This window comes from Mustelus asterias, chromosome 13 (assembly GCF_964213995.1).
Source record: "Mustelus asterias chromosome 13, sMusAst1.hap1.1, whole genome shotgun sequence".
NCBI lineage: Eukaryota > Metazoa > Chordata > Chondrichthyes > Carcharhiniformes > Triakidae > Mustelus > Mustelus asterias.
The window spans coordinates 106,903,024-107,035,540 of record NC_135813.1 but is presented as its reverse complement, the minus strand read 5'-3'; the positions used below and the strand labels follow the sequence as shown (position 1 = coordinate 107,035,540).

The window sequence follows — 132,517 nt, the reverse complement described above, 5'->3', positions numbered from 1 at the left end:
AGGCGGGTAAGTGGTACTGATCCACGTCAGATCAGCCATGATCTTATTGAATGGCGGGGCAGGCTCGAGGGGCTAGATGGCCTACTCCTGCTCCTATTTCTTATGTTCTTATAAGCATTCGTCACTGAACCAGGGTTGGTCCCCTGGCTTGTTAAGTTTTAGTTATTAGTCGCAAATAGCCTTACATTCACACTGCACTGAAGTTACTGTGAAAATCCCCTAGTCGCCATACTCTGGCGCCTGTTTAGGTAGAGTGAGGGAGAATTTTAACATGGCCAATGCACCTAACCTGCACATTTTGGACTGTGGGAAGAAACTGGAGCACCCAGAGGAAACCCACACAGACACGGAGAATGTGCAGAGTCCACGCAGACAGTGACCCGAGCTCCTGGTGCTGTGAGGCAGCAGTGGCGGCGCTGCCCTGTTGGTGAACACAGTAAGGAGTTTAACACCAGGTTAAAGTCCAGGTTTATTTGGTAGCAAACGCCACTAGCTTTCGGAACGCTGCTCCTTTGTCAGGTGAGTGGGAGATCTGCTCATAAACAGCAAACAGGGCATATAAAGACACAAACTCAATTTACAGAATAATGATTGGAATGTGAGTCTACAGCTAATCAAGCCTTAAAGGTACAGACAATGTGAGAGGATGGAGCATTGAGCACAGCTTAAAGAGATGTGTATTGTCTCCAGACAGGACAACCAGTGAGACTTTGCAAGTCCAGGCAAGTTGTGGGGTTTACAGATAGTGTGACATGAACCCAAGATCCCGGTTGAGGCCGTCCTCATGTGTGCGGAACCTGGCTATTGGTCTCTGCTCAGCGACTCTGCGCTGTCGTGTGTCGTGAAGGCCACCTTGGAGAACGCTTACCCGAATATCAGAGGCTGAATGCCCGTGACCACTGAAGTGTTCCCCAACAGGAAGAGAACAGTCTTGCCTGGTGATTGTCGAGCGGTGTTCATTCATCCGTTGTCGCAGCGTCTGCATGGTTTCCTCAATGTACCATGCCTTGGGACATCAGTTCAAATCCCACCATTGCAGGTGGTTGAATTGAAGTTCAATTGCGAAATGTGGAATATAAAGCTAGTCTCAGTGATGATCACCATGACAAGTACCATTGCTTAATTTTTTAAAACCCACCTGGTTCACGAATGTCCTTTATGGAAGGAAATCGACATGTCTTTCTTACACAGTCTGCCTTGCATGCGACTCCAGACCTCGGGTGAATGGCAGAGGGATGAATGTGACCGGCCATACTATATGTATAAACAGAAATCGATATGATTCCCCTGAATGTTATACTGCCAGTGTTCTGAGACCGTGCAGTGTTATGCTGAAAGCCTGTACTCCAGAAATAGCTGTGTCTCAGGGCAAGCTGCAACACTCATAACAGAAAGGTAAAAACACGTTTTCAATGTAACTGGCTTTGAAATGCAAATATAAATTTGAAGATTCGCTGCTACTGCTATATTTCTGTAAAGAAGAAAGGAAATGGTATTAACTCATGCTGGAAAAAATCTCAATATAAACATTGCTGTGCTTATCTTTCCTACATGTCAACGTGGTTTATATTAAATGCTGCACAGGGCAGTTTTTAAAATTCTTTTGTGGGACGAAGGTGGCGCTGGCAGGGTCAGCATTTGTTACTGATCCCTGAATTGAATGAAATGGCCCAGCAAGCCCATCACATTGCTGTGGTCTGGGGGCGCATGCAAGGCAGACTGTGTAAGGAAGACATGTCGATTTCCTTCCATAAAGGACATTCGTGAACCAGGTGGGTTTTTTAAAAATTAAGCAATGGTACTTGTCATGGTGATCATCACTGAGACTAGCTTTATATTCCACATTTAGCAATTGAACTTCAATTCAACCACCTGCAATGGTGGGATTTGAACTGATGTCCCCAGAACGTTAGCTGCCCCTCTGGACTCTTTTGGATCTCTCCCCTCTCACCTTTAAACCTATGCACTCTAGTTTGCCTTTCTCTTTTCTCCCTCTTTCCTACCCCCTCCCCACCCCCCCCCCCCCCCCTCACAACATGGACACTATCCAGCTAAGGCGGCCAGTGGGCGATCTGCCTGAGGGCTCTATCCAGGCCTCTTGCTTAAAGTGACCAATGGGATGTACAGGAAGGAAGTCCATGGTTATTGATTTCCCATTAACTTGCTATGGAGAAATTGAAAATAAATGAAATTGACTGCAACAGCACAATTATTTTCTATGTAAAGATGACCTAAAGCATAACTATCGCATATGGATCTATCCCACACTCTCTTCCACAGCCCTTTTATTATAGATGTCCACTTGCCATCCCCCAAAAATATGACAGAATTTCCTCTCATTTGATTTCACCCAATGAAATGGCTGGTTTTGCTAACCCACAATGATGCAAATTGTTCAATGCTATTGTGTTCAGCCAATAATTACAGTGGGTTCCTGCTTGTGCCATTACCGAGATGCAAATTATATTCACGTCATTACAGTGCATGATGCCCAAACCTGTCGGTGTCAAAAACATAAAATCATGCATTTATCGTGTTAAGTGCCTTCTCTCTCCACAGAGGCTGTCAGATCCGCCAAGTATTTCCAGCATTTTGTTTTTATTTCAGATTTCCAGCATAAGCAGTATTTTGCTTTAGTTGTCATGATAAGTGACTGTACAAGTAGGTATCTATATTTTGTAGCTTGTGTTCAGCTCCATGAGTTTCCCTATGTGGAGCATTGGGCTGAATTTTCCCAGCTGGGTCTTGATCCTGACGTCAGTCTCAAATTCTGGGTCAGGAATATATATATCAGCTTAGCACTTCACACCGGATAGTCATTTGTAATGTACGGCATTTTTCTTGAGGTTTGGGGCATCTTCCCTTAGAAAATTAACTTTTTAAATGGTGCATATTTCAGCATTTTGGCATTGATATGTATGAATATGTTCTGATACGTATGCTGCTTTGAGAGAATGACCCCTCTAAATGAATAGAAACTATAATGGTGAATCGAACCATCTGTCATTAATTATTCATTCATATGCTTATTAAAAATTCTTGTTTCAAGTTATTCCTGCATAGACCTCCGATCTAATAGTGAGCAAAGAAATGTCTCTCAAATGAGTTTCGCTTCAAATAATGTAACCTCTGGGCTTTTAGCCCCAGAATTAATAATTGATACTGTTACAGTATTTTGAAAAGAGTCGCTAGCTCCTCAGAACGGCGACTGCTTTATGAATAAGCCTTATATACTACATTGGAGATGATTGCCTACATCACCTCGACTGTGTGTCATTTGCTCTTTGTGCTTTTTTGGAGTCAGCATCTGATGTCACCGGAGAAGACGCAATCCGTTCAGTCCCGAACCTCCGTACTTGCACAGTTTGAGATGGGAGTGCTGCATTGATGTCACTTCTGTCGTATCAATTAACTTCCCGTAGCGCTCTAAAATTAAAAGTAGATCAATGAGCTCACTGATCATTGCTTTATAATTTAATTCTAAATGAAAGACGAACTAAAACACTCTAATATGAAATGCACATAACCTTCAAAGCAATATGACATTCAAGCCACGGAAAAAATAATTTATAGACCAAACTATTTATAATTACCATGTAAGGAACAGAAGAGAGAAGAGGATCAATTCAATAATTATAGGCCAGTCAGTCTAATGTTGGTGGTGGAAAAATTTGAGAGACAATAATTTAGGACCCAAAACCAGGTCACTTGGATATATGGTCCTAATACTGATCCCTGGGGAACCTCGCTACCTCTATACTCTTCCCTCCAGTTTGAAAACAGCCATTAACTATCCTCTGCTTTCTGACCCTTTACCAGTTTCATTGTTCCTTTCTTTAATCATATGGGACTTGGACAACTATGGGCTAATAAATTAGCTCAGGTACTTTGATTAGGGTAATGTATATGATTCATGCATAATAATTAGGAGAAGGTAGGAGTTGGGATTAAACATAAATGAGCAATGCAATTTGTCCAACCTCAATTTATTCATTGGAGAATGAATTATCAGCCCTATGTACATTTTCGGCATCTAGTTTCTTAAATAATTCCAGGATTTTCTACTCCTTCATTGTCTAGATGTCCATTTTCAGTGTTGATTTATTTTTGTGAAGATAAACCACTTTAGTTTGAAACTATTCCACTTTCTTACTCAAATACTTGGTGTCCTCTTTGATCCTGACTGGTCTCGTATCATATGAAGTAGGAGCAGTAGTAAGCCATTTGGCCCCTCATACCTGCTTCGCCACTCAAAGATCTTGAATAGCATCCCTATAGTGCAGAAAGAGGTAATTTGGCCCATCAAGTCTGCACCTGTAACCCCATGCATTTGCCAAGGCTAACCTACATACAGAATTTTTAGTTCTAGTCTCTCCCACAGGAGGAAACATTATCCACCCCGTTAACCCTCAGGATCTTGTATGTTTCAACGAGATCACCTCTCAATCTTCTAAGCTCCAATGGATGCAGGCCCAGTCTGTCCAACCTTTCCTCATGAGATAAATTTCTCTCTCCCCCTTACAACCCCAACTAAGTGAATCTTCTCTGAATTGCTTCTAACACATTTGTGCAACTTCTTAAGTTTCACAACACTTTAGGTGTGGTCTCACCAATGCCCTGTACAATTATAGCAAAATATCCCTATTTTCATATTCCATTTCCCTTGCAATAAATGACATTCCACCTGCCTTTCTAATTAGTTGGTGTACCTGCATATTAACTTTGAGAGATTATGTAACAGGACAGCCAGATTTCTCAGTTCTCTCTCTTTAAATAAAATATTGCTTTTATCCTTTCCTATCACAAAGACCATCTAGGCCTCAGCTGATTTCAAGCCCTGTTTTTGTTATTCCTAGACTTGACTATACCAACATTCCCCTGATCAGCATCCCATTATTCACCCTCCCTCCATAAACCCAAGTTCACTCAAACTATATGTTGACTCCCAATTCACCAGTACCTCAATTTCAAAATTGTCATCCCTGTTCTAATCTCCCTAGCTGTTGCCTTGTCCAATCCTCCAACAGTAAATCTCCTTGTGCCTCTTGCTCTCCCTTCTCCCCACCATTAGCAACTGTCTAGGCCCTAAACTCTGAAATTTCATTTTAAAGCTTTTTTCCATTATTTTTAAGGAATGCTTTAAAACCTCTTTGACACAATGGGTGGAATGGTGGCACAGTGGTTAGCCCTGCTGCCTCACAGCACTAGGGACCTGGGTTCAATTCTGATCTTGAGTCACTGTCTGTGTGGAGTTTGCATGTTCTCCATGTCTGTGTGAGTTTCCTCCAGGTGCTCCAGTTTCCTCCCACAGTCCAAAGATGTGTGGGTTAGGTTAATTGGCCATGCTAAATTGCCTTTTAGTGTCTGGGGAATTAGCAGGGTAAATACATGGTGTTACGGGGATAGGGCCTGGGTGGGCTTGTTGTTGGTGCAGGCTTGATGGGCCGAATGGCCTCTTTCTGCACTGTAGTGATTCTATGGAAAACATTTAATCACTCTCTTATAATATCATCTTTCGCTCAGTGTAATTTGAAAGTACAGAGGATTGATTTTGATTGAGTAAATTTCACATGAAAATGAGGGATTTCCTCACTGATTACTAGGAAGAAGACTTGACAGATTACCTGCTGTAAATAAAGCTCTTCAATATTGTAGCAAAGCACCTGACTAGCTATCATATATACAAAATATATCATCTATATTGCTATGGTGTCTGTTTATTAAACCGGAATTGGATTTAAAATTAATGTGGATTAATTACTTGATGTAATAAAAGTAGTCAAATATTTACTTGGTGTTTTGTTTGAATAAAATTGGATCTATTTTTGCCTCGTTGAAAGTCACGCATGCAAGTAGCAAGACATGAAGTGGGTGGTTATGTAAATTGTGTTGAACAGTGCGGCAATAAGCAAATGAAAGGCTGAGTCACTCGAGCAAAGCTGTTACAGCTTTCAGCAACTGGCAAAGTGGCTTCAGCAGAGGCTTGAGCTCAAGTGTCTGGGAAATTATGCATGGCATGGCAGAACCCTTTTTTTTTTCAAAAAAGAAAAAATGTGCAATATGTAGAAGAACAACATTAGATTTTTAAAGATATATCTGAAATTCAATGCTGTAGAGATAAATGGGACTTTTCTTGCACATTGACATATTTCATCTGTATTGAGGTTATATGAATGTAAGCTAAATGTACTTTTCACTAACCTCAATTATGATGCCTTGGTGAATTGACATGAATTAATCTAGTGATATTGTGGGCCCCTCTATTTAAATTGTTATATACCTCAGTGATGTGGACTGTCATTTCATGCACTTCCATTTACAATGTTGAGTTTCAAGTTTCACTACATTTTCTTTACAACTAACTTACTTTGGTGTGCAAAGGGACCCAAATGTCCTTGTGCATATGTCACTGAAAGATATCATGCAGATTCAACAAGCAATTAGGAAGGCAAAGCGTGAGTTGGCCTTTATTCCAAGAGGGTTTAAGCCCAACTTGCTGCAATTGCTCAGAGCCTTGGTGAGATTACACCCGGATATTGTCTACAGTTTTGGTCGCCTTGCCCAGGAAGGATGTACTTGCCACACGGTGCACAGCAAAAGTTCACCTGACTGATTGCTGAGAGGGAAGGATTGTTCAATAGGAAGACTAGGTCTATCGTCACCAGAGTTTAGAAGAATGAGAGATGATCTCATTTAAGCAAAGAAAATTCTTACAGGGCTGGACAGGGTAGGTGCAAGAAAGATGTAAACCTTGCTGGTGTGGGGGGGGGGGGGGTGGGGGGTGTTGGGGTTGTTTGTAGAACCGGGGGACACACATTCACAATAGGGGGTAGGCCATTTGGGTCTGAGATTAGGAGGAATTTCTTCACTCAGAGAAGTGGTGAATCTTTGGAGTTCTCTACCCCAATGGGCTGTGAAGGCTCAGTCATTGACAAGACAAAGCTGAATAGATTTCCAGATTATTGAAGATATTCAGGGATGTGGAGTAGTGAGAAATTGGTGTTTGAGGTAGAAGATGGACCATGATCTAGCTGAATGACAACAGGTCTCTACTCCTATTTCCTATGTTCTGGTATTTACACCAGGGATTACTCTTGCCTCATTGGCATCCTTTCCATAAGTGTCCATTCCTTTGAAGTGTGGTGACCAGAAATGCACACAAAACTTGAATTGAAGCCTAGTTAATGTAATATGAAGGCAAATTATTTCAATAGAAAGGGTTTTTTTCTTTAACTATTCTCTGCATTAGCTTCACATTGAAAAGGGTGAGCTTATTGACTCTGGTCTATTTCGCAGTTGCCCTATTAAACTTTTATTTCCTTCATTAAATACTTTTGAAGACCAGAATTTGATCATTTCAAAGTGGTATAATTTCAACATTTTTAGCACATCACAACTCCAGTGCTAAGTTTTAATCAGTCTTTAGCCACATCTAAATATCAATTCTTGAAGGAGGAAGAGAAGCTAAATTATTCTAAAAGTAAGATACTGCAATTCCTGGAAATCTGAAGTAAAAATAGGGAATGCTGGAAATACACAGCAAATCTGGACTACCTGTGCTGAGAGAAATGGAGTTAATGTTTCCAGTCAATGACGTTTGATCAGAATGCGGTGACTTGGTCTTGTTCAGATAAAAAGTTCTCGACCTGAAACGGTCGGGACAAGATTTCAAAACCAAACACCAGACATTGCATTAATTTCCAGGTCCTGAACCTGTGCCTTGTTGTACTGATATTTTCATACTCTAGTTGCTAATTAGCTTGGACTCGCCTTCATCACCTAATTAGAATTGGTGGATGTGGGCAGATGGCAGGAATGGGCCCAATTTAAAGTGTGGGTGGTGCCTGTGCTGAGGTTGCGGTTGTTTGGAATGGTGAGAGCAGGTCATTAACCAAGCCTGATTGGAAAGCCAGAAGGCTGGCAAAGGAAGAGAAACAAAGGTCAGCTGTAGACAGGGTGGAACCAGCATATCTCCATAGCCACGGGATACATGGCAATAATCTCTGAGCTATCGATGCATAAGCAATCATTTCATTGTTCTTGGGAGTGTGAGCATTTTTTAGCTGTTATTTCTTATCATCATCTTCTCATGTACCCCACATGGGGGAAAGAAGCAGTAGGGCAACACCTACACTATTCAAGGAGTCAAGGGAGTAACCATCCCAGAAACTTGCCCTCAGTGGATCCTCGCACAAAAGTGTGGCACAGGGTACTTGGTCAGAGATGGAGGATATGAAGAGGTGGAATCAGCTGTAGCCAATGACCACAGAGGGTGAAGGATAGACCTGGAGCTCATCAGCTTGGGGGGGATGGGGGGGTGGGTGCAGAGCCACAAGGGAGTCACAAAATAAAGGGCTCTACTATGGTGGCACAGTGGTGAGCACTGCAAGAACCTGGGTGCGATTCCTAGCTTGGGTCACTGTCTGTGTGGAGTTTGCGCATTCTCTCCGTGTCTGTGTGGGTTTCCTCTGGGTGCCCCAGTTTCCTCCCACAATCCAAAAGACGTGCTGGTTAGGTGCATTGGCCTTGCTAAATTCTCCCTCAGTGTACCCGAAAAGTCACCAGAGTGTGGCGACTAGGGGATTTTCATAGTAACTTCATTGCAGTGTTATTGTAAGCCTTCTCGTGACACTAATAAATAAATGTATGAAACACCATGAGATTTTGGGAGTTACTTGAGGTTCTGTGAACTGGGTGAGAATAAGAGAGCCTCTTCATCTTGTGTGCCATAATTTCTTAGTGCTTGAGTACCTTGACGGGGTAGGGGGTGGGATGTGTGTGTATAGAATACAAGCAACACTCTGGCATTGACTGACGTTAAGTGAGAATGGAGGCAAACAGCACCCAGCTTTGTGATACCTGCTCAGTGGGCAAGGGCACCATGAGAAGGCTGAGGGGTTGAAGATGGTATTGAGCGTCATTCCCTCTCCCCCCCTCACCCCCAACAGGGCCACACTCCCTCATCCACCTCCATGGCACCTGTCGGGTTATGCCCTGTGGTAGAAGCTGCCCCTGTGATGATGCCAGTGCTGCAGCTTTTGGTAATGGTGGGGGCTTCGGCCCAGATAGTCAGTTGGCAGCAGTCTGCCTCTGCCTCATCCCCAACTACAGGGGGAGCACAGGCTGCTGTTGGTAATATCACTTGGTGGTGGGGTTCTTGGATTGGGTAATGAAGCATTGGGAAAGCTTTTGCACTGTTTCCATTTCAGAACCGGCAAAACACAGGAGCATGGAGCGTGAGTCACGCAGGTGTGTGCTGGTGAAGATTGTGTGTAAAGTGAAGGGGCTGGATCCTTTCTGCTCGCCATCTTCACAGCTTCAACCCCCCCCCCCCCCCCACCCCCACCCCAGGGGTGCTGCTGTTCTTGCTGCTGCTCCTTTTTGCTGTTTGAACCAAACTGTGAAAATGTTGATTCCATTTCCTCTAATGCAACCACTCTTCCCCCCCCACTGCCCCCCCCCCCCCCCCCAACCCCTGTCTCCTTGCAGAATGCCCTTGGTAAAGACTGCAGCGATATAAGAGATAATTCTTCTCACCTAAGGTTGTGGAGAAGGCTTTTTTTTTAAAAGCCTTCCTTTTCAATGTTGCCTCTTACTTTTCTTGTCGCTGTTTTAGCTCATTTTCCTCGTCACCCTCCTCCCTGTTATGACTCTTCAGAAATAAAATACAAAACTGGACATTGGAGGAGCTGTCCGGGCGTTTGTGAATGAACTTGAGGGGGTCAAGTGTACTGAACTGGAGCCCAGGGAACGAGTTGAAGGAACACCACCCCGCCCCCCCCCCCAAGATTTAATAGGCAGGAGTTTTATTCATTATTATTTCTCGTTGCCAAGACCTGCTGAGCAAACCCTGTATGTTCTGGTTTTTTTATGTTAAAAAGTATTCCAAAACTTTCAACCAAAGTCACAGTGAGCCAAGGACAACTGCAGACATCTCAGAAATAGATGCTTCTTCCTTACTCACACTTCACTGACAGCCAACACTGGCGTCCTCTGACTTTAGAGTGAATTGTAATCTGCTTAATGCGAGTATTCAGGTTGGTATTTTTGTTGTTCAGTTGCTGGGAGGGAATGCTATTCTGATGCAAATGCCCCCCCCCCCCCCGCCCCCCATCCGGAGAATCAGCATTTCCCTCCAGAGATCATATTCTCCTGAGTAAGATTATATTCGTTGAGTACAAAGAAACTGAAGGGGACGATTTAATTACTTAACGTTGCAATGTGTCTGTGTTAAACTGAGCTGGAAAAACATCATCAGGATTGCAGAAAAGCGAGTTGGTCAATTTGTAGCATCATCCTCCGAGAATAGCTTGAGAAAATGCCGCCTAAGAGTTGACATGTAGCTTGATATAAAAATGAGACCCCCGAACGTTTAAGAGTCCCAACCCAATTTCCACTGGTTTCCTCCCACTGAGTCCTGCTTCTCAGCAGAGGAGGAGATTAATGGTCCCCCCCCCCGGCCCCCCCCGAGTACATGGGAGTTAGCTCAGTGACACCATCTAGAGGCAACTGCAGTTGTCTAGATGGCAGGTGGGAGGCTGGAGAATGCATATAAGATTATGAAGGGAATAGATAAGATAGAAGCAGGGAAGTTGTTCCCACTGGCGGGTGAAACTAGAATTAGGGGGCATAGCCTCAAAATAAGGGGAAGCAGATTTAGGACCGAGTTGAGGAGGAACTTCTTCACACAAAGGGTTGTGAATTGTGGAATTCCCTGCCCAGTGAAGCAGTTGAGGCTACCTCATTGAATGTTTTTAAGGCAAGGATAAATTTTTGAATAATAAAGAAATTAAGTGTTATGGTGAGCGGGTGGGTAAGTGGAGCTGAGTCCACAAAAAGATCAGCCATGATCTTACTGAATGGCGGAGCAGGCTCGAGGGGCCAGATGGCCTACTCCTGCTCCTAGTTCTTATGTTCTTTTAATGGGCAGAGTCAATTGTATATAATGTGTGATGGAAGGGAGGGGTGCTTGATTCCCTCCTTTCCCAGCCTCGGCTTCTCCCCTTCCCCACTTGTGAGTGACTTCCTGTTCTCAGAATTTGAGACTATCTGTGCACATCGCAGAATCCACGTTTGTGCTGGTTTCTTTTAAGAAGTATCTGAGCCATCAATAAATGTCTACACAGAAATTTACTGAATCACAAAATGTATGACTGTATTGCTGAACTCCCCTAGGCAGTGCTATTAGTGGAATATAGGCCATTGCCCAATGCAATTTCTTATCTGCTAGGAGAATATTTCAATCACAGAAATGGGCAATTGAGCTGGAATTTAAAACAGTAATGTTCTATGTTGCAATGACTCATTCGACAGTGTTGAGTAATTGTGGGAATGACCTTATTCCAATTTTTAAAAGTCAAACTCAATACGTCAAGAAAATATTTTGTAGAGAATGCACAAAACTTTGAATAGTTAGGGTCTCATACAGTGAACTAAACAAAAAAATAAATTCTGCTCAACTTCCAGTTTGACCAAACTGGCCAGGTTCACATATCTGAACATAAATAAACCTTTGAGTTTCATATTTACCTTCCTCCCCAAAGTGCCAGCCTGAATGAGAATAATAAAACAAACAGACAAGAAAAAAAATTCTACAGATCTGCAAAATCTTGCATTCATAAGCGCACCTTTAATGTCAGAAAATATCCCAAAAAGCTAACAACCAGGTTAATGTCGTGGGAAACAAATCCAGATATCTTGTACACTATACCCTGTGCTTTTGGAAGTTTATAGTAAATACATTGCAGCAACCCTATTAGTCTAAGGCAGGAAAAATGTACAGTAATAATGACCATTTATTTATTTACATTTTTAAACATTAGACATAGAATACCTCCATTGTGCTAAATAACCCAGCTTGGATTTTGTAAGGAATGCTGACACTTGCAAATCAAAGATTAAACTGAGCAGTTGAGACACAGTCCAATTTATTTCAATCAGCTTGTCAGTTAATTAAGTTTAGTGCCTCGAATGTTATAGGATCAAAATTGCCTCCGAAAGCATACAAAGCTCATGCACTTAAAATCGTGCCATTTTAGATGAGTCAACTGATGAAGGGGCAGCGCTCCGAAAGCTCATGATTCCAAATAAACCTGTTGGACTTTAACCTGGTGTTGTGAGACTTCTTACTATGCCCACCCAGTCCAACGCCAGCATCTTCACATTTTAAAAAATCGGGTTTTGTCACAGCTGTTGTGTGCTTCAGAATGCTCTTACACTGGAGTACATCATCTAAAATGAGTTTATATTAATGCACAAACATGACTAAAACTATTGAACTATTAAATCATTCTAGAATCTGCACTGCTGAAATGTGACTATTGGTAAGGCATGGATGTTATAAAAGTGCTATTCTTGCAGACAGCCAAGCAAAGCAGAATTGTTCTGCTGCAAAACATAATATTTACTACCTTTTGAGTACAATTTAGTTTATATAAAACATAACATTTGAGCAATTTAAGAAAACTGATTGTTGATGGCAATGCAAACAAGCATCAGGCTTTGAAGTGCAGTCTCTGATTTCCACAACAACTTGCAGCATCAAAACAATTAATCTAAAGTGCTCAAGAAACTTAACACATTACTGATAGCGAAAGGCACATACATCAGGTATATTTGTAATACTATCCAGGTATCAGTTCTGGCAGATTGTGGGTTTGAACCACATAACTGAAGTTCAATGTTGTTTCAAGGTGAATGCAAAAGATCCCATGACACAACTTGGAGGGGAACGAGGGAGAGGTCCTGACCACATTAATCTCTCAATTATCAGAATAGATTATCTGGCAAATTGCTTGCTGTTTGTGGGACCTCTTCAAATTGCACTCATTCTCTTAGGCACACAGGAACACAGACACGTTAAACATGTTTTCAGACAAAGGAGTATTTAATTCATGAAGAAACTGACCAGTGTATACCAATTAAACGGCTCAGTGTAGTTGGTAATTTCAGTGATTTTAAAACCAGGTTACAGACTTGGTGATTAAACACAGTTTCAGTGGTATTAATAAAATCCATCAGAATCATATAATCCCTACAGTGCAAAAGGAGGCCATTCAACCCATCGACCACAATCCCACCCAGGCCCTATTCCTGTAACCCCACATATTTACCCTGCTAATCCCAGAGGTAGGGTCAATTTAGCATAGCCAATCAACTTAACCTGCACATCTTTGGACTGTGGGAGGAAACTGGAGGACCCGGAGGTAAGCCATAAAGACACAGGAAGAACGTGCAAACTCCACAGAGTGACCCAAGGCCAGAATTGAACCCAGGTCCCTGGTGCTGAGAGACATGATGTGGAGATGCCGGCGTTGGACTGGGGTAAACACAGTAAGAAGTTTAACAACACCAGGTTAAAGTCCAACAGACTGTTTGTGAACAGAATTCCCACTCACCTGAAGAAGGGGCTCAGAGCCTCGAAAGCTTGTGTGGCTTTTGCTACCAAATAAACCTGTTGGACTTTAACCTGGTGTTGTTAAACTTCTTGCTGAGAGACAGCAGTGCTAACCACTGTGCCAGCGTGCCGCCCCTCAGGTTACCATTCTTAAAAGCATCAAGGATTACTTTAATGGAGAAAAAAAAAACTACACTCCAGTGGGCTGCTCACATGCAGGTTCATTAAAGACTTATCATTTGCGATTATTCAAATGAATTTTCTCAGAAGCTTGGACTGTAACCTAACTAGTTCAATCTTGATCATCTTTGTTACAATTATCCGATTGAAAACTCTTCACTATTCTCCACCACTTTTATTTGTTTATTTTATTCCCGAGTTACTTTTCAATAAAATATTTATATTTTTCCCTTTATTTCTCAACAATAAATCGAATAGTCACCAACTAGGTCCTGGTCCTTGACATGGTTTGGGTCACGCTTGCTCGCCAACCACAGGGCAAATGAATAAGCTCAGTCCATGTAATGCATTTCATAAATAGCCTCTTCATACTTGGTGCCAACATCAAGTCATCTCAGCAACATGCAATAAACTAAATCCTGAACATTGAGTCAGAAGTGGAACTAGATTAACACTTAATCTAGTTCCAGCATAGTTAAAATCAGTTTCATATTTCAGCACTTCAGAGAGGCAGACCTTTATAAGACACTACAATAAGTTCTCATTTAACATTGTAGTTATGTTCCTGAAAGTGTAGCTTTAAAGGAAACGCTAAGCAAACCAGATTTTCCCATTACAACTAACGCAGCATGGTTCTGTAAGACCTTCCTCATCATCAGAAAACAAACTATTATACCCTTCAAGTTGAAATACTTTACATTTATTTTACAGTAGGTGCATGGGAACATCTCCGCCATCTGCAAGTTCCCCTCCAAGTCCACACATCATCCTGACTTGGAACTATATCATCATTCCTTCACTGTCACTGGGCCAAAATCATGGCACTCTCTCCCTAACAGCACTGTGGGTGCTCCTACACCACATGGTTCAAGAAGGCAGTTTGCTAACATCAAGGACAATTAGGAAGGGTCAATAATGCTGACCTCACATCCCATGAATGAAAAATAAAAGGGCTATATGTATAAATCTAAAAATATATTTCATTTATTTTAAATATCAAAAGAAAATGTCATTTTGCATTTTAAAAAATCTTTTATTTATTTGTTCATGGGATATGGGCATTCCTGGCTAGGCTGACATTTATTCCCCATCCCCAATTGTTCTAGAGAAGGTGATGGTGAGCCACCTTCTTGACCTACTAGTCAATGTGGTGTAGGTACATCCACAGTGCTCACTGATCCTTCTTCTTCCTCACAATAAGCAAGAGCTTGTGGGATGAGTTGCAAGAGGAAGAGCTGCTTAAAGTTGCAGGTTTGCAGAGGTAGTAAGCAAGAGAGTAGCAAGTGGGGAGGATGGGTGGTGCCTGAGGAAAAGGAAGGCAGGCAAGACGGAAAGTAGGCAGTGGCTGGGAATGTTAGGGAAGCAGGAGAGAACAAAGAAACTTACAGCGCAGGAACAGGCCCTTCAGCCCTCCAAGCCTGCACCGACCATGCTACCCGACTTAACTAAAACCCCCTACCCTTCTGGGGACCATATCCCTCTATTCCCATCCTATTTATGTATTTGTCAAGACGCCCCTTAAAAGATACTATCGTGTCTGCTTCCACTACCTCCCCCGGCAACGAGTTCCAAGCACCCACCGCCGTGTGTAAAAAAATCTGCTTTGTACATCTCCTTTAAACCTTTCCCCTCGCATCTTAAACCTGTGCCCCCTAGTAATTGACTCTTCCACCCTGGGAAAAAGCTTCTGACTATCCAAGAGATATTTAGAGATCACCCTAAAATGACAGGTCACATGACCCTACATCAGGCGTGGCACAAAATGATCCAAAAATAAACACGAACTGATGAACATTAAAGTGTAATGACTTAAAACAGAGACTTGTTCTAATTGTCATGAAAAAGTTGTATGGGTTTCTGGGGAAGTGACTGATTAACTTCAGTTTTGAAGGAGATAAGAATAGTGCCAGAAGATGAGGCCGGGACTAAGAAGGTAAAACTAGGCAGTCAGGAGTTCAGTTAAGATTATTAATGAACTGGCTTCACGGCTTTCAGGAAGCAATTGGAGGCGGAAATGCAGAGAACAGGAGGCAATGAGAGTTATTTGGAGGGTAAATGGAGGATCAGGAATTCAGGACATTTCGCAGAGACAGAGATCAACTATGTAGAATAGATGGACTGCATTTTAAATAAAATTCCATAAATCAACAGTTTTAGTTACTAAGCCCTCACTTATGATTTTTTTCCCGCTGCATGCAATTCACCATCAATTGTAAATGTTTGACTCAGTTATGGTATACTCTGGATTGTTCCTATACAGTATAAAATATATATATACATAACTGCTAAGCTGAGCAAGAAAATGAAATGCCAGCAAAAGCAGTTTGAAGTAATTCATTGATTTGTGGTAGGTATTGGATTGATGATTAGCATTTTTTTTTTAAAAATGGGGGAATTGAGGGAATGCAGAAAAATCGAGCAACATGACAGGGTTTGAGTTGTTGGTGGGAAAAACTTACCAGACTGCATTTGAGAATGATCAAAGTTGACAGACACTTTAAAATGTGATTACACTTCTCCCAAAACACTATTGATGCACATCCAAAGCAAGAAAGCTAGACTTCTAATTATATAATTTCACACACAAATGAAAAGTTACTTCAAACAGCATGTAATTAACTTTAATCAAAAATGAGAAGCTAACAATGACATTATTTTTTTTATTTTAAAGGAAAAAATACGTGCATTTCATACACAATGATGCTCTTAACGGCTTTGTATACATTGTATACATTTTAATTAGTACAGCAAAATTTTATTCCACTTTCACGTACTTTACAAAATACACAGTAAGAGATATCAAAACATTATGTTCTTGCAAGAACTGGCTGGTGAGTACACACAAAACACCACAGCTATCAAAAAGATTTAATACAAATAATAAGTTGTAGGATCCACAAATGTCTAGAATTTAATTTTTGCACACTTGAAAAGAGCTAGCCAATAATAAATGCTACAGAGCAGATGTTCAAGTAACTCCTGCCTTTAATAAGTTAAATGTAAAACTCGAACAGGTTATGGATCTGGGAGTTTGAAAATCTATTCTGCTGGATCTGATATTGAAAAAATAAATCGTGTCAATGGGAAAGTCCACTGAAAGAGAAAGAACAATTCAAAATAAAACTGAGGGTAGTTAACATTTTAAATCTCTGAACACAACGGTGATAAGTAATCCATCACTTGCTGTTTAAAATGTAGTTTCAGGATTCTCAATAGATGTATATCTTTAAATATTCCTTTCTTGACCACCTTTAGGTTAAATTTTAATGCTTTCATGAATTAAAATATTACTTAAACATTTCAGCATCCAGAGTTTTGTTTAGCTTGAATGGAAGTAATCCTTTCAACCAAAACATTAGGCTCATTTTGTTGCTTTCATCAATTTGAAAGATGAACATTCTCAGAACTGAAATATGCAAATTCTAAACATATTAAGCATCAAGAATAGTCCACACAAGCCCAGTCCAAAGTCACTACATCATATAACTGGCCTGAATTAACATTACAGGGAGAGGAAGAGACTTTTGTAAAGCCATAGGATCAAATTTGTACAGAGATATACAGTCAGACTAGAAACGTACCTTGTGAAATAAAAGTTGAAATTCTGGAGAATGGATTTTCTTCTGTATTGTGAATCAATGATTATAACTAGTTATAAAATCTGACCTATTTGGGTAATAGCAGAAGCATGGGATTCCAAACATGGCAGTTCATTTGAAGAGGCTCACAAGGCATTATTTGTGAGGAACTTAATGCTTTTTTCACTGCATGCCAAACCACTGTTCCTGATCCGCCCACTGTGCAGTCTCACTATCACTTCCCTCCAGGTCCCCTTCTTCTCCACTACCTTCCATGTCGTCCACATCTTCCTCTTGTGCTGCCTCAGTCTGACTTTCTTCCTTCTCCATCTTCTGCATCCCCTCCAAAGACTTCTGATCATTGGGATCCATGCTGTAAATGGAAAGTCACTAACCAATTAGTTTTAAAATGATCACTTGCTGGAGAAAAGAGTATGTTTCAATCTTACTGGCATGGCTATAGGACGCAGATCTTAGTTCAGAAGTTTGGAGGGCGAGAGAGAGAGAAAACCAAGATATGCTCGTTAAAGTTGAAAGCTTCAAAATGCAAGTGATAATCAAAAGGAACAAATTCAGTATTTCAAATAATGTGTCCCATTAGTACTTTGTAAAGGATTTAAGCACACATAAAAGGCAATGTGTATTAACTTTGAGATTCTTATGTAAGGACACCCAGGTCCCTCTGCATACCTACTTCTACAATTTGTTTTGTAGCTTTTACAATCTGCTAGTTTACTTCATATGCTGGTTTTTCTATCAAATTATTTGGCCACCCTTTGCTGAATTCTAAAATCCTCAGACTTTCTACTCTTTCTGACATTACAAGTCTCTTGCTTTAATCTAATACTATTGTTAACTTCTCAGGATAAGTGGTCCACTGTGTCTAAAAATAGAAGCCCTTAATTCCTTAAGGCAATGCATATTTGTTGTGAATTATGAATTAATTCTTTAAATGCTTGACATTGCTTATCTAATCTTATGTTCCCATTTTCCCAATACAACTGCGGGGAGGAATACGGCACGGCGGGACACAGTCCCACAAGAGCTGCTAAAAAAGCCAACACCTTCTAGAATGTCATGAACCTCTAGCTCTTAGCAAGAACTAAATCACTGAATTATCGATAGCATTAAGCTCACTAGGAAACCCTACATTGCTCCAATATGAGCACTCGCTGCTCCATGTTATAAACTGACATCTGATTGCAATCATTTCTTTATTAACACAGCAACATTACCTTGTATAATATTAAGGGATTTTGAATGAGCCTCAAAAGGATGGGAAACCAGGGGGCTCCATAATTTGTCAAGCTTCAACCTGGGCAATCCGCAGACCAGTGCTGTATTCCTCCAGTCCTCTCAGATCTGCTCCCTACTGTAATCAATTGCTGCTCAATGACTAAGAAGTGTCATATCCCTTCAACAACACAATCCAGCACAAATGTAAGTTAGAAAGGATTTAAGTTCATTTGACTGTGATTTTTATTGCAAGAGTTCTACTTGCTTCAAAACCTAAACCTGTTCATTTGTTCTTGCCTGCAATTTCTAAATACCAACAAGAAAACATTTAAAAACATAACAGTAGTTTGATCGCCGGCAAAAACAAACATATTTGCTTTGCATACCTTAATGCAATGCTGTACTGGTCCATTGCTTCCTGATAATCACTTACAGCAACGAGAAAATCTCCAAGCATCCGATGTAGAACACAAACACTCTGATTTGCCAGTGCATTTCTCAGAAGAGCTATACCTTCTTCATATTTCTGTTCTCGACCTATCATGAATTAATGAGATTTAAGAAACCACGGCAGTAGTCTTCAAACATTCACAGCACAGAATATAAAAAGTTAAGGTTGGATCTTAATACTATCCTTTCAATTTCTCTGGCACGGGGCAGGTTTTCAGACTGGCCACTAGGTGGTGTAGTGGCTCATTTGCTGTAGTTTTCCTCTCTCATCAATGAGGAAGCAGTTCCTCCCAGATAGAGGGATTGAAGTTGAGAATCAACTATTTGCTAATTCACTCTTTTACCATGAATTAGTACCTTAATATTTTCTTTTTATTTTGAAATGCAGAGTACTAAACCTCCCAGCTAACTTTTAAAATATAATAAAATGTAATCTGTAAAACAGGAATACTCAAACATAATGGTTATTACCAGAATTAAGCAATTAAATCATGCGATGCTTAGAAACATATTTATGTAGATTTCAAAAGTTCAAAAATCAGATTCTGTTCTGGTAAATATTTATGTCTTACTTATTGAATAATTGTTATCTCTTTATCTACCGTCATGCAACTTCCCACAAAATGTGGGGAATATAGGTTAATGATGTTTCATAAAATGTGATATAAACCCCATAGTTTGGAAATTTATTCTTTAGCACGTGAACCAAATTTCTAATATGCCTTTCCATTAAATGATGCAACAAAACTTTACAGGATTAAAAGTGGTCACAAAGTAGCTTAAAAACAAGAGTGGAAACAAATCCTGGCCAGTCATGTCAAAGTGGAAGCTGCACACAAGGTTGTAATTTCCCCAAAATCTCTAGAGGAAAAAAACACACCAAATTTTTAAAACACAAGGTACAGCATTATGGGTTTGACAAAACTCATTTTAATTCAATTCTTCAAACCCTTCCAATTTTGCCAGTGTTGTTAGACAAGCTGTGGATTTTGAACAGCAGGCAGAATGTCCAGTTTTTTCACAAAGTGTGCAAAAATCCATGTTACATTCTATTGTTGGCCAGCCTCTCCGGATCTGAAACATTGATTTTATATTTGAGAGATATTACAATTCTTAACGGTGCTTTGCATTGACTTTGTTTTTAAAAAGTTACAATTATTCTGCTTTCACTTTAAACCCATATGCATGCGCCAATCTTTATTACACTTTCTTTAAGATTCTAAAATGTGAATGATAAAACCTGCTGATTAATTGCTGGTTTGTTTTCAGAGGATTCTTCAATGCAAATGGTTGTTTGGACTGTTGGATGACACTTCAATTGGTGAGTGCCAAAGATCTCTGTAGCTGGGGCCAGAATGAAATTAACCTTGGAAAGGATAAATCTACACCACAGAGATTACTAGATCTTTGTGGGCAGTCTTGTTCGGGGTCAGAGAGTGCTATCGTTCATCGATGACCACAAAATCCAGGCCATTATCTTTGCATCTACTCGAACAAGCTCTTTCATAATTGAAAACAGCTACTTGAAAGAGTATATTCAATCTCTTTTCATTCTAGGAACAACCATAGCTTAGTGGGAGCATTCCTATTGTTGAGTCGGATGCTTACCATATGATTTGAGCCAGCACGTTAGCAACAGCTGCACCATTGGAAATAACATCTTTCATGAGGTGCTAATTGAGAATTTATTTACCCCACTCAGGTGGATGACAAAATCTCACAGTACTACTTCAACAATGGGCAGTTCTCCCAGTTTCTTGACCGATATTAATCCCTCAAAGACAGGTTAACACGTCTTTCATCTCATCTCTGAATATGGGTGTTTGTTGTGTGAAAACTGGCTGTACCATTTGTCTACAAAGCAAATCATTACACTTCAAAATTAATTTACTAGCTGTAAAAGTGCTTTGTGTATATAGAGGATGTACAAGTTGCGAAACAATTATAATTTATTTCTTTTAATCTTCAATCTACACCTGCTTGTGACCAATTTACCAACTGGGAGAAACAAATCTTTCAAACCCCTTTGTCTGTCCCTTAACATTGATGCAAAAGCCTCAACTTTTCAAATCTTCTTTAATAACTAGCTTATCAATGTTATTCTAAGTTCCTTTGTATTGAATTTTAAGCACTACTCTTCCCATGCTTCTAATATCTTTCCGAGTGGGCTGCCCAGAAATACGTGCTACATTCTTACTGTGACCTAACTAATGACTTGCTCATGTTCAAGATTTCCACAAGGGCTTTCATTATGTAATCGCAGGCACATTGATGGAGCACAAAGTATTGGTAAATGTATTTTCCTCTCTCCCTTAATTTCTATCACAATTAAAGCAAGACTTGAAATTGTGCTAACTCTTCAGACTGTAAAATGCCCAGGGGATTAAGTTTAATTATAAACCTTTGTTTTATCATGATTAATTCTTCTAACACAAATGATTAGGCAAATATTGCTTACTCAAAAGTTCTGCCTTTTTCACCACTGCTTTCAGGTAATCAGATTTCTGTGCCAGAGCTTTATCCAGCAGCGTCCTTGCTTTCTCTTGCGTCATTGGGTCTTCCAAGCATACAGTGGCAAAAAGGGTCAAAGTCTGGGCATTTGGACCCAGTGTTTTGAAGACATTGTTCGCCATCACCATTGCTTCCCGTATGCTGTTTGAAGCCAAATAGCATTCAACTAGGCCTGCAGCAATAAATAAGGTGATGTAACTGAGACTTTGGTGGGAAAAAAAAATCACAAATTTAAAATGATAGCTAATTGAGGAATTGTTAAACAAATACTGTGTGTTCCATCCTGCTGTTTTGAAGACACAACATGTGCTTAAACTGGGACAAAGGCTCCCTGAGGAGACATCTAAAAAATAACTAGAGCAATTGTCACTCGATCAGGGAAGGTTAAAAGAAGGGGATAATCTCACAGATGCTTGAAATTATGAAAGGATTTGAGAAAGTAAATACCAATCAGTGAAACCAGAAACAAGTCAGTTTAACTTTGGATTAGTATTAGAAGCATAAAGGGGAAAGTTATAGAATTATTTCGACCACACAGGTTACGAAGCAACGCATATATGACTATTGAAGTTGCATTTTTATTTTTATTCATTTACACGATGTGGGCGTCACTGGTATTGTCCTTGAGAAGGTAGCAGTGAGTTGCTGCCTTGAACTGCTGCAGACTGTTTTTTTGTCCTAGATGCTGGACTGAACTGAGTGGTTAGGTAATTTCAGAAGGCAGTTAAGAATGAACCACGCTGCTGTGGGACTGGAGTCACATGGGCCAAATTGGGTACAGATGGCAGGTTTCCTTCCTTAAAGAGCATCAGTGAACCAGATGGGTTTTTAGACAATGTGAAAGTTACATGGTTACCATTTATTGATGTCATCTTTTTAATTCCAGACTTCAAGTAACAGAATTCCTATGTGGTAGGTTTTGAACTCGTCTCCAGATCAGGGGGCAGCATGGTGGCACAGTGGTTAGCATTGCTGCCTCACAGTGCCATGGACCTGGGTTTAATTCTGGCCTTGGATGACTGTCCGTGTGGAGTTTGCACATTCTCCATATTTGCTTGGGTTTCCTCCCACAGTCCATTGGCCAAGCTAAAATGCCCTTTAATGTAGGTTATGGGGATTAGTGGGGTAAATATATGGGTTACGGGGATAGGGCCTGGGTAAGATGCTCTTGTCAGAGAGTTGGTGGAAGCTTGATGGGCCAAATGGCCTCCTTCTACACTGTAGGGATTCTATGATGGTTTTGAACATAAGAGACTGAGGCTATGGCTATTCCCCCCCGCCCCGTCAACAAGGTAAACTGAACATTTTGCTCTGTTGCCATCTAAAGGCCTGAGCCTGAAATTGTTTGCAGAGTCAAAGCAACTCTTAAAATATTTCAGTTATCACTGGCTCACTCATTGAAAAAAATTTCATTTAAAAAAGCCACAGACATCATAACAAATGTTGGCATTGAAGTGGATGATCAGCCATGATCTAATTGAATGTTTGATTGGCTCGGCAATTTCAAACCCCCTGTTCCTATGTTCCTAACAGGTACTTGTGGATTATTACAGAATACAAACAACTTTGCATTGAAAGGTGCACAATTTATAATATTGCAATATATAAACATAAGAACATAAGAAATAGGAGCAGGAGTGGGCCATCTAGCCCCTCGAGCCTGCCCCGCCATTCAATAAGATCATGGCTGATCTGAAGTGAATCAGTTCCACTTACCTGCCTGCTCCCCTTAACCCTTAATTCCCTTACCGATCAGAAATCCATCTATCCGTGACTTAAACATATTCAGCGAGGTAGGCTCCACCACTTCAGTGGGCAGAGAATTCCAGAGATTCACCACCCTCTGAGAGAAGAAGTTCCTCCTCAACTCTGTCCTAAACTGACCCCCCTTTATTTTGAGGCTGTGCCCTCTAGGTCTGGTTTCCTTTCTAAGTGGAAAGAATCTCTCCACTTCTACCCTATCCAGCCCCTTCATTATCTTATATGCCTCTATAAAATCACCCCTCAGCCTTCTAAACTCCAACGAGTACAAACCTAATCTGCTAAATCTCTCCTCATAATCTACACCCCTCATCTCCGGTACCAACTGGTGAACCTTCTCTGCACTCCCTCCAAGGCCAATATATCCTTCCGCAAGTAAGGGGACCAAAACTGCACACAGTATTCCAGCTGCGGCCTCACCAATGCCTTGTACAGATGCAGCAAGACTTCTCTGCTTTTATATTCTATTCCTCTCGTGATAAATGCCAACATCCCATTTGCCTTCTTGATCACCTGTTGTACCTGCAGACTGAGTTTTTGCGACTCATGCACAAGGACCCCCAGGTCCTTTTGCACAGTAGCATGTTGTAATTTTTTTCCATTTAAATAATAATCCAATTTGCTATTATTTCTTCCAAAGTGAATAACCTCGCATTTGCCAACGTTATACTCCATCTGCCAGATCCTCGCCCACTCACTCAGCCTATTCAAATCTCTCTGCAGACCTTCCGCTTCCTCCACGCAATTCGCTTTCCCACTTATCTTCGTGTCGTCAGCAAACTTTGTTACCCTACACTCAGTCCCCTCCTCCAGATCATCTATGTAAATAGTAAACAGTTGAGGCCCCAGTACCGATCCCTGCGGCAAGCCACTAGTTACCATCTGCCAACCAGAAAAGCACCCATTTATTCCAACTCTCTGCTTCCTGTTGGATAGCCAATCCCCAATTCACACCAACACCCTACCCCCAACTCCGTGTGCCCCAATCTTCTGCAGCAACCTTGTGAGGCACCTTATCGAATGCCTTTTGGAAATCCAAAAACACCACATCTACCGGTGGTTCCCCTCCGTCAACCGCACTAGTCACATCTTCATAAAAATCCAGTAAGTTCGTCAAACACGACTTTCCTCTCATGAATCCATGCTGCGTCTGCTTGATCGAACCATTCTTATCCAGATGGCCTGCTATTTCTTCTTTAATGATGGATTCCAGCATTTTCCCAACTACAGATGTTAAGCTAATCTGCCTGTAGTTACCCTCCTTTTGTCTACTTCCTTTTTTAAACAGCGGCGTAACAAAGGGATTGGCCAAGTCTTGGCATAGTTTCTTGATCAGCCTAGGGCCACTGAAGCTCTCATTGTGTAGGATACAACATCAAGTAATGCAGCAGCAAGCAATAGATCAAATACAGAATTCAAAGCTATTCTGCTTTACCACTATTTATGATGTGGAAATGCCGGCGTTGGACTGGGGTAAACACAGTAAGGAGTCTAACAACACCAGGTTAAAGTCCAACAGGTTTATTTGGTAGCAAACGCCACTAGCTTTCACTAGCAGCGCTCCGAAAGCTAGTGGGGTTTGCTACCAAATAAACCTGTTGGACTTTAACCTGGTGTTGCTAGACTCCTTACTGTGTTTACCACTATTTACACATGGAGATTATACAACTCAACCATACCCTTAAATTCTATGGTGGTTGTGTATTAAGAAATTTGTTATCACAAAGATGTTAATAAGAAACTTGCCTTCATAGCAATCCATTCTGCAGGGAGCAAGGCGCATTGCCTCTCTGAAATGAATGATAGCTTCTTGGATTCTGCCCAGGGCTCGCAAAGCAGCACCTTTTAATAGTAAGGCTTGTACACTGTTGCTATTTAATTGAATTGCTTTTGCTCCTAGGTATAGAGCACGTGAATATCGTTTGCTGTACAAACACTGATACCTGTAGACAAAGGCAAAATGAATGACAGATAACATTTCTAATAGACTAAAACATATCCAATTGAGTGGCACTATATATTTTTTAAAATATCTACTGCAGAAAATCGACTGCATACTTCCTGAGTTACAGTCTGCTTGTTTGGTTAAATCACATCAATTGCATTTGAATATACACTTGCTGCAAAGTAAATCTCTTTCACACTCTCTCCAGAGCAATTATGCCTTTCATGTAATGTTGTGATCAGAACTGTATGCAAAACTCTCGCTGTGGCCCAAGCAGTGTTTCATACAGTTCCAGCATTACATCCCTGCTTTTGTATTCTGTATCTCATACACTAAAGGAAAGATTTCCATATGCTATCTGTCCTGCCATCTTCAGGGACCTGTGGACATGGTCTCGCACTTCCTCTACCCTTCTTCACTATCCTCTTGTTTATTGAATATTCCCTTGCTTTGTTTGCCCTCCCAAAATTCATAACCTCACTTCTCTGGATTGAATTCCATTTCCCACTTTTCCACCTCATTCAACCAAACCATTGATATTATTCTGGATTCTACAGCTAGCCTCTTTATTATCAACTACACTGCTGATTTTTGTGTCACCTGCAAATTTTCCAATCATGCCTCACACATTTAAGTCCAACTCATTAATACCTATCACAAAGCAAGGGGCCCCAAAATTGAGCCTTTTGGAACCCCATTAGAAACCACTTTCCATTCGCTAAAACATCCATCAATTATTACCCTTTGTTTCCTGTCACTCAGTCAATTTTGGATCCACCCCAACACGTTCCCCTGTATCCCATGGGCTTTTATTTTTCTGTAAGAGTTTTAACAACACCAGGTTAAAGTCCAACAGGTTTATTTGGTAGCAAATACCATTAGCTTTTGGAGCGCTGCTCCTTCGTCAGATGGAGTGGAAACGTGCTCTCAAACAGGGCACAGAGACACAAAATCAAGTTACAGAATACTGATTAGAATGCGAATCCCTACAACCAGCCAGATCTTAAAGATGATTTATTTTTATTATTTTACTGACCAGCTTGCCATGTCAAATGCCTTACTAAATCCATGTAGACCACATCAAATGCACTACCTTCATGAATCCCCTTGTTAATTCCTCAAAAAATTCAATTTAGTATGGCGCAACTTGCCCCTTAACAAATATTCCTGATTAATCCTGGTCCTTCCTCAATTTAGAATTTTTACTCCTGTTCTAAATTTACCCTTTACCATTATGCCAAATCTGACTATATTAATGGTCACTATCTCCAAAACAGTCACCCACTGCTATTTCATCCATTCCCAGCTTCATTTCCTAAGACTAAATCTAAGATTGCGCTTCCTCTCATTGGGCTTGTAATGTGCTAATTAATAACGTTCCATTGGATGCAGTTTAAGAATTTTGTGCCTGATTGCCCTTTGCGCTGTTAACATCCCAGTTGATATTAGGGTGGTTTAAATCCCCAATTATCACTACCCTCTTGTTTTGAATGAGCAGCAACCTCCTCCAGATAATCAGTAGCAGAACCAAAGCTATGGTCTGCAAGACCAACGATGCTTTTATCCTCTAGCATGACCACCATCTCAGACTGAACTGGCCTGTTCACAGGTTCAAAAGTTCTATTCAATCATGAATTTCTGACCTCCTTTCTGCCTAATCACGAAGACTGAATACTTCCACCTCCATAATTTTGTCTCTACTCCTACCTCAGTTGCTAAAATTCTCAGATGCCTCGACCACGTCCAGCCTCAACTTTTCCAATGATTTTTAAAATTCATTTACAGGACGTGTGCATTGCTGGCTAAGCCTAGATTTATTGCCCATCCCTAGTTGTCCTTGAGAAGGTGGTGGTGAGCTGCCCTCTTGAATTGCTGCAGTCCAAGGTGTAGATAGACCCACAGTGCTGTTGGGGGGGGGGGGGGGTGTAATTTCAGGATTTTGGCCCAGCGACAGTGAAAGAACGGTGATATATAACCAAATCAGGATGCTGACTGATTTGGAGGGGAACCTCCAGGTGGTGGTGTTCCCAGGTATCTACTGCTCTGACAAAGGGTCATCCAGACTTGCAACATTGGCTCTATTCCTCTCTCCACAGATGCAGTCAGACCTGCTGAGATTTTCCAGCATTTTCTGTATTTGCATCTAATGTTCTTGTCCGACTAGATGGTGGCAGTCACGTGTTTGGAAGATGCTGCCTAAAGAACTTTGGCGAGTTCCTGCGGTGCATCTTGTAGATGTTACACATTGCTGCCATTGTTCATCAGTGCTGAAGGGATTGAATGTTTGTGGAACAGGTAACAATTAAACAGGTTGCTTTGTCCTGGATGATGTCGAGCTTCTGGAGTGTTGTTGGATGTGAAATTCTTCAGGCAACTGAAGAGTATCCCATCACACTCCTGACTTATGCGTTGTAGATGGTGGATAGGCTTTGGGGAGTCAGGAGGTGAGCTACTCACCACAGAATTCTTAGCCTTTGACCTTGTAGCTACAGTATTTATATGGCTAGTCCAATTCAGTTTCTAGTCAATGGTAACCGTGGACATTGATAGCGGGGAATTTTGTGATGGTAATGCCACCGAAGTCAAGATTTTCTACCTGTCCTCCCATTGGTCACCATCAATAAATCAGTTCAGTCAAAACCATATCCATTCTCACTCTTGCACTTAAATCCACTCATTGACTTTCATTTTCCAACCTCGTTAGCCACCTCCAATTCTCTACTTTCACCATCAATTAACTTATCCATTTATCTGACTCTGGCCTCTTTCTCATCACCCTATCATTTATAGCTTTGCTTTCAGCCAACTAAGCGCCATGTTTTGAAATTCCCTCCTTAAGACTACTCAATTTTTCCACCACCCACTCTGCCTTAAGAGCCTTCTTGAAATCCACTCTCTGCACCAAATTGTAGTGACTTCTCTTGATGTCACTTCCTTTCCCTCAGTATTTTGATTTGATTTATTATTGTCACATTAACATAGTGAAAAGTATTGTTTCTTGCGCGCTATACAGACAAAGCATACCGTTCATAGAAAAAGAAACGAGAGAGTGCAGAATGTAATGTTACAGTCATAGCTAGGGTGTAGAGAAAGATCAACGTAATGCAAGGCAAGTCCATTCAAAAGTCTGACAGCAGCAGGGAAGAAGTTGTTCTTGAGTCAGTTGGTACGTGACCTCAGACTTTTGTATCTTTTTCCTGAAGGAAGAAGGTGGAAGAGAGAATGTCAGGAGTGTGCGGGATCCTTAATTATGTTGGCTGCTTAGCCGAGGCAGTGGGAAATGTAGACAGAGTCAATGGATGGGATGGTTTGCATGGTGGATTGGGTTACATTCACGATCTTTTGTAGTTCCTTGCGGTCTTGGGCAGAGCAGGAATCATACCAAGCTGTGATACAACCAGAAAGAATGCTTTCTAAGGTGCATCTGTAAAATTTGTCTTCTCATTCAGCACCTGAAGTGCATTGGACATTTTTCTACATTAATATTGGGTCTCTAGTAGGTCCCTTAATGAGGTGACCAAATTTCGAATCCACAGCCCAAATTTATGAGCAGAGCAAAAACACTACAATTGGTGTAATCTGAATAATCAGAGACCAAAGCACAAATGTATACAACATTCTCATTCACTATACCTTATTATTTGCAGCACTGTAGAACACTGATTTATAAACCAATTTAATTTTCTTTCTTACACCATACGCAAACACCACTGTGGCAATGTTTGAGAAGACAGTTGATATTCATTATTTGACAAGCAACAATTATGCAACACAAGTGCGAGATAACGAACATCTCCAGATCTTTAACAAGAGAAAATATAACCAACTCCCCATGACATTCAATGGCATTACCGTAACCAAATCTTGCATTATCAGCATCTGGGTGGGTGGGGAAAGTGAGAGAAAAAGAGTATCCTGGGCCAGAAGCTTAACCAGCCACCTGGAGGTAAGAGTCTGGAAATTCAGCAGCAAGTAACTCACCTCCTTGCTCGCCAAGAGCTACAAGTCAGGAGTGTGATGGAATACTCTCCACTTGCCTGGATATGTGCTGCTCCGATAATATTCAAGCTCAAAACCATCCAGGATAAAGCATCCCCCCTTGATCCACACCCCATCCACCACCTTAAACATTTGCTCGCTCCACCACAGGAGGCTTAAACATGCGCTATATACAAGATGAACTGCAGCAACCTGTCAAGGCTCCTTTGACAGTACTGCAATCTTTACCACCTAGAAGGATAAGGGCAGCAGATGCATGGAAACACCATCCTCTGCAAGTCCCCCTCCAAGCAACACATCATCCTGACTTGGAATTATATTAACATTCTCTCACTGTCACTGGGTCAAAATCCTGGAACTATGCATTGTGGCTGTGACTACAATGGGTGGACTGCAGTGTTAATTTCTTAAAACTTCATTTCTCAAGTTTTGGTATAATGTTGTATGGAGCAACACACTATATTTGGGATATTATTGATCTGCATTACAATTCCAAGTTCCTGATCTGGGTCAAGCAGTTGGGCTTGGGGGGCGGGGAAGGAGACGACATGACAGACAAAAGCAGGTATTTGTCAATACTTTACCTGGGGATGGAGTAGGGGTAATGCAATAACTTCTTGCACAGCTCTTGGTACCTGGACCAAGGCCAGCAGAAACTATACCTAGGAACAACTGAAAAATAATGCAGAGTTTGGGTCTCTATTTGTCATTTATGAAGAAACCCACACTTACAGAACTAGTGGAAACCTGGGTAGCAATATTGGCACCAACACTGCAATCACAATTGCCTGGATAGAAACCACCCATGGTACTATTAACTGATATTGCCAGGAAAAAAACGACTTTAGTTTCTTCTTGCAATGATAAATTTAAAAACTCAATACCTACCCTGAGACAACCCATGGTTCTGCATGCTGATCAGAGATGTTGAATAAACGTCCACCTAAATTTTCCACATCCTCTAGTCGACCCTCACCTGCCAAAAGGTACCCATATACATCCATTCCTAAAGAGGGAATAAGTTTGAAAGCATAGTTCTTTCAGATTGTCCACTGCAATGCTGTTATTTAATTCTATACTTGTGATATTGTTTGAAACTTGTGTACATCCAATATTACTTTCTGTTTAAATGCTGTTCATGCTAAAGAAATGTACTCAGTTGAAGAAGTCAATTTAACTTTTATCATATCATGCCTTTAAACTGGACTATTAATTGGGTCAAATCCCACCACAACAGATGGTGGAATTTAAATCCAATTAGTAAAATCTAGGATTGAAAGCTAGTCTCAGTAATGGTGACCATGAAACTTATCATCGACCATTATAAAAACCCATTTGGTTTACTAATATCCTTTTGGAAGGAAATCTGCTATCCTTATCTGGTCTGACCTACAGGTCAGGTTGGGGGCGGCACGGTAGCACAGTGGTTAGCACTGCTGCTTCACAGCTTCAGGGACTTGGGTTCGATTCCCGGCTTGGGTCAGTGTGTGTGTGGAGTTTGCACATTCTCCTCGTGCCTGCGTGGGTTTCCTCCGGGTGCTCCAGTTTCCTCCCACAGTCCAAAGACGTGCGGGTTAGGTTGATTGGCCATGCTAAAATTGCCCCTTAGTGTCCTGAGATGCGTAGGTTAGAGGGATCAGTGGGTAAATGTGTAGGGATATGGGAGTAGGGCCTGGGTGGGATTGTGGTCGGTGCAGACTTGATGGGCCAAATGGCCTCTTTCTGTACTGTAGGGTTTCTATGATTCTACATGCGGTTCCAGATCCACGGTAACGTGATTGACAGCATTCTGAAATGGCCGAGCAAGCCACTCAGTTTAAGGACAATTTGGAATGGGCAATCTCGACCAGCAATGTCCACATCCCATGAAGTAATACATTTTAAAAGGTGCCCAAATTTTAGAGGTGTCCTCTTTAAAAGTAAAATTGGAAACATAATTTGCAAACAGATAAACAGGCAGCATCTCTAACAACAAACTTATTTATATGTTACTTACCCTTAATTATATATGGATCCAGCATTTGAGCTTGCTCAAACTTCAAGATGGCATTTTTGTTGTCACCCACTCTAAAATACAAATCTGCCAGGCTTCCCATTAAATCCACATTATCCCGCAATAATGACTTTTTCTCCAGGGAGCTGTGAAATAATTGTAATGGTGTACTATTAATTGTAGTGCTGTGATTGGAAGGTTACCTCTTCAATATCTCCTTTCTTCTACAATCAAGGGGAAATGCTAATTTAAAAAAAAATTATAAAGCAAAAACTAAAACTACATTAAATAATCCATTAAACTCTTCACAAATCTTGAACAATATGGTTAAAAACAATAATTAAGCTTTACAGCAGAATGCGGTTCATGGATTACAATTATACTTGTGCTTGGGTGGGTCAAATTGAATGGAATAAATCAGGATCACATTTTTCCACAACTTTGCACTTTCAAAATAAACTTTTTTGTCCCCTTCAGGATCTAATTTTAATTACTTTTATCTCAAAATACAAATATAAACTGAAGGACTAAAAAGCTATAAAGAACAAATCAAACTTAGCTGAGGAACTGCACATATCTTTTTTAGATAATCTCTGTGCGAACACATCCTTATCAGTATTCAGAGATAAAAAGGATGCCAAATAGCTCTCAGACACAAGCAGCTTGCTGATTTTTAGTTTACAAGCTGACACCTGGTTTCCAGAAACTGTGCAACATAAACTTGTATTACTAAAGTAGGTACTGGATTTTTGAAATAATTTTACTGGACTGCAACGTCTCCTTTAAGTAGAAACATATTTGAAACACAAAGACTGGAAATGCCATTCTCTCCTCCTGCACAGTGTACAATATTTTCTTACCAGATGGTATTGATTGCTCTGGTGTTGTCACCAGTGTGAACAAAAGCATAGGCCTTAATCCAAACAGACAGCCAGTCTAGATTTGGAATACTCTGAATCACATTCATTGTTAGAGATGCTACCTCTGCACCCTTCACTGAAAGAGACAGGAGACCTGCAGAAAAGAACAAGTAGGTTATGAATAGATGACTTATGGTTTGAAAGATTGCAGAACAGTTGGATAGGATATACTTTGTAAACAGAACTCCTTGGTTGTTATCTTTTTGTAGTTTTTCATATTAAAGGAGTTTCCTGTGCTGACTTTCTAAAATATGATGCTATATCCTAATTGATTCACTTCACGTGATAAAAGAAACTGCTAAGCAGGTTGGACAAGTAATCAATGGCCATGGGCCCCAATAACATCTCAGCTTTAGTGCTGAAGATATGCTTCAGATCTAGCTCTGCCCCTGGCCAAGCTGTTCCAGTGTTAACTACAGCACTGACATCTACCAGACAATATGACCACAAAAAGCAGAAACATCTCCAATTTAACCAATTACCACCACCACCACCTCATCATCCCTCACCTTGATAAAATTACTGTTGATCATTAACAGTGATGAAAGGGATCATCAACATGCTATCAAGTGGCACTTACTTAGTAATAACCTGCTCACCAATGCTCAGTTTGGCTTCAGCTAGCACTATCTCATTGTAGCCTTGGTCCAAAGATGGACAGCAGAGCTAAGTTCCAGAGGTGGGGTGAGAGCAACTGCCCTTGATATCAAGGCAGCATTTGACAATGTGGCATTAAGGAACCTTGGTAAAATTGAAGTCATTGGGAATCAGTGTATGAAGTCTCTCCACTGACTGCCGTCATACATGAAGACCAATCATCTCAACTCAGGACATTGCTGTGGGAGTTCATCAGTATAATGTCATAGGCCCAAGCAATGATCTTTCCTCCAACTTAAAGTCAGAAGTGAGAATGTTTTGTTGATTATTGCACACTGTTCAAGCACCATTTGTAACTCCTCAGATACTGAAACAGTCTATGCAGCAAGACCTGGATAACATTGGAGCTTGCGCTGGTAAGTAACACTCACACTACACAAGTGCCAGGCAACGACCAACTCCAATGAGAGAATATCTAACCACCTCCCCATGATGTTCAACAGCATTACCATCGTTGAATCTCCCATCATCAATAGCATGGAGGTGACCTTCAACCAGAAAATGAACTGGACCAGCCATATAAATACTATGGCCAGAAGAGCAGGACAAACACTGGGACCTCTGTGATAAATAACCCACTTCTTGACACCGCCCCCCCCCCCCCCCCCCCCCCCCAAAGCCTGTCCATCACAGGTCAGGAATGGGATGGAATACTCTTCATTTTCCTGGAGGAGTGCAGCTCAACATCATCCAGGACAAAGCAGATGCTTGGTCAATGCTCCATACACCACCTTAAACATTCATTCCCTCCTCCACCACCAGCACACGGTAGCAAGAGCTCACCATACGCAAGATGCACTGCAACAACTAACCAAGCAACCTCCGACAGCACCTTCCAAACCAGAGATTTTTACTCCTTAGAAAGATAAGGACAGCAGATGCATGGGAACGCCATTACCTGCAAGTTCCTCTCCAAGCCATCCTGACTTGCAACTATATTACTGTTGCTTCCTGGTCACTGGGTCAAAAACCCAGAACTTCCTTCCCAACATTGGGTGTACATACACCAGATGGCCTTCAGTGGTTCAGGAAGGTGGCTCACCACACCCTTCAAGGGCAATTTGGGACAGGCAACAAACGTGATGCTCACATTCCATGAACAAAAAAACCCCACAAAAACTGAAGAGAAAACCATGTCTTCTAAGGTCATGCAGACAAAGATTTGCATACCCTGGTTCATTCCAGAGTACATCCCTTTCAACATTGGCAAGATTTGACCCAGCTGTCAATCATTTCCAAGATTATAAACCTATGCCAGAACATCTATAGTGCCCAAAAAACACTACCATTCTTATCGGAAAAAGTGAAGAGCTGCTGCAACCAGAATTAGTCAGATAATTCTATAACTAAGTTTACTTGCAGGAAAAAGATCAGCATCATAATCAGCAGCCAATTAAAACTCCCATTTCAAGAAGATGGATTGCCGTGGCAACAATCTAAAAAACTAGCTTGAATCTCACCTCTAATCACTAATCTGCATGCAAAACTACCCCATGCATCATTTCACCTCCAGCACACTGGCTTCTATCCTAATCTACACTTCTCCGACTAGCTCTTTGCCTCCATTTCTCCCTAACTTGTCATTTGTATCAATAAAACAGCCACAGTTTGTTTGGTGTATAGGAACATTGATTTTTTAAAAATCCTACCGAGTATCGCATCCAAAGCCAGAGGACACTGTCGTAACACTTCCTTGTAGCTGGTGACCGCGGACCTTTCCTGACCTGCTTTCTTATACAGGTTTGCCAACATCATATTAATCTAGATTGCAGGAAAAAAAAGCTGTTAGCAGCACAATAACTTCAAGAATTTATGATCTTAGAATTTTCCCAGCTAAAGACCAGCAAAGTAGACATAGAAACACTGTGCTGTAGAGTGGTGAAATAAGCTAATTGGCAAAAGAAGCCATGAGGAAAAATATTTTCATGCTGCAACTGGTTAGGATCTGGAATGTAATGTCTGAGTGTGGTAGAAACAGGTTCAAGCGAGGTCTACAAGGAGGAATTGGATTATTATGTTAAAGGAGGAATGTGCAGGGCTGCAGAGAGGAGGTGGGGGAGTGGCACTTGGGTAGATTGCCCCTACAAAGTGCTAGCATAGACACTATAGGTGGAATGGCCTTCTTCTGTGCTGTAACAGTTCTGTGATTCCGAGTTGACTCTGGTGGTTCACCACTCTGCAATGAGCCGTGCAGGCAGACGTAGTGCAAGTTTGAAGCTGCACAAGTAGTAGGAAAACCAGCGAAACAGTTGTCATAAAGTTGCTCATGGGAGCCCACGTAAAAATATACCAGAAATGGCTAATAAATTGCACACCTGCACTCCGAGTCACAGCTGGTATGTTGCCAGTGAAAACCAGAAAGAGGAATGGAAGAAAGCACTGGAGATGACTCTCTTCAAACGAGAGAAGCGTATAAATGTTGAAAGAATTCAATACAAAATAAGTGATTTAATAAGAAATTCGTATTAAAATCTAATCAGAATCTAATCTGTCAAATTAAACTCACAGAATCACAGTATTGTTCTGGTGCAGGAGGGGACCATTTGGCCCATCATGTCTGCACTGGCTCTCATGACTTAGTGCTATTCCCCTGCCTTATCCCCATAATCATCTAATGCCCCCTTGAATTCCACAATTGACCCTGCCTCCACCACAATGCCAGGCAGTGCATTCCAGATCTGAACCATTTGTGTGAAAAAGCTTTCCCACATTACATTTGCTAATGAGCTTTAAGACTTAGAAAAGAAATCAGAAAAGTTACAAGATGCAAATCCATTTTTAGCTGCTCACATAGCCACAAATAATTCAGAGCTCTGAAATGTTTAAGCATAATGCATTATATAAACAAAAAAATTTTTTAAAACCACGCTAGGTAAAATTGTAAATTAGACCAACAGCAAGTGGTAAATAAGGAACATTATGTGCTTGAAAAAATCTGCTCATTAGTATTTTATCCACTTCACACAAAGTAGCTTACCTTTGGAGTGCGCTGCCTAGTGGATATGGTGTCCAGTATTGCAACTGCATCCCTTTCTTGACGCAGCATTGTATAACATTCAGCCATTTTATACTTGACTTCAATCTCTGATGGCAGACACTAAAATAAACAAGATATTGTTACAAATGGTTCACTCTGAATTATACGGTTGCCTGTTACAAATCTCACAAGAAATCATTCCACTACAGTTGACCGTAGTGTCATGGAAAAGCGTCTTTACCTTCATTTTGCAGCATACATGGTTTTTTTTAGATCATTTTCTCAACAAGTTGGAAATAATGGCAAACACCGTAGCTGCACTCAATACAAGTCCTTAAATTGATATTCATTCAGTGTCGTTATGTTTTATCAGAATATGTTTCTGCATTCACTACTATCCAAGACAATTTTGCAGCTATACAACTAGAAAAGATTGTAATCAAGGACTTCTAGTTCTGCATTGGCCCATTTGCAGCTTTCTATCCAATAAAATTAATAGTTGGAAATCAAAAGCTAATGACTGAGCATAAAAGTGGAAAACGCAGGTATATGCACATTAAATACATTGTAAACTATAGATTATATTTTAATCAATACAGCAGAAGCATGCCCTTAGTACTCTATCAACTATTCTGAAAGGCTTTTAAAAGAGGAATAACTACTCCTTGTGGTACCAGCCTGATTTAGCCTATACTGCTAAACGGTTCTATAACATCTACTGAAATTAACATGTGTACACACATAAAAGAATTAATAAAACATACACTATTCTAAGTTACATGCTCATTGAAATGGTGGAAGATAGAAAATGAAATGTGAAACAAGCTATTGAACCGAGGTACAAATAAGTAAATGTGAAATGTTTGAAAAAAAAGCTACCAACTTCTGAAACTTTTCTGGCTCTCTGTTGACATCCCTACAAAGTAAACAGAACAGACCCATTAGGATATGTCAAACAAGGCTTATCAAGACACACAAACTAAATATGTTAACTCGGCCGTTGAATCTTGCCAGCAGTATCTATGAATAAATAACAATTCTGCCAAAGTGATCTGCACTGCATACAATTGATCCTAACTACCATCTTCCTAGCCTTTCCAACTGAATTCAAGTATTTCACACCACTTCTCAAGCAGTTACCTAGATGAAATAGTTCTATGTAACAGTGATTCAACTCCCTTGCTGCTTTAATGAGTAATGGCACCACTGCAAAATATCAGGTCGGTTTACCCAATCTTAGACAGGCTAACAACCAAGCCACTGCAGCACAATTGAACTAAGGAGAGAAAACTAAATAATCAGCAGGATCCCAATTTCTTAAAGCTATCTAGTGACCCCTGGTGGAAAGTTTGCATACAATGTCAGGGTAGAACAAAATTAAGTTTGGCTGCAACGTCCTGCAGAAGTACTGATGCATGCAGTCTGGGCTCACAAATAAAGAATGGTTACTTGGATGAGGTAGTGGAGAGCTGTAATCAAAATTAAGCATCAATGAGAGATGGGCAGAAAAATGAGGAAGTGAAGGGATGGGCAGGAAAATAAAAGAATGAAGATGCTCTCTTATGACCAAATAGCGCAGAACTTGAAGCAAGTGGACATCCATTCTGGGAACCCAGAAAAATGTACTCAAGGCACAAAATTTAATAAATCTGGTAATTTGAGAATTGCCATTAAAAACATAAAATGACCAAGAGAGCTGTCAGATTGTTCTAAATATCCAACTAGTTTTTCTGTTTGCTACAGGGAAAGGAGCCTGCCACTCCATTTGGTCTGATCTGTGTGAGACTAGTCTTACACTGGGCGATTGACTTAATTCCATCCACAAAAGCAGTCCATGACCACATCAAGGCAACTAGGGATGAGGATAAATGCAGATTTACCTACCAACTGAAAAAAAAATCTGAAAAACTCAAAAATTGCACTGCTATGGAACAGAATGTAGTTTTACACCCATAGTTCTCTGAACAATTTAGAGATTTCAGCCAGGAAGGAGGTGGAGATCAAATCATCCTAACCCAAACAAGCTCTCCCTCGTCTACAGAGAAGCACTTCTCAGTACCTTCGTTAGGGTTTACTGTGATGTAACCCAATGAGCAAGACATTTTTCCTTCCCAAGCTAACAAACAACCACAGTTTTTAAAGTTTGTTTCTGAAGTCTTACCCTACAATGTTACTTACAATGGTTCATAAAATACATGAATAGTTAACAATTTGCAGAATCCTCTAGATCAGCAATGTGAAACTCAAGTCTTCAAGTATATGAATCAGATACATAGAGTTGTGGTTTGAGAATGTATATGTTATGTTTTCATTGAGCATCACTAAAATAAAACTGTTTTTCAAAGGTACTAGGATAATCAAACTTAGTTCTGAGCAGTAATCAATGTCCAATTCTAACAACATAAGGAAAATAAAAAGATGCCCAAATTCTTAACAGTTTTATAGTTTTGCTTACTCTGAATAATAAGGCGGCCTTCCAAGAATCTTATAGAACATAGAACATTACAGCGCAGTACAGGCCCTTCGGCCCTCGATGTTGCGCCAACCAGTGAAACCAATCTAAAGCCCCTCTAATCTACACTATTCCAATATAACCCATATGCTTATCCAATAATCATTTTTGCTGAAAGTCTCCTATGATTGAGCTGCTTAATAGAGAACAGCCTGATTAGCTTCGCTAGTCAACTGGTTAAACCAATGATGAGCTGAGCCAACTAAAATAACAAGGTACCACATTAGATTACCGCTCAATGATGATTTATCTTAGCTGCAGGAGTTAGAGTGACATCACAGTTGACCTCCTGATTTATATCATCATTGTGTCTTAAACATTACCAAGGCCTTTCAGAAGAATGTTATCAACTAAAATTTGGCACCAAACCACATAAGGGGACATCAGAATGGACGCAACGCTTGGTGGAAAAGGTAGGTTTTAAGGCATAACTTCAAATAGGAGAATGGCTTAGCGATTTATTGAGGGTATTCCAGAGCTCAGAGCATAGACAGGTGAAAGTATGCTTGCCAATGGCATTGCAACCCAATTGGGACATGCAGGAGGCCAAAATTAGTGGGGTGCAGAGATCTCTCAGGATTGCAGAGCTTAAGGAGGTTACAGAGGTAGAGTGAGACCATGGAGGAATTTGAAAACAAGGATGGGAATCTTAAAATTGAGAGACTGTTGGCCCAGTAGCCAATGTAAGTCAGTGAGCACAGGGGTGTTGAAAGTATAAGATGGTATGAGTGAGGACAGGGGCAACAGAGTTATGGGTAAATTCAAGTTTATGGAAGGTGCCTTATGGGAGGCGAGCTAGAACAGCATTGTAATAACCAAGTCTACAGCTATAAATCACGAATAAGGGTTTCAGCAGCAAGTGAGCTGAGGTTAGGGCAAAGATGGGTGATGCTAGAGGTAGAGGGCGGCACGGTAGCACAGTGGTTAGCACTGCTGCTTCACAGCTCCAGGGACCTGGGTTCGATTCCCGGCTTGGGTCACTGTCTGTGTGGAGTTTCCACATTCTCCTCATGTCTGCGTGGGTTTCCTCCGGGTGCTCCGGTTTCCTCCCGCAGTCCAAAGATCTGCGGGTTAGGTTGATTGGCCATGCTAAAAAATTGCCCCTTAGTGTCCTCAGATGCATAGGTTAGAGGGATTAGTGGGTAAAATATGTAGGGATATGGGGTAGGGCTTGGGTGGGATTGTGGTCGGTGCAGACTCGATGGGCCGAATGGCCTCTTTCTGTACTGTAGGATTTCTATGATTCTAGACTTGAAAATTGAATGGATGTGGTCAGAAGTTCATCTCGGGCTCACATATGATACCAAAGTTGTGAAAACTCTTATTCAGCACCAGTCAGGGACCAGCGAGAGGGATGGATTTTGTGGCAGGGACCAAAGACGATGGCTTTGATCTTCCTAATACACAGCTTTTCATTCGACCAATACCAGACACTGAACAAGCAGAGAGCGCAGAGTCGTCGAGAGAGATGATATTAAGGTGGAACTGTATGTACTCATCACGTGAATTTTTTTTGTTTTTTCAGTTAATGTCACTGAGAGGCAGCAAGTAGATGAGAAATGGAAGGACACCAAAGATAGATCCTTGGGGACTCCAGCAGTTCCTGAACTGTTTAAAGAATTGTTGGGTGAAGGATTGCTGAGAGAGAAAGAATGGTGAGAGTCAGGATACCTGCTCCTGATCACTACTCAGAAACATCTGCTGGAAATTCATATAGTGTCAGGTGCAGAGATAAGCCTGGACTATGAAGCAGCTATTGTCAAATGATATGCTGACAATCGCTATCTAAACTTGACATGAACAAAAGGCATTTAGGCTACTGCTGCCTATACAGCAAAATTCCCTTGGCAAGGCACTTGGGAGTGTGTTGAATGTGAAGAAGTGTGGAAATTGACCTTTATGTAAATGTTATAAACCTGGATTTCCAAAAAGCATTCGATAAGCTGCCACCAAAAAAGGTTAATATGGAATTGGGGATAACATATTAGCATAGATGCTTGAATAATGGACAGATAGCAGTGAGTAGAATACATGGCACATTTTCAAGTTGGCAGGTTAACTATAGAGGGCCACAAAAACATGTGCTTGAGCCCTCAGTTATTTATAATCAATACTAATGACTCAGACAAAGAGACAGAGAGCAACATACAGTATCCAAGTTTGATGATACAAGATTAAGTGAAATGCAAGCTATGGAGGAGGACATGAGGGGCTGCAAAGAGATATGGACAAGCGAATGGGAAATAAGGTGGCAGAAAGCATAATGTGGGGAAGTATGAGGTTATTCATTTTTGGTAGTAATAAAAAAAACAAAATTGTTTTAAAAGGTGCAAAACTTTAAAATGTTGATGCTCAGACAGACTTGGATGTACTCATACAGATATCCACTCCATCTGACGAAGGAGCAGCGCTCCGAAAGCTAATGGCATTTGCTACCAAATAAACCGGTTGGACTTTCACCTGGTGTTGTTAAAACTCTTACTATGTTTACCCCAGTCCAATGCCGGCATCTCCACATCATGTACTCATACAGGTACAGGAAGCAATTAGAAAGGCAAATGGCATGTTGGTATTTATTGCAAGGGGATTGGAATATAAGAATAAAGAAGTCTTGCTACAATTTTGTTTTATTCATTTGTGGGACATGGGCCTCACTGGCTGGCCAGCATTTGTTGCCCATCTCTAGTTGATCTTGTTCAGAGGGCAGTTGAGAGTCAACTACATTGCTGTGGCTCTGGAGTCACATGTAAGCCAGACCAGATAAGGACGGCCGATTTCCTTCCATAAAGAACATGATATAATGCTTTGACAAGAACATATCCTGAGTAGCGTGTACTTTTGATCTACATGTCTAAGGAAGAATGGAGTCCGGGGGTTGTTCAATGAAAGTTCACTAAACTGGCTCTCGGGAAGTGAAACTTGCCCTGTGATAAGAGGTTGAGTAATTTGGTTTTATATTTTCTGAGGTTTAGAAGAATAAGAAGTGATCTCATTGAAACATTGAAAGATTCTGAAGGGGCTTGACAGGACAGAGGTTATTTCCCCTAGCTGGATAATCTAGAACACAGAATAAAAGAGAAATTTCTTCATTCAGAGGGTTATGGGTGTTTCATTGTTTTGAATATATTCAAGGCTGGGATAATTAGATTAATGATCTCTCAGAGTTAAAGGCGATGGTCAGTTGTGATTGTACTGATGGCAGAACAAGCTTAAGGGGCCACATGATTTACTTCTGCTCTATTTAAGTTCATTCCTCTTAGCTTTTGGCCCTTATAGTCAGCATCTTAACTCAGGCAGAATATATCAAAAACTCTCCAGTCTACGCAAGTGACTGCAAATATGGAATAGCATATAATGTTGCATACCATTAACTTGTTTCTGCAAAAATCCAGGCAGTAAACTGGAAACATATTTAGTTTACTGTTTATTGAATACCAAGAGATTCAAAAGAATTGTATAATGTTGAGCTACTTGAAATTTCTGCCAGTTACCTTGCAAATCAGGTCACAATTCTCAAAATGAGATTCAGTCATGCTTATCGTTATAAGAATACTTTATTCTCCTCAGACCTCAAAGTCACCAGGTTGCTACCAGTGTTCTGAAATCAGACAATACAAGGCACTCAAGTGGACTTTAATAACTCCCTCCAATTTCCGTCCTCTCTCAAAGAGGTATCAAACCTCCACCCTTTTCCTCCCAAAAGCAGCTTAACTGAAACTGGAAGTTCACATGCAGAATTGTGGACAATGACTCATAAATGAAAGTTGCTTTTTTTTGTATGTCACAAGTAGGCTTACATTAACACTGCAATGAAGTTACTGTGAAAATCCCCCAGTCGCCACACTCCGGCACCTGTTCAGGTACACGGAGGGAAAATTTAGCATGGTCAATGGACCTAACCAGCACGTCTTTTGGACTGTGGGAGGAAACCGGAGCACCTGGAGGAAACCCACGCAGACACTGGGAGAACCTGCAGACTCTGCCCAGACAGTGACCCAAGCTGGGAAATCAAACCCAGGTCGCTGGCACTGTGAGGCAGCAGTGCTAACCTCTGTGCCACCGTATATATATTGCCTTTCATGACCAAAGTATTTTGATTCATTGGATCAACTGCAACTGTCAGCTTCAGAAGCAATGCTACATCTAGTACATATACACTATTTATTGGTTGCTGTCAATGTCAGTGTTTATGTAAAGCAGAATCATTGATTTGATATTTATGACCGTCTTACAATTATGGCTCAGTTTTATTATTTTCGATAAGGTATTTGGATGTAATCAGTCTTTTCACATAATCCAAAGGACGTCTGATGCCAGACAATCGGTAAAGGAATCAAGAGTTATGGGGATATGGCGGGAAAGTGGAGTTGAGGATTATCACACCAGATCAATCATGATCTGAGTAACAGAGCAGACTTGATGAGCTGAATGGTCTACTTCTGCCCTTGCATCTTATGATTTTAGAGGACATTGAGGTTCATACTATAGCTGTATTAATGTGCACTTTTTTCTATGTCATTCTCTTCCCTTGTAATGTATGTCACTCATTTTGTGTCCTTTCTCAGTTGTCTTATCAATACCATAATTTTATCACCAACAAAGTGAATTCAAGTGGAATCAGCATTTTTTCAAGGATCACGAATGAGTGCATGGAGCTCAAAGTTCTGTCAAGAGATTGAAACTATTTCTGTAGATGTCTGTTACTTCCACACCCCTTCCCATGGCCCAAGCTAAATCTCTTCCCTCACCAACCCCCCCAATCACTGCTGTTAGTCTTTCACAAGACTCTTCATCTCCCTTAACACTCTCCCCAAGTTCATCTTATCTTCAAGACTCATCTCCTACTACTATATCCCCATTTCCATAAGATTGCTAACCATTCAGCTTTTCTAGCATTGTAAGAGTCGTGAATGAAATCCAGTCCACCACGCAATCCAGCCTCTCATCCATTGACTCTGTTTACACTTCCTGCCGCCTTGGAAAAGCAGCCAGCACAATCAAGGACCCCACGTACCCCAGACATATTCTCTTCCACCTTCTCCTGCCGGGAAAAAGATCCAAACATCTGAGGTCACGTATCAACTGACTGAAGAACAGCTTCTTCCCCGCTGCCATCAGACTTTTGAATGGACCTACCTCATGTTAAGTTGATCTTTCGCTACACCCCAGCTATGACTGTAACACTACATTCTGCACTCTCTCCTTCCCTATGCACAGTACACTGTGTCTGTATAGTACGCAGGAAACAATATTTTTCACTGTATACTACTACATGTGACAAAATGAATCAAATCAAAGGATTCCCCTCCCTTGAAAAAACTGCTAATCACTCCTTGCATTTAGCATATCACCATTAACCTCCCTCTCCTTTCTAAAGATCCTGACCATATTTTTGACCTCCAGTTTGTACACATATTTCTCTAATTCCATTCTTGAATCTTTCCAATCAGATTTCCAGCCGTGCCACAGCACTGAAATAGCCCCACTTAGACTCAAATTACACCCTCAGTGACTACCCTTGTTCTCTTGACAGTCTTGGACATAGCTGACCAAATCCTCCTCCTCCCATGCCTCTCCTTCATTGTCCAACTCAGTAAGACTTTACTTGCTTGAAGCTGCTCTTACCAATCTAATTTCAACCAGAATATTTAAAAGAACTATTCACTTTCTATCACTACATTATTATCACCAGAGTCATCCCAGTATCTATCCTTGGCTCTCTCCTCCTCATTCAATGCATCCCCTTAAATACATCTTTTGAAATTGAGTTAATTTTTACTTGAATGCTGATGGCAACCAATTGTATTACTCAGCCATCTCTCTCAGAATTGACAGCACCTCTGCCTCAGCTGCCTCTATGTTGTTCAAACTTGAATGAACTCCATTTTCTGTCAGTTAAACACTGGGAGGACCAAGTTAGTATTTTTGACTCCTATCAAAAACCTGTACCTTGCCATTAATCCTATCCTATTCCCTGTCAAAATCTAAAGATGAACCAGTCTACGTGAGATCAGTGTGTCCCATATGACTCCAAGCTGAGCTTCTGGATTCATATTTTAAGCACAAAAACCACCAACTTCTACCATCATCAGATTTCCACTGCTGCTCCCATCTTCACCCATTCTCCACTGAAAGAATCAGCTCTGCTTTTGTCACCTCTAGATCCAATTATTCCAAAACTGAACAAAAGCAAAGTATAGTGAATGCCAGAATTCTGAAATAAAAACAGAAAATGCTGGAAATACCCAGCAGGTCAGACAGCATCTGCAGAGATCAGAACGTTCGTCACTTGTTCTTTAAACTGAGGCCCAGACAGACTTCATTCATACTCCGTCCACCAACACTCTCCTCTCCCTGGGTGAACATTCTCAAACTGAACAACTTGGACTCACCTTTTAGTTGAAGGAAATGAGTGGAGTTAAAGGAGTCTTTAACTTCACTTGCTTCCTTCAAATAAAAGGTGCTGCTCTGGTTACACACATGGTTCTAATTATTCCTTTTGGGGGACATATAGGCCCTTCCTTGTTTCAGCCTATTTGGGACCCCTCCACAACCTCTCTTCCTGGTATACTGGTGTCTATATATATCATTACCGTCATCTGCTCATGTCCTCAGCTGGAAAATTGCATCAACTTTGCTTCCAATTTCCATCCTTAGCTTAAAGTTCAAATGGTCCATTCCAGACTCTTTCCTTCTGCAACTTCCATGTCCCAATTTCTGGGGATAGTCTGCAATCAATATCCATTATAAGCTCACTGCCTCCCACAGCTACCTTTACTGAGTAAAGTCACAACCTCAAACCTTAACTCTTTCTCTCAAGGTGATGCGAGATCTGCGATGTATTTCCATCATTTTCTGTGTTTATACTAACCTCCAGCATTTGCAGTATTTTCTTGTGCGTACACTTCCTTATAACCTACTTCCTGTAAGGAATCCATTCTATTCTCCAGGTTTCTCAATCTCAGTCACATTTACTTGAGTGACACAATCTTGCATATCAGCACATTTAATATATCTTTCTTTCTCAGGGATTCTCCCACCATGGCTGACCTTGTCCATCCCATTTCCTGTCCCTCTCATAACCATGATAGAATTCCCCTTGTCCTCATATTTAATCCTACCAGCCTCCATATTCAATGGGTCATCCTCTGCCATTCCCACCACCTCCAACATAATGTCACAACTAAACACATCTCTTTCAGCATTCTCAAATGACCATTCACTCTGCAAACACCCTGGTTCACTTCTGTACCACTCCAATGCTCACTCCCCTTTCCAACACCTCCTTCCAATGCCACCTTTCTAGGCGATGACTCCTCATCACCCAAAGCCTCAAACGCACATTTCAGATGAAACTGTGATTTGCGTACTTTTGAAAAATCTCATCACAATCATAATGCGATCTGTCCTAGAATGGGGAGAACAAATGTAGATTGGGTAATTGCTTTGTGGAACATCTCCTCCAATCACTTCAAAGCACAATCCTGAATTTCTGGTTGCCTGTCATTCTATCTTTGCTCTCATGCTGATCTCTCTACCCTCAGCATCCTGCAGTGTTCCAATGAAGCTCAATGTAAGCTTGAGGAAAAGCAACTCATCTTTTGATTAGGCATTTTACAGCCTTCCAAACTCTCAGAATTCAACCATTTCCGGTCATAATCACGACCCCTAGTTTCCTTTTTCATTGCAGGTTTTGGTTTTAGTTTCAGTCTCATATTTTCCTTGTTTTTGCTTTCATATAGCAGCTGTTCAAATGGGGAATTATAAATAACTTGAGTGTCACAGCATAAACTAGTTGTGCAAAATCAGAAGTTTTGCAATTTACTTCTACAAGCATGCACATTATTTTTTACCAATCAATTTCATATGTCAGAGCTAGTATAAAATCTAGACAGACTTTAATACTTCCTATATTCAAGGGAAGTTGCTTTTCTGACACTGAAGTTCCAGGAATTGGATTCAAAATTAGCAGATACGTACAGGCTCAGCAGAATACTTGGTCACTGAACTCGGTGACTGTTCTAATTCTCCACCTGACAGTCGACATGTTACAAAAAACACAAGCTGCAGAGCACAATGGGAAATGCAAGTTCAATTACCCTGTGCTACAGTGGAATCAGGCATCTTCCCACCCGTAAGGGGAAAACAGAAAGAGTCATGTCTACAGTTCTGTACAAAATTACAAACTCAGCTTTTGAAAGTGTAACTTTAATCTGAGTTCGCTTGCTAACAGAAATTTTAAAAAATATTTCTGAGGGCAATCTCATACAATTCTCAGGAATATTTACATGCCTTGCAGAATAGAGAACTTACTAAATTATAAATTCTAGTTGTCAAACGTGCAGACATCTGTTAAATGATTAATGATCTGTGGAACAACCTATTTGCCATCATAATTGAAAATCGGAAAACTATTGGATTTTGGATTGCCAGATGCAAGCAAGCTCCTTTCCTACAGCAACCAGGATGTCAAAGGTTTTTGCTGCTTCATTGCTCTATGATCCTCGACCTAGACCATGGGTGGATAGAAAGGAGTGTGGTTTTAGCCTTTTACGTAACTTCTATATAGTGTCGTGTATAGTAACAATTTAGTTTACCTAATCATGTATCCACTGAAGTGTGGTGAATACAAATCTAGGCAAAATACTTTCATACGGGCATGTATTACTGATGAGAAAAGTGATTTCAATATGGCATATGATTTTTAATCTGATTAATAACCTGCTGCATCTTAATAACTGCTTTTGCTTTTAATTAAAGTACTAAAAAGAGGGGTCCTGACTGTGTTTCTAAAGAACATTCCCTTTACTCTTCACCCTATAAGCTATATTTTCACAAATTAACAAGAGCTGCCATTGACTGCTGCATTTAAATGGGTGTCAATTGCTAATTTGAACTGGTAATAATACCATGATCGCTGTATTTTTCCTGCCTGTGAATGTGTGACCTTAGTTTTTGATATTTCTTTATGTTGCCTAGCCTTGATATTGATATCACTTTAGGGATTATCACACTTTTGCTTATTCCCTGTGTTTTCCATACACCCAAATCTACAATTCCCTTCATACTTAGATAAGGAAGGGTTTATATGCTATTGACCATAACATTCCAAAGATACGAGAGGCAAGTGATTTTTCGTCAAGGACTACAGTATCAAAAAAAAGGATGCCGGAGAAACTCAGCAGGTCTGGCAGCACCTGCAAGGACAGAACACAGAGTTAACGTTTTAGTCCTTCGGCTCTTTGTCAGATCTGCTGAGTTCTTCCAGCATTGTCTGTTCTTGTTTCAGATTCTAGCATCTTCAGTATTTTGCTTATTTTTGTATCAAACAGTATGTTGCTTGGGCACTCTCAAAAAAGCTACCAGAAACCGAACTACAGTGACAGAGTTTGAATCTGAGCTTGTAATTACACACTGTAACCAATCTCAAACTAGACCATTTTTAATGGGGAGGAATTAGTTCACTGTCTTTTAAAAGTTAATGTTTATTTATTAAATCACAAGTAAACTTACATTTCCACCGCAATGAAGTTACTGTGAAAATCCCCTAGTCGCCACACTCCGATGCCTGTTTGGATACACTGAGGGAGAATTTAGCATGGCCAATGTACCTAACCAGCACGTCTTCTGGACTGTGGGAGGAAACTGGAGCACCTGGATGAAACCCACACAGACACAGGGAGAACGTGCAGACTCCGCACAGACAGTGACCCAATTTGGGAATCAAACCCAGGTCACTGGTGCTGTGAGGCTAACCACTGTGCCATCATGCGGCCCTACAAGGACTGGTTATTGCCAAAGCAGCTCTCTCAAAAATTCCTGAGCTAATCAGGACACCGTTAAGTTGGCTGATGACTAACAATTTACTGACTTCCAAAAGGTTACCACCAATACTCAGAACATCAGGACCAATGCTTTCCAGTTAAATCCTTTCAAATCAGACACCCCTGATGTACCTCATTATGAATACTTACCCAAGATTTATCCTTTTTATGATCTTTATTTATATACAAAAGTATACTTTTACACAAAGGGAGAGTAATTCAATAATTTCCTGTCAGCGACAGGTGGCGTCACTGCAAAGTCTTGAAGGGGGCAAATGAAAACGTCTTTAAAAAGCTAGCACAAAAGCAAAATGCTGCAGATGCAGGAAATATGAAATAAAAATAGAAAATGCTTGAAATACTCTGCAGGACTGTCGAAATGCATGGAGAGAGGGGGAAAAAGTTAACACTGCTGGTTATCTCAATAAACTGTTGTTCTTCACACACTACCTGTGTTTGTGGCGCTGAGGGAGTGCTCCCACCAGCTGGTCTCACTTTAGTCGTCTTACTTAGAGCTTTCTTCTGTTGTAAAGCAATTTTATATTTAGATTCAGCATTACGATATTCCTTATCATGGAAGAGAGAATCTGCATGGTAGACAAGTAGCTGATACTTCTGCACTGGAGAAAATAATTCTCTAAGAGCAAAGAACAAAAAGCATTATTAGTACATTTGTGAAATAACTTGCAATCCTTATACATTTGAGGACTTTTCTTGTATGAAGGGTGGTCACCAAGATCACAACTACTTAGTATTATACAAAATTTTCAAGATTTTATTTCATCATAAACCCAATGCCAATTTTTCTTTTCAGTTCCCTTTAAACCATAGCCAAATTTAGAACAACACGCATTCCTTCCAAATGTTGCTTCAGTTTTTTGTTATTCATTCTTGGGATGTGAGCATCGGTAGAAAGGCCAGCATTTATTATCTATCCCCAATTTCCCTTGGGAAGGTAGTGGTGAGTTGCCTTTAGAATTGTTACATCCATGTAGTACAATGTTGATAAATGTGAGGTCATCCATTTTGGTAGGAATAACACAAAAAGGATTATTTTTTTAAATGGTAAAAAAATTGCAACTTGCTGCTGTGCAGAGAGACGTACGTGTCCTTGTGCATGAATTGCAAAAAGTTGGTTTGTAGGTGCAGCAGGTAATTAAGAAGGCAAATGGAATTTTGTCCTTCATTGCTAGAGGGATGGAGTTTAAAAACAGGGAGGTTATGTTGCAGCGTATAAAGTGCTGGAGAGGCCATACCTGCAGTACCATGTACAGTTTTGGTCTCCTTACTTGAGAAAGAATATACTGGCACTGGAGGGGATGCAGAGGAGATTCACTAGGTTGGTTCTGAAGTTGAGAGGGTTGGCTTATGAGGAGAGACTGAGTAGACTGAAGGACTTTACTCATTGGAATTCAGAAGAATGAGGGGAGGATCTTATAGAAACATAAGATTATGAAGGGAATAGATAAGATAGAAGCAGGGAGGTTGTTTCCACTGGTGGGTAAAACTAGAACTAGGGGGCATAGCTTCAAAATAAGGGGTAGCAGATTTAGGACTGAATTGAGGAGGAACTTCTTCACCCAAAGGGTTATGAATCTGTGGAATTCCCTGCCCAGTGAAGCAGTTGAGGCTACCTCATTGAATGTTTTTAAGGCAAAGATAGATAGATTTTTGAACAATAAAGGAATTACGGGTTGAGGTGAGCGGGCAGGCAAGTGGAGCCGAGTCCACAAAAAGATCAGCTATAATCTTATTGAATGGCACAGCCATTTTGCGGTTCAAGTACACCCACAATACACTCTTCCTCATTCACACTGTACAGTAGCCCAAGGTGCAGGACCTCCAGACATTTTAATATACTTGTTTCACAACTGATAAATTTTAAAGGTTTTTGGAGCAACAGGTGGATGAAAACAGCAAATGCCAAGCAAGGTACAAGAATAGTAGAACACCATAATGCTGTTCTTTCACTCGTCTTTTTATATTTAACAAAAATGAGTTTGAGTTAATCCATATTCAGTATGTAAATACGCATGGTCATTTTTCTACCTAAAGAACACTTTTCCTCCCCTTCAGTGCTATCCACTTGCTTCAATCCTTCCCCTCCCTAGCTCACAAGCCATGTTCCCACCCTGAGCTTCTCAGTTCTAACTGCAGCTCCCACCTGTTCTCTCCAGATATGCTGCTTCATTCAGTTGATTCTGCTTGGACAGGAATGTCTGGTCTATTGGAAGACAAGGAATTCCCACTTGCACCCCACAAGAATCCACTCAAGAAAACCAGCATCAGAAACAAAATGTTCTCTTGATAGAAACAAAGCGTTCCTTGGGTCAGTAAATATATGCCGATAGCCCAAATTGTGGCACACAAACTGACGAAGGGTCATCCAGATTCGAAACGTTGGCTCTATTCTCTCTCCAGATATGCTGTCAGACTTGCTGAGATTTTCCAGCAATTTCTGCTTTCCTTTATGGTTATTGATTTTGCGTATTTACAGCTTCATGAAAACTTGAATCCATTCGAATTCAGAGGCGACAGATCACCATGGCCCTGGCTTGGACATGTAAAAACAATACGATTAAACTGTTGACACTTCCATTCACAGTTTGGACAGTGAGACTGGCAATGTCTATAAAGCAGAACAGCTTTCGCGTCTTCCCATGATGCGACTAGCTTAAAAAAAATAGAAAATCGTATTTAAGCCTGAAAAATAAAACCTTAAAGGGATTTTTTTTGGGGGGGGGGGGGGAGAAAGAGTGCATCTGGAAACCAGGCTGTGAAGACGGGGAAACGCGCTAACAACCACTTACGGATTATTGTCACTCATGGTCAGTAACAAGCTGCTGAGTAGTCTCACGTTGGAGTAAAGGCCAGCGGCCACCATATCGCGGACATGGTCGATAACGTTCATCTTCTTCTCCTCACAGCGCGGTTCTCCGAGCGAAGCCCACACCAAACACCCGCAGCATCAAAAATGGCGCCGGGGACCTCCCTCCACCCGAGAGTACTCACTCAACCGCCTGAATCATCACCCCAGCGGTACATCCTCGTAATGTTTTTTTGGTGCGGGGGGTGGGGTAATACATTTAATAATTACGATACCCGGCTACGTTTGTTTGCCAGCTTACGGGAGTGGAAACGGCCGTTGAAGTAAAAAGCGGGCGCGTGGCGGGCAGCCCGGGCGTTGCTAGGCGGGAGGCGCATGCGCGGGTCAGATGCCGGAGCTGGGGAAGGGGCAGCCGAACAGGCCGCGGCTGCAGCCTGAAGCGGGGGCTGGCGAGGGCCCGCACGGCTTGGAGCGGGCACTCATCACCATCTATCTCACCCACCTTCTCTACATTTACTACTTGTTTTTCATATTTTACCTGGCTTGATTTGATCTTGGGTAATGACGGACCAGTCCGCTCTACTCCTCAGGAAACAGCTGGCAGGTGGGGAACGGGGTGTCTCTCTGAGATTTCGCTGCAGATGTGAGCGCCGGCAGGATTGTTCTTGCTGCTGCTGAGAATCGACCCACTTTCCGTCCCCTTCCCCCCCTGTCTTGTTTAATTTCGGCTATCGGTAACTGTTAAGGTTTAAAAAAGAAAACATTTTATTTGTGACTTTTTTAAAAAGTCATTGTTTCGTAACTTTTTTCCTGCTGTGAAATACACATGTTGTTAGTATCATTATGACTGTGTGTGCAAAGTATTAAAGATGTGCAGGTTAGGTGGATTGGCCATGCTAAATTGCCCCTTAGTGCTTTAAAGATGTGCAATTTTGGGGGATTAGTGGGGTAAATATGTGGGGTTAAGAAGTCTATGTAAAATGCTCTTTTGGAGAGTCGGTCCAGACTCGAGGGGCTGAATGGCCTCCTGCATTGTAGGGATCCCAAGATGCTATGAATTTTGACGCCCACTGGGATCACAATCGTGGTTTGGACATTGGCTACTCTTAAACGAATGTAACAGGTGTCAAAGTTACTGAAATACAGATGTCAATCTGAAGTGATTGTAAAAAAGAAAAAATAATAATTCTGGTACTTCTCGAACAGTCAGATATGACGACTGCAGATTTTTTTACTTTTAACAGTAATTTCCCCAAGTAGCTGAGTTATTAAATTTCCTTTGGTATTCTTTTCACGTCCTGTTGTCAGAAGTAAAATATAGTTATCCTCTTAGCAGTGAGAGTTGATGGTAAGCATTTGGTCGGCATTAAAATGCTGCAATATACGTCAAGACATGTTTTTGTTTGATTCCTTCTATTACCACGAATTACAGTCGGTATTATGCTGGAATGGTAAGTAGGAGAGGAAAATTCATGTTAACATTTTGAAATTATGTATGATGCTTGGTTCATCGACAAGAGAAAATAATTTATGGGATAGCGAATCCTTATTAGATTATTTTACTTTTATCTAATAACTAAAGCCAAAATGAGTTTGCAGTCCAATTAAATGATCGAATTATAGTTTGATTTAGAAAAATAATTTTATCCTTGGAAGATATGTGACATTTTTCTTTCTCATTTAGTCAAATAGGATTGTTATTAAATAAAAGCAAAATACTGCGGATGCTGGAAATCTGAAATAAAAACAGAAAACGCTGAATAAACTCAGCAGGTCTGGCAGCATCTGTGGAGAGAGAAACACAGTTAACGATTTGAGTCCATTGACCCTTCTGCGGAACTGTAGAAGGACCGATGGACTAGAAACATTAAGATTGTTATTAACCTATATTCTAGCTAAACAATGGTACAGGATCAATACTGGCACCTTAGAAGTTAATGTTCAACATCCATGCAGTTATAAGACCATAAATTAGACTATTATTAAGCATTGCAGGCGTGCCTCTAATCAAAGGGGTAGACCAACGAGTGGAGCAATTAGTTTATTGGGTTTTTCCTTCTGGAAGGAGAAACTGCTTTTTATTTAATGTACGAAAAGATTAGACAGCAGAAGTTAACACAATTTAGTATAATGTAAATCAATTGTGTTTATAACACATTCTCTTTTGTACATTTATTTACTAAATGACTGAGTTAAAGGTTATTTGAATCAGAATGTTCCCCTTCCAATGTGGAGCTCTGATCAAACATGCAAATCCCACTCTAGGTAAGATCAGAAGTGGTACTACTGAGCTACTGTTGATGATGGACACTGAGTTCACCACCCAGACTTCATTCTGTCCCTTGCTACCCTTGTAAGTTTTCAGGTGGTGTTTAACATGGAGGAGTACTGATCTATCAGCTTAGGATAGACAGCAGGGGATTTCCTTGCCCATGTTTGACTTGATGCCTTGAGATTCATGGGACCTAGAGTCAATGTTGTGAATCCCAGCATCATTCCCACTCCCCCACCCCAATCCCACTCCCCCACCCCAATCCCACTCCCCCACCCCAATCCCACTCCCCCACCCCAATCCCACTCCCCCACCCCAATCCCACTCCCCCACCCCAATCCCACTCCCCCACCCCAATCCCACTCCCCCACCCCAATCCCACTCCCCCACCCCAATCCCACTCCCCCACCCCAATCCCACTCCCCCACCCCAATCCCACTCCCTCCCTTGCAGGGTTGCAGAGTCTTTCCTGGCTGTGGTATAGGGCAGACTCAGATGGCCACTGAGGACTCTGGGTCATTGGCTGAAAGTTATAATTCAGTGAGTATGATTATGTCAGGCTGTTGCTTGACTGATGTGTGGGACAACTCTTTCAATTTTGGCATGTCCCCAGATGTTAGTGAAGAGGTCATCTGGTCAGGGTGGGCCTTTGCTGTTTCTGGTACCTATGTCAACACCAGGTGATTTGTCCAGTTTTACTCTTCTTTGACCTTTCTGTAGCAGATTAAAAAAATTAATGGCTTGCTAAGCCATTTCAGAGGGGAGTTGAGAGTAGACCACACCAGATCAGGATGGCATATTTCCTTTTATGATCATCATTATTGAGACCAGCTTTTTATTGATTGAATTTAAATTCCCTCAGCTGTCATGATGGGATTTGAACTCGTGTCCCCTGAGTGTTGTCCAGCATTTGGATCACTAACCCAATAGCATTACCACAATCTTTCAGCCCTCGTTGATTATCCAAATTATTTTTTGAGATTTGAGTGCCAGGACTCTGTTAAGTGAGATACTTTGCAGTGTGTAGAATGTGTTTAGTCTGTCCTTGGTCAAGTGTGAGGAAGAATAGCGTAGAGATGATTTTCTTTCCATCTCTGACAAAGTGAGAAAGCTATGGTAAAACAAATACAAGTAGTCAAATAGGTTTTATGTGTGTAAATAATACTTATTGTGATAAATTGGCCTCAGTGGATAAATAATAATTGCAGCAAGTGTGAATTTGTAAAAATATTCTGTGATTTACCATTTCTGTTGGAGTGGATACTATTTTTGAAGGTGAGTAATTTTATTTTAAAGCATTCCCCTTTCTCAAAATTGATTTTAAAAAAAATAATTGCTCAAGCTGTAGAGGAGGCATTTTTGAAAAATGAACAAATTCCATTGTAGACTTGCAATGTTGTGCTTTCTAACCAAAAACATGCAAACCACCTATCTTTACCCAGATCTCATTACGTCAGATGAAAATCGGTAACCTTCCGTTTCTATCCCAATAAGAAGTTTGATACTATCCGGTAGTGAACTTTCTTAATTGTATTGGAACACCAAGAGTAACATCCAGAAATAGAAATGAGCTTGATTTTCTACATAGAGAAAACCCACTTCATATGTTTTTTCCCCCTCAAGTCCAGTGACTCGACTCAACGGAACTATTGTTGTAGCAACTCCTATGTTGTTATACAGGAACATGGTTTGTGGAGTAATGTACATTACACTATTTCATGTTTTGTGTTTTTTTTCCCCCTCAAGAACTAAATAAGAACCCAGTGGATGGATTTTCTGCTGGACTAATAGACGATGATGACATATACAGATGGGAGGTTGTCATCATCGGGCCACCAGATACTCTTTTGTAAGTACTTAAAGCTAAGAATTATCGGTGCTGATAGAAACTGCTGTTAACCACCTATGTTCTACTTTCAGAATAATGACGAGAATAGGTGATGATGATGTATGAAATGCGAAAGTTGTATTCTGAATATAGCCTTAACGTCTTTCGTATTCTTATTTTCATATTTTGCATGTAATACCTGTGATGGTCAATATAATTACAAACATTGTTCTGGGTGGTAGTATTAGGAGCTTGACAGTAAATTAAAACACACAATGTTGAGGGTGCTAATCTATGAATAACTATCCAAGTGATGTGCTGATTGGCCTAGGGATAATCAGATTGGGAAAGTAAATGTATGGCCAGAAAATCATTGTGAGAAGGAAGAATTTAATTACATGGGATATTGACATCAGTACCAGGATGTAAAGGAGATGTATGACTGAGATGAGTTGCACCTGAAATATGCTTATGACCAAGACACGGAGGAAAGGCTAAATAGGACCAATAAATGGAAGGCAAGGAATCGGGGGTCCCATGTGAAATAATAGTAATCCAATAATAAGGAGCAAAAGAGAGAGTACAAAAAGTGATTTTTAAAAAATACAGTAAGTAATAACACAATAACTATAAACCAGGAGGGATGAAAATAAGAATGTATTAAGCACAGCATAGCAATGCACAGAGCTCCAGTATCAAAACGTCTGATAAGAAATAAGTATGAGAAATACACAGGTTTGGTTGAGAAAAGTTACCTAAGTAAGAATTTTGAACACAAATTCACATAGCATAAGAAAGAAAACAAATGATTTTGAGGCACAAATTCAGATTAAAGTGTTTAAAGCAGTGCCTGTTATAGCGACCTAGATATTGTTGGGCATGACTGGGGCCTAAATATTCCAGGCTACAGGATCTTTAGAAGGGACAGGGAATTTGAGAAAGAAAGAACAGTAGCCATTTTGGTAAAATACACAATTACAGATGCTAAAAGAGAGGATTTCAGTAAGGGTATTCATGCAGTGGAAACATAATGGGTAGAACTATGGAACAGCAAAGGATGTAAGACTTTTTGATTTATTATTGTCACATGTATTGATAAACAGTGAAAAGTATTGTTCCTTGTGTGCTATACAGGCAAGGGAGGGGCTCAGTCTTTTGGTTTGAGATTAGCTGCAAAAAATAAAACTAGAATGGTCAGAAGTATTCCATTTGGAATTCTGGAGCTTTTGAAGAAATAGGACACTGTTCTCCAAGATGAATTGGGGAAAAATGAAGGGCATGCAAGCTGAAATACAGGTCGATCCCCAGGTAACATCACGCTTCTTCAAGGCCAGGCTACTGCCTTACACATTAAGAGAAAAAGTGGAAACAGTTGTGTAGGTTGGAAAACCTGGAAATAATTCAGCCTGTCCAGTTTTCTGAGTGGACTACACCCATCGTCCCAGCTCTCAAGCAAGACCAGACCATGCGATGACTACAAACTGGCAGTCAACAGAGCAGCATAGTTAGACAAGTATTCCATTCCCAAAATCAATGACTTGTATGCCAAGTTAGCAGGAGGCAAGTCACTTACCAAGTTAGATATGAGTGATGACTAACAGCAGTTGAAATTGGATAGCACGTCAATGGAGTATGTGACAGTCAACAGACACAGAAGCTTCTATTGGCACACAGTTGCCTTTGTAGAGTTGTAGAGAAGATACTGGAAATTATCATATGGGACAGAGTGACTGAGCATTTGAACAGGAATGAACCGATCAAAGAGAGTCAGTGTGATTTGTGAAGAACCAATCATGTCTGACTAATCTCAGGGACCTAATAACTAAATTATTCTGGCGTGAAATCAGAAAGCACTTCCATACAAAGAACAATGGAAATCTGGAACTGTCCATCAAAAGGTTCTGGATCAATTAAAATTTTTAATGTGGATATCTATAGTTTTTTTTTTGCTGGATAAAGGTATCAAGGCACAAAGTGGGTAAATAGACTTGAGCTACTGCTCAGCCCTGATCAGATGGTGGAACAGGTTCAAAGAGCTAAATAAGCTTCCCTGGCAGGTGTGTGCCATATTTACTTAAAAAAACAGCCACAAAATCTCATGATAGTAAAGGAGAGAGACGCTGTTAGAGTTACAAAGTGTAGAATTGAGGAGTATGGTTAATTCAGGCATTGAGAACAGACCAGGTTCTTTTTCAAAAGGAAAGTACGTGGGAAAGAGATTAGTACTATTACTTTAAAATCATTTGAAACAATAGTGAATTGAATTAACTTGACAACAGGAAGTAATGGTGGGAAAAGGAGAGAAGCTCTTGTTAACAGTACAGAAGTTTTATTTACCCTACATTACACAATGACCACATTTCAAAATTAATTATTTAGGTGTTAAAGTGTTTTGGGACATCCTGAGTATGTGAAAGGCACAATATGAATGCACAAACTTCATCAGTAGAAATTATTAAACTATCCATAGCAATTTTTAAAGCAGTGTTTTTAAATCAAAAGCATCTACTTTAAATTTTAGTCACATTTAGAGTCTCAGCTTTATGTTTCCCACATCACCTCCTCTTGAGTAGACTTTGTTCTCTGGTGACAGTTTGTATGATAAGAGTATGGCATCTTTGCGTATTTTTACACACTTCTGAGCAGCAATGATTATCAAGATTCTTTGGCGCAAGGAAACTTTTAAAAAGATGTTTAATAAACAGAACATGTAGATTGGCAAGATTTTAGTTTTGTAGGTATAGCTCTTCCTCTTGTCCTCCTTCTGCAAATAAAGTATTTAAACAGAAAGAGGAAATGAGTGAGTGAGTAAAAAATGAAATGACTTTTTGAAGAGGTTTCAAAGTCCCTCCTTTAATTGAATGTTTTAGTACAATCAGATACCAGATGCCACCTTTGCTCAAATTAGGTAGGCTTTGACACAAATAATTCCTTTGATGGATTTCCTGTCTCCCACAATTCTTGACTGTACAAATGCCTGTTTAACTATAAATAATTGATAACCAGGCAGGAAGTATAAGGCTCAACTTAAAGGATTCAAGTGATTGTATAACCTGTGAAAGCAAAGCTTGGGTATTTTATTAAAACAAGCTAAACACACCAGTTTAGTTTGTAGATTTAGGCTCAGTTTTTGGTATCTGTTGATATGTAATATGTCGCCATGAAAAATTTCTTGGTTAAAAGTGTGCAAAGATGACAATTATTCTTGTTTTATGTCATTCTGTATTTGATGCCTTATCAATGGATTTTAGAAGTCTCTTGTGTTTCCTTACAAGTTCCCTGCAAAATAAGCTTGCACTAGGTTACAAGGACACTGTTCACATCTTTGTCTGGTGAGGCACATTATTATAATTTTAAAAAACTATTTCACAGGATATCGGCATTGCTGACAAGGCCAGTACTTATTGCCCATCCCTAATTGCCTTTGAAAAGGTGGTGGTGAGCCCTCTTGAACCACTGCAGCCGACGTGGTATAGGTATGCTCACAGTGCTGTTTAGGGAGGGTGTTCCCATGCATCTGCTGCCCATGGCCTTCTAGGTGGTTGAGGTTGTGGATTTAGAAGGTGCTGTTGACAGAGCCTTAGTGAGTTCCTGCTGTGCATCTTGTAAATGGTACACGCTGCTGCCAATGGTGGAGGGAATGATTGTTTAAGGTGGTGGATGTGGTGCCAATCAAGTGGACTGACTTGTCCTGGATGAAGTTGAGCTTCTTGAGCGTTGTTGGAGCTGCACTCATTTAGGCAAGTGGTGAGTATTTCATCGTGGTCCTGACTTGTGCTTTGCATAGATGATGGACAGGTTTTGGGGAGTTAGGAAGTGAGTTACTCACTGCAGAATTCACAGCCTTTGGCCTATCCTTGTAGCCATAGTATTTATATGGTCCAGTTCAGTTTCCGGTCAGTGGCAATCCCCAGATTGAGAGTGAAGGATTCGGCAGTGGTAATGCCCCTGAGTGCCATGGGGAGATGGTTAGATTCTCTCTTGTTGAAGATGATCATTCCCTGACACGTGTGTGATGTGAATGTTACTTGCCACTTATCAACCCAATCCTGAATGTCGAACAGGTCTTGCTGCTTACAGACATGGACTGCTTCTATTCCTGAACTGTCTTCTGTATCTGTGGAGTTGTAAATGGTGCTGAACATTACACAATCATCAGTGAACATTCTCACTTCTGACCTTATGATGGAGGGAAAGTAATTGATGAAACAGCTGAAGATGGTTGGGTCTATGACAATACCCCGAGGAACTACTGCAACAATGTCCTGGGACTGAGATGATTGACATCCAACAATCATCTTCCTTTCTGTTTGTATGACCAGTGGAGAGATTTTTCCCCTGATTCCCATTTGCTTCAGTTTTGCTGGTGCTCCTTGATTCTGCACCCGGTCAAATGCTGCCTTGATATAAAGACAGTCACTCGAGAGCTGAGTTGCCTTCGTGGAACCCAAACTGAACGTCAGTGAATAGGTTATTGTTGTGCATGTGCCATGCTGATGATCAAAAGTAGACTGATGTGGCGGTTATTGATTGGGTTTAATTTAATCTACTTTTTGTGGACAGACCATCCCTGGGTAATTTTCCACATTGTTGGGCAGATGCTGTACTGGAACAAGCTAACTATGGGCACAGCTCGTTCTGGAACACGTCTATAGTACTATGGCTGGAATATTGTCATGATCCATGGCCTTTGTAGTTTATGATGTCTTGCTATCTTGCTATCAGATGGAATGAATCAAATTGGCTGAAGACTGGCATTCTCTGATGAGGGAACCTCCGGAGTAGGCCAAGATAGATACCCACTTGGCAATTCTGGCTGAAGTTGGATTGAAATGCTTAGTCTTGTCCTTTGCACTGACATGCTGGAGTTGAGGATGAGGATATTGTGAAGCCTCCTTCTCTAGTTTGTTGTTTAATTGTGCATCACCATTCATGACTAGATGTGGCAGTACTGTTGAGCTTGGATCAGATCTGTTGGTTGTGAGATCATTTAGCTCTTTCAGTTGCACGCTTCTACCTTTTGAGATGCAGGTAGTTCTGTATAGTAGCTTCACTAGGTTGACTCATTTTTAGATATGCTTGCTGCTGCTCCTGACATGCCCTCCTGCATCTCTCATTGAATCTGGATTGTTCCCCAGGCTTGGTGGTAATGGTAGAATGGGGGATCTACGGGGCCATGAAGTTACAACTTGTGGTTGAATACAATTTACCTGCCTCATGGATGCCCAGTTTTAAGTTGTTAGATCTTGTAAAAATCTATCCCATTTAGCAAGATGATAGGAATATAGGAGCAGGAATAGACCATTTAACCGTTGAGGCTGCTCCACCATTCAATTAGATCGTGGATGATCAGCTACCTCAACGCCACTTTCCTGCACTATCCTCACTTCCTTGATGTCATTCATATCCAGAAACCGTATCAACTTTTGTCTTCCACAGCCCATGTGGCAGAGAATTCCAAAGGTTCACCACCCTCTGAAGAAATTCCTTCTAATTTCAGTCTTAAATAGCCTGCCCCTTATTCCAAGACTGTGTCCTCTGCTTCTAAACTCCCCAGCCATGGAGAACATCCTATTTTGTTTCCTTTTGTTCAGCTTTAAGACCTTAGTTTCAGAATGAACCACATCACTTTCAACCTTAATGTAAAATTCAAACATATTACGGTCTCTATTTACAAAAGGCTACTTTATAGCAATGTTATTAATGAACCTTTCCTCATTGCACAATACCAAATATAAAATAGCCCAAACCCTATTTGGTCCTTCTGTGTACTGCTCCAGAAAATCATCTCGGACAGACTAAAGTGTCATACAACACAATGAATGGTATCCTCAATGCGAAGACACAAGGACTGTTCTGTGGTCACTCCTATCACTATCTGTGCAGTCATCTGCAATAGATAGATTGGTGAGGATGAGGTCAAGTAGATCTTTGGCACTTGTTGGTTTCCTGATTACCTGTCACAGAACCAGTCTAGCAGCTACATCCTTTAAAACTTGACCAGCTCGGTCAATAGTGCTGTTACTGAGCCACTCTTGGTGATGGACATTGCAGTTTCCCACCTAGAATAACTTTTGTGATCTTGCCATCCTCTCTAAATGGTGTTCAATACGGAGAAGCATTGATTCATCAGCTAAAGGGGTTGGCCGTATGTGGTAATCAGCAAGATGTTTCCTTGCCCATGTTTAACCTGATGCCATGAGATTTAATAGCCAATTTTAAGGACTCCCAGGGCATCTCCATCCCAATTTTATATCACTGTGTCACCACCTCTGTTGGGTCTGTCCTGCCATACCCAAGGATGGTGATGTTCGTGTCTGAGACATTGTAAGGTATGATTTGGTGAGAATGAATGTGTCAAGATGTTGCTGGCCGAGTCTGTAGGACAGCTCTCCGGTTTTGGCAGAAGGTCCCAGATATTAGTGGGGAGGACTTGAAGGGCTGGGCGCAGTGATTTGTCCTGTTTTATTACTTTAACACTTTATCAGGTTATTAGTCATTTGAGAGGGCAATTAAGAGACAACCACATTGCTGTAGGTTTGGAGTTGTATGTAGGTCAGATCCGGTAAGGACGGCAGATTCCTTCCCTCAAAGACAGGAATGAAACGTATGAGTTTTTATAACAATCAACAATGGTTTCATTGCCTGCATAACTGAGGCTTGTTTTTAATTCCAAATTTATTCATTGCATTTAAATTCTACCAGCTGCCACTGTGGAATTTGAACTCTTGTGCGCAGAGCATTAGCCTGGGCCTCTGGATTACTCGTCCATTATGCCACTGCTTTACCACAATCTGTCACCAAACCTTGACAATGGAATGTTCTTACTATCTGAAAAGCTGATTGGGAAACTGTTGCTCTCCTATGGGGAAACGGCTGCTCTCCTATGCTGTTGGTCAACCATGTTAGAGTAAAGTTTTCACAATTTTAGTTTTAAATATCTTGTTTCCCTTTTGATCAGTAATATCCAATTTTCATTCATCACAAATCGTTTCTTATTTTTTCCTTAGTGAGGGTGGATTCTTCAAAGCTCATCTGACTTTTCCTAATGATTACCCTTTGCGGCCTCCAAAGATGAATTTCATCACAGAAATCTGGCATCCAAATGGTAAAATTGTACATGTGCTTTTTATTTAATTAATGATTAGATTGTCAGCTTTAAAATCTTTAGTAGGGGGTTAGGGGAGGGTGAAGAGACTTTCATATCATTTTATCCTATAACCTTTCAATCTTCTGCAAAGTGGTGGCATAGTGTAAGGTGCAGTCTTCCTTGTAACCTCAATCACTCTGAGTCAACATTCACCAGATGGATAAGCTCCTCTTACAAACTTTTCTAGCAACTCACTTGCTTCTGAGTCACAAAATGGGAGAAAACTCTCCAGCAATAGTGTCATGGTTTCAGTTGCCATGAGGTGCAGGACTTACTATTTTCTTTTAGTTTGTGTATGTGATATATTTTGTTTACAGATAGAAACTCTTACCCCTGGTATCTATACTGAACTGATACATTAAAGACACTGATACATTAAAGAAAATTTTCTGAGGATTTATTTCACAATATAAGCTTCTCATAAGCTTACACAAACTACTGGAAGCAGCATAACACAGGGTATATCTAGTCTCTGTTAAATGCTGAACCGTTGCTGAAGGTATTATTAAAGCTGCAGTATCAAATAGGAACAGGAATAGGCTATTTTAGCCCCCTTGAGCATTGACCATTCAGTGAGATCATGGCTGATCTGTGACCTAATTCCATACACCTGCCTTTGTCTCATATCTCTTAATATCTTTGGTATTCTATTCCTCTAGATACAAAGTCTAGCATTCCATTAAACTTTTTGATTATTTTCTAGGCCTGTTCATGGCGTTTTAATGGCCTGTGTACCTGGATGTCAAGTCTCTTTGGACCATTGTTTTTAGCTTTTCACCATTTTCATCTATGCTTATGAAAGCAAGTCATTGGCAAGGTTGAAGATGTGTTTCTGTCCCATCATCCACATTGTTAATGAATATAGTGAATAACTGAAATCCCAACACATCCTTGCAGGAAACCACTAGTCAGAAGTTGCAAATTCAAGTAACTATGTGTTATCTTTGCTCTCTGTCTCCTTTGGCTTAGCCAATTTCCTAGCCAAGTCAATAATTTCCCTTTCGTGCCAGAAGCTTCAACTTTAGTAAACAATCTCTTAAGAGAAACTTTATCAAATGCCTCTGGAAGTCCGTATACATAAAAAATAAAAGCAGACATTTCCCAGCTTACTACTTTAAACGTTCATCAAATCCATCAAGTATGATCTACCTTTTACAGATTCATGTTGCCCCTCTCTGATCAGCTGAAAATTTTGAGTGTTTAGTCACCTTATCAATAATTATAGGCTCTAATATTTTCTTAACAGCTAAGTTTGTGTCACTCTGTAAATATATTTTGATTAGCTGTTAAGTTGAGTAGATTTATCATTGACAATTTTGTTGAAATTCCTACTTACCATTTCATTAATTAGCTATAAGAAATTAAAAAAGGTATTGCTGAACAGCACAGTGGTTAGCACTGCTGCCTCACAGCGCCAGGGACCCGGGTTCAATTCCGGCCTTGGGTCACTGCCTGTGTGGAGTTTGCACATTCTCCCTGTGTCTGCGTGGGTTTCCTCCCGGTGCTCCGGTTTCCTCCCACAGTCCAAAGTTGTGAAGGTTAGGTGGATTGGCCATGATAAATTGACCCTAGTGTCAGAGGGATTAGCAAGGTAAATAAGTGGGGTTATGGGACTAGGGTGGGATTGTGGTCGGTGCAGACTCGATGGGCCGAATAGCCTCCTTCTGCACTGTAGGGATTCTATGAAAATGCTCAGCAGGTCTAGCAGCATATGTAAAGAGAGATATAAATGTTTCAGATGTGTGATATGATGGGGGAATAATCTGTAACCTTAACTGTTTCTCTCCTCAGATACTGCCAGATTAGCTGAGTATTTCCAGCATTGTGTTTTTAAATTCAGATTTACAGAATTCACTGTATTTTGCTTTTGTTTTGTTGTTAATTAACCAATTGGGAAAATAATTAAAATCATTGTTTGTCACAGTTGCCAAGAATGGTGACGTGTGCATTTCAATTCTGCATGAGCCTGGTGAGGATAAATTTGGTTACGAGAAACCCGAGGAACGTTGGCTGCCCATTCACACTGTAGAGACAATTCTCATCAGTGTCATCTCTATGCTAGCTGATCCCAACAGCGACTCGCCCGCTAATGTTGATGCTGCAGTAAGTATTTTATTAGAATAAGTGCAAGAGTTTATTTTTCATAAGGTAAGGTGATCAAACTTTTAATAAAAATGCTCCTGAATTTTAAAAAATGTATTTGTGAATCCACCATTGGTTTTTGGAGCTTCCAAAGCCCTGTTCCATTGTTTAATTTTTAATCCTCCATCAATCATCCTGCATGTGAAATGACTGCGGTAATACCCCACTTACTTTCAGATGACCATGATACCAAAAATGGTGTGTAGTGATGATGTTGGGTTATGACTTCACATTCCCTAACTAAGTTAATGCTGCTGTTCTAAGCCTTTTGCCCTCCCATAATGTTGTCATTAGCATTTAGAAGTGACTGCAGGAACTTGGTGCATGCCATATCATATTACACACTATATCCTGTAGTGAATTTTGCAGCACAGATAGGCCAATCAGTCCATTGTATTCATGGATTTTCTCTGAAAGAGCTATCCACAGACCTATTTCCTTTAACTATTCCCATGTCCATTTTTTTTTCTATCAAATATGCATCAACCGTATTTTTTAGAAAGCTGTAATGGATTCTGTTTCCAAGTTGGAATGTTCCAACAATCAAAGAACAGAGAAAATTACAGCACAGGAACAGGTTTAATCCTTAGACTAAAATAAATTCTACCCTTTCTCTTCACTCTCCTGGAGCTGATCTTAAATTGTTGCCCTCCAGTAACTGAAACGGAAATATATTTTCCTAATTTATTTCATCAAAACTGCTACAGAAAAGTTGTTAAATTTTAACTTTAGATTGTGGAAATGCCATAGACTAGATTTCTCAGTTTTCATTGCATTCACTCCTCTAAAATGTTACTTGGATATGTTTCAGTTTAGAATGCTGCAGAAAGCTGCATTCTAAATATAACAGATGGCAACCAGGGAGGTAAAAGTATTCACATAAGCGTGGGAGTATGTTACAGTTCCGAGGCATTGAAACAAAGTCTTGACATGAAACATATCTATTCTACCATTTCCATTTATCCTTCAGTAGCTGGTTGTAATCATTTGTACAATTTCTACACTGAGCAGTTGTTTTGTTGCTTAATGTAATCATGTTACATAGGCAAATAAATAAGAGCAAAGCAGGTGTAAGATTACTATAAGTACAGTTGGAAGGATCTAGCTACTATTAAAGTAGCTAACATTTCAAAGAAATATAAATTTGGACAAGAATTGGAGAACATTTTTGTAAAAAGAAAACAAAACACTACAAATACTGAAAATTAAACAAGAATGGAAAATGTTGGTAATCCACAGCAGGTCATTGCATATTTGTAAATAGTAAACACAAGTTAATGTTTTGTGTGCAAATGTTTGACCAACCTGGATAAATATAATTATATATTATGCGATTATTTTAAAGGGGAGAAAAGAAAGCTGTTACTCCACTCAGATGAAATTAGTGGGTTTAATGAGCTGCAGATAAGTTCATAAAAATCTGTTATGTCAAAGATCATTTCCGTGAGGCAATGGAGCATTACAAGAACAAAGGAATGTACCAAAATTAAAACAGTGATTATATCTGGGAGAGAAAAATGCTGAAAATGCTCAGCGGCTCGGAAAAGCAAACTTTCAAGAATCGGGCAAAGTCTGGGAGTGGACCTCAAGCCCAAAACTCTTCTAATGAAAATTCAACTCAGAAATTGTTTTTTTTCCCCCCTCCAGACATTGCTGGAGCCACCCTTCAACATCATTCCTTCCACCCGTAAAGGAAATGAGGGATGTGGCTAAGTTCCCTGACCTGCTAAGCCTGCTTACTATTGCCCCTCTGGACATTGCTGTTAGATCCACAATCACTGTTCCTTTGCATTTCCCTCCAGATTGTTTAGACAAGTTTGTGCTGTTCACGTTTTATTGTAAATGATTACATTGATATCCTGGCAGCTGGCTTTAACTGAAACTTGGCTCACAGGTGGTCATTTACTCCTCACCTCCCTACACTTGGCACAAACTGTCCTGCCCAAACTCAGGTGATGGTGTTATAACCAAGTCACTACTTGGGCTGTGCCTGCTCCTTTGGTATCTACTCTTTTGAACGCTCCTCTTGTTTAAACATCAGCTTGCCTCTCCTTTAAAGTTCTCATTTCCTACCTTTTCCTCCAGCTCTATCCTAAAGTTGTTACTGAGCTTTCCTCCTTCCTTTACTCCCTCAGCTGCTGCACTGAGTGATTGTTAATCCACAGTGATTTTAGTTTCAATCAAAGTTTCTCTTCTGATTTCACAGTTGTATATAAACCCCTCCATATTCACTGCCACCCCTCAACCATGCCACTTCCTCTGCTCCCCTCCTCTGTTCCCATGATACTCATTAACTAGACCATTTTTATTGTATTATCATCCATATCTTCCAAGTCCATTTCAACCCTACTTGCTTCTGCATTTGTCACTAAAAATTCTCTGACAAGTCAATTACAACTAAGCTTTTCAATTGTTTCTGACCCCATATATTCTGCATCACCTATTATCATTTCTCTAACATTGGCAGCCTCCGTCCAACTTCAGCTCTGTGTCAATTACAGCTGCACTCTTTCAAACTCAACTATTTTATGATTATGACAGACAGACAACTATTAGTTACAGTCAACCAGATTGTAAAGTAAATTTGGTTTATTAGGCTCAGGTCAAATGTAGAAATAATTTATAAAAATTAAAACTGAATACTTCCTATCCTTTACTTATATGATCCCACATCCTCACCTTTTATTGCCACTTCCATATCACCAAGTCACAAATGTAAGTGGTTAGAAGCTGTAAAAAAAATAATGAAGATGTAAGGAGGCTGGTTCAGTGGAACTGCAGAAGGCTTATGGGAACATTTTGGCGTATGCCTTGAAGAGGAAGTAGAAATGGGCAGGGGGAAAAAAATGAGAAGGTTGGATGCACAAGAAATGAGATCTTGGAAGAGTTATTATTAGTAACACTCTTGAAAGGCTGTTATTGCTGCTTGCATCAAAGAACATGAAAATAGAACAGATTGTAATCTGTTTGTAACTTAAGATATATATTTAACGTCTAAGTCTTAATTATTGAAATGTTCAGGTCTTGTCTGTAGCAGTGAGCACGGCAGCCAGCAAAGGGATGGACAATTGAGTGGCAAGTTTTCAATGGACAATGAGTGCATAACGATGACATCAGTGGCACCATGCATGCACCTATGAATGAAGTGGATGCCAACTTGCTGTTCCAGTTCTGTGGTAGGAGATACAGTGCTCTTGAAAATGAGTTTGGCAGATAGATCGTGGTTCAGAGGGAGTTAGGAGTTGGCAGGATAGTTGGTGTTCAGCCTTGGCCAGGTGAAGGCCCTTTAACTACTATACAACAACCATGTCCCCTTTGTAGCGGTTATATTATTCAAGTAGAAACAGTTAATAGAAAGCTATAGGATGAAGCGATCATGGATTCAAATATAATGGGGAACAGGGAAGTTATGACCAATATCATAACAGCAATATTGAATGAAAAAACACTAGGATAAAAAAGGGATCAAATTCACAGGGTGAATTTTGAACAGAAGGAAGGTGCATTGATAGTGGAAGAAGAAAGCTACATTATTGCTGAACTTGGGGTTTGAGAGATGCAGAGACACCAAATTAAGTACAACTTCTGTTGAAGAAAATGGTGTCTACTGAGCCAGCATTTTCACTTATAATTGAGTGGATGTTTTTTTACCACTATTATTATGCTTTCACATAGAAAGAATGGCGAGATGATCCTAACGGTGAATTTAAGAGGAAAGTTGCTCGGTGTGTAAGAAAAAGCCAAGAAATGGCATTTGAGTAAATGTTTCCTCCCAACATTGTGGTAAGTATTTTTTTTAAACTGCTGAGTTTTTAAGTGGATTTTTAAAATTCGTACTATGACACAAAATGTGAATTCTATTTAGATTTCTGTGTTGGTCGTTCTTAGTTTGGTTATTATTTAATAATTAATCTTAATGTGACTCAACACATACACCCCACTCTATTCCCCTAGTGATGTGTATTAGCAGAACCCAATTGCCTGCAGAATTTGATTCTATTACTCTGTCGTGTAAATGTTTAACCAGTAACTCCTTGCACTGCTCAGTTAGAGGAATTTATGACTCAACATTTAGCTAACTACAATGTTTACAACAGTTGACTTTGAGTTGCTATTGATGCAAGAAAAGTGTTGACTATTGGCTGAAACTAAGAAATGATTTAGTAGCAGTTATGATCTTCAAATCTGACTTGGCTTTGGTTCAACTTTTAGCATGAAGTATAAAAGCTAAGTTACCTGTGCTTTATATTAAATGCAGTTATCCATCTTGTATTCCATATAATTTCTTTTAACCTTTAAACTGAGAAATCCATCTCTATGTTTCTTAGGTCATTTAAATCAAAAGTTTAAATTAAGATTTTAAAGTTAGATTATTTTTGGTTATGTTCTGATTTAAATAACACCAGACATTTGCAGACAACAAATGTTTAGAATCCTTGCCCCTTTGGATAACACATGTATCCAGATGTAAAATTGTCTTCAGGAGTATAGGGCACATTATTTTCAGGAGGCTTAGCTACAACAGATTTTATGAAAGCTGATGTAGACTAATCAACCTTTGAAGATCATAATTATGTGCAATGAATGATCAAACAAATATTTAAGAAAATGGCTGATTAGGTAGGATAATTAAGTATTTTAGTACAAAGGAATTTTGAAAGTTTAAATCTCTCTGTACTCACTGATCCTGACTTGTCCTGTAAAGTGGTTATGACATAAGATCATAGTCATTCTTCATGGCTTAAGGGCCATAAATCATTAAGTTTTGGGCTTTTGCCTTGCATTTGTACAGTTAAAACTTGTGCACAGTTTCAGTTGGTCAGCATCTGTCTCTTTCCTTCATGGCTTCAATTTTCATGTTTGCTGAAGACAAGGATTCTTCTATGGACTGTTATTCTGCAGTGACATCAAACCTGCATGTTTTGCTATTGGTTAACCAGTTAATCAACTAAGTAATTGATGAAAGCTTTAGTTTGTCGATGCATTTAACAGGTCTATGTAATCCATACAGGTTCATCTAGTTTACTTTTATCTATTTAGAAATGAATGTTCATTATGGGAAAGAATAAAATGAAGGGTTTTTATTTTGATAATCGGTTTTCCAAAGACTTGATTGAGATTGGTAATTTACCTGGGAAGGAAAAGTCTGCGTCTCAACTGAGTGCTCATATCCTTTCAAAATATATTTAACTTTGTAAAATATATTATTCTGTTGATGGGACTTTTTGAAGAGTATGAATTTGTTGTTTTCTAATTTGAAATATTTTTATTTTTAGGGGCAGCTGAAACAAGAACTTTTCCTTTACCTGTTCTTACTGGTCTCTGGCCATAACATCAATGCAGCCTGTAGCTAAGAATTCCTTGCTGTTGAACTTGGATAGATGAGAGTTTCTCTTCTGGAGAGAGATGTCATTCAAAAGAACTCTGGAAAGAAATGTGGCCCTCCATTTAATGCAACAAAAAAAAAAATTCAAATTACCTTAAGTTTCATCTCAGTTATTTTCAAATCGTGCCGTGAATTATGTTTATTTATTTGAAAGAAATCAGCCTGCTTATGACAGTGTTGTGTTAAACAAGGCTTACTTTTGTATCTTTGAAGATTGCTGCTCTGCCTAAAGCAAATATAATATACTTTGGGAATGATGTGTGACAAACTAGTTCACTGAATCATTTACAGTTATGTAGCATGTAAACCTACCTTTGATTATTTTAATTTCAAAAAATAATTCAGGTACAGTAATATTCAAGGCTGAGTGGGAAAAGGGATGGCTGATATGCCCTCTGATTTCCCTTTTAAGCCACTTTTGGTGCTGTAGTAATTTCAGGAAATATAAAAGAGTTCTGGCTGCTACAGTTGCCGTTCATTTGGAAAGTATGATTCAGTGCAAAACTTATTTTTGAATAACTAGAATATATCAAAGGAGCAGCTAAGAGTTTGGGGTTTTATTAGCTGTTTTCTTGCTGGAAAGTAATCTTAAATTATTTCTACATTTGATCCGAGCCTAATAAACAATTTATTTTACAATCTAGTTGACTGTGTAACTAATAGTTCTGTCTGTCATGGTCATAAAATTACTATAACATGACAGACAAAACCCTCCTTTAGTTGAAAAACTGAACCCTTTAAAACACTGGCTCTTATTTTCTTCCAAAAACTTGTTCACTTATTTCTTAAAAACTGATCCTTGATGTAGCCAGAGGTGTGGAGTGCTCTTGGTTTTCAGCAGAGCATCAGCTTGGTAACGTCTCCGACGCAGAAAGTTGTGGATTCAAGCCCTATTCTTAGAATTGAGTCTAGATAGCTTTGCTACTATTTGAATCCACTCCTAAGACTACTATATTACCAATAGGACTGCCCTTTAGATGCAACACTAAACTGAATCCATTTACTCATTTCGCTGGTTCAGTTGGGTGTTTTAAAACTCCGTAACATTGTTTGAAAAAGCATTTTGAAAGTCAAGTCAATACTTCTCTCTGAATCAACACTGTTGCAGTAGATTGACTAGCTAATCAGCGCGTTGCCATTTGAGATCTACTTTATACAAAATAAGCTGCCATATATAACTATTTTTCAAAGCACTGTATGAGGTGCTTTGTGATATTTGAGACATGACAGCACTATCAATGCCCATTCATTCATTCTTTGCTCTTTCAGGTACTGACAATTTAGTTTCTTTCAATGAACATTTTTGGCTCTTGTCAATTACCATCACTTCCACTATTTTTCCATTGATATTCTTGCTCATCTTCAAGACTCTGAACTCTGATAGCTCATCATTAATATTTATTTTATGCTTGATAACTGTTCAGGTAAGGACTTGCCTAGTGCTTTTCTAGCATCTCTTGACAGGATAGCTTCTCATTCTGTTGTAGATTTTTGCTCTGTACAGCTCAATATCACTCATTTTGCATAAATTGCAAGTATTCCACTGCTTTTCTATGAAGCTATGTAGAACTGTTAGTTATAAATCACAACAGATTTTAGAATGTGCAGAGTTAGAACGGGGCAGGGTGAATGAGTAAACAAGTTGCTTAAACAGCTGAACTGTAACAAAAGCAAACTGAATTATAGAAATCCAGACGAACTGGTGGAAATACATTGTATGTCCACCAACTTCTGAAGAGTATGACAGTTCACTTTCCATTCTCATTTACAACAAAATGGGGTTAGTCAGTTCATCATACATGTGAAGGATCTTTACTGAAGCAATACAAATTTATATTTCTTTTCAACTTAAGGGAAAGTTATTAAAATTGTAATAGCCCCTGCCTTAAAGACTGCAACAAAACATTTCATTCTTTAACAACCCACTGCAAGAAGAAATGTACTTTCCCCAATGACCATTTTAATTTTGGCAACGTTGAGTTTAGATGACCCTTTGTCGGAGCTCCAACAAAGGGTCATCTCGACTCAACGTTGGCTCTATTCTCTCCCCTCCAATGCAGTCAGACCTGCTGAGATTTTTCATCATTTTCTGGTTTTGCACCTAGAAATTATCCCTGGAATATTCACTTAATCCAATTTGGTTTCCCATTCAACAAGCCCACTCTGTGACACACTGAAAATCCTCAGGGACCTGTGTGACTGTGGTGAATTTGCACATTCTCCCTCTGTGTGTGTGGGGGTTTCCTCCCAGGCCAAAAATGTGTGGGTTAGGTTAGTTGGCTATGCTAAATTGCTCCTTAGTGTTGGGGGGATTAGTGTAAATACATGGGGTTATGGGTAAAGGGCCTGGATGGGATTGTTTCAGTACAGGCTCGATGGGCTGACTGGCCTCCTGTACTGTAGATATTCTATGGTTTAAAAAATCTGGTCACATCTTCAAAAAAGTGTCAAATGTGATTTACCTCTACCAAATCTAAGCTGCCTGTCCTTGATTAATACATGCATTTCTAAATTCTTCCTGATTTGAGCTTGAGTTATGGATTGAGGTTATCCACAACTGATACTGTCCAGTTACGTGGTTTATCCTCCTTAAACAATCATTGGCCATTATTCAGTTCTATGGTACAATTTCCATTCCAGAACTTGCCATCAGGACCTGGTAACATTTCTACCTTAAGTTATTCTCATTTTTCTTTACAACCAATTCCTCTTGCACCATTTTTAACAATTATTCCATCCTCTCTAGTAGACCTACATTCTTACTTCTACCACCATTTGTAACAACTGAAAGTATTTAATATCCCTCTCCTACCTACCTACATTCTATACAATTAAACTTCCACCTTCATTGCAATTTTTTCAGACAGACTTTTAAGAAGTAACCAAGCAGAGGGAAAGGTGACATGGATAAGTGTTAATTAGAACCTCCTGGTGATATAAAATATTCTCCGAATAGGAAATGGTGAATAAAGTGGCTTCAAAGTGTGTACATAAAGCTTGGTATTGGTAATAACCAAGCAAACCAAATCATTACCCATCTGAAAGATTACACAATACCTCAAGCATCTGCTAAATTATACCAATATTTTCTATTGTAGTTTTATCCATCTCCTGGAATCCAGTTTCTCTTTGACAAGTATACAAACTTACACAAAAGCTTTTGTCCCACAGATAACTTCCAGATTATACTGGGAACCTGTCAGAGAACTGCAGGTACAAAACCAGATCACAATGAGGCACAGCAGACTAGATTAGCAAAAATATCAGTGAACTCTTGTTCATTCCTGCTTCTCCCCACTGTTGGATCACAGTGCCTTTAGCCACTTAAGTCCCACTGTCTGGAATTTCCTTCCTAAACCTCTCCATCTCTCTCAAGATCCTCCTTAAAGTCCATCTTTTTGACGAGTTTTGAATCAATTATTTGACTTGATTTACATTTTGCTTATAACAAATGAAACATCTTGGGACATTTTCTACATAAAGTGCTACAAAATGCAAGTGTTCCATTATAATTCTTTGAGCAGAGGAAAAAGATGTGTCCTCCCGATTGATTATACTTACTGTGTTACTCCAAGTAAAGAGGGTACTGTTAGGTCTTAAAGATTATAAAACCAGCGCTATTTTCTATATTTTTTTAAAGAACATTTACATCCAGCAAAACTATTTACAATTATTAAGTGTAAGTGACAACTGATATTACTCTGAACTCATGTGTAACCTTATGAAATCTTCTCAGCTGGATAATGAATAAATGAATAAGGAATAAAGCTTATGTTGCAATGACACATGGACATGCAAACATTTACTGTGCCAAACTCTCCAATATACACAAGTGTACTTAATAGCTTTGTACTAACTTAAAATATTTGTTCCAATGAATGCTTTAATGGATAAAGATAGCTGCTATATCATACACATCAGAACAGTAAATAGAGGTGCACACAGCAAACTTGAGCTGCAGCAGCTTTGGATTCAGCAAATGTAATTTCTAGGACCAAGTATTTGGTGGTATATGTAGCTAAACATTAACATTGTCAGCATACTGGATCATCATATAAACATACAGCACAAGAGCTGGTCATAGAATCCTACAGTGCAGAAGGAGGCCATTTGACCCAGCAAGTCTGCACCAACTACAATGCCATCCAGGCCCTATCCCCATAACTCCACATATTTAGCCTACTAATCCCCCTGACACAAAGAGGCAATTTAGCATAGCCAATCAACCTAACCCACCCATCTTTGGACTGTGGGAGGAAACTCACGCAGACACGGGGAGAACGTGCAAACTCCACACAGTGACCCAAGCCAGGAATTGAACCCGTGTCCCTGGTGCTAAGGCAGCAGTGTTAACTACTGTGCCACCCATGTAACCTATCGAGCCAACGTTTGCATTTTGAGTCATTCTCAGTCCTGCATTTTGTCTGTAACTTTGTAAAATCCCAAATTTTGACCCATCCAACTTGGTTTTAAAATTTATTTATGGAATCCGTTTCCACCAGCATTTCAGGTAGTTCTTTGCTTTTATATTCTAAGTGAGCCATTTTTTTTAAACCAACTTACCCGACCAGCTTTTAAGGATTTGTACAAATGGACACCAAGGTCTTATTTACACCTTTCAAAAATCAGGCCATTATTTTGTCGTCATCATAGCCCTTCCAAAGTGCACCACTTTGCACTTCTTTGCTTGGAACCCTACCTGCCATACTGAATGTCAATTTTCTGGTTAACTGATCAATAAAGACTTGCAACATTTTGACACTGTTCTATAGCATAGAACTGTTTATTAGATATTACTGCCGCACAGCAGTTACACCATAAAATGGATGAATTCAATTCTTTATATCACTAGTTAAATCAGGAATTTGGGGAGTTGTGTATATTTTGAAAATTCTAGATGTCTGACAGCGACTGCCATTTCATGAATGACTTCAATCAGGCTTATGATGTCCAATATTTTTATTTATCCATTTTCTTAAAAAGGAAAGAATCAACATAAATTTTTGCCAAAATATGGAAAGCTAGCTAAATCCCTATTAAAGCTTGACAATTAAAGTTCCCATTAACTATTTTGGTTCCATTCAGCTTAGAAAATTGTTAAACAGCAGAAAATGAATCCCAAATAAACTACAATTGGTTACATATGTTAGTATTCCAATGCCAGTTACAGGAGAGAAATACCAATATTTTCTTAATACTAATATGGTTGTGCAAGCAGCATCAGATGATTATATACCAATACCTGACACATTACATGCAATCTGATGAAAGCAGTAACCAGGGGTCAGGGTACAATTTTGAAATATGACCAGCAGGCTTACTTTATGTAACATCTGTATTGAAAACCATTTACGCACCAAACATTAGTTATATTTATGAGCCACAAGAACCCATTAAACAATTGTATGAGTAGAAGCTCTCAAGTAAATTATATTATGCCAAGCAGTTAATATTCTTCACCTTTTTAAAAAATGCTCTTCAGAATTACACTGTACTTATATCCAAACCCAGTATAAAATCATACGAAACAAGGCAAAAATTTTGTACATCTTGCTGCATGACATGTCTCTATGATGTTTCTCACTTGTTCCACATATTTTAATATTTTTGTGATGATATTAATGTCCTGGTGCTGACAGGCTCTTGTTCATGAACTGCTTCTTTATAAAGCATGTCCACCACTAGAAAGACAAAACAAAACAAAATATATTAAGAATCTCTGATAATGGCATTCTGTCCAGTTTAAAATTACAGCATCTGCAATTGGAATAGGAATGGGTCAACCAAAGAGTATTTTCTCCCCTTACAAGCCCCATTAAAAATAAATCTAGGTTACATATTCCTCAAGAGTATACAGCTGATGTCATTATTGCATGGATGAATGAGCCTCTTAGAAATTGGACAGAAAAGAGATATAACAAATGAGATAAGGTGGACTAGGTCAGTTTTCTCACCCGAGATGAAACATAAGAACATAACATCCATCATGTTAAAGCCCAGTTGAGAAATAATCTTACAATATATTACAATTAATTTTAATTCTTCATTTTAACATTCCCTAAATGAGTCCTTAAATTGGAATAAGAAAACAGTGTTAGTACAGCTCCTTTGTTAATCCACCTGGAACCATTCTTAAGAACATAGAACAGTACAGCACAGAACAGGCCCTTCGGCCCACGATGTTGTGCCGAGCTTTATCTGAAACCAAGATCAAGCTATCCCACTCCCTATCATCCTGGTAAATCATCTTAAAGTAGAAAACATTCCCTGATTTCTGGCAGGATTTGCATCCCTCAAGCCAACCCAATTTACAGAAAAACTGGAAGATGAAATCTCAAAACTGACTCCAATTCTAAACACCTACCATGCAAGTTCACTTTTTTTTAAAAATGTGCAGATGTTTTTAAAAGTTGCAATAGTGATCTGCAGTAAATTTCCAAAACATTTTAGGCAAGTTTTATTTTTAAGCTTATTAATGCTTCAAATTTGAGTCTTATACATCACCAATCACTACAAGTAGTCCCAGGTGCAATCCCAGTACTGCAATTAGCTTCAGTTGGATGAGGGACAGGGGGATAAAAGGACAACAGTCAGAAGGAAGTGCAGACACTTGAGATGACTTCCTTAATTACCTACTGACATTCATAGAAATAGATAGAATCCTTACAGTGCAGAAGGAGGCCATTTGGCCCAACCATAAGACCATAAGACCATAAGACATAGGAGCGGAAGTAAGGCCATTCGGCCCATCGAGTCCACTCCACCATTCAATCATGGTTGATTTCAACTCCATTTACCCGCTCTCTCCCCATAGCCCTTAATTCCTCGAGAAATCAAGAATTTATCAATTTCTGTCTTGAAGACGCTCAACGTCTCGGCCTCCACAGCCCTCTGTGGCAATGAATTCCACAGACCCACCACTCTCTGGCTGAAGAAATTTCTCCTCATCTCTGTTCTAAAGTGACTCCCTTTTATTCTAAGGCTGTGCCCCCGCGTCCTAGTCTCCCCTGTTAATGGAAACAACTTCCCTACGTCCATCCTATCTAAGCCGTTCATTATCTTGTAAGTTTCTATCAGATCTCCCCTCAACCTCCTAAACTCCAATGAATATAATCCCACGATCCTCAGACGTTCATCGTATGTCAGGCCTACCATTCCTGGGATCATCCGTGTGAATCTCCGCTGGACCCGCTCCAGTGCCAGTATGTCCTTCCTGAGGTGTGGGGCCCAAAATTGCTCACAGTACTCCAAATGGGGCCTAACCAGTGCTTTATAAAGCCTCAGAAGTACATCCCTGCTTTTGTATTCCAAGCCTCTTGAGATATTTGTTCCAATGAATGCTTTAATGGATAAAGATAGCTGCTATATCATACACATCAGAACAGTAAATAGAGGTGCACACAGCAAACTTGAGCTGCAGCAGCTTTGGATTCAGCAAATGTAATTTCTAGGACCAAGTATTTGGTGGTATATGTAGCTAAACATTAACATTGTCAGCATACTGGATCATCATATAAACATACAGCACAAGAGCTGGTCATAGAATCCTACAGTGCAGAAGGAGGCCATTTGACCCAGCAAGTCTGCACCAACTACAATGCCATCCAGGCCCTATCCCCATAACTCCACATATTTAGCCTACTAATCCCCCTGACACAAAGAGGCAATTTAGCATAGCCAATCAACCTAACCCACCCATCTTTGGACTGTGGGAGGAAACTCACGCAGACACGGGGAGAACGTGCAAACTCCACACAGTGACCCAAGCCAGGAATTGAACCCGTGTCCCTGGTGCTAAGGCAGCAGTGTTAACTACTGTGCCACCCATGTAACCTATCGAGCCAACGTTTGCATTTTGAGTCATTCTCAGTCCTGCATTTTGTCTGTAACTTTGTAAAATCCCAAATTTTGACCCATCCAACTTGGTTTTAAAATTTATTTATGGAATCCGTTTCCACCAGCATTTCAGGTAGTTCTTTGCTTTTATATTCTAAGTGAGCCATTTTTTTTAAACCAACTTACCCGACCAGCTTTTAAGGATTTGTACAAATGGACACCAAGGTCTTATTTACACCTTTCAAAAATCAGGCCATTATTTTGTCGTCATCATAGCCCTTCCAAAGTGCACCACTTTGCACTTCTTTGCTTGGAACCCTACCTGCCATACTGAATGTCAATTTTCTGGTTAACTGATCAATAAAGACTTGCAACATTTTGACACTGTTCTATAGCATAGAACTGTTTATTAGATATTACTGCCGCACAGCAGTTACACCATAAAATGGATGAATTCAATTCTTTATATCACTAGTTAAATCAGGAATTTGGGGAGTTGTGTATATTTTGAAAATTCTAGATGTCTGACAGCGACTGCCATTTCATGAATGACTTCAATCAGGCTTATGATGTCCAATATTTTTATTTATCCATTTTCTTAAAAAGGAAAGAATCAACATAAATTTTTGCCAAAATATGGAAAGCTAGCTAAATCCCTATTAAAGCTTGACAATTAAAGTTCCCATTAACTATTTTGGTTCCATTCAGCTTAGAAAATTGTTAAACAGCAGAAAATGAATCCCAAATAAACTACAATTGGTTACATATGTTAGTATTCCAATGCCAGTTACAGGAGAGAAATACCAATATTTTCTTAATACTAATATGGTTGTGCAAGCAGCATCAGATGATTATATACCAATACCTGACACATTACATGCAATCTGATGAAAGCAGTAACCAGGGGTCAGGGTACAATTTTGAAATATGACCAGCAGGCTTACTTTATGTAACATCTGTATTGAAAACCATTTACGCACCAAACCCAGGCCCTATCCCCGTAACTCCATGCATTTACCCTAGCTAGTCCCCTGACACTAAGGGGCAATTTAGCATGGCCAATCCACCTAATGTGCATGTCTTTGGACTGTGGGAGGAAACCGAAGCACCCGGAGGAAACCCACGCAGACACAGGGAGAATGTGTAGACTCCGCACAGACCCAAGCTGGGAATTGAACCTGGGTCCCTGGCGCTGTGAGGCAGCAGTGTTAACCACTGTGCCACCCCATTCACATTAGTAACAGACACTTTTGGAGAGAAAAAAAAGTGGAACTGTAACACCAAGTAAGTTTTTAGAAGCAGATGACAGAAAATGCATACCACAGCTTATGGACTGGATAGTACAGGAGATTTTGGGAACAATGCAGATAACTAATTTTCATAGAATCATAGAAACCCTACAGTGCAGAAGGAGGCCATTCGGCCCATCGAGTCTGCACCGACCACAATCCCACCCAGGCCCTACCCCCACATATTTACCCGCTAATCCCTCTAACCTACGCATCCCTGGCCAATCAACCTAACCCACACATCTTTGGACTGTGGGAGGAAACCGGAGCACCCGGAGTAAACCCACGCAGACACGAGGAGAATGTGCAAACTCCACACAGACAGTGACCCGAGCCGGGAATCGAACCTGGGACCCTGGAGCTGTGAAGCAGCAGTGCTAACCACTGTGCTACCGTGCCGCCCATTTTCCTTGAATAATACAAAATATAAAAGAACCCATATTTGCAAGCATTACAATGGGATTGGGTGGCAGTTATAATGCTCTTTAACCCAACTACAGCCAGGAGTTAGAAAACAAAAGCATATTGTGTCATGATAAGACCAAAAATAAGTTTGGAAAGTCTCAACCTCTTTCCTGCATACGGATATCCACAGCATGAAGATAACCTTTTTGTTGAAAATATACAAGACTACAGGAATGCTTACATTGAATGCAGTTGGCAAAGCTCTTCCAACAGTTAAGTCCCATGGATAGTGACAGGAAAGAACACTTTACCCTGCATCTTGTTAGTCATTCTAATAATGGTACATCATGATCGGTACAAAACACATCAAAAAAATCAATTAAATCTCAAAGAATCGGGGGCACTAATAATTGTTTCCAAATTGTTTATAGAAGGTGTCAAACTCTCCAAATGAAGTAATTTAACATATGGAATAGGAGCAGGAGTAAACCATTTGGTCCCTTGAGCCTGCTCCGCCATTCAATAGGGTCACAGCTAATCTGACCGTGGCCTTAACTTCACTTCTCTGCCTGTCCCTAGAATCTTTGATTCCCTTGTAGATGAGAAAAAAATTGTCAAACTCAGCCTTGACTATATTTGACCCCTAAGCCTCCACTGCTCTACAGGAAAGAGATAGAGAATCTGATGAAATGATGCAATGACAATAATCTCTTCCTCAATGTCAGTAAAACAAAGTCATTAACTTCAGGAAACAATGGAGGACATGCCCCTGTCTACATCAATAGTGAAATGAGAGCTTCAAGTTTCTAGGTGTTCAGATCACCAACAACCTGTCCTGGTCCCTCCACACCGACACTATAGTTAAGAAAGCTCACCCACACCTTTACTTTCTCAAGAGGCTAAGGAAATTCTGCATGGCCACTACGACTCTCACCAATTTTTGCAGATGCACCATAGAAAGCATCCTTTCCAGATGTATCACAGCTTGGTATGGCTCTTGTTCTGACCAAGACTGCAAAAAACTACAAAGGATTGTGAACATAGTCCAGTCCATCATGCAAACCAGCCTCCTATCCATTAACTCTGTCTGCATGTCCTGCTGCCTTGGAAAAGCAGCCAGCATAATCAAGGACCCCACGCATCCCGGGCATACTCTCTTCCACCTTCTTCCATCAGGAAAAAGATTCAAAAGTCTGAAAACACTTACCAATCGACTCAAAAATAGCTTCTTCTTTGCTCCCAGACTTTTGAGTGAACCTACCATATTAAGCTGATCTTTCTCTACACTCTATCTGTAACTGCAACACTATATTCTGCACCCTCTCCTTCTCCCCTTTGCACTTTATGAACAGTATGTTTGGCTGTATAGCACGCAAGAACCAATACTTTTCACTGTATCCCAATACATGTGACAATAATAAATCAAATCAAAGGTAGCAAATTTCAAAGATTAATATCCTTCTGAGAAGAAATTCCTCATCTCTATCTTAAATCAGAGACCCCTTATTTTGAAACTGTATCCCATAATTGTGGATTCCCCCATCCTCAGCATTTACGTCAAGCCCCCTCAGAATCTTATCTTTCAATAAGATCACCTCTCATTCTCCCAACCTGCTCAACCTTTTCTCATAAGGCAATGCCATCTCAGGAATCAGCAGAGTGAATCTTCTCTGAACTCCCTCCAATGCAGGTATTTCCCTCTTTAAATAAGGAGACCAAAAACGTACGCAGTACCCTAGGTGTGATGTCAATGCCCTGCACAGTTATCAAATTTATCAGAAACAGAAATATCATCTTATACTTCATAATATTTCGTAAAGTTAAGAGAAATTATTTTCCCCAAATTTCACAATGGTTCTTTTAGACCACTCAAAAATTTTGACTAACACTACTTTCAGAAACAGCTTCGTTTGAGTATTGCATGGATTCAGGAAACAGAAGTTTCCTGTTAAAAATAAACCACAATCACCAGAGAAATCAGTTTCCATATCATCACACGCAGTAACTACAAAATAAATATTGTCCAAGAAAAAGCTGAAAACTGGTCAATTTAAATTTTAATGGCACAGAGTAGCTCGATTTAATAAACTGTTGTTGCGGTGGGGTGGGGTGGGGTGGGGAGCAAGTGGAGCTACATCATAGTAGTTACTTTTCTATGGTTAAGGTTTATACATTATTCATGACAGCACACTTGAAAAAAAGTAGGTGTTTATAAACTAGTTTGAATTTGGGAAACAAAGCAATATTATTAGATAGCACCATGATCAGGTTTAAAACTATTTTGCCCTAATATATTGCTTTCCACCACTGGTGGGCATCATAGGATACGGTTTATCTCATCAACGAGAATTGAATCACTGAGATACTCATATGCAGTTTTAACTAACTGAACCACCCATTTTGTTTTATTCACTGAACCACCCATTTTGTCTGTGGTACCCTTCTCTTCGGACAGCATGGAGAGATATTTGTCCCAGTGATGGTTGAGCAGTACAATGTCACTAATGACCCAAATAGGACTCTGCCTTATATTAACATAGTAATGTCCAGGCAGGAGAAAACTATTGGTCCATCTCACCTACTCTTATAAACCCACTCCAAATCCCTTTCCCCATAGGATCCCATCCAGTCCTTTAAATCCATCATCTGTGCTTAAACTTTTCGTGAAAGTGGTTCATCTTTCTGTGAGAAGCAACAATCATTTACAGCTGCTTACCTTGCTGGGCTTGTCAGTCTGTTGATCAAACACCTTTTCACAAAGTCTCAGTCCAGTCTCTTGCCGGATTTGCTGCAAATAACCCCTCATCATCTCTGAGGAGGTAATCAGAATTCATACGATCATGAATAATAAATACTCAGGGCATACGTTACAAATGATATTCAACAGCCAAATCGCAAATGTGAAGTACAATAATTAGACATCTTATCTCTGTTCTCACAAAACAACTAAAATTCATAAATCCTTCAAAGTTATAAGCAAGAATTTGTTTTATGCAAAAAAATAGGTTACATGCATATGTATATAATCCACAGATTGTGAGCTCACTTATATTTTGTGCTAAGGAGGCTAGAATCTGAGGAAGGATGTCCTTGCTATAGAGGGAGTACAGTGAAGGTTTACCAGGCTGAAATTCTGGGATTACAGATCTATCGGTTCGGATTGTATTCATTAAGAGGGGGGGATCTCATAGAAACTAATTAAATTCTAACAGGGTTAGACAGGGTAGATTCAGAAAGAATGTTCCCGATGGTGGGGGAGTCCAGAACTAGGGGTCATAGTTTGAGGATAAGGGATAAACCTTTTAGAACTGAGGGGAGAAGTTTCTTCACCCAGAGGGTGGTGAATCTGTGGAATTTACTACCACAAAGTAGTTGAGACCAAAACGGTGTGTGATTTCAAGAAGAAATCAGATACAGATCTTAGGGCTAAAAGGGGATCAGGATATTGAATTTGATCAGCCATTATCATAATGAATGGTGGAGCAGGCTCGAAGGGCCGAATGGCCTCCTCCTGCTTCTAGTTTATATGTAATAGCACACTGAACTATCATCATTATGTACCATGTAGTGGAGAGACATGATTTAATTTTCCCCAAAGTGCCAAGCACCCAACCTTAGTCACACAGCTGCACAGTCATAGTGAACAGATAAACTTCCCCAAAGAACAGAAAAATTACAACAAGAGTTGTGACAAACCCCACTACATCTCACTGGCCAGCTTTACAGCCATTTCTTGCAAATTCCTAGAAACAGAGGGGGCTCCTTTTTCTCAGAGATAGTGAACCATTTGAAATGACTAAGCGCATGAATTAATAAATTTAAGGAAGATTCTCAGCCTCAAACAAAAAATCTAAACTTTAATTTCAATGTCTTAAATATTTTGAGATAATGTGGAATTAAGCTTAATTAGCATAAAATTGATGTGTAATTGAGGCACTATGGGGCATTATGCAAATTGCTTTTTTAAAATCAAAAATAGGCAGTTAAAATACTCCAACTAAATACATATGTTTCTCTATCCATTCGTAGTTAACTTTATTAATTCTAATAATGCTGCTTCAACATACCATCTTCCTGCTTGTGTCCAGGCTTTGCATACATGGCATTGAGGGGAAAGCCTGGCTCTCCAGGAATGGGAAAGTTAGTTATCCCCAAGGTGTACATTTCCTTCTCTCCTTGATTTTTGGAGTTGCACTGTGTAAAATAAAAACAACCAAAATTAAAAACAGCTCACTCACATCCCAAAATAATGCTGAAGTGCGCAAAGGATGAAGTGCATACCATTTTATGAAATAAAACTGTTGAATAGCTCACAACTCACCACGTGCAAAACAACAGTAGCATTATCACTGCTAATGAGTTCCTGGGTTTCTTTTGCTTTTCTACTACATTTGTAATAACTTTTCATGCAAACGCCTAGTGCACCAGAAACGGTCTAACCACCATTCCGCCCGAGTGAGATTACTTCCTTGTTCCAACTATGAAGCAAATTATTCAGATCACACATCTGCTGAGTGGAACTGGCTGAAGCGGCACAGCAATCCTGGGGCTACTCTGCCTGCCAGCTTTCACAGCTGACAAAAGCAAGGCAAGAAAGAGTTACCAGCATTTTCCCTACCTTTTGTAACTTTTTGAGGCATTCAGTGATATAGAGGGTGATATAAATCAAGGTTCTGTCAGCTTCATTCTGCAAAAAAAAAGGTTTGTTAGATGTGCAGCATTAAAATGTTGGAATACAGGAACCAAAGCTGGCCATTCAGCCCTACGAACTTGTTCCATTATTCAATTAGATCACGTTTAACTCCATCTAAACGTCGAATTTATGTAATCCTTAATGCGCTGTCTAACAAAAATAATCTATCAACTCTAATGTTGATATTTTCAATGGAGCTAGCCGCAACAGCTTCTTGGAGAGAGTACCATAGAATCCCCACAGTGCACAAGGCGTGGGCCCGGGTGGAGTCGCCGCGGGTGCAGATCTTGATGGCAGTAGCAAATATTCAAACGAGAACTTTGAAGGCCGAAGTGGAGGAGGATTGGACTGTGGGAGGAAACTAGAGCATCTGGAGGAAAACCCACACAGACATGGGGAGAATGTGCAAACCACACAGTCACCCAAGGCCAGAATTGAACCCAAGTCCCCGGTGCCGTGAGACAGCAGTGCTAATCATTGTGCCACCATGCCTTGCTACAGCTGCTTGTAGTGCAAGGAAAAATAGAAGTCCCGAGTACTGTTCTCATTTTAATATGAAAGCACCCAAGAACATAAAACAAGTAATGGCTGCTAGCTCAATCCTAAGGATGACTTATTACCATTCAAAATTTGAATAAAACTAAAGAAGTTTTTTTGTAAGTTTGTTTTTACTAATTGAGATAGACTCCCTCTAAAAAATGAATCAGAAATGACCAGCTTCACCATATTACGTTCAGCCCTTTGAGTCTGCTCCACCATTCAATCAGATCATGGCTGATCTCTCCCTGGTCTCAAATCCACCTCCGAACCCGTTCCACATATCCACTTTTCTGTTTTTTTAAAATATAGAAATATGTCTATTTCCCTTCTTGAAACCATTCAATGATTCAGACTCCCCCGCGCTCTGGGGCAGCGAGTTCCACAAATTCACCACACTCTGCGAGAAGTAGTTTCTCCTCATCTCAGTTTTAAATCTATTGCCTCTCAACCTATACCTGTGACCTCCTGTTCTAGATTGCCCCACAAGGAAAAACATTTACTTTATCAATTCCTTTTAAAATTTTAAATCCTTTCTCATCCTTCGAACCTCCAGCGAGTATAAGCCCAAACTGTTTAATCTCTCCTCGTACGTCAACCATTTCATCCCCGGAATCAATCTGATGAACCTCCTCTGAACTGTCTCCAATGCCACCACATCCTTCCTTAAATAAGGAGACCAAAACTGGACACAATACTCCAGATGTGGTCTCACCAACACCCTATACAATTGCAACAACACTTCTCTACTTTTATACTCCAGTCCTTTTGCAATAAATGCCAACATCCCATTTGTCTTTTATTACATGCTGCACCTGCATACTGACCTTTTGCAATTCATGAACAAAGACACCCAGATCCCTCTGCTGAGACTTTGAATCTGCTTTCTATTTTGATAATTTGCCTACTTTTTTTTTCTGCCAAGATGGATAACCTCACTCATCCACATTAATCTCCATATGCCAAATTTTGGCCCATTCTCCTAGCCTATCTATATCAATCTGTAGAATCTTTATATCCTCTTCACTGCCTGCTTTCCCGCCTATTTTAGTATCATGGTTATAATATGGTTACCATATTATTGTTGTATATTACTAAATTTAAAAGATTTATAATCCATGTTACTTTTTGAAAAATATTTTTCTTGCTTTTTTGCCCTACACACTAGAGGGTAGGTGGAGAATCTGCTCTAAGCTTTGCATTAATGGATCTGTTAGTCAGATGTACCCAAGAGTATCCACTAGTGACTCTCCTTCTGGTCTTCATGCTTCTTGGGACATTTTAGGATATCCAAACATAGTGGGACAGATAACAGCAACTGACTATCAGGTGTAAACGTATATTCTACTATTTTGTACCAAAATGATCTCAGAGTTATATTCTGCAATGCAGCATTCTCTTCAATGCATACTACATATGACACATTAGTCAATTTTTAAGCATGTTTAAAAAAAGGTTAAAGTCAAAAAACCAAAAATTTACCTTTATTTCATAGTTTTTGAAGAAAACATTTGCTTTAAAGTAGTAGATTGCTTCATCAATGACATCAGAGTCCTTAGCTGAAAGAGATAATCAAATCATATACTTAAATCCTGAAAATGAATGAACACCCCAATTTTGTCCTCCCCAATCAGGAAATATACTTGACCAAGTCAGGAAGACATTTCAATTGCCAATCTGCTCTCTCTTCCAGAGACAAGGTAGTTTCAATGAAAAAAGCTTGTCCTCTTGGAGAACTCTCAATTTGAAGAGATCACATGAAACTAGAAATGGTCTCCGTAGCTGAACTGGTCCTGCTGAACTGATACTTTTCTTGTGCTACCAACTGCTGCAAATGGCTCAATTTTAGTGCATATTAATATTTAATTGAGAACGTGATGTGACATCCAGAGGCTGATAACCTTGGTTACCCACCAGGCAGATGGTGCAAAAACAGGACCCCCTTAAGCTAGTGTCACTTCAGGCATTACAACCACTCATCCTCCTAGTGATACTAGAAAGTATAATCGTGCTTTCCCTAACCACTCCCTCTGTTCTCTCAAGTTTCCTCTAGGGAAGGAAGGAAGGAAGATAGGTAACAAAAGTTATCAGGGATAGGTGGGAATGTAGAGTTGAGGCTGCACAAATAGATCAGCCATGATCTTATTAAATGGCAGAGCAAGCTCAAGGGGCCAAATGACCCACTCCTTTTCCTATTTTTCATGTAAGCAATCTACATCTAGACCTTTGCTAACAGCATTCTTGAACACAATTCCAGACCAAAAGGTGACTTGTTTTACAATTTATCAAAAATACTACAAATTTTTGATCGCCACAGCTCTTCAGAGAATGCAGCTAAGATTTATTCTGTTGGAGGGCTACGTGTTGTACTAGAGTTGATGAATAATAATTTGTATTATATTCAACATACTAGCCACGTGACAATTAGGAATACAATTGTGGGTAACTATTTCTGATAGGCAAATGATGGACATTGCTATTGGGCACAGGATCTTTTATTCACACAGTACATGCATTAACTTTTCTTTGTATTTGTTGTTAAAAATCACAAAAGGAGCACTGTGTTGATTCTTGAGAGTCCTTTATCTCAGTTACTGAATGGTGGTAGTTATGATAAATATACCCATATAAAGTACATTTCCCTGTATTGTGTGGAAGATGTTTTATGCATGTGAGTAAATCAGTGCCACTGTGCCTAGTCAGTAATTTCTATCATGACAACACTACTCTAGAGAGTCATGCCAGGTTGTAAACTAATGCACATTACTCAACTCCAAAGCATCAAGGTTTTCTTGAAAAATCATTCAACAACTGTTAACATAGAAACATAGAAGATAGGAGCAGGAGAAGGCCATTCAAGCCTGCTCCGCCATTCATCATGATCATGGCTGATCTTCCAACTCAATGGCCTAATCCTGCTTTCTCCCCATATCCTCTGATCCTGTTCGCCCCAAGTGCTACATCTAGTTGCCTCTTGAATACATTTTGGCATCAACTACTTCCTGTGGTAATGAATTCCACAGGCTCACCACTCTTTGGGTCAAGAAATGTCTCTTCATCATCCATCCTAGATGCTCTACCCTGTATCCTCAGATTGTGGCTCTGGTTCTGGACACACCAACATCGGAAACATCCTTCCTGCATCTACCCTGTCTATTCTTGTTGGAATTTTTAAAGTTTCTATGAGATTCCCGCCTTATTCATCTGAACTCCAGCAAAAACAATCCTAACCTAGTCAATCTCTCCTCATACATCAGTCCCGCCATCCCCGGAATCAGCCTGGTAAACCTTCGCTGCACTCCCTCAAGAGCAAGAATATCCTTTCTCAGAAAAGGAGACCAAAACGGCACAAAAGTTTAAATGACAAAATTAATCTCTATGTTGCACAACAGTATAAACAGGTACAAGTATTGCATAGCTTTATAAAAAATAAATCTCAAAACTTACTTTCTTTGGGAGCTGGTCCTTTAAATTGGGTTTTAAGTGGCAATAATGCCATGTTTCCAATCAGTTTGACATCACTGTCCATAAGGGTGGAATGATAAGCCTAAGAGAGAAATAAAGCACTATGAGAAATGCTCTCCCCTTTTATTATTCGGTCTCTACTGAAATGTTCATAATAAAAAAAACATTCACAAATTGAGACTTTCTTCTTTGTAGATGAATTGTGAGAACTTCTGACCACAACTTCCAGTAAAATAGTTGCAGGATGTTCAGTAATGGTCATCATTACATTACATTTCAGACTTCAAACCATTCATTTTAATTGGATTAAACGTGGCTATTTATAGAGTTCCCCCAAACATTCATTTTTGAGGGTTTAAAAGTTAATTTAAAATCTAACCTTGTGTCAGGGCCTAATTGGCTACTTCCTGATTTCTCACATCCCATTCTACCCATTAACCAGCTCACTGCCACAAATTAACACCGACTCAGCGCGAGTTAAAACTCCGCTGCGACACCCAGAAGGTGAAGCAACCCTGAGACAATCTTACCGGCATCTTAGACACGGTAACGGCGCGAGCCCTCAGGAGAAACCCGGTCTGTCAGTCCCAGCGCTTCCGCCTGTCCCACCCTGTCAGCGTCAGGGGCGAGCGACGCAAGGGGCGGGGCCGCGTCCTGTCACGTGGGTGGCGTGGCGTGCTGCGTCTCCCTTAGACACGTGCGGGGGGCACGTTCTGTCACGTGCGGGGGCACGTTCTGTCACGTGGGCAGCGACGCGTGCGACGTCTAAGGGCGGAGAGGCGTTTGCGTCACGTGGGCAGCGTGGCGTGCTGCGTCCAAGGGTCGGGGGGCGGGGCCGCATTCTACGTCATGCGACGCGAGGTCAGGTTCTGAGTCACGTGGGTGCGGAGCAGAGCGGCGTCCTGAGGCGGGTCCTACGTCACCGTGGGCGGGGTCAGGCTCTGAGTCACCGTGAGCGGGGTCAGGCTCCGCGGGGCGGGGCCAAGGTGTGTTACGTGGGCGGCGGGACGCAGCGTCTGTCCCTGGTGCGCAGGTGCGCCTGTCCCGGAGACCGAGCCAAGGCTGTGCATTGGGCGGGAAAATAACTCTTGTAGAAAGTGTAGGATTAACGGCATGAGGGCGTCGTTGGCTGGGCCCAGCATTTATTGCCCATCCCTAACTCTCCATTTCAGAGGGCATTTGAGAGTAAACCACATTACTGTGGGTCTGGAGTCATATATAGGCCAGACCGGCTAAAGGACATTCGTGAACCAGATGGGGTTTTTCAACAATTGGCAATGGTTTCATGGTCACCATTAGACTTTTAATTCCAATTTTTAAAATTCCAATTTCTGCCATGGTGGAATTTGAACCCAGGTCCCCAAAGGATTGTCCTGGATCTTTGGATTACTAGTCCAGTGACTATATTACTAAGCCACCACCTCCCCTAAGTTCAATTCCAGCCTTGGGTGACTGTGTGGAGTTTGCACATACTCCCCATGTCTGCACAGATTTCCTCCGGGTGCTCCAGTTTCTTCTCACACTCCAACGATGTCCAGGTCAAGTGGATTGGCTGTGCTAAATTGCCCCTTAGTGTCCCAAGATGCATAAATTAGACGGATTAACTATCATAAATGTGTGGGGTTCAGGGGACAGGGCAGGAACCTGGGTAAGATACTCTTTTGGAGAATCGGTACAGACGTAGTGGGATGAATGGCCCCCACACTATAGAAATTCTATGGTCCAATTCTGGGCACCACATTTTGGAGAGGGGCACAATAGCACAGTGGTTAGCACTGCTGCTTCACAGCACCAGGGACCTGGAATTGATTCTTAGCATAGGTCACTGTCTGTGGAGTTTGCAGGTTCTCCCCGTGTCTGCGTGGGTTTCCTCCGAGTGTTCCAGTTTCCTCCCACATTCTGAAAGACGCGCTGGTTAGGTGCACTGACCCAAACAGGTGCCGGACTGTGGGGAATTTCACAGTAACTTCATTGCAGTGCTAATGTAAGCCTTACTTGTGACTAATAAATAAACTTTAAAAGAGTTAGCTGAATGGTTCCAGGGATGAGAAACTTCAGCTACCTGGATGGACTGGATAAGCTGGTATTGGCCTCCTTGGAGAATAGACGATTGCAAGGGTATTTACCAAGGTATTCAAAATAGTGAGGGAGCATGACAGTGTAGATAAGACAAAATGGTTCCTACTGGTGGGAAGGTTGAGAACCAAAGGATGTTGGCTTAAGGCAATTGGTTTAAGACCCAACATGAGGAAAATGATTTTCACGCAGTGAGTGGTTAGGATTTCGAATACAGTACCTGAGAGTATGGTCTCTCAGTAAGGTCAATTCAAATTTCAAAACAGCTTTGGATAATTATCTGAAGAGACTGAAGAGCAGGACTGTGGCAAAAAGGTGGGGGGAGTAAGACTAGCTGAGTTGCTTTGGCAGAAAGTAGGCACAGATACCATGGGATGAAAGGTCTCCTTCTGTCCTGTGACCATTCTATGATTCATAAAATCATAGGAAATGGGAGTAAGACATACGATCCCGCAAACCTGCACCAATATTCTTTAAGGTCACAGCTAATCTAGATTGCAGCCTTACTCCATGTTCCTGCCTGTCCCCAGAACTCTCGAGTCCCTTGAGGATCTAAAATCTGTTTAACTTGGCCTTGAATACGTTTTTTTATTCATTCATGAGATGCAGGCATAGCAAGGCCAGCATTTATTGCCCATTCTCTAATTGCCCTTGAGCAGGTGGTGGTGAGCTGCTTTCTTGAACTGCTGCCCATCCTTGTGATATGGATACTGACCAGGTCTTGTTGTATTTGGATATGGACTGTTTCAGTATCTGAGGAGTCGCATATGGTGCTGAACATTATGTAATCACCAGCAAACATCTGACTTCTGACCTTATGATGAAGGGAAGATAATTAATGAAGCAGCTGAAAATGGGTTGGGTGTAGGACACTACCTTGAGGATCTCCAGCTGTGATGTCAAAGAACAATACAGCACAGGAACAGGCCCTCCAAGCCCACGCCGCTCCCTGGTCCAAACTAGACCATTCTTTTGTATCCCTCCATTCCCACTCCGTTCATGTGGCTTAAACGTTCCCAGTGTGTCCGCCTCCACCACCTTGCCTGATTGACTTAACAACCACAATTATCTTCCTTTGTGCCAATTAGGACTCCTACCTCCCCCCCCACAATCCCCATTGACACCTGTTTTGCTAGGCCTCCTTGATCTCACACCAGTCAAATGCCACCTTGATGTCAATGGCAGTTACTCGCATCTCATCTCTGGAGTTCAGCTCTTTTGTGCATGTTTGAACCAAGGCTGTAATGAGGTTAGGAGCTGAGTGACCCTGTGGAACCAAACTGAGCATCAGTGAGCAGGTTATTGCTAAGCAAGTGCTGCCTGAAAACCCTGTTGACGTCCCCTTCCCTCACTTTACTGATAATCAAGACTAGACTGATAGGCCAGTAGTTGACCAGGTTGTATTTGTCCTGCTTTTTGTGACAGGACATATCTGGGAAATTTTGCTGGATGTCAGTGTTGTAGCTGTACTGGAACAGCTTGGCTAGCGTGCAGCAAGTTTTGGAGCACTTCTTCAGTACCATTGCTGGAATCTTTTACACCCTTTGCAGTATCAAGTGCCTCCAGCCATTTCTTGATATATGTGGAGTGAATTGAAGTTTGGCATCTATGATAAAGGGAAAATAATTAATGAAGCAGCTGAAAACGGGTTGGCTCTAGGACACAACCCTGAGGATCTCCAGCTGTGATATTCTGATTGACTTCTCACAACCACAATCATCTTCCTTTGTGTCAATTAGGACTCCCTCCAAAGGAGGCCCAAATGGATCATCCACTTGGCCCTTCTGGCTGAAGATTGTTGCAAATGCTTCAGTTTTATCTTTTGCACTGATGTGTTGGTCTCCCCCTCATTGAAGGTAGGGATATTTGTGAAGTGTCCTTCTCCGGTGAGTTGTTTAATTGTCCACACCATTCACACCTGTTTGTGGCAGGACCGCAGAGCTTAGATCTGATCCATTGATTGTGGAATCATTTAACTGTCACTTGCTGCTCACGAGTAGTCCTGTGCTCTAGCTTCACCAGATTAACACCTCATTTTAACTTGGCATCTATCTTTACCAAGGAAGAATATGCTACCCAGATCCTCGTAAAAGAGAAGGTAATTCAGACACTAGAAGGGTTTACAATTCATAAGGAAAAGGTATTGTACAGGTATTGTATAGCCTGTACAAAATTGATAAGGCACCAGTACTAGATGAGATGTATCTAATGAAACTGAGGGAAGTAAGAGTGCAAATAGGAGAGGCACTGGCCATAGAGTGTTCCTTAGGTGCAGGTGGTGTCAAGAGAACTTGCAAGTGCTACACCCATGTTCAAAAAAGGATGTAAAGATAAATCAATTGTAGTAAAATCCCATCTGGTTCATTAATGTCCTTTAAGGAAGGAAATCTGCCATCCTTACCTGGTCTGACCTACAGACCCACAGCAATGTAGTTGACTTTTAACTGCCCTCTGAAATGGCCTAGCAATCCACTCAATGCAAAGACAATTAGGAATGGGCAACAAATGCTGGCCTTACCAGTGACATACACATCCCACAAAGGAATAAATAAAACACTGATGCACATATTCAAAATCATGAGAGGTCAGGATCGAGTAGATAGGGTGAAACTGTTCCCACTTGTCAAAGGATCAAGAATGAGGGGGCACAGATTTAAAGTAATTGGTCGAAGAAACAAAATTGATACGAGAAAAATCTTTATCTCACAGGTCTGGAATATACTGCCTGAAAGTGTGGTGGACGCAGTTTCAATTGAATCGTTCTATAGGGTATTTGACAGTTATTTGAAAAGGAAGAATATGCAGAGTTACAGAAAAAAGGCAGGAGAATGTTATTATGTTAATTGCTTATTCGGAGAGGCTGTGCAGACACAATGGGACAAATAACTCACCATATGCTGCTTTCTTCTTATGACACTTCAAAGCCTTCTGTCTATATTGGAAAGCTTCATGATAATGTATTGCAAATTATGGTTATAAAAAGACTAATACTTGAACAAATGATCTCCAAGTGGCAGCATGTTTTTTATAACCAGAAACATTAAGCATTAGATTTTCACATCGGCAAGGTTTGAGATATAAAGACTTGCATTTTGATAAAAAGGCAATTTTGAAAAAGACTTCCCCTTTCTACCTTGTTCTCCTTTCCCAGTTATTGTCTCATCTCGATAGCATTTTTAGTTCACTGAACCCTCATCAACCCAGCACACACCTATGTAAAGAAAACTTGACCAGGATTATTTTCCACAAGCTAGTGAAGATCGAGACAACTCTGTAGACACCGATCTTAGTCAGGCTGAAATTTGAGACTCACTTTATTTAATTACTACTATATAAACACTGCAAAACTTCCAATTTGGCTGGTACCAAAGGAAGAAATTAATTCCATGTTTTCGTGGTTGAAACAGGAATGACCTCTCCCCTATTGAAGACTGCCAGTCAGTGTGAATACTACATTTACAATCTGTTACATGAATAAAAGCAGCAAATTAAGCTTCTCTTTCCATAGTGCAAATGAACTTGAATTTATAAATGTTTACAGTTATTTCAAATTTCTATAAGCATTTTGTTCCAACCTTCATATGGTTAAGATTTATTTTGGCTTACTTATATTTTTAGTTTTTTTCTGTAGAAGCATATTGGGTGTTCTGTATGTGGCTTATGGAATACATTCAGATCCTATAGATCTCTGCAAACCACGTGACAAATAACAGGTAGTTGCACAGACTTAATTAGAAACATTTTGGAATATGTTTTCTCGCATTTCAATCGGGACACCACTTCAAGGCGTTAGATGATGTTCTCCATGACATTGGCGGCACGGTAGCACAGTGGTTAGCACTGCTGCTTCACAGCTCCAGGGTCCCGGGTTCGATTCCCGGCTCGGGTCACTGTCTGTGTGGAGTTTGCACATTCTCCTCGTGTCTGCGTGGGTTTCCTCCGGGTGCTCCGGTTTCCTCCCACAGTCCAAAGATGTGCGGGTTAGGTTGATTGGCCAGGTTTAAAAAATTGCCCCTTAGAGTACTGGGATGCGTAGATTAGAGGGATTAGCGGGTAAAATATGTGGGGGTAGGGCCTGGGTGGGATTGTGGTCGGTGCAGACTCGATGGGCCGAATGGCCTCCTTCTGCACTGTAGGGTTTCTATGATTTCTATGATTCTATGACATAGCTGACAACTTCTTGTTGAAATAGCAGAGGCAAACAATATCTCAGCTAACATTAATTCCCTGGAACAACATGGAGGAGCAAAAATGGGCGGCACGGTGGTTAGCACTGCTGCCTCACAGCGCCAGGGACCTGGGTTCGATTCCCGGCTTGGGTCACTGTCTGTGCAGAGTCTGTACGTTCTCCGTGGGCTTCCTCCAGATGCTCCGGTTTCCTCCCACAGTCCGAAAGACATGTTGGTTAGGTGCATTGGCCATGCTAAATTCTCCCTCTGTGTGTCTGAACAGGCGCTGGAGTGTGACGACTAGGGGATTTTCACAGTAACTTCACTGCAGTGTTAATGTAAGCCTACTTGTGACACTAATAACTAAACTTCAAACAAAGCCATATTATTTTGTAGCCCATGTCTACTCTGCTGCAGAATATTGCTCTGCCTTATGATCCTGTGGCCACAAACAGCCACCAAGAACACTTAAATCTAGTCCAACAAATTGGCTGGATTCATACCAGGCACAAAGGAAGATATAGTTGTGCCTGTTGCTGGTCAATAATCTTGGTCTTCTGACATTGCTGCAGGAGTTCCTCCGAGCAGTGTCCTTGGTCCAACCATCTTCAGCTGCTTCATCAATTATCTTTCCTCCATCACAAGGTCAGAAATGGGCATGTTCGCTAATGATTGCAGTGTTCAGTTCCAATCACAACTCCTCAGATAAAGAAGTTCCTGCCCACATGCAGCAAAAATTCAGATTTGGGCTGAAAACTGACAAAACATTCACACCACACAAGTGCCAGGTAATGACCATCTCTAACAAGAGAAAATCTAAACATCTTCCCCCTAACATTATTACTATCACTGAAGCCTCCCACCGGCAACACCATGAGGGTCACCATCAACCAGAAACTTGACCAGTCATATAAATACTATAATTACAAGAGTAATTAGAGGTTGGAAACTGCAAAAAGCATCTCACCTCTGGACTCCACAAAATCTGTCCACAAGGCACAAGTCAGTAGTGTCATGGAATACTCTTCACTTGCCTGGATGACTGCAACTCCAAGTCAAGAAGCTCAACACCATGTGACCAGCACCCCACCTACCACCTTAAAAAATAATTCCTTCCTCCACAGATACACTGTGATAGCAGTCTGTACCATCTTACAAGATGCACCACAACAGCTTGCCGTGGCTCCTTTGATAGCACTTTCTAAACCTGTGACCGCAGATGCATGAAGACTCCACCATCTGCAAGTCCCCTCCAAGTCACACACCATCCTGACTTGGAAATATATTGCTATTCTTCACCGATCCTGAGTCAAAATCTTGGAACTTCCTCCCTAACAGCACCTATACCCATTGGACTGCAGCAGTTCAAGAAAGCCACTCACCATCACCTTCTCTGGGGCAATTAGGGATGGGCAATAAACACTGGCCTTGCCAGCGAAACTCACGTCCCATGAATGATTTTTAAAATCCCATTATGCGTTTCAAGTGTCATGTGAAAGTAGTATTTTGGAACAGAAAAATATCAGATTTATTAAAACAAACTCATTGCTGTATACTGTACAATTCCTGACTGCCCATTTTGCAGAAGAAATAACTTACTCTAACATACTTAAGGAAAACACATACTCAAAGCAGAAGATGTGCAACAAACTGAAAAAAAACTTATCCATCCTCGCAGTTTGAAGCAAACAATCTTTTAAAAGGTACAGCTCTTTAAAAGTGTTGCTTTAGATAAAAATGATTTGCTACCATTCTTGCTAAACATCAATTAATTATTTTTGGCACCTTAAGTAAAATAGAAACTCTGTGTTGATAAATTATCTGCACATAATTATCTAGCAAGCTCAAACAATAATAATTTTGATTTATAAAATCAATTTTGAAGGACTTGAGATCTTCTCCACACAATATGATATAAATTCCCAAACAAGATTCCTAAATTGCTTCACATTAGGAAATGTTGGAAAGAGACAATGCCAATGGATCCAAGTAGAATGCTTCTTACACACGTTTAACTGATCCAAACATTTGGCCATACCCAGGAACCTCAGTCTGCTGCTGCACCTTGGAAAAGCTGCTCACTTGTGCTGGGGGCATCAGTGTCTTCATCTTGCTCCTGTAATAAAAGGCCTATTAGTAAATGTAATTATGAAAGCCAGTTCTGAAAACCCCTCCTATTTCAATAGATAATTATGTAACTGAACTGAGTATAGTCTCCAGGACAATAAGGGGTGAACAAAAAGTCCTGGCCTTGCCAAAGACACTCACATCCCATGAATGAATTTTTAAAAAGTCTTAAGATATGCTATTACACAGCAAAGTTACTCAATTGAATTATGTATCGTTTTTAATAAGTTCGTTGCATTTTTTTAGTTCCAAAGTTAATCAAAAAGAAACTAAGCAAAAGCTAAATAGGAATACATTAAAGGTGGGTACTCATTTATTGAACTATACAACCTCACATGTTTACAGCATGGCGTTATCGGCTGGAAATTAATTGCACTCCCCCGCCCTTCTCTTGAAGAGAATGACTCATCTTGAAATTCCATAGGAGTCAGAAACCTACTAGTATTTCATCCAAGTACCCATTCTTTAAATGACCCTACACAGTGCATGTGTGCAGGTTATTCAATTGTAGGAAGCATCATAGCTGAAACTTGGTCCTATCATTACCCAGTAATGGGTAATGGGCGGCACGGTAGCACAGTGGTTAGCACTGCTGCTTCACAGCTCCAGGGTCCTGGGTTCGATTCCCGGCTCGGGTCACTGTCTGTGTGGAGTTTGCACATTCTCCTCGTGTCTGTGTGGGTTTCCTCCGGGTGCTCCGGTTTCCTCCCACAGTCCAAAGATGTGCGGGTTAGGTTGATTGGCCAGGTTAAAAATTGCCCCTTAGAGTCCTGAGATGCGTAGGTTAGAGGGATTAGCAGGTAAATATGTGGGGGTAGGGCCTGGGTAGGATTGTGGTCGGTGCAGACTCGATGGGCCGAATGGCCTCCTTCTGCACTGTAGGGGTTCTGTGATTCAGTGTACGTTTACCATAAGACCATAAGACATAGGAGTAGAACCAGGCCACTGAGCCCATAGAGTCTGCTCCGCCATTCAATCATGGCTGATTTTTTTCTCATCTCCATTCTCCTGCTTTTTCCCCATAACCCCTGATCCCCTTATTAATCAAGAACCTATCTATCTCTGTCTTAAAGACACTCAATGACCTGGCCTCCACAGCCTTCTGCGGCAAAGAGTTCCACAGATTCACCATTCTCTGGCTGAAGAAATTCCTCATCTGTTTTAAAGCATCGCCCCTTTAGCCTGAGGTTGTGCCCTCTGGTTCTAGCTTTTCTTACTAGTGGAAACATCCTCTCCACGTCCACTCTATTCAGGCCTCGCAGTATCTTGTAAGTTTCAATAAGATCCCCCCTCATCCTTCTAAACTCCCAACGAATACAGACCCAGAGTCCTCCTCATACAAGTTCTTCATAGTAGGGATTATTCTTGTGAACCTCCTCTGGACCGTTTCCAAGGCCAGCACATCCACCCTTAGATATGGGGCCCAAAACTGCTCATAATACTCCAAATGGGGTCTGACTACTGCCTTATACAGCCTCAGAAGTACATCCCTGCTCTTGTATTCTAGCCCTCTCGACATGAATGCTAACATTGCATTTGCCTTTCTACCTGCCGTTAACCTTAACCTTAAGAGAATCTTGAGCAAGGACTCCCAAGTCCCTTTGTGTTTCTGATTTCCTAAGCATTTTCCCATTTAGAAAATAGTCTATGCCTCCATTCCTCCTTCCAAAGTGCGTAACCTCACACTTTTCCACATTGTATTCCCTCTGCCACTTCTTTGCCCACTCTCCTAGCCTGTCCAAGTCCTTCTGCAGCACCCCTGCTTTCTCAATATTACCTGTCCCTCTACATATCTTTGTATCATCTGCAAACTTAGCAACAGCGCCTTCAGTTCCTTCCTCTAAATCGTTAATGTATATTGTGGAAAGTTGTGGTCCCAGCACTGACCCCTGAGGCACACCACTAGTCACTGGCTGCCATCCTGAGAAAGACCCCTTTATCCCCACTCTCTGCCTTCTGCCAGTCAGCCAATCCTCTATCCATGCCAGGATCTTACCCTTAACACCATGGGCACTTAACGTATTTAACAGTCTCCTATGCGGCACCTTGTCAATGGCCTTCTGGAAATCTAAATAAATCACGTCCTCTGGTTCTCCTTTATCTAGTTTTGTACACCACAGATTAAATCGCAGGTCCATCAGTCACCACAACTGATTTTGCAGTTGAAGTGGTTTTAATAAGTTTAGTTCTTGGCCAGTTTGGTAACTAAGGAGTACAATCTGAAGTCATGCTTAAATTACTTCAAGTACGTCACCTACTATCTGTCATGGAATATCTATGGCTCAGAGAGAGTCCTAACAACTAGGCTGAAGGAGAGTGGGTGGTCAGGACAAGCAGTATCACTGGAAAAATCTTACCCAGAATCCATATGTCACTCACCTTTGGTTCTTTGACTTCAAAATCCTCTCCATACTGAATGGAGAAGTCAATGTGCTGCAAGACTATATTAATACATTCTTCATCTGAGCGGTCAAATGGCAAAAAACGAACCATGCTGTAGTCATCAACCTGAAAAGACAAATGTTGATGTTAATAAACACCAGCAAATGTTTAATCAGCATCATTCAGAGGAAACCTATAAAATTGTAGATCCCATGATTTTCACTGCTCAGGATATAATAGCATTTTAGTCGGTATTTAAAAAGAAATATTAAAAAGCACAACAAATTGGATATTACTTGCAAGAAAACACCAGTACTATTTTTAAAACAAAGTACATTTACATTTTTTGAGAAAAGTTCAGTTTCAAATCAGACCTAGATGTCATAGTCGCTGGCTGTATCCAGTAAATTGGCTTGGAATGTTTTAAAAACCAGCACTGTAGCAATGGTATGACGATGGTATATTCCATTACTATGTCTCAAATTCTTTTGAAAATAATGGCATAGGTCGGTCAAACAATGACATGCAGCACCCAAAGATTTCCTGGGGCTCTCCTTTCACTGCTTCGCCATGACCCTCGTCAAATAGTGAGAATTCTAGTACTATAGCTCCACTCTCTATAACATCAATATTGAGGTTCAATTTGCTGCCAGAACACTGCACTGATCGGTGCTAGTTATCTCACATCTCTGTCCTTTGATTACCAAACCTCAGACAGCGGAAACACTTTCCCCTTATTTACTCCATCAAAACCTTAAATCATTTTAAACATCATCATTTCAATCTTCTCATAACTTTCTTTGCTAATATTAATATTTTACTGATGTTACACAATCATATTTGTACAAAGATGGAATACAGAATTTGGTTGAGGAAAGCTAATTCAAATCGAGCATTTTTGATGTTAATGGAAACTTGGCTTCTTTAATTGCAGCACAAAATACTTACCAATCCACAAATTGCTTTGGTTAGCTTTTTGAATTTCTTGCTTTTCCAACAGTCAGTTGAATCATGCATCAATGAATACATATCTGGGTCTAAATACCTTGAATGAAAGAATATCGGGAAATATTGACATAAATGCCCAAAATCTGTGTCAAAACAATTTCTAAAAATGTATATGAAAGATTTGCTATAAAACTGTTTTATAAAATGAATCCTCAAACTATAGGTTCTTTGCTGTTTTGAGAACTCTTTGTAGGAAAGTGAATATAATTTAATAGAAAAAGAAATGAAACAATTTTTGCATTGCACCTACCAGCATATTATCACCTGAAATAAGCTTGCTTTGAGTTGCCTCGTGTGTTATCCAATTTGGAGAAAGAGCTTAAACTATGTAAAGTCAAAAGGTGTGGGTTCAAGTCCCACTCTGGAAATTAAACACAAAATCCAGGCTGACACTCCAATATAATACTGGAGGAAGGGGTTATGCACTATTGAAGTAGTGCCACATTTTGGACAAGACATTACACCAAAGGCCTGCTCTTCTTCTCAAGTATAAAAGATTTTACCGCATTATATTAAAGAACAAGGAAGTTCTCCCCACTGCTCTGGCAAAGTTTATTCCTTAATCAACAATACTAAAGTAAAAATTATTTGGTCCTTATCACATTGCTCTTTGTGGGATCTTGCTTTGCACCAAGGGCAACTAGGGGATGGGCAATAAATGCTGGGCAGCCAGTGATGCCTGTGTCCCATGAATGAATAAAAAAAAATTGTCCTGTTTCCTCCATTTGTGACTACACATTTCAAACGTTCTTCACAAATTGAAATGTGCTTTGAGACCTCCTGAGGCAAGTTCTTTCTTTAAAACCAGTATCAAGAGTTCCTTAAAAAGCTGAAGATTTTTAATATACCACTTTTCAGGTTTAGCTGGCCCTCAAACATGCAAACAAGTACAAATACAAACCTTCTTTGTCAGACAGCGCTGCAAACACCACTGTTAAGACCATGTTCCACCACAAATAAGAGAAGAAATGTCCGCGTGGTATTTGCCCATCAGAATATACAATGTTCAACCTCAACTTAAAAGACAGGAAAAGTACCACACAGCTGGGCCTTCTTCCTATCCCAAACACAACAAATCCATATTGTACACACTACACGGGGACGGACATGCTGACAGAAAGGGGAAGATGGGAATACAATCTCCAGGCACAACAACAACTTAAAGCAACCATTCTCCAAGGAAAGGTAGGATAGGGACTGAGCATCTGTCTAGTCACTGCCAGTGCCCACGCAGTAACTGCCCACAATATGCCTTTATCTTAAAGTGTGTAATATCATGGCAGCAGGGTATAGAACAATGCAAATGGTATTATGTTAGAAATGCATGTTCTTACGAATACACTTCAAGGTGAAAAGAAAGTTCAGAAATTTTTAATATTTCTAATGTCAGTCTCCAATATACTGCATAGCAGCTAATTCCAAGCACGTCGCTTTTCAGTATAGAGGTTTTTCATGTGTTCAAAATTTGCTTTTGCCTAACTTAATTAATTTATATTTAATTTGTGATGTAAACACCACGACCAATATCTGTAATTGCATCAGTTATTGAATTGTAAAATTCTAAAATAATTTTCAGCTGTCGCTTGTCAAACTGAAAACAATCTAAAAATGGTCAATAACAAAATAGATTTCTGAAACTGTATACCATTAATAAGTATATTACAATCAGTAATAGTTTATGTACAATTGGTCCATCAGGTGCAACATAATGTTTCACTTACTTTTCAATTTCTTTTTTTGCTTTCTTGTTCAGTAAATCCATTTTTGTCATGATGTTGACCTGAGGAATTTCCAGAGACACCATTGCACTGAGAGCTGTCAATACACCTGACACAAACTAAGAAAATTCTAAAGTTATACATCCGCATATTTTATGGTGAATGTCAGATTTATACCATGCATTAACTATTTATAAAATAATTCACAGTTTCTGCTTTAGCTAATGAAATAAGTGTTGCGTTAAATGTACTATGGGGAGTTGAGCCATCTAAAAAGATCCCAGATTCAATCTTTGGTTTTTGTCAGTGAGGGACATGGCAATTGACCTCAGTGCCTTTAGGCTATAAAGGAGAAACCCACACTGTGTGTTCTCACTCATGCCTGTCATCCTTCTAAATGCTCTGCAACATTGAAAGGGGATGGTATCAGTCTCAGGACTTTTGTCTCCAGTCAAATAATTTGCTGATTTCATGATATTTAATCGCACATATTCAATAACATCTGTTATGTGATAATTAGATGGTTGCAAAGACTTGAAACACAATGATGCAGGATTACTGTGACATTCTGATTAAGTAATGAAAACTACCTTGAATGACTCCACCATAAATTGAGAGTCAACAAGAAATACCCCACAGACACGAAACTCCCACTGCTGCAACTGTTCCACCAGCTGCTTCATTACTGGAAGATGAGTGTATAACTCAATTTGACCTGTATTTAAGGAATGAAGACATATTAGGTTACAAACTGTTTGCAACATTCAAAACATTCAAAACTTATAAGGGTACAGTTACAAAGGTGCACACGGTTCAAATTAAAGTATAATGTTATCATAATAACCACAGCAAGGAACACTGGCATAACACAAAGTCATATAGATCAGACAGAATCATTCAAACCTGCAACAATGATTAGGAAATATAGATATGGATGTTGAATGAGAGAATAGTCAAGATTGACTTTTCCTACTTTCTCTCGACCATGAGATGACTTAATTGAATAGCTTGCTAATGCTCACTGTCCAAATTCTCCCATAGACTGAATTTTGGGAGAAGGATTAGGAGCTGCTGACACTCACATTTCATGAGTCAACATCTTCAGAAGGGATCCGAGGAAAATCAAAATCAGAAGAGCCCAAAATTGGTATGCTAGTAATTCAATACTTTTGTGATTCCTCCTTCAATCAGATTCATTCTCTAAATCCGTTAGGATTTTTATATTAGATATTAGTAGAAATTTTGTTGCACCTTATCATTACACTATGCCAAGTTAAATGTTACAAAGAATTAACTGCATTTACGACAAAGATGAACAAAATGTAATTGTAAGACTGGTCTTCAATGTATTTGGAAAACAAGAGAGATGAGATGAGGCAAAATTTTCTTACACGGCAAGTTAACTGTTCCACCACACTATAGGGTGCTGGAAACAGATTCAATGGCAACATTCAAAAAGAGAAAAGCTAAGGGAGTGGGACGAATTGGAAAGCTCTTTTCAAAGAGCCTACACAGCCGCAATGGGCATCCTTCCAGGCTCCAGTTCTGTTTCATCATATCATTATCAAAATACTACCGAAAATACATATCAATTTCTACATACCTGGACAATCAAATAGTATATAGTCATCTTCCACATGACCTAGACAATCTGCCAGCCAATCAAAGTTGTTGGCAAAGTACTCCATACAGAAAATGAGTCCACCATTTGGGCCAAACCTTAAGGAATCATCCTCCATTACATCATCCAACTGGATGAGCTCCCGGATATCTATATCCAATAAGAGTAAAAAGGGTAACCTCACTATAACATTTATAAATTGGGGGAACTTAGTTTTAAAACTGGACATCTTATCAAAATAACCAATGTATGTAAATTCACCATAAACAATTATTGTAGAATAAAACTACTGACATAAAAGACAATCTGCTACAACTCTACATTTTTTAACAATAAACATGGCATGGAATATAACCCAAAATATGTTACATACACAAAGATAATAGATATGATTTTTTTTCTTCACAGCTCTTCATTTTCAGTTTGCATTCAATTATCTGGTAAACCCTTATGAGTACTGGGATAACTATCTGTGTATAAGGTGATTGCTTAAGATTTGCAATTATGTCTATGTTCATTTACTGAGCCAGAAACAGATGGATAGTGCACTCAGAGGGAGTTTATTCATTCGTGGGACATGAGCGTCGCTGGCTGGCCAGCATTTATTGCCCATCCCTTGTTGCCCTTGAGAAGGTGGTGGTGAGCTGCCTTCGTGAATCACTGCAGCCCATGTTGTGTGGGTTGACCCACAATGCCGTTAGGGAGGGAATTCTAGGATTTTGACTCAGCGACTGCGAAGGAACGGCGATATATTTCTAAGTCAGGATGGTGAGTGGCTTGGAGGGGAACTTGCAGGTGGTGGTGTTCCCATTTATCTGCTGCCCTTGTCCTAGATGGAAGTGGTCACGGGTTTGGGAGGTGCTAAGGATCTTTGGTGAATTGCTGCAGTGCACCTTGTAGATAGTACACACTGCTGCTACTAAGTGTCAGTGGTGGAGAGATTGAATGTTTGTAGATGTGGTGCCAATCAAGCGGGGCTGCTTTGTCCTGGTTGGTGTCAAGCTTCTTGAGTGTTGTTGGAGCTGCACCCATTCAGGCTTGTGGGGAGAATTCCATCACACTCCTGACTTGTGCCTTGTAGATGGTGGATAGGGCTCTGGGGAAGTCAGGAGGTGAGTTACTCGCCGCAGTATTCCGAGCCTCTGACCTGCTCTTGTGGCCACTGTGTTTATGTGGTGAGTCCAGTTGAGTTTCTGGTCAATGGTAACCCCAAGGATGTTGACAGTGGGGGATTCAGTGATGGTTACACCATTGAATGTCAAAGGGCGGTGGTTAGAGTGTCTCTTATTGGTGATGGTCATTGCCTGTATTTGTGTGGCGCGAATGTTACTCGCCACTTATCAGCCCAGGCCTGGATATTGTCCAGATCTTGTTCCATTTGAACATGGACTGCTTCAGTATCTGAGAAGTCGCGAATGGTGCTGAACATTGTGCAATCATTGGTGAACATCCCCACTTCTGACCTTATGATGGAGGGAAGGTCATTGATGAAGCAGCAGTCTAGGACACTACCCTGAGGGTCTCCTGCAGAGATGTCCTGGAGCTGAGATGACTGACACTCCATAACCACAACCATCTTCCTATGTGGCTGGTATGACTCCAACCAGGGGAGAGTTTGCCCCCCCGATACCCATTGATTCCAGTTTCGCTTAGGCTCCTTGATGCCACACTCGGTCGAATGCGGCCTTGATGTCAAGGGCTGTCACTCTCACCTCACTTTGATCCAAGCAACAGACTTGGGTGCAAGTTATTAGATGAACATCAAGAGTCTCCGATGTCTTAACTTCGATGTTTTTCTTAGAAGTCAATATACAGCAAATGTAAAAAAATTATTTTTATGCATTTCTTGTTAACAGTTGAATAGTACTCAGCAAAGCGAGGACAGGCTCTCATCCATTTTGAATTTAAATCTAAATTAAAGATTCTAAATTGAAGATTTAGAGGGTTTAATGGAATTGCAGGATTTTGTTCACAATGCTTAAGGATTGGAGACAAGTTAGAAAGTATTTAAGGAAAGCAGGTTGATTTATTTTGATGCATAAATTGCATCAGATTATGAACTAATTCACTCAGAAAGGTAATTGATAGGAAAACGTAAATAAGTTGACGAGGCAACCAGCTGAGTTTTGGAACACAAAAGGATATTAAGGGATATTGGTGGCAAAATGGGGTTAATGTGAAATAGTTTTATTTTATACATTATTCACCTATCAAGGAATTGTGTCATTGAGAGAATTTTCTATTCCAGAATTTATTTTTATCACATTTCAACAGATATTTTTAATAATTTACCATGAAAATGAAATTCTGCTTGCAATGGCACATTATACTATGCAAAGGGCGGCACGGTAGCACAGTGGTTAGCACTGCTGCTTCACAGCTCCAGGGTCCCGGGTTCGATTCCCGGCTCGGGTCACTGTCTGTGTGGAGTTTGCACATTCCCCTCGTGTCTGCGTGGGTTTCCTCCGGGTGCTCCGGTTTCCTCCCACAGTCCAAAGATGTGCGGGTTAGGTTGATTGGCCATGCTAAATTGCCCCTTAGAATCCTGAGATGCGTAGGTTAGAGGGATTAGTGGGTAAATATGTAGGGGTAGGGCCTGGGTGGGATTGTGGTCGGTGCAGACTCGATGGGCCGAATGGCCTCCTTCTGCACTGTAGGGTTTTTATGATTTCTATGAAAGTATACTCATTGTACCAAGGGCATATACTCTTTACATTGTTATGCTGGAAAAATTAAGCCTTGTTCTGATTAAGTTTTCAGAAGAACAGTTTAAAGATGAATTGCGAAGTTAATGGTCAACTCACCTGCCAAGATAGGATAGTCAAAGTATTCTGCAGCAGGGTCAAGATTCACCACCTGTACAGATCGATTCATCACTTCACAGTGCTGCTGTATAGTGGAACAGTAAGTGCTCTGAAATGAAAGATAGCAAATCCAGCTTCTAATTTAAGCATCTTGTATTAAATATACAAATCAAAGAACACAGAAAATCGCCCAAACCTGTTCACTTCTAATCTAACAATTCCCAGCTTGATGACGAGAAATTTGCAACATTATGTAACCAAAAAAGGCTAAATTTCACTGCTGAACCTTATGACGCTCATCAGTCCAACTAGAAGTTTGGTTTAGTCACGATATGAACTTCAGATGTTTTAATGGACCCGAAGGCATATTTTCCCCATTTAATTACTGCTGTTACCTACCATTTAATCTTTTGGGTGGTAAAGAAAGCATAATGGACATAGATCAATGTAATAAAATAATTTCAACAAGGTGTTCAAAATATTTTATAAACCACAAAAATAAAATCCAAAGCAAGGTTATTGTGTTTTTTGTTCAGTATTAGTATTCTTTGATGGCAAATGCAAAAATAGCCTAGGAGCATTCCACAACATGGTTTACATGATACAATTTTCTTTAAAATTATGACTAATGAAAATCTATAAATATGGATATAGAGTACAATAGGAAAGAATTAAAAATTTTGTTGGCTACATTTAGGGTGGCACGGTGGCTAGCACTGCTCCCCCCAGTGCCTTGGACCCAGGTTCAATTCTAGCCTTGGGTGACTGTCTGCGTGGAGCTTGCAAGTTCTCCCCCGTCTGCGTGAGTTTCCACCAGGTGCTCTGGTTTCCTCCCACAGTCCAAAGATGTGGTTAGCTGGATTGGCCATGGCAAATTGCCCCTTAGTGTATCAAGATGTGGTTAGATCGATTAGCCATGGAGTGGTTATGGGGATTGGGTCGGGGGAGAGGGCCTGGTAAGACAGTCTGTTGGGATTCTACGATTTAAAATAGCAAGAGCAGATTTTGATTCGCTGTTATAGAAGACATAAGCACAAATCCACCAGAACAGAGATGAAAAACTACTGTAATGAAGAGAGATCTCAGATAAACCTAATTCCGTTGAAGAGATTTAACGTTCTTTTTTATTTTGAGGGATTTTGACACAAAACAAATTGCTGCCTTGGGTTGTAGAGTCACCTGCACAAGGTCATCAATTTCAAATCATCAACCACAGTCAGCAAAGGCTGCACTTGGAATATAGTGTTCAATTCTGGTCGCCACACTACCAGAAGGATGTGGAGGCTTTGGAGAGGGTACAGAAAAGATTTACCAGGATATTGCCTGGTATGGAGGGCATTACTTATGAGGAGAGGTTGGAGAAACTTGGTTTGTTCTCACTGGAATGACGGAGGTTGAGGGGCAACCTGATAGAAATCTACAAGATTATGCGAGGCATTGACAGAGTGGATACTCAGAAGCTTTTTCCCAGGGTGGAAGAATCAATTACTCGGGGGCATAGGTTTAAGGTGCAAGGGGCAAGGTTTAAAGGAGATGTACAAGGCAGATTATATTTTTACACAGAGGGTGGTGGGTGCCTGGAACTCATTGTCAGGGGTGATAGTGGAAGCGGATACGGTAGTGACTTTTAAGGGGGGTCTGGACAAATACATGAATAGGATGGGAATAGAGGGATTATGGTCCCCAGACGGGTAGGGGGTTTTAGTTAAGTCGGGCAACATGGTCAGTGCAGGCTCGGAGGGCCGAATGGCCTGTCCCTGTGCTGTAATTTTCTTTGTTCTTTGCTGAAGAATGGAATGATTTAATACAAAGCGGAGACCATTGCAAATTTTATGGAAAACAGATAAATATTTGAAGCAGAGGAAGTTATGGATACACAGAGAGGGTGTAAGACAGTGGATTGCTCAAGCAAAAAGTCAAAGGAGATATTATGGGCGGAGTGGGCTACTTCTGTGTTGCCAACTTTCATGATTCTATAATAAAGGCAAAATGCTGCAGATGTTGGAATCTGAAACAAAAATAGAAAATGTTGGAAAATCTCAGCAGATCTAACAGCATCTGTGGAGAGAGAATACAGCCAATGTTTCAATCCTGGATAACCCATCGTCAAAGCTGAAGACAAGGAAAATAGGACAAGATTTTTACTGTGAGGACTGTAATAGATAGGAATGGCGTAGACAAAAGACAAAATGGATGTAAATGGTAATGATAAAGGCTAGGAATGATACCAATAGCATCCATTAAGAAATTGGAATGTGTAAATGGTAGAACAAAGGTGCAGAGTGTAGGAATCTGGCTGGTGCCTTAGTGAAGTGGAGAAGGAGGTGGAAAGTGAGATGGAAGATGGAAAGTGAGATTTTAGAAGTGGAAAACTAAAAATATAAAGTAATAAAAATGGATTAATAAGATGAAAAGAATAAATGAAATAAAATAAGTGGAGTGGAGGTGGAGGAGAGAGTTCATGATCTGAAGTTGTTGAACTTGATGTTTAGTCCGGAAAGCTCTCAAGTGCCTAATTGGAAGATGAGGTGCTGTTCCTCGAGTTTACACTGGGTTTCGCTGGAACATTGCAAACATGATGTGGAGATGCTGGCGTTGGACTGGGGTAAACACAGTAAGAAGTTTAACAACACCAGGTTAAAGTCCAACAGGTTTATTTGGTAGCAAAAGCCACACAAGCTTTCGGAGCTCCAAGCCCCTTCTTCAGGTGAGTGGGAATTCTGTTCACAAACAGGGCATATAAAGACACAGACTCAATTTACATGAATAATGGTTGGAATGCGAATACTTACAGCTAATCAAGTCTTTAAGATACAAACAACGTGAGTGGAGAGAGCATCAAGACAGGCTAAAAAGATGTGTATTGTCTCCAGACAAGACAGCCAGTGAAACTCTGCAGGTCCAGGCAAGCTGTGGGGGTTACAAATAGTGTGACATGAACCCAATATCCCGGTTATCCCAATATCCCATGAACCCAGTAACCGGGATATTGGGTTCATGTCACACTATTTGTAACCCCCACAGCTTGCCTGGACCTGCGGAGTTTCACTGTCTGTCCTGTCTGGAGACAATACACATCTTTTTAGCCTGTCTTGATGCTCTCTCCACTCACGTTGTTTGTATCTTAAAGACTTGATTAGCTGTAAGTATTCGCATTCCAACCATTATTCATGTAAATTAAGTCTGTGTCTTTATATGCCCTGTTTGTGAACAGAATTCCCACTCACCTGAAGAAGGGGCTTGGAGCTCCGAAAGCTTGTGTGGCTTTTGCTACCAAATAAACCTGTTGGACTTTAACCTGGTGTTGTTAAACTTCTTGCATTGCAAACAGCCATGGGTGGACATGTGGACAGGGTGGTGTTGGAATGGCCAGAGACGGGAATGTGATGATTCTATATTGCATGTTGTGTGACAGCCTCAGGCAGCCAATTAACATTTTACATCTCAACAAACCAGCTCAAAAACAATTAACAATAAAGAAATCGCAGCAGTCAGTGGGAGTTTTGATGATAACATTGTTATAAAACCAGACAGGCTCAGAGACAGCGCCTTTCAGCTCAGCCCTCCGGGTGGTTACAATATCCTGTCAGAAAAGCGCTGGCACCCCGGCGGTGCTGGATAAAAACATGCTGCTGTAATTGCCGGGGCTGGAAGGTGTTCAATACCTTCCCGCTGCCGGCGGGCCCCATCACAAGCTGCGCAAAGCGAGGCATCCCTCCGTCCCCCACGGCACCCGGCACCGGGGGTGTGCGTCACTTCCGGGACCAGGGCGCGCGCCACTACCGGGGCTCGCGTCACTTCCGGCTACGGGGGCCCATTTGCACAACGTCACACAGCGAGGGTGCATTCCGAAACGCGCTCACCAGGCGGCTCCTCCCAACAATGGCCCTTTAACCTGGGTTTTAAAAATCCTGGAAGTAAGAAAATACTCCGGCTCTCTTCAGCAACATGTGTTTCACCTCTGGTTAAACCAAGTTCGATGGTAGTCATGATGTGGAGATGCCGGTGTTGGACTGGGGTGAACACAGTAAGGAGTCTAACAACACCAGGTTAAAGTCCAACAGGTTTATTTGGTAGCAAATACCACTCGCTCCCTCATGGCGTTTGCTACCAAATAAACCTGTTGGACTTTAACCTGCTGTTGTTAGACTCCTTACTGTGTTAAACCAAGTGCGCCTGTCTCCTTACATTCATGGTTAACATTACATTGATGTTTGGGGTGGCACACTGGTTAGCACTGCTGCCTCACAGCACCGGGAAGCCGGGTTCAATTCCTGGCTGTAATATGTTTTATTATTGTTAATTGTTTTTGAGATAGTTTGTTGAGATGTAAAATGTTAACTGGCAGCCTCGAGACTGAAGAGGCTGTCACACAACATGCAATATAGAGTCATGACATTCCTGTTGCTTGCCATTTTGACACACCACCCTGTTCTCCTGACCACATGTCCATCCCTGGCCTTTTGCAATGTTCTAGACAGATCATTGTCTGTGTGGAGTTTGCATCTTCTCCCCATGTCTGCATGGGTTTCCTCCAGGTGCACTGGTTTCCTCCCACAGTCTAAAGATTAGCCATGCTAAATTGTCCCTTACTGTCAGAGGGACTATACGTGGGGTTACAGGGGATGCAGCCTGGGTGGGATTGTTGTTGGTGCAGGCTCGATGGGCCAAATGGCCTCCTCTTGCACTGTAGCGATTCTATGAAAAATAAATTAAAAAGTTGCAATGGAAACAGATAAATAGCCAAAGACTGGTCAATGGAATCAACAAATATTTTGTAAATTCCAGTTTTATGATATAAATGTACCTGTCACAAGTGCTTCCAGTGAATGTTCTTTGTGTGGAAAAAGTTTAAAATTATCTGCGAAGAACGATGACTCAGGAACATTTGACAAGCTCAGCAATGCTGAAAATACTTCCTTACAAGATTTTACCTATGATGATGTTACTGATGATTTTGTGAAGAAAAAGTGTGGAAGAAATTGACATGGATTGCAAACAACTCATGAAGCAAGAAAATCTTAAAAATATCTCCCTTTTCCATATTCGCTTGTTTAAATTCTGTTTTTCAAATGGAACCACAATGGTCTGATATGGCTGTCACATGCAGACAGTTATAACCGGTCAGTAGCCGTCATCCCCTACAGCTCTCAATGCTGGCCTTCAGAAAGTCTCTTTTGGACAAAGAATGGAATTCTGCCAGACAGTTGCCTAATGGGATATACCCCAGAATACTGAGAGAGGCAAGGGAGGAAGTTGTTGGGGCCTTGAGAGAAATCTTTGTATCCTCACTGGCTACAGGGGAGGTCCCAGAGGATTGGAGAATAGCCAGTGTTGTTCCTTTGTTTAAAAAGGCTAGCAAGAATAATCCAGGTAATTACAGGCCGGTGAGCCTTACATCAGTGGTAGGGAAATTATTGGAGGGGATTCTTCGAGACAGGATTTATTCCCACTTGGAAATAAGTGGACGTATTAGTGAGAGGCAACATTGTTTTTTGAAGGGGAGGTCGTGTCTCATTAACTTGATCGAGTTTTTCGAGGAAGTGACGAAGATGATTGATGAGGATAGGGCAATGGGTGTTGTCTACATGGACTTCAGTAAGGCCTTTGACAAGGTCCCTCATGGCAGACTGGTGCAGAAGGTGAAGTCACATGGGATCAGGTGAGCTGGCAAGGTGGATACAAAACTGGCTCTGTCAAAGAAGACAGAGGGTAGCAGTGGAAGGGTGCGTTTCTGAATGGAGGGCTCTGACAAGTGGCGTTCCTCAGGGATCAGTGCTGGGACCTTTGCTGTTTGTAATATATATAAATGATCTGGAGGAAAATGTAACTGGTTTGATTAGTAAGTTTGCGGACGACACAAAGGTTGGTGGATTTACGGATAGCAATGAGGACCATCAGAGGATACAGCAGGACATAGATCGGTTGGAGATTTGGGCGGAGAGATAGCAGATGGAGTTTAATCCGGACAAATGTGAGGTAATGCATTTTGGAAGGTCTAATACAGATAGGAAATATACAGTAAATGGCAGAACCCTTAAGAGTATTGATAGACAAAAGGATCTGGGTGTACAGGTACACAGGTCACTGAAAGTGGCAGTGCAGGTGGAGAAGGTAGTCAAGAAGGCATACGGCATGCTTGCCTTCATCGGCCGGGGCATTGAGTTTAAAAATTGACAAGTCATGTTGCAGCTTTATAGAACCTTAGCTAGGCCACACTTGGAATATAGTGTTCAATTCTGGTCGCCACACTACCAGAAGGATGTGGAGGTTTTGGAGAGGGTACAGAAAAGATTTACCAGGGTATTGCCTGGCATGGAGGACATTAGCTATAAGGAGAGGTTGGAGAATCTTGGTTTATTCTCACTGGAACGACAGAGGTTGAGGGGTGACCTGATAGAAGTCTACAAGATTATGAGAGGCATGGATAGAGTGGATAGTCAGAAACTTTTTCCCAGGGTGGAAGAGTCAATTACTAGGGGGCACAGGTTTAAGGTGCGAGGGGCAAGGTTTAAAGGAGATGTACGAGGCAGATTTTTTACACAGAGGGTGCTGGGTGCCTGGAACTCGCTGCCGGGGGAGGTAGTCGATGCAGATATGATAGTGACTTTTAAGGGGCATCTGGACAAATACATGAATAGGATAGGAATAGAGGGATATGGTCCCTGGAAGGGTAGGGGGTTTTAGTTAAGTTGGGCAGCATGGTCGGTGCAGGCTTGGAGGGCCAAAAGGCCTGTTCCTGTGCTGTAATTTTCTTTGTTCTTTTGTTCTTTGTAAAGCCGCTGATATTGGACTTGGATTCACTGTACTCTACTTGATTGGATTATTTGCTGCTGAGTGCTATAAATAAAAATTAGGAATGACTAAAGTACTCAAATTTTGCTATTGTGGTTTATGAATTTATTGGAACAACTTAACTGTACTGTCTTTTAATAATATGTTCTGCAAAACCTTCTAATGCATTCTCAAATTTTGTTATAGACTTCATTAAACAATAAAATAAAATTAGAATCTGTTCCCATTAGCTGATCTTACAAAGGTTAGGAGACACAAATTTAAAGAGTGATGGGGGGCGAAGAAGAATGTTTTTGTGCAGTGCAGAGTAATGACCTGGAACTCATGGTTTATGCGGGTGGAGGAAATGGAGACGACCAATGATTTCAAAAGGAAACTAGATGCACTCCAAGGAAATAAACTTGCACAGCATGGAGAACAGGATTGCTTTACAGAGACCCATAAGACATAGGAGCAGGGGGTAGGCCATTCAGCCCATCAAGTCTGCTCCAATGTTCAATGAGATCATGACTGATCTGATATGACAATCATCAACTCCACTTTCCCAACTTTTCCTCATAATCCTTGATTTGGTGTGGACTTGATGGGCCCAATGGCTTCCTTCTCTGCTATAATGACTCCATGACTCTAAAACAATTAAATAGTTGTTAGTTTCCAGAGTAACTATGATGAGTTCTACTCATTCAACAGTTGCATTTGTTTTATTTAATTTAGTAATTGAATTTTGAACAATGAAATAAGCAAAGGACTAGAACCATTTGAATTGCAATGTTGCAGACAAATTGTGAAAATTTGTTGCACGTTGAATGAGAAAGCCTTGAACGACAATAAAAAGAGGGGATCAATGAGTGATGAGAAAAATAAGAAATTGCAAATATATTATTTCGGAGTTGCAAGGAAGGTTGTTGGGCATGTTACTGTCTGGAAAAGCTGACCATAATAGATCAAGAGATCGGTAAAGAAGAATAGAACTAGATGATTTGATGTAATGGGAAAATAGAAAATAAAAAGCTAAATAATCAATCTGTACACACACCAGAATGTGCAGATTGATCTGCAGTTGGTAACCAGCACAGAAAAGACAGAGAGGAAGAGCTGTGCACTACATTGAGAAACCATTTCATATAATACCTTGAAATCAAATGTTATTTTATTTTGTGTTAAACTTTTTACTTTGCTATTCATGAAGAGATTTGAATGAAATCCAGGCCTTTAACCTTATCGTGGCTACTCATTGAGAATAAATTCAAAGCGCTGTTGCTCTAATTGTCATTCTGTGTTCACTAGGCACAATACATTTTGGTTGTCAAAGCAACAATGTATTCAACGAATACCTCCTATAGTTCGGCCTAATTAATTTTTTACACAAACAGCATCTTGTGAATTAATTCAAGCAAGGCTGTCAAAAGAATAATCTTTGCAAAATCTTGCAGAGCAGCTTCCAGTATCACGCTTATGTATATAAATCATTAAAAGCTATTTGAATGGTTTTTAAATATTCAACTGTTACCTTTTAAAAAGAAAGTGTTCATAGAATCCCTACAGAAGGAGGTCGAGTCTGCACTGACCACAATCCCCCACAGGCCCTATCCCCACGTATTTACCCTATTAACCCCCTGACACTAAGGGTCAATTTAGCACGGCAAATCAACCTAACCCGCACATCGGAGCACCCGGAGGAAACCCACGCAGACAAGGAGAGAATGTGCAAACTCCACACAGGCAGTGACCCAAGCTGGGAATTGAACTCGGGTTCCTGGCGCTGTGAGGCAGCAGTGCTAACCACTGTGCTACCGTGCCGCCCCGAATGGCAAAGTGCAGCAATTTTCAATGGCTTCCTGGATTTTACATGACAATTATTACAAGAAAAATTTAATTGTTCCTTTTATTTCTCTTCTCTCCTTAAGAGTTATACTAACTTATATTGGAACAGGGGAGGTCTTGTGGAGCAGTATTTAGCATTCCTGTCTCTGAGCCAGAAGCTTCGGGTTCAAGTCCCACGTCAGGACTTGATGGCCAAGGAAGGTGTGTTGATAACACAGCCATAGTATCAACCTGCAAAATCCTTCCAACATGTGCCAATGAAGGTAAGAGTGGGAGAGACTTCTGGTCAGCCATGTATGACGCGGATTGGCACCCCTCAAGCTTTGGTGGCAGGCTAGCGACCTGACCCAGGAAAACGCGCTATGGAAATAGATGAAAGTCTGCCTTGTGCACCCTTAGGTGTGGGAAGAGAAACAACAATATTGGAACTGGCACCCAAAGTCTTCCAGTTTCTCAATGCAGCTGCACAAAAATTGTATACTATTCAAACACAGAGGACATCACATCCAAGTGTGACGATGCTCTTGTCAAACATAAATATACCTTCCATTAAAAGAAATCAGGAGGGGAAAACCAAAAAAAACTACAACAAGAAATGATGTTTTGTCCCGTAGGACTTGTATGTGTTGATACATGCCCTTTATGGTGGAGATCATCTAAGATGGATCCCACATACTATATGAAAGATTAAAATGCTGTTCTGAGACGACAGGGACACTTTTGCAGAGCGTGGCTCCCTCACTCAATGAAAGTGCAGACCACAAAATTGTCCGATTGGAGTTATAGCAGCTCTGAATTGTCCGATTGGAGTTATAGCAGCTCTGAATTGTCCGATTGGAGTTATAGCAGCTCTGAATTGTCCGATTGGAGTTATAGCAGCTCTGAATTGTCCGATTGGAGTTATAGCAGTTCTGAATTGTCCGATTGGAGTTATAGCAGTTCTGTGCTGTGCTGAACGGGGCTCCGTGCCAAGAGCCTTGTCTCAGAAAATGTATGTGTCAGCTGATTTTTCTTTTTTTTGTTCTATCTGTGAATTAGATTGGTACGTACAGTTACTGCAAACTGGAATGAATGTTCAGGCAATGATGCTTGGATTCTAGACCTCTCATTTATCTTTCCAGAGCTATTCTGCTATTTTACACGAACTTGACTTGCTTTGATGGGAAAAGCTAATATGTAATTTACAATCATTGTTGTGTTAAAAGGAAAGGCCACTGGATATATAGAAACACTGCAATGACAAACCATTACCCCCAGGTCATCATCCCTTGTGACCAAAATATTACTGCTATTAAGATTCTGCATGCTTACCTATCTTCAAAGAGATTATTTCTACATCAAAGGGCCCCAATGTTTAAACATCAAGCCTGGTGCACAATCCTTGGTTCTATTTGTTATCCCATTAACATTCAGAGGTGTATACAGCTCTGTGAATAGCACATACATCATTATTGCAGAGAATTTCTAGTTTGGCAGGAAGGGCTTAAAAAAACTCTTTTAAACAGATTCAGTTTACTAATGAGCTCATAACCAAACCAATGCTGGCAGACAAACTACCTTTTCCCACACTTATGCTACAACTGTATTCTTGATGCAAAGTGGTCTTTCTTTCCAACCCTGCTGTAGTTGTGGTACAAATGCAGCCAGAGTCCAAAATCAAGAACTGAGGGGACATTTCAATGAAAAGGATAAGAAATCACTGGATACAGGAGTCTCTCTCTCTCTTTCTCTCTCTTTCTCTCCTTCACGTTGTGTTCAATTCAGGCCCTTAAGTGTTAGTGCAAATTTAAAGCTGCTTCACATCAGCTGTAACCTTGTAGCGTATAAGCTCCCTAAATGTTTTATGAATTACCTTTAATAATAAATGTAGTCAATAGTTTAGCCCATAAAAGGTGACATGTCGTGAAATATTTTTGGATTACAAATTGACAGGAGACAGCATGAATATCCTAATTAGAGTCTGTCATGAATGTGCCAAGGAACAAGCAGTACCAAGAATGTAACAAAACTTACAGGTAGACGCCATCAGCATTTCGAAAGGCATTTCACAGAATGTGTGTTTCCCAGTGATGAGATTAGCAGGTTTTAGACAGACCAGAAGAATACATCATCATGCTAACAGGAAACACCTTAGCCGATTGAACCATCAAGGAGAGGCATACATATGTTAATTTTTTTAGAGACACAGGAGCTGAGGAGACAGACAGCAAATACACAGAGAGAACAATCAAAGGGAAAAATATAATTACCAGCACTTGGGGAAGCAAGGAAGCAGATTTCACCTAGCAGACTGGAAGCCAGTTCCACCTGGCAGACAAGAAGCAAGAGTGCAGAAATCTTTGTGGAGGCAGTTATACCCGTATCTTTGCTGAACCAAGAAGAGACATTTCCTAGAATAACTCCTCAATCGTGTACAATGTGGTAACTAGAAGCTGGTCTTTACTTCTCGGTTTATTGAAATTAATGCTATTAGGGAAGAGGGAAGTCCTGAAAGAGTTCATATCTCTTAAATATACTTTGGATCAAAAAGAATAATTTCTACATAAACTGTGTGGGTGATTTTGTAGTTCCTATACATAACTGTCTTAGATTATTATAGTTCTGTTTGTATATTTGTGTCTTTTCTTTATTGTAATAAATAGTCTTTAATAAGTGTTATATTGTGTTATATTATGACTGGGCTGGTTACTTTCTCACTGGCTCTTCCATGTGACTCCTCACACCATTTCGGTAAACAAAATTATACACCATCATGAACCGATGCTTCCAGTTGGGACACCCTCACAGTTAACATCAGGCGGGTTTGTAACACGCTCCAGGAAGCATGATTGGGAATAATTGTTAGACGTGGATTTGCTCTTCAACAACAGCAAAACAAATACAAATTTAAGTTCATAAAACCCTGAATTATCACCAAGACGTGAAGTATTGAGAAAAGACCAAACTGTAGCAAGAGAGCCAGATATTGAAATTAATATTTAATAAAAGCTCTTCTCCCAACATTTCCAGAAAAAAAGATAGCTGCAATTTATTACTATAAATTGATAGATTATACTTTACAATGAAGACTATGGACATTTTGGAGATTTTTTTTGCCCGATTCCCTACCAACAATGGTGATGATAACATAAAAATGTACTTCCTTGGAAAGATTTCTCATGCATTTCAATTGACAAAAATGCTAACAATATGCTGTTCTTTTTAAAAGCAATATTTATGCTTCGTTCAACTGTACAGATTCAGAAAAAATATATACTTTACTTGCCACAGATGGGATATGTGAGGTATGCTTTCCTGAATATATGTGTCCTACTTACCATATGATACACCTGATTCATTTCCTATGAGGAATATGTGTAATCCACATCACAATGGAGATTATATGATTTATTTTACTACAGTGGTTTATGTGTTATCTGCCTTCTAATATGAGCATACATAATTTACTTTAAGGATATATGTGAATTTATATGTATGATATGTAATGATATAACTGAGGGGGTATAACACAGTGGTAGAGTATTTGACTGCAGATCTGGAGATCCTTGGTTCAAATCCGAGTAGTTAACATTGTTGCCTCACAGCGTCAGGGATCCGGGTTCGATTCCCAGTTTGGGTCACTGACTGTGTGGAGTTGCATGTTCTGCCCGTCTCTGCATGGGTTTCCTCCAGGTGCTCCAGTTTCCTCCCACACTCTGAAAGAAGTGCTGGTTAGGTGCATTGGCCGTGCTAAATTCTCCATCAGTGTACCCGAACAGGTGCCAGAGTGTGGCGACTAGGGGATTTTCACAGTAACTACATTTCAGTGTTAATGTAAGCCTCCTTGTGACACTAATAAATAAACTTTAAAACTTTATATATATATATGATCAATTTCTTAATGAGGCATAAATTTCAATATCTAATCTACTTCCCATGAGGAATATGTGTTATCAATTTTGGAATGTGAATTTTTGTAAACTATTTTCCATGAGTATAATGCCAATCTATTATATTCAATCAACATTTCAGTGAGGAAATGCAATCAACTCCCTCTGGAATATATATGAATTACTACGTTAATTCAACATTTCAGTGAGAGTAAAAATTGTCTATTTGCTATTCGGGCATATTTGAAATCTACCTCTCATGCAATCTATCTATTAATGAAGATATATGTGATTTACTTTCTATGAGGTTAACTGTGACCTACACTTTAAGGACAGGTATATGTGTGGTTAAGTGTATAACATTTAAGTTAGTGCTCCAACACCTGGAAGCTTCCTGCAGAGATCCTGGGAAGCCACATCAAAGCAACTTCACTGCAAGTTTCCAATACAGTTCATGAATAACTGTTGCAATGTAACAGGAGCTGATTTGAATTAAATTCATCGTTTAATCATGCAGATTTGTTAGTTTGCTCTCACCACTGAGAAAAGCAGCAACTTATATTTGTCTAGTATTTTTAATATAATAAAATGTTCCAAGGTGCTTCATGGGAACATTTCGAAACAGAATATGACACAAAGCCACAAAAGATCAGATGTCTCAAAGCTTGGCCAAGTAGGTAGGATTTAAGAACATAAGAACATAAGAAATAGGAGCAGGAGTAGGCCATCTGGCCCTTCGAGCCTGCCCCGCCATTCAACAAGATCATGGCTGATCTGAAGCGAATCAGTTCCACTTACCCACCTGCTCCCCATATCCCCTAATTCCCTTATCGATCAGAAAACTATCTACCCGTGATTTAAACATATTCAACGAGGAAGCCTCCACCACTTCAATGGGCAGAGAATTCCCGAGATTCACTACCCTCTGAGAGAAGAAGTTCCCCCTCAACTCTGTTCTGAACCGCCCCCCCCCCCTTATTTTGAGGCTGTGCCTTCTAGTTCTGGTTTCCCTTCTAAGTGGAAAGAATCTCTCCACCTCTACCCTATCCAGCCCCTTCATTATCTTATATGTCTCTATAAGTTCACCCCTCATCCTTCCAAACTCCAACGAGTTAAGGAGTGTCTTCAAGGAAGAAAGTGAGGTAGAGAGATGGAAGGGTGGTATTCCGGAGTTTGGACCTTAGGCAACTGATTCTCAAGAAGCCAGAATTTGATGCGTGTGGATATCTCAGAGAGTTATGAGGCTGGAGGAGATTACAGAGAAAGCAAGCGGTGAGGCCATGCAGGGATTGGAAAACAATGATGAGAATTTTAAAATCAAGACTGAAAACCAACTTTGTCATCAGTCAGCAACCTTCCATCAATGAAAGATGATGGAGATGAGGCAAAATAATCCAATTCAGATGGGATGTCTTCATATGGCGCACCTTTGCTGATGGCTGAAGAGGCCCAATCCTTGAGAGGCAGGTTCTGCCACAAGTGTCACATATAAAGCTACTGAGTGTGGACGTGGGTTGTTGTTTTCAGCGTGAGCGCCTGTTGTTAAGCTGTTGCAGCCACTGGTCATTTTGGGGGTGCACATCAGCCTGAAGGAAGTATCGCCATTTTCCTCTGCCATTGGCCAGTGACCCCCAGATACAACAATCAATGTCTCAGGCCTCCATTTCATGCTTGCAAGCACCCTTCAAGTGGAGTTTTGGGCATCCGACTAGTCATCTGGTTCATTACCTCATTGTGCAGATAGTAAATAGGAATGCGACTATCCTGCATTTTGCGGAGATGCCGGCGTTGGACTGGGGTAAACACAGTAAGAGTTTTAACAATACCAGGTTAGAATTAACCCAAAAGTTAGCTCCGAAAGCTAATGGCATTTGCTACAGGTGTCTCTGTGTGCCTTGTTTGAGAGCAGATTTCCACTCCATCTGACGAAGGAGCAGCGCTCCGAAAGCTAATGGCATTTGCTACCAAATAAACCTGTTGGACTCTAACCTGGTGTTAAAACTCTTACTTCGTTTTGCGGACTTGCCTGAACTAATGAAGCTACCTCTGATGGATGAATGTGAACAAACTTGAGAGTTCTGCCTTTGAGCCGATGGCCACTCTTGTGGTGTTGTCCTGACTGAATACATCCCAAATGGACAGCACATAGCAAGTTAGATTAGCAAAATCAAACAACGAGCATTAGCCAGCTTGTGTTAAATTAGTGAAACTAACATTTAAAACTGATCCAGTGAAAAACACGTAACAATTACTTGAGACGTAGTTAAATCACAAATGACATTGGCAGTTCATAACTCCCTTACCTCAGGTCGCTGCAGTCAGGCAGAACTTTAAAAGTATGCAAAATTCATCAGCATATTCTAAAGACCTCACTGATTTGACGCTCAACATACAAAATACATTTGCTTTAAGTTCTGCACCTGGAGGCTGGCGTTGTGCTGCGCATGTGTTTGCTGGATGTTAACTCAGCAGTAACCGGGGGGAATCTCAGCAGCTGGAGCTCAGCGCTCCAGGTAGTTGGCGGCTGTGGACTTGGAGCAAGAACACAGTAGACACCAATCTTTCGTTATGGAGACCAGGAAACATGTCACCTTTCTGGAACGAGATCCTGTTAGCCAGGATTTGCAGCAACCATGCAGGACAAGGCAAGAAAACCCTCCCGCTGGTATTAATCGGTGCTTTCATCCTCCTTTCAAATCGACTCGGAGCTGACCTGAGTTCTGCTTAGGATAAATAAGCTAGTAATCAAACGGTGGCTTTTGCTCATTTCTAATTATCTAAGAATTCTGCTCTTGGAAGTTTATTACTGCTTTATGTATTTTTTAAATTGAATTTAATTTTATTTCTGTGACCCTATTTTGCATTCAAGGAGAATTATGCTGACATTCTTTCCATCTCCACAGGTTGTGTTTTTTTCCCCCCTTTTTAAAGAAACTACAAGTTTCTTGCTGCTTTTGTTAATGTTATTCGGTTGCCTTTTGCACACTTGCTCAATTCATCCCTACCCTTTCTGGCCTTACAACCGTAGCATTTTTTTCTGTTCTCATATCTGACTGATAAGTGTATAACTCATTTGTTATTGTAAGAAGTCTCACAACTCCAGGTTAAAGTCCAACAGATTTATTTGGAATCACGAGCTTTCGGAGCACTGCTCCACTCACCTGATGAAGTAGCAGCGTTCCGAAAGCTCATGATTCCAAATAAACCTGTTGGACTTGAACCTGGGGTTGTGAGACTTCTTACTGTGTCCATCCCAGTCCAACACCGGCATCTCCACATCATTATTTGCTATTGGCAATTTTGCATAGTACACTTTTTAAAGTGAAGTAAAAGGCATTTGTTTTTTTTAAAGGTGAGTCAGATGATACTTTCTTAAATTGTTGTTATATTTTAAATATACATGGCTAGCTTTCTGTACTAATTGAAAGGGAAAATGCTTATCCTTGATGATTTACATCCACTGGAGATGGATGGGGTCTCCTTCTTCCCTTGGGCCACTTGAGGCTATTTACAGCTAATAAGAAAGAGGATACTGTGATGGAAAACATTAACACATCAACTGTTGTGTAGACTGTCACTGGCATGTCTTCTCTAATTTCATCAATGTCAGAGAATTGAGAAAATATATCTTTTAATCAAAGGCCTGTTTCTTGGAGTTATGATGTGGAGATGCTGGCGTTGGACTGGGGTAAGCACAGTAAGATGTCTCACAACACCAGGTTAATCAGGACACTCCGAAAGCTTGTGCTACCAAATAAACCTGTTGGACTTTAACCTGGTGTTGTGAGACTTCTTGGAGTTATTCCAGACTACTAAATCTGACACCACAGAACATTTAAAAACATTCTGTTTATCTTCTGGGTCATTGGTTTCACGCTAAAACTTTCCTTCTTTTTAGTCCAAGTATTATTGGATGATTTATTCAGAATAAACAAGATGGTATTTGAATAGTGAAGTACCTCCTTCAAGTTGAATGGCTGTGTTTTTGGAAGCTTAAAGCTCATCCTGATTGTAATTGGTGTTCTGCTTTTTAGAATTTGTGGCAGCTTATTTTCACAACATTTCCCTATCATGTAGAAGATAATAGACAACTAGTAAATTGCAAAAGTAACCAAGCAATCAGGAGTTAATTACATAAATAATTGGAAGATAGAGATTGATTATGATCAAAACCTCAAGATTTAACTTCTGTGAAAGGACTTGAGTAAATACGTAGTGACAGATTGCTGTGAAGACGGGAGCTAAACCCAGCTTACCAGGAAATTCAGCAAATTGAGGATGTAATGAAAAGATAGAAAAATTTAAAATTGTCGGAATAAAATTTGACTTCCATAATATGAATCACTTTGTTCTGCTGAATGATATGTAACTGATTTCACAAACAGAAGACCACAATTTAAACTGGTACAAGTGTTCCTTTTTATTTTCCCATTGGTGCAGTTTTATTTTAATGGAATATACACATGGATTTTTTTCCAATGTAAGCGACAGATGCTAAAATGAATATTGTCTTTTAAAATGTATTCTTTGAAACTCAAGACTTAATTCACATATATATTTCATGAAATCATTGTACATTTGAATACATGTAATGGCGTCTCCTTAATGTGTTATTCCTTTTAGGACATTGGGACATAATTTTCCAAAAAGTCATGATTCAACTGGTAAGGAAAAGTTTCTGCTTTTCTAGTTTCTTGGCTGCATCTCATGAATTTGACAATGTACAGAGGTGATACAATTACATTACTAAGAGTTGACTCATTTCCTGGGTCAGACAAAAAAGCATTTCGCCACTTGACTTCAGACCAAATGGGAATATTGATATGCCATTTCATTTTCTGTTTTAGCTGATTGTTATATATTGTCAGAATTTATTTTGCATGTTGCATTACAAGCCATTAATTGACTCTTTTTCCGAGCTTAAATAATTACGTATGCTTAATGCCAGTTGTACATCTATTTTGATAAATTCTGGAATACATCGTGGAATTTTGTTAATGTTTGGGATCTCCTACGTTTAACAGAATAGCTTGAATTATAACAAGCTGACAGTGTTTGAAGCTCTGTTAAATTACCATTAGGCTTGTATGGAAAGACGATAAAAGTGAATTTGATAAAATGTTCAAATGATAGTTGTAGAATGTGCATGCGCAGTAAAAAGAAAATTGAAAAATGCTCCCCTGCCACATTGCTCCCAGGCCGCAAAAAGCAGATAAAGCGGCCCGGGAGTGATGCTCCCCCGGACATCGCCCCACCCCCACAACATAACTGTCCCCCTTGTCCACTCACTCTGCCTGCTACCAAGACCGATCGTGACCCCCTGCCCCACTCCCCCCCCCCCCCCCCCCTCCCCCACCGATCACCCGCAGAGTGGCAGCGGACCTACTCTGCCCCTGCCCCCCACCCACCCACCAGAGAACGATCTGGCCTCCCTTCTCCACCCCCCCCACCCCACCCATCAGAGATACATCTGACCCACCTCCTCCCCCCTCCCACCAGAGAATGATCTGGCCTCCCTCGTCCTCCTCTTCCCACACCCCCCCGCCACCTCCACCAGAGATACATCTGGCCCTCTTCCTACACCCCCACCAGAGAATGATCTGGCCTCCCTCCTCCTTCCCCCTCCCCCACCAGAGAATGATCTGGCCTCCCTCTCCTCTCCCTCCCCCCACCAGAGATACATCTGACCTGCCTCCTCCCCAACCTCCAACAGAGAATGTTTCCCCACCCCTTCCCCCACCAGAGAACAATCTGGCCTCCCTCGCCCTCCTCCCCCACCAGAGATACATCTGGCCCTCCCCACCCCCCCACCCCCCCCCCCCCCCCCCACACCAGAGAATGATCTGGCTTCCCTCCCCCTTCCCCTCCCCCCCCTTACCACCAGAGAACAATCTGGCCTCCCTCCCCCCCCTAAGTGATACATCTGACCCACCTCCTCCCCACCCCCCCAACAGAGAACGATTGGGACACCCACTCACCCGCCACACCAGAGAATGATCTGCCACACCCCCCCCCCCCCCCCCCCCCCGGGCCGGAAGCTCTCAATTTACCTCTTCAGAAGCTGGAGCACCCAAAACATTTGCCGAGCAGGTCTGTTTCGCGCCAAATCTGGACGGGCGAACGCGATGGTAAAGGGGGAAATACAGGTAAGATTGGGTGTCCAGCTCATTAAGTCAATTTAAATGCATGCAAATGCATTTAAATTGACGTCAGGTGCGGTCCTGATCGCGTCCATTTTCGAGCCATGGTAAAGGGGAAATCGGCACGGACGCAGGCGTGGATTGCGCTATTCGCCTCACACCTGACTTTACCAAGTTTTCACACCCGAAAACGGGTGCACGCGATGGTAAAATTGGGCCCTCAGTGGATGGATTTTCATTGAGTTAAAATCTTGCCCAGAATGTAATATTTAGGGGAAGTGCTAACAAGTCGTAATATAGCCTGTCCTCATTTTTATATTTCCATTATATATATATTCTACATTTAAAGTAAAGTTTATTTATTAGTCACAAGTAAGGCTTACATTAACACTGCAATGAAGTTACTGTGAAATTCCCCTAGTCACCACACTCCGATGCCTGTTCGGGTCAATGCACCCTAACCAGCACGTCTTTTACAATATGGGAGGAAACCAGAGCACCCGGAGGAAACCCATGCAGATACGGGGAGAATGTGCAAACTCCACACAGACAGTGACCCAAGCCGGGAATCAAACCTGGGTCCCTGGCGCTGTGAGGCAGCAGTGCCAATCACTGTGCTACCGTGCCACCCCTACATCTGCATTCATATAGGAAACCTTGCACAGTAATTACACCTTGCCAGTGGTGCTGAAAACCTACATAAACATAAGAATTTGTAACGGAAGAGGATGACAGCAGGTGTATGCAGATGTAAAGTAATATTAAGCATAAGTAAACTTTTCTCAGTCTGTTGTAATAAATGAGAATCAGCTATTAATTGGCAAGGTGCACTTCATGAATTGCCACCCATCATGATTCACAATTGTGTTGCAGATGCTCCAGAAATATCACAAGAGATGATCAGAAAAGTTAATTCACCAATTCCTTCCCCACTTGATACTAACATTGCTCTACAGACAGCAGTTCCAGAGTCTTCCAGCCAACAATCACAGGGTCAGAAAAGCCACCAGGAGCAACCTGAATTGATGGCAACTTCAAATTCAGACCATTGTCTGATTCAAAAAGAACCTCCAGAACAACAAGAATTGGGGATTGGAACTGCCAAACAGGGAGGCAAGCAAAGTAACACTTACTCTAAGGGCACATTGAGGATAGTGAGAAGAAAGCAATTGAAAATTCAAAAAGATCAGCCAGATGCTGACCTTGCAGCCAATTTGGTAATGTTACAGACAGATAGCCTGATCCAAGTAGGGGAAGTGAAAGCGAATTTCCGGCATAGACTAGAAGAGATACAAGTCAGTTTGCAGACTGGTGTGAATCTGCTTCAAGGCGTGATTGAGTCCAGTAACAGCCAGATAGAATCAGCTGTGGAGGAGGTGAGTTCCACTGTCAGCTCAGTTGAGACCACGCTACAGAATATGGATTCCAGGCTAACCACAATTAACTCCAATCTATTACAGCTCCAAGAAACTGTTGAATTTGGTTTAAAAGAACTCACTAAGGAAATTGCTTCTCTGGTCAAGTGGCTGTGCCAGAACCTGAGTACTGAACCTATAGAACATCAGTCTGCCAAATCCTTCAGGACTTCCAGGACAGTTCGTATTTAAACAGCAGGACCCACCAAGTGTGTTTGCGAGTCATCGAGCGCCTTTTTATCTTGGTTTATTGGAACAAGCACATTGTAAGACCATTAATAAACAAATCAGCAGCAAAACTGGTCATTAAGGTGCCTACATAATAAAACTCACTATCTGCATGTCACAAAATAGATCAAAGTCCAAGTTCTATCCCTTATTTAGGATGAGATGGTGGACAATAGTTGTCACTTGCAAGTTGCTACCCAAGAAAATGGAAACATTAAAGTATCCTTGCTTGTTCTGGAAGTTCAAGTTTTTACAAGTTGCCCAGATCTTCTGAAGTTGAAAAATGAGGTGGGTAGGAATTAAAAAGTGAGATTGTGCTCAATGCAACAATGGATGGTTAGTGTTGGAAAATGGAAGTACTTTTTCATTAGCATTTTAAGATTAAATATTTCCATTAAATGCAGATCAAACCTCACTTTACTCTGGGCCAACCTCAAAAGAAAACACCTTTTTATTGAACCAGTATGACAGCTTCCCACTGGCAGATTTGTAATCCTGTCACCTGTTTAGTAAGGTTGCTAACTTAGTTCCAAATTAATGGCACTTTTGTGCTGTGGATCAGTGCCCACTTGGATTGAAAGAGATCCTTACAGACACCAGATAAAAATAATTTCCATCTCATCATTTGAGGTTGCCTTTGAATTTCAGCCCCAGAGATTAATGACTGTATGAACCTCCTTAACCATGTGAAGGCACAAGGGACAGAGGTACAGCACTTCTGTCATTCATTGTACATGAAGCATTTTGAGATATTTCTGAGATATGATACTTAAATACCAGTTGATCTGCTACTTGCTAATTTCTTTTAGGGAGAAATTAGAAAAAGTAGTTATTAAAGAATCTTGTATTGCCATTTTTGCAATTGTGTAGCAAGTGTAATAGAGAAATGACCTATTTCAGTGAAGATAAACACTTGTCAACACATACACAGTTAATGGCCCTGGAATCCTGAAAAGTCCAACAAATGTCACAGCAACATTGCTTTGGCTGTTGTTGGTTTCTAAGGAAGCAAAAATGTTTAATTGCTTTCCTAACTAGAGCAGCTGAATATAACTTTGAACAAAGGGGTTGTTAGTTTTAAAAGAAAACCTTCAAAAGATGCAAATTTGGTAGGTGCTGTTAGTTTCATAGTGACAAGAAAAATTGCAAAAACTCCTGAAACAGTGGCCAAATGCTCTTTTTATAGTACAGCAGATGGGCCTGGCTCTTCTGCTAACCATGATGTGGAGATGCCGGCATTGGACTGGGATAAACACAGTAAGAAGTCTCACAACACCAGGTTAAAGTCCAACAGGTTTATTTGGTAGCACAAGCCGCTAGCTTTCGGAGCGCTGCTCCTTCATCAGGTAAGTCAGGTAACCCCAAATCTTATGCACTGCTGATCAGAATGTTCGATAGTTACTGCAAGGCTGCTCTGGAAGGCCTCTACCCATGTAAAAACTGGAGTATTATATCCCTGTGCATGTTTTTATATCCCTTCAAATACATTGTAATTCCTGTAGACATAGTATCACAGGCAGGAGGGGGTTCAATTTAAACAGCCTGATTTCTCCTCTGTAAACACAATGGTGTTTTGATTTTGATTTCCTCCTTTTATAAGTGGTAGTGAATTTCCCAACCCCTCAGTTTTGATGTGGTCCAGTTTCTATTAATAACCCCACAGCAAACTGTGGATAGGGTTAGTTTATTTTGCACAGGTAAAGGTAGGCCGGAAGTCACTGCATAGCCTGCGGTGCATTCATACAATAAATCAGGAATAGAGATGGCAAAACTGTTTGAAAGAGCCTGGGTTCTGAAATGCAGATGGTGTGTGTGTGTTCGCAACTGCGGGAACCACAATGATCCTACCATAGAGTGGAATAGTGATAGTGTAAAGGGCTGTGATGGGGAAAGACTCTGAACCATGCTTGGGAGAATTTTCTTCATCAATTATGTTTCCAGCCTCATGAGGAAGGAGGCATTATTGATCCATCACATTACTACTGTGGTTACAAGAGCAGGGCACAAACAATATGGATTGCAATGAGTGGTTTATCTTGCAACCCCTTAAAATGCCTCTCCACCATCTACAATAGTCACCACTCAATTGTTTTTAGTTGCTTAGGCCCTAAGCTCAGGACTTCCCTCTCTGAATCTCTCTGTTGCTCTACTTTGTCTTTAATTACCTGCCATAATATCTCCTAGGTGGTTTGATGTGTTATTTAGTTTTGTAAAGCCCCTGAGAAGCACCTCAAGATGTTTTATTAGGTTAAAGCTGGTAAATAAATGCAAGTTGTTGTAATCTCAACAACCCTGATGAAACCAGTGTAGTGTAGCTGCAAAATGCAAACATCTACAGAATGCACTGTAGCAACTTGCCAAGCTTACTTCAACAGCAATCCCCAAATCCTACAGCCTTTGCCATCGAAAAGAACAGCTGAGACATTATGGGGCGGACTACACATTGAACACCATCTTTAACTTAGACATATTTAGCCATTAGACCACAAGGACAGCAATAATTCACGAAAAAGGCATGCCACGATCTTCTTGGAACTAGGGAAGGGCACTAAATGTTGACTTGCTTGTGTCCTAAATGGCTTTGGATCAAGAACTGGAAAGTAGAAGTAGGCTGGATAACTCTCTTCCAGCCGGTGGAGATGTCATTCGCATCCTGAAAATAAGTAACATTAATGAAAATCTCATGTTTTAAAATGGCCAGATGCTGCTTTGCAAAGTTTAGAACATATATTAAACACTTCCTTTTCAAGTTAAATATGTTATTCTGTTTTTTTTTCTGCTGCTATTGTTTCCACTGACTGAAAAAGTAGCTGAAATGAAGGAACAAAAAGCCAGAGAGTATCGAGTCATGCTGCAACAAGTATCACTCAGTCCACGGCTGAAAACTATACACATCCCCAGAACAGTGGAGAACGCATCATTTTTGCAGGTGTTTGCACTACATGTCTACAATGTCCTCCTGAAACTAACTGATTTGACAATTTTTCAATCCCATTGTTCCAGGCGTATACTTAAAAGTAGCCGATATTGGACATTCCGCGCTGTAGAATCTAAAATGAGTGTGCAAAAACACTGTTATCTAATCGTATAGAAATTGAGGTGGGTGGGGGTTGGGGGTGGAGTGGTAATTATATTCCAGAAAGCCAGATAATGAAGAATAGAACCAGAGCCTAACTTTACAAAATGTATTTATTTACAGTGTTGTATATTACATGCACTTCCTAACCCAACGTCCACAATTTTAGTCTGTCTATTTGTAAGAATTTAAGTGAATCAGCAGTTAAATATATTTAAACAATGAACATGGACGGTAGAGGATGTATAATTGTACATATGTCTCCATTAGGTCACACACTTACAAACTCAACCAGGAGAAATAATGCTAATGAAAAATTTAGTTTTGTTAATATTAAACTGTTGACCATTAGTTTGAGTATAAGGATCTTGTCTTAGTTGCTGGCTGCTCATGCTGCTGACCAAAGCACTTGTCTTTGCTCCACCTGCCTTGTGCAACAGGCAATCTAATGCTAAACCTTGTGCCCTTTTATAGAAATAAAGTAGAGCTTTTTGTGATCAAAGGACATTTCAAAGTGCTGTACAATCAGTGAAATAATGTTGTAAGAAATGTGAAAAACAATTTACACACAACAGTTGGTCCAACAAGAGTGGGATTAATTGGATAGCTGTTTTGAAGAGCTGCCACAGACATGATGGGCCGAAAGTGTTGTATCATTCTACGATTGCTACATTTTACAATTCTCCAGTGCACATGGTGTGTTTTCTTTTACTGACCAATACTCTCTCTTTTTGCTAAAAATATATTCCTTCCTAGGACATAGTTGCTTAGTCGCTGTTCACCTTCAGCCATTTGAAGATATTTGGCCTGATCTTGATGGGGCAGGGTATCATGTTGCACCCAACATTAGTTGGACCTTTTCCTGCATCCTTTGGGTCAAATTATTTCACTTTCTGAAATGTGAGCTGATAACATTGTGGCAAGGGCAGCAGGACATCTGGGACTTTTTGATAGAGGTGGGACCAACAGAGTAATTAATAAATGAGATTTAGAGATGGAGAAAGAAACCCAGGAATGACAAGAAAAGTGAAAATGGGTGAATTGGAATCAAATCAGTTATCGAAAGAGAGGGAAATAAACATTGGATTAACAGAAATAGGTAACAGGAAAAGTAATAAGTAAAATTTAATGTTTTCTAAAATCTCTAACAATGCAAGAATGAGATTGAATGCTTTAAAATTTTCTCATTTTGGCTAGAGAGGTTAATTGGTATCGCTTTAACGATTATTGTGTCATTAATGGGAGTTCTTGTGGCTCGGTGGGTAGTGTCCCTGCCTCTGAGCCAGAAGCTCCATGTTCGAGCCCCACCCCAGGATTGATGGCCAAGGAAATTGTGTTCATAACGTGGCCAAACAGGTTGAGTGTGCCGACCTGCAATTCTTCCAAGTGCACCAATGGCAGCCAGTAAGAATGGGACACTCTTGGTCAGCCATGCTTAATGTGAAGTGATGCCCCTCAAGCTGTAAACCTCTGGTGACAGACCAGCAATCTGCTCTGGGAATTACTAGCTATAGAAATAGACAAAAGTCTTCCTTGGTGTACCATTAGATGTAGGAAGTGAATTGGAATGTCAATAAATAGATCATTTCCTCTTAATTGCAAATTTTACTTTCTATGGTGAGTTTAATAGGAATTAATTAACATGTAAATCCAGCAAGTTCTTAAAACTGGGAGATGAAGAGTGAGATGCCACAAATGGAGGAGTGGCTTAAATCGACCAGCAACTTATAGAATCATAGAAACCCTACAGTGCAGAAAGAGGCCATTCGGCCCATCGAGTCTGCACCGACCACAATCCCACCCAGGCCCTACCCCCACATATTTTCCCGCTAATCCCTCTAACCTACGCATCTCAGGACTCTAAGGGGCAATTTTTAACCTGGCCAATCAACCTAACCTGCACATCTTTGGACTGTGGGAGGAAACCGGAGCACCCGGAGGAAACCCACGCAGACACGAGGAGAATGTGCAAACTCCACACAGGCAGTGACCCGAGCCGGGAATCGAACCCGGGACCCTGGAGCTGTGAAGCAGCAGTGCTAACCACTGCACTACCGTGCCGCCCTTTGGTACTCTCAGTCCCCCTCTCAATCCCCTGATTTTGCTGACCACATTGCACATTAAGAATGGAGTGCATATTTGACATGCTGTTATTTCCCCATAAAGATATGGCACATTACTCCTTGAGCCTTTAGAATACTATCGGCAGGTGTTTTGACCTTGGAAAGTATTTCAACCACCCCAGCCCCATCTTTGCCTGACATCTCCATGTATGCACAATCCTAACCTGGATCGCTGAGGGGCAGTTGTAGGATACCTACCATTGTGCTGGCTGAGATAAGCTAACCCAACATGTACCAGAAATTAAAACTAGAATCCTAACGGGTAAACTCCAAGTCATCCATCTACATTGTTAGCAATGTGTTGGGTTGTCCTTTTGGGAACTACCACCTTCATTGCTTATAAAATAAGTGAATTTAAATTGTTAGAATTCAAGGGGTTTGAACTTGATACCGGTTAGTTACAGCAAATATTTTATTGGCACAGAGATCAACACATTAGTGTCTACAGTCCTAAACAGATCAGTTTAGTCTATAAGGTCACTGGACAAAGTTACATGCATTGTCTATTACTTCTTCAGCTTTCTTTAGCTGGAGAGTATTAGGCTCTCACCAGCATTGACATCCACTCACACAAGCCAAGGCTTTCTACTCCTTTACTTGACGGTTAAAATCCTCCTTCTTTTATGTTTCAAAGTGACTCAACAAGTCCAATTGTTTCTGTCCACACCGGTACAAACCCTGGTTTTCCATTTTCCTGATTGTCCAGCAGGTTTAACCATCTTGAACTCCAGTCTAAATGAGTATTTCCTGCTCTTAATCAACATGCTGGAAATATTCAGCAGGTCAGGCAATGTCTGAGTTATTCTGTCTCCACAGACGCTGCCAGTACCTGTTGAATATTTCCAGCATTTTCTGTTTTTATTTCAGATTTCTATCACATGCAGTGTCTTGCTTTTGCATTTTGTAAAATCTTTAATTTCTTCTCCTTTTCTCCTGTTACATTTACTATCAATCTTTTACAAAGAATAGAAATTGTTGATGTGGCTTACAATTTTCAGTTGTGAATCACATACATCCCCTTAAGGCCATCCTGTTTTGACAGCAAGTTCTGCTCACACATGCAGCTTACATTTTAGAATGGTTCAAACCACTACGCTTTAAAAACTGTGAATTAGGCACATTTAACATTTATTGTCCCAAGTGATCAGAGAACAGGTTGCAGCATCATGAAGGACAGAAGTGTTCCCTTTATAACATAAAGGCAAATAAATCAGTAAAACAATTTAGTAAGTTATTCCATGAAAATCTCATCCATTGTTTTAAAGAAAGCACAACTCTTATCATGTGACATTCATTTCAGAGTGGTCTGTTCATATCATTAAATGTCTGTTCTTGCTCTGTGTTCTGCAGGCATCCATCAAAAGTTTAGTTTA

General features: G+C 40.6%; 4 protein-coding genes across 8 annotated transcripts; 1 reads left to right on the top strand and 3 right to left on the bottom strand.

Annotated features, from left to right (window-relative positions):
• Window positions 1-16,166: 16,166 nt before the first annotated feature.
• On the bottom strand, window positions 16,167-50,918 carry anapc7 (anaphase promoting complex subunit 7). 4 transcript variants are annotated; one of them, XM_078227466.1, is made up of 12 exons: window positions 50,750-50,918; window positions 48,390-48,576; window positions 36,487-36,519; window positions 35,604-35,723; window positions 34,276-34,387; window positions 31,910-32,063; window positions 31,053-31,195; window positions 29,945-30,062; window positions 24,859-25,055; window positions 21,299-21,523; window positions 18,777-18,927; window positions 16,167-17,527 (listed from the first exon to the last, which is right to left on the bottom strand). In XM_078227466.1, exons 1-12 carry the CDS (start codon window positions 50,848-50,850, stop codon window positions 17,338-17,340), a joined length of 1,731 nt encoding a protein of 576 aa, XP_078083592.1. In that variant the 5' UTR covers window positions 50,851-50,918; the 3' UTR covers window positions 16,167-17,337. The 4 variants fall into 4 exon arrangements, 3 of the variants coding, with proteins under 3 accessions (XP_078083592.1, XP_078083593.1, XP_078083594.1); XR_013499407.1 differs by lacking the exon at window positions 36,487-36,519 and having other exon boundaries at window positions 16,244-16,669; window positions 17,158-17,527; XM_078227467.1 differs by lacking the exon at window positions 36,487-36,519.
• A 191-nt stretch (window positions 50,919-51,109) lies between these two features.
• Window positions 51,110-73,329, top strand: ube2g1b (ubiquitin-conjugating enzyme E2G 1b (UBC7 homolog, yeast)). Of its 2 annotated transcripts, none has more exons than XM_078227477.1 (6): window positions 51,110-51,370; window positions 54,785-54,887; window positions 61,877-61,974; window positions 63,941-64,119; window positions 67,834-67,941; window positions 69,435-73,329. In XM_078227477.1, the coding sequence occupies exons 1-5, from the start codon at window positions 51,328-51,330 to the stop codon at window positions 67,918-67,920; spliced, it is 510 nt and encodes a 169-aa protein (XP_078083603.1). In that variant the 5' UTR covers window positions 51,110-51,327; the 3' UTR covers window positions 67,921-67,941; window positions 69,435-73,329. The 2 variants fall into 2 exon arrangements, 1 of the variants encoding a protein (XP_078083603.1); XR_013499408.1 differs by having other exon boundaries at window positions 51,148-51,370; window positions 67,180-67,941; window positions 69,435-69,637.
• A 1,156-nt stretch (window positions 73,330-74,485) lies between these two features.
• Window positions 74,486-88,451, bottom strand: arpc3 (actin related protein 2/3 complex, subunit 3). The gene is made up of 7 exons (XM_078227476.1): window positions 88,300-88,451; window positions 87,752-87,851; window positions 85,787-85,863; window positions 83,693-83,761; window positions 83,142-83,268; window positions 81,791-81,885; window positions 74,486-75,225 (listed from the first exon to the last, which is right to left on the bottom strand). Exons 1-7 carry the CDS (start codon window positions 88,303-88,305, stop codon window positions 75,163-75,165), a joined length of 537 nt encoding a protein of 178 aa, XP_078083602.1. The 5' UTR covers window positions 88,306-88,451; the 3' UTR covers window positions 74,486-75,162.
• Window positions 88,452-95,522: 7,071 nt separating this feature from the next.
• Window positions 95,523-109,482, bottom strand: gpn3 (GPN-loop GTPase 3). The gene is made up of 8 exons (XM_078227462.1): window positions 109,340-109,482; window positions 105,675-105,783; window positions 102,853-103,020; window positions 101,840-101,964; window positions 101,253-101,368; window positions 99,472-99,568; window positions 98,521-98,649; window positions 95,523-96,130 (listed from the first exon to the last, which is right to left on the bottom strand). The coding sequence occupies exons 1-8, from the start codon at window positions 109,385-109,387 to the stop codon at window positions 96,062-96,064; spliced, it is 861 nt and encodes a 286-aa protein (XP_078083588.1). The 5' UTR covers window positions 109,388-109,482; the 3' UTR covers window positions 95,523-96,061.
• Between the last annotated feature and the right edge of the window lie 23,035 nt (window positions 109,483-132,517).

Excerpts from the sequence above, each read along its gene's own strand:
- ube2g1b (XM_078227477.1), top strand. The coding sequence starts at position 51,328 with ATGACGGACCAGTCCGCTCTACTCCTCAGGAAACAGCTGGCAG. Across the intron at positions 61,975-63,940 it reads AGAAATCTGGCATCCAAATG|TTGCCAAGAATGGTGACGTG; the intron begins GTAAAATTGTAC and ends TGTTTGTCACAG. Across the intron at positions 64,120-67,833 it reads CCGCTAATGTTGATGCTGCA|AAAGAATGGCGAGATGATCC; the intron begins GTAAGTATTTTA and ends GCTTTCACATAG.
- gpn3 (XM_078227462.1), bottom strand. The coding sequence starts at position 109,387 with ATGCCTCGCTTTGCGCAGCTTGTGATGGGGCCCGCCGGCAGCGGGAAG. Across the intron at positions 99,569-101,252 it reads GCAAAAAAAGAAATTGAAAA|GTATTTAGACCCAGATATGT; the intron begins GTAAGTGAAACA and ends CTTTCATTCAAG. Across the intron at positions 98,650-99,471 it reads CCAAAGCAATTTGTGGATTG|GTTGATGACTACAGCATGGT; the intron begins GTAAGTATTTTG and ends TTGTCTTTTCAG.
- arpc3 (XM_078227476.1), bottom strand. Across the intron at positions 85,864-87,751 it reads AGGACCAGCTCCCAAAGAAA|CTAAGGACTCTGATGTCATT; the intron begins GTAAGTTTTGAG and ends TATCTCTTTCAG. Across the intron at positions 75,226-81,790 it reads AGACTGACAAGCCCAGCAAG|TGGTGGACATGCTTTATAAA; the intron begins GTAAGCAGCTGT and ends TTGTCTTTCTAG.
- anapc7 (XM_078227466.1), bottom strand. The coding sequence starts at position 50,850 with ATGAACGTTATCGACCATGTCCGCGATATGGTGGCCGCTGGCCTTTAC. Across the intron at positions 48,577-50,749 it reads ACCATGAGTGACAATAATCC|AGAATTATTTTCTCCAGTGC; the intron begins GTAAGTGGTTGT and ends CTTTGCTCTTAG. Across the intron at positions 35,724-36,486 it reads GAGCCAGAAAAGTTTCAGAA|TGTCTGCCATCAGAGATTGA; the intron begins GTTGGTAGCTTT and ends TGTTTATTTTAG.